The sequence below is a fragment of the Helianthus annuus genome, chromosome 2 (assembly GCF_002127325.2).
Source record: "Helianthus annuus cultivar XRQ/B chromosome 2, HanXRQr2.0-SUNRISE, whole genome shotgun sequence".
Classification (NCBI taxonomy): Eukaryota; Viridiplantae; Streptophyta; class Magnoliopsida; order Asterales; family Asteraceae; genus Helianthus; species Helianthus annuus.
Window position 1 is genome coordinate 7,855,783 of NC_035434.2, and position 107,699 is coordinate 7,963,481.

General features: G+C 36.9%; 7 protein-coding genes and 5 non-coding genes across 30 annotated transcripts; 7 read left to right on the plus strand and 5 right to left on the minus strand.

The window, feature by feature from the left end:
* The first annotated feature begins 21,078 nt into the window (after nt 1-21,078).
* Nucleotides 21,079-26,499, plus strand: LOC110909256 (cytochrome c oxidase assembly protein COX19). Its single transcript, XM_022154299.2, has 4 exons — nt 21,079-21,226; nt 24,619-24,707; nt 25,676-25,773; nt 26,128-26,499. The coding sequence occupies exons 1-4, from the start codon at nt 21,217-21,219 to the stop codon at nt 26,228-26,230; spliced, it is 300 nt and encodes a 99-aa protein (XP_022009991.1). The 5' UTR covers nt 21,079-21,216; the 3' UTR covers nt 26,231-26,499.
* Nucleotides 26,500-27,070: 571 nt separating this feature from the next.
* Nucleotides 27,071-27,144, plus strand: TRNAN-GUU. The gene has a single exon. It is a non-coding gene; the product is annotated as a tRNA-Asn (tRNA).
* Nucleotides 27,145-29,747: 2,603 nt separating this feature from the next.
* On the plus strand, nt 29,748-35,376 carry LOC110909242. 2 transcript variants are annotated; one of them, XM_022154282.2, is made up of 4 exons: nt 29,748-30,152; nt 32,280-32,724; nt 33,812-33,927; nt 34,792-35,376. In XM_022154282.2, exons 1-4 carry the CDS (start codon nt 29,831-29,833, stop codon nt 35,211-35,213), a joined length of 1,305 nt encoding a protein of 434 aa, XP_022009974.1. In that variant the 5' UTR covers nt 29,748-29,830; the 3' UTR covers nt 35,214-35,376. The 2 variants fall into 2 exon arrangements, with proteins under 2 accessions (XP_022009974.1, XP_022009979.1); XM_022154287.2 differs by lacking the exon at nt 29,748-30,152 and adding an exon at nt 31,725-31,867 and having other exon boundaries at nt 32,284-32,724.
* A 981-nt stretch (nt 35,377-36,357) lies between these two features.
* Nucleotides 36,358-36,439, plus strand: TRNAS-CGA. The gene has a single exon. It is a non-coding gene; the product is annotated as a tRNA-Ser (tRNA).
* Nucleotides 36,440-38,332: 1,893 nt separating this feature from the next.
* On the plus strand, nt 38,333-50,226 carry LOC110909229 (protein NRT1/ PTR FAMILY 1.2). Its single transcript, XM_022154269.2, has 4 exons — nt 38,333-38,563; nt 46,468-46,685; nt 47,076-47,626; nt 49,259-50,226. Exons 1-4 carry the CDS (start codon nt 38,470-38,472, stop codon nt 50,133-50,135), a joined length of 1,740 nt encoding a protein of 579 aa, XP_022009961.1. The 5' UTR covers nt 38,333-38,469; the 3' UTR covers nt 50,136-50,226.
* A 193-nt stretch (nt 50,227-50,419) lies between these two features.
* On the minus strand, nt 50,420-54,634 carry LOC110909235. The gene is made up of 3 exons (XM_022154274.2): nt 54,339-54,634; nt 53,316-53,456; nt 50,420-50,752 (listed from the first exon to the last, which is right to left on the minus strand). The coding sequence occupies exons 1-3, from the start codon at nt 54,489-54,491 to the stop codon at nt 50,588-50,590; spliced, it is 459 nt and encodes a 152-aa protein (XP_022009966.1). The 5' UTR covers nt 54,492-54,634; the 3' UTR covers nt 50,420-50,587.
* A 3,474-nt stretch (nt 54,635-58,108) lies between these two features.
* LOC110909181 (vicilin-like seed storage protein At2g18540) lies at nt 58,109-71,322 on the minus strand. 18 transcript variants are annotated; one of them, XM_022154228.2, is made up of 13 exons: nt 71,064-71,275; nt 69,692-69,938; nt 68,907-68,976; nt 67,805-67,956; nt 66,720-66,838; nt 65,838-65,900; nt 64,381-64,440; nt 61,955-62,017; nt 61,579-61,641; nt 61,183-61,245; nt 60,783-60,845; nt 59,374-59,430; nt 58,134-58,539 (listed from the first exon to the last, which is right to left on the minus strand). In XM_022154228.2, the coding sequence occupies exons 4-13, from the start codon at nt 67,900-67,902 to the stop codon at nt 58,271-58,273; spliced, it is 918 nt and encodes a 305-aa protein (XP_022009920.1). In that variant the 5' UTR covers nt 67,903-67,956; nt 68,907-68,976; nt 69,692-69,938; nt 71,064-71,275; the 3' UTR covers nt 58,134-58,270. The 18 variants fall into 18 exon arrangements, with proteins under 18 accessions (XP_035834818.1, XP_035834826.1, XP_035834820.1 ...); XM_035978934.1 differs by having other exon boundaries at nt 65,838-65,924; XM_035978947.1 differs by lacking the exon at nt 64,381-64,440.
* A 1,017-nt stretch (nt 71,323-72,339) lies between these two features.
* Nucleotides 72,340-74,575, minus strand: LOC110909171 (pentatricopeptide repeat-containing protein At4g21065). The gene has a single exon (XM_022154197.2). The coding sequence runs from the start codon at nt 74,529-74,531 to the stop codon at nt 72,645-72,647; it is 1,887 nt and encodes a 628-aa protein (XP_022009889.1). The 5' UTR covers nt 74,532-74,575; the 3' UTR covers nt 72,340-72,644.
* Nucleotides 74,576-77,353: 2,778 nt separating this feature from the next.
* On the plus strand, nt 77,354-77,426 carry TRNAA-UGC. Its single transcript has one exon. It is a non-coding gene; the product is annotated as a tRNA-Ala (tRNA).
* Nucleotides 77,427-79,443: 2,017 nt separating this feature from the next.
* Nucleotides 79,444-79,516, plus strand: TRNAA-UGC. Its single transcript has one exon. It is a non-coding gene; the product is annotated as a tRNA-Ala (tRNA).
* A 2,616-nt stretch (nt 79,517-82,132) lies between these two features.
* On the minus strand, nt 82,133-88,536 carry LOC110909164 (rop guanine nucleotide exchange factor 12). The gene is made up of 7 exons (XM_022154188.2): nt 88,301-88,536; nt 88,089-88,205; nt 86,575-86,726; nt 86,419-86,493; nt 85,194-85,463; nt 83,856-84,176; nt 82,133-82,729 (listed from the first exon to the last, which is right to left on the minus strand). Exons 1-7 carry the CDS (start codon nt 88,362-88,364, stop codon nt 82,331-82,333), a joined length of 1,398 nt encoding a protein of 465 aa, XP_022009880.1. The 5' UTR covers nt 88,365-88,536; the 3' UTR covers nt 82,133-82,330.
* A 3,102-nt stretch (nt 88,537-91,638) lies between these two features.
* TRNAS-CGA lies at nt 91,639-91,720 on the minus strand. Its single transcript has one exon. It is a non-coding gene; the product is annotated as a tRNA-Ser (tRNA).
* Between the last annotated feature and the right edge of the window lie 15,979 nt (nt 91,721-107,699).

Consider the following 107,699-nt stretch of genomic DNA (forward strand, 5'->3'; position numbering starts at 1 on the left):
CGCGAACCATGTCATCACGGTGCTAACCAATTACAGGATCGGCCCGATCCTATCCAAACCTGACATTTCTGGGAGATTAGCAAAATGGGCAATAGAGCTGGGCGCGCACACGCTGAACTACAAACCGCGCCCCGCGATAAAAGGCCAAATCTTAGCTGATTTCGCTGCCGAAGTACCGGTGAATCGCATCCAAGAATGCGAACAAGCACAAAACCCTGTACCAACGCCATCTTCCTCAGAAACTTGGGCACTATTTACCGACGGTGCCTCCAACGAGGAAGGTGCGGGCGCAGGTCTGCGACTCGTCAGCCCTGATGGCCAAGAACTTACATATGCCATCCGCCTCGATTTCAAAAGCACAAATAACGAGGCCGAATATGAAGCCCTACTGGCAGGACTACGTTTAGCTGTCAAATTCGGCGTGCAGCATCTGGAAGCACACGTCGACTCTTTGTTAGTTGCAGGACAGATACGCGGCGACTATGCCGCAAAGGGGGATATCATGATCCTCTACCTCGAGCAAGCCCTGCAACTAACATCCAAATTCGCTTCGTTCAATATCCGACATATTAACCGAAGTGAAAATAAGTCCGCGGATGCACTATCAAAACTCGCATCCACCAGCTTCCAGCACTTGGCAAAGGAGATACGCATCGAAATTCTGCAAAATCCTTCGGTACCCCTGCGCCAAGTCAACGTCATTCAATACGGTACAACATCATGGATGACACCTATTATCGCATATCTGCAATCAGGTGTGACTCCCGAAAGCAAATCAGAGGCACGCAAGTTACAACACAAAGCGTGCCACTATCAAATGGGAGACGGTATCTTATACCGAAAATCATACATAGAGCCACTCCTGCGATGTGTCACACCCCAACCGATGGCGGAAACATCGGGATGAGACGAAGTGTGTATAGATTGCTAGAGACGTCATAACACTATGTGACAATATTTAATTAAATTCAAATTTCATTGCAATACTAAATTGTCATACAAGATTCAAATAGAAATAACAACATAGTTTCAAATTGTAACATAACAACAAAAGATAGATTAATCTAGGTGTGTATCTAGTCCACCCTAAATCTTGTTTCGTCTTGAATATCATCTCAATAATTAACCTGCAACATGTATTAAAATAGAGTTCAATGCAAAAGCAAAGGCGAGTATACAAGTTTGGTTACATAGCATAATAGAATAAAAACTCATATCCAACATGTTACTAAGTGAATAAATTTACTAGCAATGCAATTTTTGGCGTACAATATGATCAAACCCATGAATACAACGCATAAAAATAGCCTAATCCCAATCGTTCAGCGGGGTGGTAATGTTTAACTTAACAATACCCAATTAGAATAGCGGGCAGGGCGTTAATCCTATAGCGCTATAATTGTTAAGGTGGGCTAGCAAAGTTAATGAGCATATAACGTTCCAAATCGTTCATAGAGCATACAAGCATAGCAAATATTCATAATAGTTTCATGTCACGTTCATAGATAGAGTATGTTTTGTTTAAGCATAAAAGTTGTTTTGAATAGGTATACATGTTGCATCCCAAAGTGTAAAGGGGAAAAAGGGATCGAGTATACTCACGGTTTACAAGTCTTGACTTGAAGTTCCGAGAGCAAAGTTGGTAGATGAATTAGTTTGGAGCACCTTGTCCTTCTACACGAGGAAAGCAAAGGTGTATGAGTTTGGGGAAATCGGAAGATTATAGATTTGGAGTTTAGAATGTATAGAAAATAACATAAGTGAAAGTAATCATCTTGTACACATAACTCTTGTTCTTGACACTATTAAAACTCAAAAGAGTTGGTATGATTTCATGGATTCAAAGGTCCATTAGAGTCGTAACAAGGGCATGGTCATAGATGATGTAACATATTCTTGACAAGTAACTATTAAGTTATCATCAAGTTTAGTTACTTAGGTATACATATGGAATAACTTAGATAATAAAAAGATTACAAAGTCTTATGGTTCAAGCATGAGGTAGGAGATTAGTGTCTCCATTTAGGCACCTCTTTGTGTCATAGAATTCATACATGAGGTAGGAAGAACAAGCTTCCATTTAGGTACCTCTATTGTTCACCACTACACTTGTTGTTATAAACAACAAGGAGGGTCATGAACTTACAAGTAATAATGTAATAACAACAACTAATCTACGGAAAAACATCAAGTAGTGAGTGGATTTCTATGAAGGATAGCCCAAGCTAGTCCAACTATCACACATTCATCAAGCTTCATGCTTGAACACTACTTGTGGGTAAAACCCTAACTAAAACAGAATATTTGTGAGGTTTTAACCTCTGATTTAAGTGTCTCAACCATGTTTTTAAGCTTAACCAACCATAAGAGAGGTTGTAAGCATTAGGACATTGGTATGAGATGTGTTAGACACAAGTTGGATGAAGTTTACATAAGTTTGTAACAAAACAGAAAGTTTTTGGTCAATTTCGGGGCAATTCCGGGTCTGATTTCTCCAAGGAGAAGTCAAGGAATCAAACCCCATGATTAACCAAGCAAGTAGGAAAAAGAATCAAGTGAAAAGGTTAAGAAATGAGTGAGTTATGCTCACTTTTGTGAAGATGCAACAATCTGCTCGAACTTGAGATTTGCAGCTGATTATGGGAGGATTTGAGAGTGTTTAGAGTGATTAGAAAAGTGTAAATGGCTTGGAAGAGGCTTGGTATTTATAGGGAGTGATTAGGTTAGTTTGTAGTTGAATAATAAATGTTAAAAATGAGTTTAAAACTCAAATAAACACAAAAATCCCGCTGAAACGCGCTGAAAAAGGGGTCTGGTCGCGGCTGCCAGGTTCAGTTTAAGGACTGTATAAATGAATTTAATGCTGGGTTAAGATAAATGTGTAGGTGCAGCTCAGTTGGTTAGTGTGCGGGTGTGGGAGAAGGGCGACCCGGGTTCGAGTCCCGTGGTCAGCGCCTTTTTTTTAGGTTTATTTTTCTTTGTTTTTTTTCTAGAAAACACCAAACTTTCATTAATTGCAAAAACAGTCCCTGGACTTTTAATTAACCAAGTTAAGTTGTTATTTAAAAAGGAAAATTAACTTTAAGTTTAAACTAACTAAGTTAGTTTATATTTACTAACTTAATATCTTTTTTTTACAAAAACTAACTTTAATATCTAACGAGACTAACTAGATGTTATAAAAATAAAAATAAAAAACTTTTAAATAACAAAATTAATTATTTTAATTAATTTCATTAGTTTAAACTTGAATAATGACCACATTTATAACGAATAAAAATCTTTAAACGTTTATTCGTTTCACAAAGCTTTCGAGTTTCACTATTTTACGAGTTTCAACTAGTTTAACGAGCACTGAGCGTAATAACGAATCGAGAGTCTATGATAATATATCGTTCAGACGTGAAATTTGAATACCAATAGCACATAAGTCTAATACAAACATGAATAAAATACCTTCGTTTTCATTATGATCAATAGTCTCGAATTACAAATGAAACGAAAGTAGATTACAAAGAGAGTACAAGTGTCTAAACATGGAAGGTACAACACGACTTGCTAAAATAAGAAAGGTTCGAAAATGCGGAGCGTTACAGTCTCCCCTCCTTTAGGGAATTTCGTCCCGAAATTTAGGAAGACGTAGGGAAAAGATGAGGGTACTTCTTCTTCATATCGCTCTTGAGTTCCCAAGTAAACTCAGCGCCACGTTTACCTTCCCATCGAACCTTGACGATAGGAATTTTACTGCGCCTCAATAACTTGACTTCTTGGTCCACGATTTCCATAGGTTTCTCCACAAAATGCAAAGTGTCGTTGATTTGAAGATCTTCGAGAGGAACTTGAAGTCCTTCATCAGCGAGACACTTCTTTAAGTTTGAAACATGAAACGTGGGATGAACATTGTTGAGCTCCTGAGGTAAATCGAGTCGATAAGCCACCTTGCCAATCCTTTCGAGTATCTTGAAAGGACCAACATAGCGAGGGGCAAGCTTTCCCTTCTTACCAAAACGAACCACTCCTTTCCAAGGAGATACCTTGAGTAGGACGAGATCTCCAACGTTGAACTCCATGGGTCTGCGTCCCTTGTTAGCATAGCTCTTTTGACGATTTCGAGCCTTGAGTAGATTATCACGGATTTGGTGAATCTTATCCGTTGCTTCTTGTATGAACTCAGGACCAGTAAAATGTTTATCGCCAATCTCGTGCCAACTTAAAGGAGATCGGCACTTGCGGCCATATAATGCCTCGAAAGGAGCCATTTGAATACTAGAGTGGTAGCTATTGTTGTACGAGAATTCGATCAAAGGTAAATGCACATCCCAACTACCACCAAAGTCGATGACACAAGAACGGAGCATGTCCTCTAGGGTTTGGATAGTACGTTCAGTTTGTCCATCCGTTTGAGGATGAAAGGCCGTACTGAGATTCAAATGAGTACCCATAGCGGACTGAAAAGTTTGCCAAAGACGCGAAGTAAATCGACCATCACGATCAGAAATGATGTCTAGGGGAACACCATGATAGCGTATGACTTCATCGGTATAGATGCGAGCAAGTCGTTCAACCTTGAAATCTTCACGAATAGGAATGAATTGAGCGGACTTGGTCAAACGATCGATGATCACCCAAATGCTGTCGTAACCAGAGGGTGTACGAGGAAGTTTAGTTATGAAGTCCATCGCAATGCTATCCCATTTCCAAACAGGGATTTCAGGTTGTTCGAGTAGACCAGAAGGTCGTTGATGCTCGGCTTTGACTTTCGAACAGGTAAGACATTTGGAAACGTACACAGCAATGTCTCTCTTCATACCAGGCCACCAATAGGATGTACGTAGATTATGGTACATCTTGTCGGCGCCAGGATGAATTGAGTACCTAGATTTGTGTGCTTCGCTCATGATAAGGTCACGAAGATTGTCGCGATCTGGAATCCAGACGCGATCACAACAATAGAGAAGACCATCAGGTTTCGAAACGAGTTGACTTTCAGAAGCTCCACGTATTTCTACAGCCATGAAACCTTCATTGATAGAGGAGTACTGCGCTTCACGAATGCGATTGTGAAGATCGCTCGAGATATGAAAACAACGAATGACATCTACATGAGCCTTACGACTAAGTGCATCGGCCACGACATTCGCCTTGCCAGGGTGGTAGCGAATCTCGCAGTCGTAGTCGCTGAGCAACTCCACCCAACGTCGCTGTCGCATATTGAGTTCTTTTTGGTCAAAGATGTGTTGTAGGCTCTTATGGTCAGTGAAAACCACACACTTAGTACCATATAGGTAGTGTCGCCAAATCTTTAACGCAAAAACAACTGCGCCAAGCTCGAGGTCATGGGTAGTATAATTTTTCTCATGTATTTTGAGTTGACGAGAGGCGTAAGCGATGACTTTGTCTCGTTGCATGAGCACACAACCAAGACCACGATTCGATGCATCACAATACACCACGAAATCATCATTCCCATCAGGGAGAGCGAGAATAGGAGCGTTGCAAAGCAAGTCCTTAAGAGTTTGAAAGGATTCCTCTTGCTCAGGACCCCAAGCAAAAGGTTTCTCTTTTTGAGTCAACGAAGTGAGAGGAACGGCGATTTTTGAAAAATTCGAGATGAATCGACGGTAATAACCCGCCAATCCTAAGAAAGAACGGATTTCAGAAGGAGATTTAGGCGCGGTCCAGTTCTTCACGGCTTCGATTTTTGAAGGGTCGACATGGATTCCTTTTTCACTAACAACATGCCCAAGGAATTGAACTTCTTTGATCCAAAACTCGCATTTAGAAAACTTAGCGTATAAACGTTCACTGCGCAAAAGTTCGAGTATAAGACGAAGATGACGCTCATGATCGGCTCGAGATTTAGAATAAATGAGGATATCGTCAATAAAGACGATCACGAAGCGATCCAAGTAAGGTTTACAAACGCGATTCATGAGGTCCATGAACACAGCGGGTGCGTTGGTTAAGCCAAAAGGCATAACCACGAACTCGTAATGTCCATAGCGAGTACGAAAAGCGGTTTTGGGAACGTCCTCTTCGAGGACTCGAAGTTGATGATAACCAGAACGAAGATCGATTTTGGAGAAACAGGTAGCGCCTTGGAGTTGATCAAAGAGGTCGTCGATACGCGGAAGGGGGTAACGATTCTTGACGGTGAGTTTGTTGAGCTCACGATAATCGATACACATGCGAAAGGAACCATCTTTCTTTTTAACGAAGAGTACGGGAGCACCCCAAGGAGAGGTACTTGGACGGATGAAACCCTTTTCGAGGAGTTCTTGAAGTTGCGAGGATAATTCTTGCATCTCAGAAGGTGCAAGACGATAAGGAGCCTTAGCAACAGGAGTTGCACCAGGTACGAGATCAATACGGAAATCAACAGATCGAGGTGGAGGAGGACCAGGCAAATCTTCAGGAAAGACGTCAGGGAAGTCGCACACCACTGGAACATCACTTATACATTTTCCCTTGCCCTTTTCTTCCACGACGTGGGCTAAAAAGGCAAAGTACTGTTTGCGTAAGTACTTGTTCGCTTGGGTGCAGGACATTAACTTCAGTCCCTTTGAAGGTCGGTCTCCGTAAACGTGTAAAACGTCACCAGAAGGAAGAGGTAAGCGAACGAACTTCTCGTGACAAGCGATTTCAGCATGGTTCTTTTGAAGCCAATCCATGCCTATGATAACGTCGAAACTGCCCAGTTGCATGGGTATGAGATCGATAGGGAAAACGTGCTCGTTAAGAGTGAGACGACAATCGAGGAGAATGGAATCGACTAAGATGGACTTGCCATTGGCGACTTCAACGGAAAACGACTTAGGTAGCTTAGAGCGTGTGCAGTTTAACAATGATTCGAATTCTAAAGACACAAAGCTTTTGTCCGCACCAGTATCAAATAGTATCGAAGCATAAAGATGGTTAACAAGAAACGTACCATTAACGACATCATTGTCGTTGCGTGCTTGATTCGCGTTCAGGTTGAAAGCGCGTCCACGAGGAGGTTGTTGTTGCTCTTGATTCCATAATGGGCATTGGGGGCGAATATGATTAACATCCCCACATTTGAAACAAGCCCTAGCGGGTCTTGCGTTTGGAGGGGCAGGTGGAGCTTGTTGCGCTTGTTGAGCTTGTGGCGCTTGCTGTTGTTGGTAGCGGCAAAAGGCGGTGTCATGTCCATAACGGTTACAATTGCCACAACGACGACATCTAGCAGTGGCGGGATGATGGTAGTTACAGGTGGCACACTTGGGGTGAATCCCAGTGTACGGCCTTTGGGCGTTATCAGGAACAACAGGGTTTGGGTTAACAGGCGGCACAATCGCGTTACAAACGGGGTTGGATGGCTTTCGCTTCCTTCCCCTATTGTTATTCGACTGTTGGGTAATCTGGTTGGCTGGCTTGGAAGAAATAGGTTTTGCGGCTTGCTTATCGCGAACACGGTTGTTGTTCAAGGACGCGGCCAAACGGTAAATGTCTTCGATGCTATCGAGTTTGGCTGCCTCGATTGTGTCACGCATACCAGGGGGTAAACCATTGATATACTTGCTTTTCTTGCGATCAGGGGTCGAAACAAGGTGAGGGACAATGAAACAGAGTTGTTTGAAACGGGTGGTGTAGGCTAGGTTGTCATCACCAATCTGTTTTAACACCCAAAATTCTTCCTCCAACTTTCGTTGCTCATGCGGAGGACAAAACTCATCCATCATTAGGGCCTTAGTCTCTTCCCATGTCAAAGCATATGCCAGCTCGTTCGAACGTATGTTTCTTTCATTCGTCCACCACTCGAGAGCTCGGGCTTGGAATACCCCAGTCGCGCTGCGCGTCTTGAGCTCATCAGGGCACTCGCTATTGATGAAGGTGACCTCTATGCTGTCAAACCACTCAAGCATGGCGGTCACCCCATCATTGCCAGTGAATGGCTTTGGATTGCACGATGAAAAGTGTTTGAAATTGAACGAGACGGGCTTGCGTGTTTCAACCTTAGAGTCGACAGAAGAGTGAGGAGTTTCAGAGGCTCGAATCTCGGAAATGACCTTTGGAACGACGCGAGCAAATTGATCGGCCATGAAAGCCATCATCTTCTTGGTGGAGCGAGACTTTGACTTCCTAGACGCGTTGGAGTGACGAGAAGACATCTAAGATTCAAAATAACGAAATGAGTGAGACTTGGTCATAATGCTTGTTTTAGAAAAAAGAAATTGATCACATAGCATAAAGGGTCACATAGCATAAAGTTTCAAGTTGATTAACATAGCATAAAAGTTTAAACGTCCCATATAGCATAATCATGAATTCCACATAGCATAACATGAATAAACGAAAGCATCGTAAATTTAGTTTGTTCACGAGGGATTATTATTGTTTGTGATTGCGATAACGTGCGGAATGTTTAAGACGACATTTTGTAATGAACGAACGTTCTAGTATAAAATCACATATAAATTGAGATACATAAAAGAGAGGCTCAATAAAATATTGGATTGTTTCGGGTAGAGAAACGTCGACTATTCCAAAGTGGGTCGAAAGTTCTTTCGATTTAGAGATATTGTGCTTTGGCCTATAAGTAAGATACTCTCGTCGAGAAGCGATTAACGGTATCTTACCCTTCCGGTTACTACACATCTCTAAATGATTGAAACATTCGGGACTTTGGCGAGAATAAAAATCGAGGAATGGGACTTAATCGACGAGATGCGGGTTTCACCCCTAACTTGACGATTTCGTACCCTAAATGTGGTTGGTACTCGTCGATCAAAATAAAATTTTGACACTTTGACGAGGGTCCACTAGAGTTGAAATGGAAATTACCATTAAGTTGTGGATGTCACTCCTAGCTTAATGGTGAAATTTCGTGCAAAATAGATTAAAGGTAGAATGAGAGTCGTTTACCAAATTGTGGGTTTCACGCCTATTTTGGTAAATTCTTCTCGTTGGTGTTACAAGAGTATAAAAATAGCATAAGTGTATTCGTGTTAGCCTTAGGAAAGGCACATAATTTTAATCAAAGTATAGCTAGGAAGCATGCATGGTAGAGTACAAAAGTCTTAAACAACAAATAAGAGGCAAAATTCCTAGAACTATAGATTAGGGCAAAAGCATGGCAATTTTCCTAATTCCCTATAGTTATGGCTCTGATACCAATCTGTCACACCCCAACCGATGGCGGAAACATCGGGATGAGACGAAGTGTGTATAGATTGCTAGAGACGTCATAACACTATGTGATAATATTTAATTAAATTCAAATTTCATTGCAATACTAAATTGTCATACAAGATTCAAATAGAAATAACAACATAGTTTCAAATTGTAACATAACAACAAAAGATAGATTAATCTAGGTGTGTATCTAGTCCACCCTAAATCTTGTTTCGTCTTGAATATCATCTCAATAATTAACCTGCAACATGTATTAAAATAGAGTTCAATGCAAAAGCAAAGGCGAGTATACAAGTTTGGTTACATAGCATAATAGAATAAAAACTCATATCCAACATGTTACTAAGTGAATAAATTTACTAGCAATGCAATTTTTGGCGTACAATATGATCAAACCCATGAATACAACGCATAAAAATAGCCTAATCCCAATCGTTCAGCGGGGTGGTAATGTTTAACTTAACAATACCCAATTAGAATAGCGGGCGGGGCGTTAATCCTATAGCGCTATAATTGTTAAGGTGGGCTAGCAAAGTTAATGAGCATATAACGTTCCAAATCGTTCATAGAGCATACAAGCATAGCAAATATTCATAATAGTTTCATGTCACGTTCATAGATAGAGTATGTTTTGTTTAAGCATAAAAGTTGTTTTGAATAGGTATACATGTTGCATCCCAAAGTGTAAAGGGGAAAAAGGGATCGAGTATACTCACGGTTTACAAGTCTTGACTTGAAGTTCCGAGAGCAAAGTTGGTAGATGAATTAGTTTGGAGCACCTTGTCCTTCTACACGAGGAAAGCAAAGGTGTATGAGTTTGGGGAAATCGGAAGATTATAGATTTGGAGTTTAGAATGTATAGAAAATAACATAAGTGAAAGTAATCATCTTGTACACATAACTCTTGTTCTTGACACTATTAAAACTCAAAAGAGTTGGTATGATTTCATGGATTCAAAGGTCCATTAGAGTCGTAACAAGGGCATGGTCATAGATGATGTAACATATTCTTGACAAGTAACTATTAAGTTATCATCAAGTTTAGTTACTTAGGTATACATATGGAATAACTTAGATAATAAAAAGATTACAAAGTCTTATGGTTCAAGCATGAGGTAGGAGATTAGTGTCTCCATTTAGGCACCTCTTTGTGTCATAGAATTCATACATGAGGTAGGAAGAACAAGCTTCCATTTAGGTACCTCTATTGTTCACCACTACACTTGTTGTTATAAACAACAAGGAGGGTCATGAACTTACAAGTAATAATGTAATAACAACAACTAATCTACGGAAAAACATCAAGTAGTGAGTGGATTTCTATGAAGGATAGCCCAAGCTAGTCCAACTATCACACATTCATCAAGCTTCATGCTTGAACACTACTTGTGGGTAAAACCCTAACTAAAACAGAATATTTGTGAGGTTTTAACCTCTGATTTAAGTGTCTCAACCATGTTTTTAAGCTTAACCAACCATAAGAGAGGTTGTAAGCATTAGGACATTGGTATGAGATGTGTTAGACACAAGTTGGATGAAGTTTACATAAGTTTGTAACAAAACAGAAAGTTTTTGGTCAATTTCGGGGCAATTCCGGGTCTGATTTCTCCAAGGAGAAGTCAAGGAATCAAACCCCATGATTAACCAAGCAAGTAGGAAAAAGAATCAAGTGAAAAGGTTAAGAAATGAGTGAGTTATGCTCACTTTTGTGAAGATGCAACAATCTGCTCGAACTTGAGATTTGCAGCTGATTATGGGAGGATTTGAGAGTGTTTAGAGTGATTAGAAAAGTGTAAATGGCTTGGAAGAGGCTTGGTATTTATAGGGAGTGATTAGGTTAGTTTGTAGTTGAATAATAAATGTTAAAAATGAGTTTAAAACTCAAATAAACACAAAAATCCCGCTGAAACGCGCTGAAAAAGGGGTCTGGTCGCGGCTGCCAGGTTCAGTTTAAGGACTGTATAAATGAATTTAATGCTGGGTTAAGATAAATGTGTAGGTGCAGCTCAGTTGGTTAGTGTGCGGGTGTGGGAGAAGGGCGACCCGGGTTCGAGTCCCGTGGTCAGCGCCTTTTTTTGAGGTTTATTTTTCTTTGTTTTTTTTTCTAGAAAACACCAAACTTTCAGTAATTGCAAAAACAGTCCCTGGACTTTTAATTAACCAAGTTAAGTTGTTATTTAAAAAGGAAAATTAACTTTAAGTTTAAACTAACTAAGTTAGTTTATATTTACTAACTTAATATCTTTTTTTTACAAAAACTAACTTTAATATCTAACGAGACTAACTAGATATTATAAAAATAAAAATAAAAAACTTTTAAATAACAAAATTAATTATTTTAATTAATTTCATTAGTTTAAACTTGAATAATGACCACATTTATAACGAATAAAAATCTTTAAACGTTTATTCGTTTCACAAAGCTTTCGAGTTTCACTATTTTACGAGTTTCAACTAGTTTAACGAGCACTGAGCGTAATAACGAATCGAGAGTCTATGATAATATATCGTTCAGACGTGAAATTTGAATACCAATAGCACATAAGTCTAATACAAACATGAATAAAATACCTTCGTTTTCATTATGATCAATAGTCTCGAATTACAAATGAAACGAAAGTAGATTACAAAGAGAGTACAAGTGTCTAAACATGGAAGGTACAACACGACTTGCTAAAATAAGAAAGGTTCGAAAATGCGGAGCGTTACACGATGTGTCAACCCGCAGGATGCCACATACCTCATCCAAGAGATACACGAGGGCATATGTGGCATACATGCCGGACCACGCATGGTAGTGGCCAAAATCATGAATGTCGGGTATTACTGGCCAGGCATGCACCTAGATGCCGTCAAAGAGTTGCGCAAATGCATCGACTGTCAACGTCATGCTCCAAAAACTTTGCGGCCAAAGAACAACTTAGTCCCCGTCACAACCGCATGGCCCTTTCAGAAATGGGCAATTGACGTTGTGGGACCTTTCCCTGACGCCCCGGGTGCGGTCAAATTTATCATAGTAGCGGTCGATTACTTCACAAAATGGGTAGAAGCAAAACCGCTCGCCTCAACCACTGCTATGATAACAAGAAAATTCATTTGGGAACACATCATCTGCCGTTTCGGTTTACCAATGTGCATTGTCACTGATAACGGCACCAACTTCGCTGCCGACGAATTCCAAAAATGGCTAGAAGAATTACATATTGAGCACATATTCTCATCAGTAGCACACCCGCAAGGGAATGGCCAAGTCGAGAGTATCAATAAAAGTCTAGTCGAAGGCATCAAGGCACGGTTGGGAACGGCCAGGCGTGGCTGGGTCGATGAACTCCCAAGTATCTTATGGGCTCACCGTACAAGCCCAAAAACAAGCAATGGGGAAACGCCCTTCAGCCTAGTCTACGGTTCAGAAGCGGTGATCCCCGCGGAAGTAGGTCTCTCCTCTCCTAGAATGTTGGCTATTGAAAAACTAGACAACATCACAGAACGCAGGATCGATTTGGACCTCTTGGAAGAAAGGCGCGAAAACGCTGCCATCAACGAGGCCAAATATAAATCCAAACTTGAAAAGTACTACAACACGCGCGTCCGCGTTTGTACTTTCAACCCATGAGACTACGTCCTACGCGACAATGAAGCATCTAATGCTGAGCGCCCAGGCAAACTTGCCCCCAAGTGGGAAGGACCCTACCTCATCAAAGAGGTATTAGGGAAAGGCGCATACAAATTACAAACGTTAGAAGGCGAACCTATCGCACGAACATGGAACGCAAAACAGCTTCGACGCTGTTATATGTACGCCATGTTCCTACATTTTCTATGTAACATACCGGGCCGCAGGCCATTGGCAAATAAATAAATAAGCAATTTTATACATTATTGTTTGTTACTACTATTACAAATGCGTGTTCCACTTTGCGGTATCCCAAAAACAGATTGGCAAAATCTTCATTCGCGATACCCATACAAAGTGGTAACCACACACAAATATTGTAATAGGCCAGCAAAAGGCAAAAAGACTTGCATATTTATCCGGCTGGATAAACAAGTTTTTGTTAACACTAACACAATTCCTGAGCCCAAAAAGGCAAACAATGGAATTGACGCGTACTCATACGACAAAGGTATGGAGTATACTTGACCCCATTCACAAATGGGTCGAGTTCCGGATATATAAGTTTTTACAAAGCTTACACAATTCTAAAACCCTAACGGGGTAAATAACAGAATTGACGCGTACTCATACGACAAAGGTATGGAATATACTTGACCCCATTCACAAATGGGTAAAGTTCCGCATACATACGTTCAAACATGCAAGAATTAAAAACACTTGTACAAATTGAACAATAAACTTTATATTCAAAAAATTCAAGCACCCACGCAATGCTTAAGGGATTTACATAAAGTTCCTATCATATACAAGAGGAAAGCAAAAAGGGGGCATACTAGCCAACCTAAACCCTATTTTGTACCGCTGGCTCCCGCACCATCTCCAGCACCACCAGCGTGATCTTCCTCTTCTGCATCGGCATAGAGCATCCGCAGCCGGTCAACGTAATCCGCAGCCTCTAAACAATCGTCCAACTTCTCCACACAAGAGAGGGACGTATCATAAAAGGAGGCTACGGCCGCGTTCAGGCGACCTTCGGTATCTACGCCACGAAAGCCGGATCGCTCTTCGATAACACCGCCTATAGCCATGACGTTCATATGGGAAATGCAGCGGTTGTAACCAGCTTTAAAACCGGCATCGCGGGCACGCTCCTTAACCAGGTCCAAACCAGCTGCGGTCTCAGGTGCATCCATGATAGCCTGAACAATCTGCAATAAAAGGATGATAAGACTCGGATACTAATCCAAGCAAACATAAAGGCAAGGGATACTTACACGCGCGATACCGTGACCCCGCATCCACTCATGGTCAGCCTCCAGTTGGTTAAACGAAGAGGTCAGAGCATCTCTGGCCTCAACGGCAACATTGGCCCGCTCTTCCGCTGCAGTCATGCGGGCTGTGAGGTCAGTGACCGCGACCTCCCGAGTCTGAACCTCAGCCTGTCAAAGAGCAGCAAACAGTTTACTCAGTAAACATTCTCAAAAAGCAGGGAAATATAAAACAAAGGTAACAAGTCATACCTGAAGGCTGGCAACAACTTTATCCAAACGAATGCGCTCAGCATTCGCCTCTTCAAGAGCCTTGGAAGAACGGCTCTCCCTCTCTTCGGCCTCCTCCAGGGCCTTCGCAGCACGCGCCCCGGCTTCCTTGGCCTCTTCAAACGCCTTTATGGCCCCGGCCTCCGCCTGCTGCGCTTTAACCGCAATCGCCTCAGCTGCGGCTTTCTCTTTGCCCAAGGCAACGTTCGCTGCCTTGGCGTTCGTCAACGGTATCGAATATCTGGGTCGCGACCTTCTCTGCGGTACCCTCCGTTTGCACGGTCGAATCAGGCACCACCTTGACAAAGGGTGCCGAAGGTTCCTCTGACGCACCCGCACCTGCACCCGTGGCATGCGGGGGTGACAACGGAGCATCAAAGATAGAAGAATCTTTATCTTGAAGCTCTGCGAAACAAAGCAAATAGCTATCAAAACACAAGTTGTACATAACACTTGAGACAAGCTATACAACACTTACCAACAGTACCCGCAGGTTTCTTTGGTGTCAGACCAGTCCTCTTAGACTGCAACCTCCGACGTTTCGGCCCACCGGCACCAGTGGCCGTCTCTTCTACTTGCCTCTTCCCAGCACCAGACTGCGAGCCCGCAGCTGTACCCAAACCCTCAAGGGTATCAGATACTATCACATAATCCAAGTATCTACGGAAAGAAGGGTGAGAGATACATGCCGCCTGCGGCACCAAATGAGGCACAACAGTGACCTCCGGTATTTTCTTCTGGCGAAAGCGTACACCTTTCACCGTTTGCCTCTTAGGTACACCCTTCGCGTCAGGGTCCCCTAAGGCCCCAAGATCACCTGCATGAAAACCATCCAAGAGGTGGGTCAGTGCAACCATTATTGTTATCACAAGAAAAAAGGATTCCTAAATATACCTTTGCCCCGCGGCAACTCAACTGCTAATGCGGCCTCAGTAGGCACCCGGAAGTTATCTCGAATGATAACATTAAACTCCTCCTCGCCATCCGCACAAACAACTGTTTCCACCTGACCCTGGAAATCTGGGGCAAACATCCTCCATAAGGGAGCATCCTCTGATAGCAAACGCACAAGTCAGTAACGCATACGGGGATAAGAAAGTTAAACAAATGAAAAGTACGTACCACCACTTTTCTCCCGCACCACGGGCTTTGACTTCTTGTTCCTCCTTGTCAGCATCATGCGCAACACCCACAACTGTGTGTTGCTCAGCTTCACCGACTCAATGGTCTGCAACTGTGGAAACCACTCCACCGACTTCATGCTAGGGACTGCAATGGTCTCTGATATGATTGTATCGGTCACATTCCGAAACGTCATATTTGCAACAATCGCAGCAGCCTTGATGTAAAAGAACTTCATTTTCCACTTCGTCATCCCCTTGGGATGAGTCATCAGTTTGGGACTACCCTCTCGTTGACGGAAAGAAAAGAACCCCAAGGACACCGTCATTTGATAAAACCGTCGGAAATCTCCAACGATAGGCTCTATGCCAAGAGCACGAAAGGTGAATTCAAAATTTCGAATCCGGATCATACCAAACGGACTCAGTTGAGAAATGTGGACCCTGTACCACTCCAAAACCTCAACAACAAAAACAGTCAAAGGTAACCGGAGATTACAGTCACCAAAAAAGTCTGCCCACATGGTCACATAACCGGCCGGAGCATCGGCACCGGTGTCACCCTCCGATGGGTAACAGGCCCCATATTCAGGGGGCATTTAGACATCAAGAATCAGACGATCAAAGGTCTTCTTGGTCCACTTTAACACCGGTAAACCACCACCGGCGGCTCCCCCCTCTTCTTCCTCCGCCACCACCGGCGATGAAGGCTCCGGGTTTTCACCCTCCACATTGTGTGGACTTGATGGTTCAGCCATCAGAAAAGTCGAAGAAACGAAAGAAAGTGAGTAGAAAAACTAAACTCAACCTCACCGGAAGTTCAACAAGTATCGTCGGAGAAGACAAAGAAATGTTCTCTCACCGGCAAATTTTTGAAATTTCGAACAAGTGAGGGGAAACCACGAACGGTTTCCCCTTATATACCCATCTTAATTAATGCAGAGGGAGAAAACGAATCATCACGTTCAAAAAGAACGAATTGCGCGACACCACGTGTCAAGCGCCGTTTTCGCTGACGGTTATCACGCGCGCGTGGCCGCCCACGCGCCTGACATAGGAGACGTTTACACTCTTTGCTACAGTGCATTTAATGCCTCGGGCAGTGCAAACGTCCTTTCATTTCAGCACATGCCAGAAAGATCTCACCAACTTCCACCAACTCACACGTGAGATCAGCCACGTATGCAACAAAAAGCGACTACCTTATCCAATTACAAGCGGCATGCGGTTTCTCTGGTATACCGCACCATAACCCATACCGCATGTCGTTTTTTTACATACCCCTAAAAATAGGCAAAAATATATATCTCCACACTATAAGGGGGTATAATACATGACCGCACTACCCATGAGCACACGTGGAATAGGCGGAAATGACACACACGAGCCCGTTCAGGTGTGTCAGATACTCAGAACCAGCGTTGTTCTTTGGACTGAACCGCATCTCAGAAACAGGTAAACTGCATTGCCTTCATTCTCTTCAAGCTTCAAATCCCTCCTGTCCGGTTCATAACCACAGAGGGTACATGAACACCTTCTTTAACGTGAAGAAGGAAGGGAATGTACGCGCGCGCACATCAGCAACCCTGACTCCTGAACCTTCAAGAGACACATCCGAGCAACACACCCGTTTCGAGCGAATATGGGAATGCAAAACCGCAGACACTCATGAGTCACTGCGGACATAACCATAGCTTCCGGAAATGGTTGCTACGGTAGAGCCACAACTAACTCCACATCGAGGAACGAAACTACTCCAAGGAAAACTCCTCGGTATCGGAACGGGAAGGAAGGTGCTTAAGGAAGAGATGCGGACGAGATCCCCAATGATCATACGAGCCCTTGTCGAACAACAAGCGATCGAACAAGCGGTAACAAGTCTGCTTATGACTTTGTTACCCTACTTGTACGTTGGATAGAATAAACAATGATAGGCATTACCATGCCTATGATCATGTTTATTTGACCGTTATCCAGAATCACTTTGTTCGACCAAACATGGCCAACAATGACGCAAGTGCCCAACGTTGTTCCCACAACCGTGGCCAAAAATGTCAAGCAACGAGGTAACCGCAAAGGACGTGCGGTTACTTGAAAGCTAATGGGAAGAACATGAACACCCCACGAAAGGAATCATCATTAGATATCCAATCATGGGAACAGCATGCTCTCTTCTTCATTCACCATTTCAAAGGTTGGTTCGAAGTTTGTGCACACCTTCAACCACCATCTCAAAGATTGGTTCGAAGTTTGTACACTTCCTCCAACTAATTCCTACAGTTGGTTCGGCACACCAACAAGTGGCAACCAGCCAAAGGCTGAGAATTTCGCATCAGACGAAACATTTTCACCGGTACGGAAGAGGCGTCAAATGACCCTTCCAGACCTCCAGCTTGATTTACAAACAGAAAAGACCATCCACATGGTCTAGGATCTTCTCCAGACTCCAAACTACCTTCTAAACACCACAGTCCAGTACTCCTCCCACATACAACTTGTATGCGGCAGCAACACTAGACTGGGGGGACTTGAAGGGGTATGGTCCCAGATCTCGCGTCAGCATCGACCGCGAGTGACCATTACCCTTATCAAAACCCCCACCAGTTAACAACCTACTTGTGCCCATGCGAGAACGCGTCGACACAAGGGTTGAATCCAATCTATCTAGTGATGAAGGAGGACTTACATGGAACATGAGAACGGTAGAGTGATGCGACATAGCATCACATCTGATGTATGAAAACAGAAGTATTCACAGCGATGCGGCCTCGCACCGCGTCCAGTGAACACTTCTATCAATACAAGGAAGCTGGATAACAGCAACAGTCACCACAGGCGACGATGCGGCCAGCACCGCATCTCGCGTATTTCTTGATCACAAGCAAGAGACGCGATAACATCAGATGTTACCGCAGGCAGCGATGCGGCTAGCACCGCATCCTATAAGCTCAACAAGTGGGACTGACACCACAGTGCAAGTGGAACCAATGGCAGTCACCTGTCAGGTCTACGTAAGCGACAGACTGACGTGGCGTCGTCTCCCCGGCCGACATGTCTGACACACCTGCAAAGGTGCAGCTTGCCGTCAGTCTATCCATCCACATCCTCCTTCACTCCTCGGCTATAAATACCAACCCCAAACCAGGTTTGAGGTATCTCTTCACAACTCTCTCACTACTACTACTATCTTACTTTGCTTCCCAAGCAAACTACTGATTCTCACGCCGGAGAGTGGTAACAATGAGCACCCCCCACCCCATCCTCCTTGTTACGAGTCACGGTTTGTTTCCTTGTGCAGGAGATCAACCCACCGGTGATCCAGCCAGCGATCCTCGAGAGGAAGGGATTAACCCTTCTTGACGAGATCAGTGAGTTAACCCTGCCCGGTTAACCATTGTTTCATCATTGCTATTAGGGGTGGACATATTAACCGCTATAAGCGATAACCAAACCATAACCGAGATAATTGAAATAATAGGATCTATATCTTTAATCAATAACCAACCGGTTATGGTTTAAGTTTTAAAGATTTGGTTATCGCGATTACAAAAAATAAATCGATTCTTTAGCTTTGTGTTTCATCTTCTTCATATATGCATACTTTCGATCATGATCTTCAACTACTTCATGAGATATATAAGGAATGCACAGTGGCGGATCTAGAAAATAATTATAGGGACAACGTTTTAAAAAAATCTATAGCGGTAGAAAAATCAAAAAAAACGTCAAATTTTATCTTTTCTACACTACCGCTGAAGCGTCAAGGGGTAACCAGGGGCGGACCTAAGCCCAGCCCAAGGTAGGCGGGCGCACCCCCGAGAAAAATAAATTTTAGTGCTAAGTTCTGTTGAAAATCCCGTCCGCACCCCTTGGAATTTTTCGTCCGCACCCCATGGAATTTTCCGTCTGCACCCTTTGGAATTCTTCGTCCGCACCCCTTAGGTAAAAAGTGTTATCAACTTATATTTTAAAAATATTCTTTAGTAAACTCTTATTTTATAAAAAAATACTACCTAAATTATATAACTTTTAATACCTAAATAACTAAACTCAAATACCCAATACATTTAACTAGCCCACTACTAAGTCTTAGCCCAATAAACAAACCCAACAAATCAACAATATTTCAAACTAAAATAAAATAAACAAGCCCAAAACCCTTAAATATTCTATACTGCTCTCTTTATTGTCCTTGAAGGCCAGGGATCAGAACATCAACAGCGACAACAGTGAACAGTCAGCAGCCACCATACCACCGCCGATCAAACATGGGTAAGTTTCTTTGTTATTTTTAGTTGATATTATCCACCCCCAGCAGCCTATTATAGCCGCATACTAACCATGGTAGACATGTGCTTCGTTTTGTTTTCATTATGTTATGGTGGGTTATATTTTATTAGTTATGGAGCCATAAACTTATAGATCAATTTGTTTTACATGACCCGACCCGAACCGATTTTTTATTTATATACCTTGGGGCCTAAAATTTTTAAAAATGTTCCACACCCCCATGAAAAAGTTCCTAAGTCCGCCACTGGGGGTAACGAGGCTATCCCTTGATATAAGGTAGCTCCGCCCCTGGGAGTGCATGAAAAGCACATGCATTCACAATTGGAACAACACCATAAACAACCGTAGAACTTGCACCATTGGACCATTAGCCGAACCATAACCAAGAACTAGTTTTGGTGGATCATATCCCATAATGGAGGCCGACGGTTTCAGTTTTAGTGGATTATAACCAAACCACATTCTGACTGTTATCGATCTTCAACCATATCATATTTCAAGTTCATTTTTCGTACAACATTTCTATATCCAACGTAGACCTAATGCATTTCAATAAAGTAACTTTGGTATTTAAAAAAAGTCACATTGACATAACAACACGAACCCTTACCCCTTGAACCCCACATGTATCTATTATATCTTAAAAGCAAAGGTCGACTAGAACACCCATACACTTTATAAATTGACACCTACACCCCTTATTCTTTAAGTAAGTTACACGTTCGTTTCCAACTTTTGGCGATTGACAACTTTGACCCTCCAAACTTTTCTACTTAATAACTTGACACTTCATTTTGTTTAAATTACTGTATCTTAAAATCAAAGGTCGACCAGAACACCCATACACTTTCGAAATTGACACCTACACCACTTATTCTTTAAGTAAGTTACGCGTTCACTTCCAACTTTTGGTGATTGACAACTTTGACCCTCCAAACTTTTCTACTTAATAACTTGACACTTCATTTTGTTTAAATTACTTTTACGACTTTACACCCAGGGGCGGACCAAGGTAAAGGGTTGGTAGGCGGGCGCACCCCTTGAAAGAAAAAAAATTAGTGTATTTTACATGGCAAAATCCCAATCGCACCCTTTGAAAATGTGGTTAAATCCCTCATTCGCGCCCTTAGAAAATAATTCTTGGGTCCGCTACTGTTTACACCGCAACATGCGGCCAATCTTATACTTATTTTAATCTATGCCTAACCACGTCAGTATCACAAACGTAACGTGTGTAACAAAATTAAAAAAAACATGTAATGTCATGTGCAGAAACCACAAGTTAGCCTCACGATCGTACACTGTAACCGCAAATACAAAACACGCGTTTTCATATGGTTAAAACGCACCACATAACGTGCCGCTAACACGCACCTATAACATAAGTATTAGTTCGGTTAGACCCTATTGAATTGTGCAGGTTTTCAGTTCATACTGAAATCCCCATTGTTGATCCACAAGAAGGTGCTGAAAATCTATATTGCAATTCACCGTAATGAGCGCAGGTGCGCACCCCTCTCTCTCTCTCTCTCTCTCTCTCTCTCTATATATATATATATATATATATATATATATATATATATATATATATATATATATACATACACATGTGCATGTTTATATGTATATACACCAGAGATTTAGGGTTTCCTTCAGTGAATTGCATTCAATTTTAGGTAATATTCGAGTTATTGTTATCACACAACCTACTTACAAATTAGGGTTTTGAAGAATTAGTGAAATGACAATCGGTGATTGTTGCAGAAGCTAGTTAAAGTTTATGCCTAACTCAGATCAAGTACGTTGAATGTGACTTAATGCTGTCATTAATGCCTCCATCAGTCATGTAATAATAATAATTAGGGCCCAGTTTATATTTCTGGCAATTTGTACCTACAGCTTTCCCTATTATTGACGTCTAGTTGATGTTTTTGTATTATAGTATTATTAGTAGTACGTAAAGGACTTCTGTCTGTCATAGCGGTATAGACGTGCGTAAAATTGTGTCTCATTCAAGTGGTCGAAGGGTTTTAATGTTAGGAATTGGCGCACAATCACAACCATAGTTGTCGATAGCGATGGCTATGCTCGCTATAGCGAATAGCGTAGCGTACAGGTCTAGCCTCGATATAGCCTCTGTAGCGATAGATAGCGATGGTAGCGACCTTTATTTTATTTTTTTGTTTTTTTAATGTAAATAGCAATTGAATATAGCTATAAGGCTAAAGGGTATGGGGGCCGGCTTAGGCCCGGCGCCGGTCCCCCACACCGCCCCCCTCAGGCACGGCTCGTCCCAACCGGCTCCCACACGACCCATACGACGGGCCTCTCTCCTCTCTCTTCACACACACACAGCTATACATACATATACATATATATATATATAAAGGGGTTCATCTCCCACCCCCTAGGTCCATCCCCTTCAAGCCCCGCTTACGTGGCGGTGACGTGGCGGCCCATCCCCTTGGGGATGAGGCTCTCCATACCCTCCAGTCTAAAATAGCTGGATTTTAGGTTTTTGTTAAATATACATGTAAAATAGCGTATATACCAGTGTTCTGATATAATATACAATTTTTTTCTAGTGTATCGCTATTTATTGCTATTCGCTATGTAGCATATAGCTACCCTATCGCTATTTGTCGCGACTAAAGAACACGGGGATTCAAGGTGGTTTAGTCTGAGCTGACCTACATCCACGAGCCGCAGCTAGGATATTCTTATTTCTTTTGGAGGTGATAAAAATTGCAATACACTAGACATCTATTTATGATGATAGAATTAGGGTTACAAACGCTCTAGACAAGAAAACGTAATTGAGGCAACGTGTCTAATTCTCTGTGAGGATGAAAACTAGGGCCGACTTCCTTGCACTAGGGCCGGATACCCTTTGCGAAGCCTCCACACCCAACATTTGAATCCTGAGGTGGACACTGGTGTAGATTTAGGAGTATATTAGATCGTTACTTTTTTATGATAGATAACGTAGTTGGATTATTAGCTGATGGTTGAAGTGATTAAGGATATGCGCGTCATGTGATAATCACCTACGTCACCTCTATGGTATAATCCGGTTATTATAGCGTTAGAGGGTGATAAAATGGACATGATCAAAGATAGTTTTGGATGACCTATGTTAGAACTATTTAAAAAGAGAGGTCTTAAAGTGAAGACTACAATGGTTTATACTTTAGAGTATAGCATGGACATCTATTGTTTATTTATTCTCAAATGTTAGTTTCTAGAGGCAGTTTGTTATCTCAACTTAATTATTTTTGTTTGAGTAAACTGCCATTTTGGTCCCTGAGGTTTGATTACTTTTGCCACTTTAGTCCAAAACTCAAACCTTTTGCATCTGGGTCCCTGTGGTTTCAGTTTTATTGCCATTTTGGTCCAAAAATGAAATCAGGTCATACTTGTCTTATAAAATCCTGCAATTTTGTCATTTTCCTCAGGGGCAAATCAGATCATATTTGTCTTATAAAATATGGTATTTATTTATAAAAAAGAAATGATCATTTTGCCCCTGCGGAAAATGACAAAATAACAGGATTTTATAAGACAAATATGACCTGATTTCATTTTTGGACCAAAATGGCAATAAAACTGAAACCACAGGGACCAGATGCAAAAAGTTTGAGTTTTGAACTAAAGTGGCAAAATTGACCGAACCACAGGGACCAAAATGGCAGTTTACTCTTTTTGTTTTAATGAAAATCATTGAGTTGCAGGTAAAATAAAAAAAAAAAAATTGGATTGATGGATGGGTGAGTTGCAGCTAAACTAAGAAAATAGAAAAAAAAAATATAGAAGGTTTAATGTAGCTGGTGATGGTTTGGAGAGAATTAAAATAATAAAATTTATTGGTTGTAGGTGGTTGTGTGTTACTGTGTTGCAATAGCTAAATTGTATCGAAAATAATTTTGTATTTTTTTTTCTTCTGATTTGTTTCTTTTAATATTATTTTTTTTGTTTCTCAGGCTTGTTTGGCTGTATATTGAATGAACACTATCAATGACAGAAAATTAACTTTTTAATCTTCTGTATGATTTAATGCTGTATGTCATATTGATTGTTTGATAATCGTTCTGAATTGACGCGATTCATAATCAAAAAAGAAACGTCAAATGAAACAGACAAGTAAATAATGTTATCGCAAAATCATTAACAACTTAAAATTCATAGCAATTTGATCGATATATAAATAGCGATTTGATCGATAATAGTAAGTAGTGTATCAAATATTGTTATATACATTTTATTATTTCAATAATAATCTTTTTTTTATTATACTGTTTTTGTAGTTTTTACTTTTACGCATTAAAATACACCTTTGACGACTTTCGACTGTTTGACCCGTATCCTTATTAGTTAGTTTTCTTATTTTACTCTTTTGAACTGTTAGGAGATAAAACATAACCTGGATTCACCCATTCATATAAACGGGTCAAATTGCTACATAAGTCGACCAGTCATTTGCCAGTTTGCTACATAACCTGGATTTACCCATTTTCCTCCCTGATCTTTCGAGTTTGTCGCCAGTTTGCTCCCTAATCTTTCGAGTTTGGCGCCAGTTTCCTCCCTGACGGAGTTAGAGGCTGGGAGGAAAATGAAGATAAGTTAGAAAAATCAGGGAGGAAAATGGCTATTTTAAACTATTGGAGCAAAACCGTTAAAATGACCAAATCACAGGGAGCAAAACGGAAGTTTACTCTATTTTTTTTAGCAATTTTATAATTTGTTTGTTTGGCCCGCTATGAACAAAATAAAACCTGAATCGACTCATTTCAATATATTTAATATTTTAATCTTGCCCTTTTCTCATAGCTTCAAAAACATGAGTTATTATTATAAAAAAAAATCTTTTGCCAAAGACATTATTAAATTTTTTTTTCAGGTGGAGCATTTGGAGGGAATAGAGGAGCACGGCCCGTACCACCAGAAAAAGGAGTGTTTCCGTTAGATCATTTGCACTTATGTGACCTGGTATCCTAATACTGATTTCTTTTCTTTTGGTGAATAGTGAATATCGGACGCTAGCGACTAGCTACCTATACATAGGGATTAATAACTGATCAAACATGTATGTAGGGATTAATAACTATCATATGAAAACTGATGTTTGTTCGATATACATATATGTAGGGATTAAAGGCATAGTTGTCAATAGTGAATAGCGGACGACAGCGACAAGCTACTATACGCTACGTAGCAATAGCAGTCAAATAGCGGGCGTTATTTCATGTTTAGCGATACACTAGAAGAAAATTTTAGAAAAATTTTGTATGTATATTTTACCAAAAAAAATATATAAAAAAGCTATAAATTTTACAAAAATCTCGCTATTTACCGCTATTTGTCGCTACCAGCTATATAGCGACACATGAGCGCTACGCTATTCGCTATAGCGGGCGCTATGCTCGCTATTAACAACTATGCTTAAAGGGGACGCGACATTTCGTTGAGCGGTTATACCGTATCAACACATCGTTTAGTTTTGCAGCCCTTTATCCGACCCATAAGTCATGGCCTTTGGCCCATACAATACATAAACCAACCAGGCTTATTCTAATTGTTCTTGCAGCCTATAATAAACACAACTACAAATAATAGTAGTACGAGAAGTTCGATAATAAAAGCCCAAAATGTGTTTTAACTTTTAGTAAGTTATATCAATTTTTTAACTAATTTTAACACTCAAAATTTTAAAAAAAAATTATAACATATTGGACAAAACGTGCTCTGGCTTAACCTAGCCTCACTCATTTCAACCTGTACAAAAGGTTGTGCGTTTCGACCCGAACTCTTCTTTATTTGTTACCCGTTACCCAACAAGAGTGACATGCCTGTTTTTGCCACCTCTAGAAGTTAGTATCCCACAAGTAGTTTATATGATCATTGATCAATCCTTCTAACTTTTGATTAACTCTTTTGTGTAAATTTGCTATGTATAGGAGAAGAAAGAATATATAGGCTGTCTGAAAACTTCAGGGCATAAATCCGAGATATGTAGAAGTTTTTCAAAGAAATACTTGGAATGTCGAATGGCAAAGTTAGTGTTCTGTTCCTACATTCCTGCAAAGCCTACATATCTAACACAAGTCACAAAATTTTCTATTAACAGGGGTATCTAGCGTCATCTGAAGTTTGACACCCAAATTGTGGCTAGTAAAACCGTTGACACGATTGTAAAAAAGGAAATTTCCATTATGATCCTCAGTTGAAAAGTTCTGGTTCCGTCATCGTATAATTGTATAACTGTTAGTTGGTTAAGTAGATAACCGAACGAAGAAACTGATTTTTTTTAGGTTCAAGAAAAAACCGATCGATCTATGTTTATGAAGTAGACGCCTGCAATTCTTATAAGTTGTTCAGAATCAAACTTATAAAATCTTTGTTTTTTTAGGAATTTGATGGCAAAACAAGATATGCAGGAGCTTGGATTTTGGAAAGAAGACAACTCGGAAGTCTCAAAAGAGGAAAATATGAACGGAAGGATAAAAGGATGAACTTTATAAACTAAGATTAGTCAACACTTTGCATTTTTGACTTACGATTTACGCGTTGTTTGTTTTAAGAGACGGGGGTTTGAGAAATGACTCGGGTTCAATCTCAAACTTGATTTATCTGAAAAAGTTGTCACACGTTGGTGATCGGTCTGTCGGACCCCATGCGGTGAGCTTGATTTACATCTCACGTAACGGATCTCAGAGAGTTTGGTGTGAGCCTGTTATGGTTTTCAAGACTCGACCTAATATCACAATTTTTTTCCATCTTTTACGCTTTTTCATAAAGTACGTTATAGTATTTAAGTTATTTTCTCGTTCCGTTTCAAGTCACATATTTCGCATGTTGCCCTTTCGTATGCGCCGGGTCATGCAATCCGGCACTGTGATTTGTGTTTCATACAAATTTCTAGCTTCAGACATCAGGTACACCATAAATGACACGAGCCGTATTACAAGGGGAATTTGAGCGATACAACCAGTATCACCTTTTTTGCCCAACAATATCGCATGTATCACCTTTTTTCCCCACCACTACGGCTCGTATCATCTTTTCTCGCCCGACAAAGAAAGAAGGAGAAAGAACTGATGTGACAGTGATATAACGAATACGACTTGTATCACCTTTTTTGGATCATCAATATGGCTTGTATCACTTGTGCTTGTGTAACTGTATAATGACCCTATTATACTTTTATATCTAAAATCAAATTTGAATGATTAAATCCGTTATAATTGAGGCTGGTTTTGGTAAAATAAATGAGACATATTATGCAAAAAAGTTGTAGATTACCTAATCTGGATGTTCGTTTTAAATAATTATTATACAATTTAAACCAAAAAGCTGGAATAGCTCAGTTGGTTAGAGCGTGTGGCTGTTAACCACAAGGTCGGAGGTTCAAGCCCTCCTTCTAGCGATTTTTTTTATTCTGATAAGAATCTAATAAGTCACTTTTTTAAACAGAAAAATTAACATGATTAATGAAACGTAATACAATTTTTTATACAATTTTTTATACAATTTTTTTAGGGTTGAATTAAAAACGCTAAAATGATTTTCGTTATCATATTTTAAACAAGTTAATTTTTTTTTTAAAGTTTTCTAGTGCTTGATACTGTGAAGTTGGTTAAGCTTCAAAGTTTTCGAGTACTTGCATTGCCATAAGTGTTTGAAGGATACATTGTTTGTCAAACAAAAGCGATTTGTAAAGCTGATTACACACATATTACCTAGTTTGTAAGGCAGCCCAGTATGAGCTTATGGAGGGATTGTTTATCAAATATAAGGTAGTGTTTGGTATACAGGAATGAGAACTGAAATAGAATGAATGATTACGGGGAATGAAGAAAAAGGTGTTTGGTTGGTCAATGGAATGGAATCACCCATTCCAAAAGGCATTTCATTCCCTCAAAATCATTCCTTCCACCCCCATGTTTTTTTTTTTCATTCCATCCCCTCTTGCACCATTCATCAACAACACCACAACTCACCACCTTCGCCACAACCCACCACCACCACCCACCACTGACGCCATCGCCGCCACCCGCCACCACCTCACCCCGACAGCCACCGCCGCCGCCGCCATCCACTCGCCACCGCTATCACCCACAGCTGCGACCAACCGCCAACGCCACTCGCCGTCGCCGCCCACCACCATCGTCGACGTCACCACCACCACCACCACCGCCGCCGCCACCAACCGCCACCTCTGCTGCCAGACACCACCAACGACCACCATGCCGCCACCACCACTCGTCGTCACCGCGCCGCCACTCGCCACCACCACCCATCGCCGCCGCCGACACCCACCACCGCCACCTATAATTACCCACAATCACTACCACCGGCCACCACCACCACTCACCGCTGATTTTATTACTCTGTTTTTCTTCCCCGCCAAACAATACACAATAATAATTCATTCCATTTACACATGGTAACCAAACAAGACATGGAATGGTAATGATTCATTGCATTACCTCGTCCATTCCATTCCTTCTCCCATTCCATTACCCCATACCAAACAGACCTAAATGATTTGTAAAGCATATTTCACACATGTTACCTAGTTTGTAAGACTGACTGGTATGGGCTCATGAAGGTGACACACGGGCAGTGGAAGACGGGTAACACTATGCCCCTACCCTATATAATAGTGGAAGCTACCACGTCCACCACGCGTTTCTCCTTCTCTTCTTTATCTCTCTATTTAATATTTAAAAAACGGGCAAGGAGAAACACCATGCCTTAGGATAGGTATAGAGGATGGGGATCCAAGGGGATGATGACGTGACGCTGATGTGAAGAATGGATGGGGATCGAAGGGGATGATGACATGACGCTGATATGGAGGATGAAGATGGAAAGAAGGTTACTAACCATAACACCCAACCTAAATTTAAGATCAATGACTCACCAATTTAACTTAATCCATGTGCGAAGAATTTGAGAGCTCGTTGAACTTGAAAGTAGGTCATTGATTTCAATATTTTGTGTACCACACAATTTCATATATCTTTTTTTTATTTAAGTTTTGTTATTTAGGTAAATTCAATTACAACTTTAGTCCAACCTAATCCAATACGTATATTTGGTCGAAAACCAAACCGAATTCGAATTAAGTTTTCGATTCAGTTTCAACACATATTATCGTGTTATGAATTTACATTGAGATAGATGGTAAACGGGCAACAAGCTGCACCACTACCCCTTTTTGAATAGCAAAACTAAGTACAAATATCATGTCCATAGATCTCGGGGTCATAACATTACTATGCATGTCCCTTTGAACTCGACTAAGTAGGTCCACAGTCTCTGGCGCCAGGAAACTGAAAGTATCAAAAGCAAATAGGATAAATACATGCTGGTTGTTAAGGCACGCTTTCTCATGTTTGGTCACTTTGCCTGAAGCAGCCTTTAAAGCAGCTTGACCCATCGTGAAAGCACTACCCCCTAAGCCCACAAGCAAGGAAACCCCTATTAGATCCACACATGCATGTTTTCTTCCTATCCATCCAAACACCAAATTGTTGGCTAGTCGAATGGTAGAAACAAAAAGCTAGCAAAACAAAAACAACACAAGCTTACAATAGAAAGTTACACAAATTTTGCCAAGACACAAGCTTAAACGGGGATGTATTTTTAATCAAAAGGTAACTTAGAGATTTGATTTCCTCAACCTTTTTAGTGAAATTAGTCGATCTGTAAGAAAACATCGATTCGTTCCCTGTCTTCCAGATCCACCAATAGGCACAAATCACGTATGGAGAATACGGAAATTACGTACATCAAACCCTAAAGCGATTCGACCTCTTTCGCGTATGCAGGAACTAAGCTAAGCTTCGGTTACACCTTTTATTTATCGTCATTTACCAATGTAAGGTTAGCTCACCTGATAAAGACGTTACCCGTTTAAACCAAGTAGAAAAAGAAAGTAATTTAATTTGGTTTAAAAAGATTTATTTTCTTTTCGTAAATGAAAAGATATAGATATATGATTATAAAAACGAATCACTGAAGCAGACACCAACCAGTCTTCAACACACTTCATCAAGCTCAGTGACTGTGTGTGTGTGTGTGTGAGAGAGAGAGAGAGAGCAACAATGTTAGCTCGAGTTCTCTCAATGCGCAGAGGAGCTCACACGGAGGAAGAAGACGAACTCGACGAACACTCACAAGACGATTCCAAAACTAGAAAACACCTCTCAATCGCCACACGAATCACCAACTACTTCACCCGAACAGGTTACCTCTGCCCTACTATCATCACCGCTATAATAATCCTCATAATCACCTCCTATTTCCTTCAATCTCGTGATCTCCTCTGCGTTTCCTCCATTTCTTCCTTCGATCGCCTCTCTCGCACTCGCTTCTTCGGTTTGGATGGCCTCGATTCCGATTTTGGTGCCCTAGGTGTCCCCTGGTGTAAGATCTCGTCACTTTTTCATGTTATTGATGTCATAGTTTGATTACTGTTTATGTTAGGGTTTGATTTTGTCAGATCTGTGCTGTTGTGTCTGTTTTTTTATGTTTATTGGTTGATATGCATGTTTGTTATGATTAGGATGTAATTAGAGTTGTTTTAGTGTAGTTTTTGGTTGATTTGTTGAGATTATTACATGATTGTATTGTTAGCATGTAATTAGGTGGATCTAGGGTTTATCTGTTTGTATTGTAGAATGTGGATGTAATGTGTGGTTGTGTTTGAACATGTATTTTGTCAATGCGTATGCCTGTTATGATTAGGATTTAGTTAGACTAGTTTTAGTGTAGTTGTTGGTTGATTTTTTGATATTATGAGATGATTGTATTGTTAGGAATGTGATTATGCATGTAATTAGGAGGATGTAGTATTTTTGTGCCTGTATTGTAGAATGTGGATGTAATTTGTGGTTGTGTTTAAACTGTGATTGATGTTTGATGTGAATATTACATTGTTTGAGAATAGATAGGTGTTTGATGATGAGGCTAACTTTTAGAATTGAGTGGAAAGTGTGTAGCAATGTGAATAGCAAATGAATTTTGATAGAAGCGTAGCATTTGTTTGAAATAAACTAATTGAAGTAGGTTGAAAATCCATAATGGTATGGAAGTTTTGGGCCTCGATTTCGATTTTGGTGCCCCAGGTGTCCCCTGGTGTAAGATCTCGTCACTCTTTGATGCTAGCATGGTTTTAAAAAACGGTTGAGGCGTGCGCCTCGAGGCGCACCTCAAGGCGAAACGGCCAAAAAATGATTCTGAGGCGCGCCTCAGGGGGTTTATACTGTATGTGCGCCACAGAGGAGCTGAGGCGCTAAAAAGGCTGCGTCTCAAGTGCGCCTCAGGGGTTTTTGATGTTTGTTTTTGTGTCAATTTCAAGCAATTTATGTCTTTTTTATGTGTGTTTTTGATTATTTTGATGAATGTGATGATGAATTTAGTTAGTATTACTATTTTTATAAGACATATAATATTTATATTTATTTTTTTAACTCCGCCTCGGGCTTACGCCTCGTGAGGCGAAGGGAAAACGCCTCGAAACTCGTTTCCGATTTTTTAAACCTTGGATGCTAGGGTTTGATGTTGATGTGATAGTTTGATTACTGTTGATGTTAGGGTTTGATTTTGTCAGATCTGTGTTGATGTGATAGCTTGGTTGCTGTTGTGTGTGATTTAACTGTAGTTGTTGTTTGATTTGTTGAGATTATGACGTGATTGTATCATTAGGAATGTGATTATGTATGTAATTAGAGGATCTAGCATTTTTGTGTTTGTGGTGTAGAATGTGAATGTTAGGTGTGGCTGTGTTTGAACTGTGATTGATGTGAACTTTACATTGTTGAAGAGAGATATATATATGAACTATACAATATAATTTCCTAATTAATGTATATCTAGAATAATCTATTATGGAGCCCTAATTTTAAGTTATGTTAGAAGTGTGAAGTTATTAGTTTGAATAGCAAAATGAGTTTTGATCGAAATGTTGCATTTGTCTGAAATGAAGTAGTTGAGCTAGGTTGGAAATTCATAATGGTGTGGAAGTTTAAGGCCTGTGTGGTGGTTGATTGGGTGAGCTATTTAGTAGCGTGGGAAATAAGGTTTAGGATTGAGTTTGGATGGCCTCGATTTGGATTTTGGTGCCCTAGGTGTCCCCTGGTGTAAGATCTCGTCACTCTTTGATGCTAGGGTTTGTTGGTGATGTGATAGTTTGATTACTGTCGATGTTAGGGTTTGATTTTGTCAGATCTGTGTTGATGTGATAGTTTGGTTGCTGTTGTGTGTTTTTTTGTTGATTGGTGGAAATGTTAGAATGTTAGGATTAACCCAACCCATGCGTAATTATGCAAATAACGTGTGTAATTTACCGCCGCATAATTACGCACGTCGTTGTTGTGGTCGCGTACCGTCGCACGTTAAGGGGCTATTGTACCCTTTCCCATATAGTTATACTTTAGCTAATTACGTTATTGTTTGAAGGCATCGTTTTTTAGACCAGATTTGACTGTAAACTGTAAAGTGACAAAGTTCTCATAATCTATTTGCTTTTAATTTTTACATCCTTTTTAAAAGGCAGATCGAAACACGGAAAAACCGTCGAATGGACAACTAAAGATCTACTCCAAGGTCTCGAAGAATTCGTACCGATCTACGAAACCCGACCCATTAAGAACAACATGTACGGGATGGGTTTCGATCACAGTTTCGGGCTCTGGTTTATCACACGATGGCTGAAACCCGACCTCATGATTGAAAGTGGGGCTTTCAAGGGGCATTCCACGTGGGTATTGAGACAAGCAATGCCAAACACCCGAATTATCTCGATTACGCCACGTCATCCTGAGAAATATCTTAAAAAAGGGGCAGCGTATGTTGATGGGAACTGCACGTATTTTGCTGGAAAAGATTTTGTTGATTTTGGGAGTATTGATTGGTCGACTGTGATGAAGAAACATGGTGTTAGTGATTTGAGTCGTGTTCTTATATTTTTTGATGATCATCAAAGCGAATTAAAAAGGTACCTATGACGTTATGAATTAGTTAACCTAGAGATCGTAATTTATTGTTTTACGGGTTGGATTGGGGTGGCCTGAAACTCTTTCTGTCCTAAGTTTTGAAACTTCTTTAGTTCTTGAGTGAAGTACACGGATGGTCCCTGTGGTTAACCAAAATTTTGGATTTAGTCCTCAGCTTTTTTAAAGTACACGGATGGTCCCTGTGGTTGCACTTTTTAACGCATTAAGACCCCAAATTTTGCCAAAAGTACATGGATGGTCCCTGTGGTATGCACTTTGTAATGCATTTAGTCACTAAACTTTGGGGACTAACTGCGTTACAAAGTACAAACCACAAGGACCATCCGTGTACTTTTGGCAAAAGTTGGGGACAAAATACGTTACAAAGTGCAAACCACAAGGACCATTCGTGTACTTTTAAAAAACTAGGGACCATCCATGTACTTTACTCTTAGTTCTTTCTAAGTAATTCGTGGGTCAAATAACAGAACAGGAATGCACATAAATTAGTTGTCATTTTTTGGTAATTCTACTCGATGATGTCCCCATTTGAAATGGGCTAATTCAATAATCTTGAAACGTCTTATTTTTTGTTTTTGTTCACATTCACATTAGATGTGGAAAATCTCGAACAGTGTACTTATGAATAAGTCAGTTTGGGTTGTGTTTTATCTTGAATGGACAAATGGGTCGAAAGTCGTCAAGAGTGTATTTTAAATGCACAACACCTTCTAAATTGTTTTGTTCAAAAGGTTATATTCATAGTTATTAAAGGCGCGAGGCACACTCAGGGTGATTTGTTGGGCCCGGGGCTTTATTTGCGCCTAGGCGCTCGCTTTAATAACTATGGCATGAACCATAGTTATTAATGGCGCGAGACGCTCTCAGAGCGATTTGTTGGGCCTGGGGCTTTATTTGCGCCTGGGCGCTCGCTTTAATAACTATGGTTATATTATTAATTTATTATCGAAATAATATAGTTTCATACATATATTATTGGACAAAGGGTCGTCCCAACTGGTTTCAATCCACCACCATACCAACCCATCAAGCCAACTCACGCGTTGATGCATGATGTTATTCTTACAGATTAAAGCAGGCATTGAAAGCTGGCTTTACAAATCTTGTTTTTGAGGACAACTATGATACAGGAACTGGAGATCACTATTCCTTACGACAAATATGTGATCAGTTTTACATACAAGGTTACTTCACTCTACTTTCTCAGTTTTACATTCCTGATTAAGTCGGTTAAAAGGGTATCTTTTGAAAATCCGTCAAGTTGGTTGTTTGATTAACGACTTACAAAACCTCCTACATCCTTTATTCTAGGGGTGCGAACGAGCTCGAGCTCGATTAACTTATGAGATCTTGAGCTCGAGCTCGGCTCGGCCTCTGCTTGTTTAATATCTAATAATTAATATACTAAATAAAAATAATATAAATAATAGACTCTTTTAGGCTTGTGAGCTCGATAAGTGAGGCTTGGGCTCATTTACTAAACAAGCTTATTTTTAGGTTTGGGCTTGGCTTATAAACAAGTTTAAATAAGCTCGGCTTGTTTACTAAACAACTTTCAATAAGGGGTAAATGTTATTAAATAATGAAAACTAATCTTAAACTAAGGCTCGACGAGCTTGACGAGCCTCACATGCCAGGCTTGAGCTCAGGCTTGATAAATAAACGAGCTTTATTTTAGGCTCAAGCTCGGCTCGGGCTCAATATGGCTCGGCTTGTTTCAAGCTTTATCGAGCCGATCTCGAGTAGCCTGCGAGCCGCTCTGCTCGTTTGCACCGTTACTTTATTCCAAAAAGGACAGGTTATTATATTATTAATAGTATAGTTTACAGTCAAATTTATTTCTTTTATTTTTTTTTAAATTCAAAGAAATAAGACGAGAAAAGTAAAGCATGTCGACCCGAGCCATCTGACCAGTTAGTTCTTGCACCTATTTTTTGTTCTATCCTATTTTCATAAATTGCTCTCTGGCGGCTGGCCTCTCCCCAAGCAAACCCGAAAGACTAACAAAATCCCGAAATTACCCCTACTAATATCATCTATTTTTCCAGGAGGTGGGCATAGCTGCTTTGAAGACAGCGATGAAGCAAGGGTGAGATCGGTAAGAAAAAAATTCTGGGAAAAAGCAGTAGACACGCAAGAACTCTGCGGGCCCGGTGAATCGTGGTGGGGAGTTCGAGGTTACATGCGCGATGATTTTAATCACACGAATAAACCAATATCATACTCGCAACATTTCCAAAACAGTCGGTATGTGGAATCAATACTTGATCTTTATTGGGAATTGCCACCTGTCGCTGGCCCGTCGCTTACTCATCAAACGAGATACGACCCGGCCCGTGCACCGAGCCCGATTGTTGAAGACGGAAGGTTTCGCTTGTTTCAAAGACTTGGTTTATCTAGACTTGAGCCTTCTGTGTTTAATGGGTATACTCAAATGGTATATGTTCAGATATCTGATAAAGAGTCATAGTTATGTGGATTTTTAAGTTGTTTTTTCGATACGTTTCTTAGGCCCGGCCCGTATCTTGACGGTATACTCGTGTCGTGTTGATATTATACACTTTTGTTCTACGGATTTTTTTTATTAGTTCTTTATATTATATTCTTAGGATGACTTTGAATCATTTTGGAGATCTTTCTTTGTAGCCAGTATGATTTATTGTTTTGAGTTGCAATACTAGACCCAACTATGTCTATACCTGATCAAGGCTGCGACTTTGCTTGCTAATTATCAACTAAATAGTTATTATTAGGGCCGCAAACGAACACGAACAAGACCTTGTTCATGTTCATTAGTTAAGAGATATACATGTTAACGAATTGTTCATGAACACTTACCGTGTTTGTTTTTTAAGGAAATGAACTTGTTCATGTTCGTTTGTGTTTGTTAATTTTAGGCTACGAATGAAAACGGACGTTGATGTTTCATGAACACAAATGGAAACAAACGAAACAAACAAGTGTTCATGAACAGAATATATGATACAATAACACTTATTAAGTATTTTTTATTGGTCGTAATTTTGAAGTACTCAAATAAAATTTAAAACTAAACACACTAATGAAATATCGAGCACAAACGATCATGTTACCGAACGTTCACGAACATAAATGAACGAACGCGACATTTGTTCATGTTCGTTCATTTAACTAAACGAACGAAATTTCTTGTTCGTGTTCATTTGTTTAATAAATGAACAAATACAAATGAACTTTCGCCGAACGGTTCACAAACTGTTCAACGAACGTTCAGTTCATTTGCAGCCCTAATTATTATTAGTTATTAACTAAATAAAGAGTTATAATAATAATAGTAATAAATAAATGTATAACTATATACACTATTTAGTTATATTTATTGTAAATTGTAATGATATATTAATTCATATAAATAAATACGTTATATTTATATAAATTATAAGCTCGTCTAGGTTTGAGAGTCTAGTAAAACAGCTCAGATATTTTTAAGCTTTTCTCTACAGCAAGAATGTCTTAAAGTGGTTCATAAGTGATTAACTTATTTACACTATAAATGAGTTGATAGTTTAATGCTGAGAAAAGGAAACGATTTGGTTTTATAATAATATCCCAGATTCAGCAAACAAAACGCAAATGTCGATATGTCCGAGTGGTTAAGGAGACAGACTCGAAATCTGTTGGGCTTTGCCTGCGCAGGTTCGAATCCTGCTGTCGACGTTTTTTTTGTATTTTTAAATTCAACCATGTTACTTTTCATTTTTCATTTTATTAACAAACCCTTTTCAAAGTTTTCATCTCGGCATTATATAAATATAGTAAGCGAGCCAAGTTTGAGCAGTGATCGAACATGAACAAATATTCACGAGCTGAGGTCACGCTTTATATATAGAACGAAACAGGAGCGGACCTACTTGATGTTGTGGGTGGGCGGGTGCACCCCTTGAAAAAAAAATAGTTTATTTTTTAGGCAGAAAACTCGACTACACCCTTTGAAAATATGGTTGAACCACTCATTCGCACCCCCAACAAATAATTAATGGGTCCGTCACTAAATAATTCATGGTTCCGCCAGTGGAACGAATACAAGTAGAGCACTAAGCACGAGCTCGAATTCGGCTAGCTTACACCTCTAGCGCTCTCAATGAGCTTTCAATTTTTAATTTGCAAAGGAATATCACTTGGCTGATAGCATTGAGCTTTTGGGTACTTGGACTTCAGAATAAAAGATTCTATAGGTGAGATTTTATACAGAAATTTATGTTTTGTTTTGTTTACTAACTTTTTCGTAACGATTGTTTGTTTATAGATGTTATGGTGGGACCGTTATTCTAATATGGTCTTTTAAATAGGGATAGACTATTTGCACACTTGGTGTGTAGATAGTCAGACCAAAAAGGGCTTTTTTTTGTCCTATATGCACACCCTGCAGTGTCGAGCTGTGGCCAAAGCGTGGCGTTTTGGTCCGGTCAACCAGACAAACACTGACGGGTCTGTTGACTGGACCAAATCGCCGAGCTTTGGCCGCGTTTTGGTCCTGTCAACCAGACACCCGGTCAGCCTTTTGTCTGGTTGACAGGACCAAAACGCGGCCAAAGCTCGGCGTTTTGATCCGGTCAACAGACCCGTCAGACACCCGTCAGTCTTTTGTATGGTTGACCGGACCAAAACGCCGCGTTTTGGCCACAGCTCGACACTGCAGGGTGTGCATATAGGACAAAAAAGCCCTTTTTGGTGTGCATATAGGCATTTGGGTGTGCCAATAGGTACACTCGTGCAAATGTTATGTGTTTTTTAATGGACTTAAACGACGGTGCAAATATTTTTATTCCGAGCTTTGGTTATTTTTCGACACTTTCAATTTGAATTCGGACCCTTGTGGATACTATCTAAATTCGGCCCCTGTGAATTTTCTGACAGACCCATTTGAAGGAGGTCCACTCTAGGTCTCTACGGCCGGCGGATGTTCTTGTTTTCGGTTGGACAGGAGGGAAACACGCTTGTGTCGACCTTACTGGAGTATCCCCCATTGTTGGGCTCAGGGGAAATCGTTTCATGGCTAGTCGGGCTGTGATGAAGGCATGATCAGGGAAAGTTGCCAAGCAGGAAAAACTTGCGTTTTTGCCTTTGATACCTTTGGTTCCCTTACTCCTGAAGCTGTTGGTTTTTTGGACAAAGTACAGAGAGTCGTGCATAACAATTTCTCAACACCAAGAAACCAAAGTTTTACCTGCCATTTTTAAGTAACTTTTCTGTTAATCAAAAAATTTAAGTAGTTAACAAGGTTATTCTAAAACCACTACCATGTGGTCAAATTGCATAAAAAATGCTACAAAAAAAAAATTTAAAATAGAAAAATACTGATTCCACTATTAGCAAATCTAAGCTAACACGAATGTTTTTTAACTTTTGTCACATTACAAAACATAATTTATACCGTTTGCCGTCCGTGTCAACTATGTATGACACGACGAAACACATCGTACGAAAGATGGAGTTTATGTTTCGTGCACAATTCAAATGAAAATGTAACATCACTAACAACTTTATCTATATTAACCATGCTATGCTATTGTCCATACGATTAATGAGCTACACGCGCGTTAAAGCGTCACTCATATAGCGAACATTCAACAATCAACAGTTTTGAAGCTTGATTGATGGTGCGGTTTTACATATGACCGACCGTTAAAGCGTTACTCGTATTGTGAATTTAGATACTTTCAAGTAGTTGGTTTTTGATACATGAAATGGAGGGTCATTTAACAGAAGAAGGTGAAATGCAGCAGGAAGAGTCTTCAAGAAGGCAAAAGGGTGGGATAATAACCATGCCATTCATCTTAGGTACATGCATATATATGGATTATACATTTGTTTTTTTTTTTTTTAAATTTTGTTACTTCTTAATCTATGTATATATTCATAACTTTTAGAACAGTCTGTGATCAAGTTCAATGGTCAATATAGAATCAATTTTAAATTGAATAAAATACTTTAAACCTGAATAAATATTTGTACATACATTTTGTTTAAGTGCCTCCCATGCTTGCAAAAGTCGTTAGGTGCTCCCTAGTCGGTCGACTAGGGAATTAAGAATACTCAGCCTAGGCAGAGAGTACTCTAACATGTTAAATTATAAAGAAATTAGTTTTGGGGAAATTAATTATATATATCAAATATCATAAGTTTATTAATCTGTTGGTTCAGTTCTGTTTATACATGAAGGAAAACATGAAAAACATACATTTGATTGCATCAGTACAGACCAGCAGAGAATCCAGATGTAGATGCAGCAATAGTGTTTGACATAGTTGTCAGTTTTGGTCTGGTTCCTCCTTAGGGTGCAATCTAATGATGGTGGCTAAGAAAACCGAAAAGGGTATCGGTTGTAGGAGAGGAGGTCGAGCATTATGATGTTATGGCTAATGGGATGTCTGATTGTGTAACTGTGTAACCCCTTAACCTCCACATAAGTCTCCTTATATAAGCACCCAGGAGGAAACCCTAATTAGTTAATAAGGGTAATATGGTCCATCAACAATTACCAACTAATTATTTAATAGGTTCTAATATATTTTGATCTCTATAATGTAAATGATTATGATGGCTATAGATTAAATACCAATACGTAATATATTTAATCTTACATTCTCCCACTTAGCCGAGTAATCATTTACTATGAGTGTTAGATAAGCCTGATCAGGAGTTAACACTCATTTTAGCTTTAAACAAGTACTATAGCAGAAAAATACAGCCGTTGAATCATTATGCGACTCAGGACCCCCATTAATCATACTATAGCCTTAATTTAAAACCTAATCATCATGATCAAAATACGCGTAAGCCCTTTGTTTGATTTGTAACTTTTATTTGTCTATATGCCATTATACCGGTTGAACATATTCTAACAGACATACAAAATCAAACTTGAGGAAAATTAACTAATACTTAGTCATTCATAGTACGATATGCAATTGCGCATGACTATTAATTAATACCCGTCTATGAGCTCTCTTAATAAGACTTATGGGTAATAGCCCTTCAGTTATAGGATCCTTAAGCATATCATGAATGTATTCGATACAAAACTTAGTTTCCTCAATTCGTTCATAAACGAATAATTAATTGCGTATCGAAACTTAATGCAGCACCTCTTGAACTGTTACTGTTCAAGGAGTTATGGTAGCTGACTTTATCACACTAATTCTTCAAAACATTATATGGAGTTAATAAACTTATGAGTCCACTGATTAAATTTCCAACAACATTTAGTGACCATGTTATGTCGTTATAACTTAGGTTGTTAATATCAGTGCATTATGACTCCTCCATGAAATAGGTTTTGTCTGCTGACATAAAGATATACCCGAAACTGCATTTTATAATCTTTGAATATCTCAAAGTTAGAGTAATAAACCGGTTTTAATTCTCACTTCTTCTTTAAATTGTAGTCTCTCGTTTCTTTTAAGGATATTGTAATACTCCATTAGATGCTACACATTAATCTAGACATATCTAGTGTGTTGCAATGTGAGTAATATCTAAACAAGTATAGACTTAAATTTACATAAGGCTTCCAATTAATGAAGCGTAAATAAATAATCTCATTTATCCTATTATCCTCTAAAGGAGAGCAGTATTTTGTTACATATGTAAGGACCCATTTAACGTTAAACTTATAGAACGAAACTATTGTCCCATTGGGTCTATCTCGGTACGTTATGATATCTATTACATAAGAGACATCTCTGAGATCTATTATATCAAAGTTTGTGTTAACAATGCTTTGACTTATGTAACATATACTTGTCAAAAGAATGTCATCTATATAGACAAGTTTATTTTAGTTGCTCCCACTTATTTTGAGGTAGGTACATTAATCCACTTGATTCTTGATGAAAATAATTACGTTAGCTTTTCATCACATTATGATGTTTGCATTAACCCATACATGGATTTTATTGGCTTACAAATAAAGTGTTCTTTAACCTTCAGTTTGAAACTTTAGGTTGTTATCTAATGAACATGTAAGTGTGTCAGCCATTTGTTAGGGAAAATCGTTTTAATGTTCATCTAATGTAGCTTAAAACTATTATAAGCTACTAGAACAATGATGATCCTCAAAGAAATCTTTTGTTAGATATGTAATAAAGATTCTTTAATAATTTATCTCTTCCTGAGTACAACCTTTGACAACCAATCATACCCCTTTGTGTCTTAACGCTTATATTAGGATTTGATTTAGTTATGAACACTCTTAGGTAATTCAATCAAATCCCAAACGTTATAAGAATACAAAAAATCAGTTTTACTAGAAAGCAGTTTTATTTCATTCAGAGGATTGATTGACACTAATGGCTTAATTTGAAGAGATAGGATCAGTAAACTTTTCCAAAATCCATTTCAACTTCAATTAGGGATGTTATGTAATCATCAAAGTTAGTAGGCTTTTAAACCTAGATGACCTCCTGAGTTGATTATTGGGTTTATTAGAAGTTTCAATTTTATGGATTAGCTCTTGGTTAGGTTGCTATCATTTTCATTCTAAGTTGTAAGGGTTGGTGCAGTATGGTATACAAGAGGTGTAATCGGAGTTAAATTCGGAGTGAAATTTAATGACACTCTCCCCCCCGCCTCTTGTATTCCTTGCAAGTCATGATAAGGACTTTGACTGCTCCTACTGACCTTAGAAATCTTTAGGAACTCAGCATGCGTAGAGTCAATATGTAACGACCAACAAATTCTAATAGAGAAACAAGTTAATGACGTTAGTTGTTGTAGTTTCTCTTGTTGAGGATTATGTTAGTTTAGGTAAGAAATCTAAGTGTGCCCACAATTAAGCAACAATGAAACTTTTGTAAGAGTAGCATTAGATTTAAGGAGATAAGGTTTGATAGAACAGTGTCGTGATGGAGCGATGTCTTGTACAAGAGGTGTAAATTTAAAATTTTCACTCCCCCACCTCTTGCAACTATTGCAGGTTATTATTAAGACACTTAATGCTCCCACTGATCTTTAATATCTCTAGAATGCTACAAGAGAAGTTTCAATGAGCTACGTGACGTGGGAACCTATCACATATACGTTAGACTTTATTTGATTTCTTTAACGTCCAGATGTCATAAGAAATTTAGGGACATATTTAATAGAAATCTTATAAAGTATATGTATGAATAAATTTCTTCTAAGACCGTGGGCCATATGTGACAAAATTTAGATACAAGTTGATAGTCTGTTAAATGATAAATGAATTATGTCTGAATATTCCATTTGGAATAAGTTCCACGAATGTCAATGAATGACTTATGATGGACCTATGCTTATTCCTCAAGCCAAGTCATATTTTAGGGCTTTAACGTCATGATTTAAAATCACTTAAAATGAGATTAGATGAATAATCATCCTCATTAACCATGCCATGATTTCTCATGAATTTTGGTTCTAATGGATGAAATTTGTAAGTCTCATTTTCCTTTTGTCAAATTCTCATTTGCATGATGACAAAAGTTGTGAAAAGGTAAGGTATCATCTAGTTTCATCTTAGTAATGTTTCTATCCAGATATTTAGAACAAATAAGAGGAGAGTTTAAGATAAGTGTGACTTTATGTTGACTATGCAAACCTCACAACCTTCATAACATTGCTTAATTATGATACTATATTCTGATTAATCTTCAGAATATATAAGGTATCGAAAAGCGTTGTTGGAAGACTGTTCATTATGGTTCTTATAGTCTTAACATTTTAATTTTGTCACTAACTCTCATGTTAGTTATTTGTCGAGTTCTGGTAAGGAAACGTATGGAACTAGAATCAACTAATCATGTGTTAATTGGAATATTAAAATTATCAGACTTAAATATCATTAGGAAGTTACTATCTAATTAATTTATCCAACTGTTCTTTAGAATAATGGATAGTCTCGTTGCTTATGCCTAGTCTAATGACATAATTATGCAATGAGATTTTCCCTTGAAGAACCTTAACGTTGGGATTAGCACTTGTAATTTGTCTATGGACCTTAGAACAATCCTCTCTTAAGGTTTTAGTGGTTGTAAGGTGAATAACATCTTATTTTCCAGTTTCAAACATTTATTTCTATGTACATATGTTGCTTATCAACACACTCGTTATACTTTGGTACTTTTGAGTGTTATAGCTGATTTATAATGCATCAAATTGTACAAATGAAAACTTAGTATGTAATGTACTGGAAAATGTACTTATTTCCATGCATAAGCCCTTAACTTTATGGGTCATGGTATTGTACATTATAATATATTCACATATACCACTTAACCTTATAATTTATAATTTTAAATGAAGACATGCACCTTAGGAGTTCTTGTGATTATTCCACAATTATAGATTAGTCTTAGGAAAAACTTAATCTGGAATAACTTTAGTGATAGCAATTATGTTAGAGAGTTCTTGATTATCATAAGAGACATCATGTTCGATTTATCCTAATCATCACGCTCTACTTTTCTTCTGTAGTGTCTTATCAGAAGAGAGCAATAGGGTTATCGTGTCTTAAGAGATAATCAAGTATTTAATTTAAGAGCTAATTCTTATAGAAACTTTAAATAAAGCAAACATTTTAGGTTTAGGAATTAGAGTGAATGAGATTTTTAGAAGAAAATTATAGTGAGTAAAATTATGGGTACTAAGAATAAGGCAGACAAAATGATCACAAAAAATTTATTGAGGATCATTAATATAAGGATCATTATGTGAAGAGATTGTGATACGTCTATTACTAACATCAAAATAATAGACTACTTAAAGTTCTACTTAAACGAAGACAAAACAGCTTTGGCCAGAAGTGTAATCATTTAAGCATGTGTGCAAAGTGGTTGTAACAAATCAGCTTTGGCCAGAAATTGAGACAATCACTTTAGTTATGCACTTGTTAAGTATGCCATCTATGAAGGAATTAAATCAGCTTTGGCCAGATATTAAAACATTCATGCTTATGATGCACACTTAACATAGCTTTCGTAATACTTGAACGATAAGTAGATGTATCAAGTCAGCTTTGGCCAGAAATGATATATCAAAAACTCATTCAAGTAAAGCCATTTTTTTTTTGGTTTTGTAAAACATTATTTGATCCTCATTAATTAACTAAATAATTACAAAAACCAATCATTTAAACAGCTTAAAATAATGAGATTTCGAGTCGCAACCACGATTTCGAGTAATGATGTTATGGTTGCGAGTCGCAACTACGGTCTCGACTAATGACGTTATGGTTGCGAGTCGCAACTACGGTCTCGACTAATGACGTTATGGTTGCGAGTCGCAACTACGGTCTCGACTAATGACGTTATGGTTGCGAGTCGCAACTACGGTCTCGACTAATGACGTTATGGTTGCGAGTAGCAACCTCATGGTCTCGAGTAGCAACCTCATGGTCTCGAGTAGCAACCTCATGGTTGCGAGTAGCAACCTCATGGTCTCGAGTAGCAACCTCATGGTTGCGAGTAGCAACCTCGTCAACAGCTGTTAATTGTGATATCATAACCGAAAATTCGAAATCTAAGGGATTTTATGATAGTGTTTCCTGTTTTAATAAAGATTTAATTTTATCAAATATTTCAAAATCATAATCTGTTTATCTAATAACAGTTTTTCGAAATCTTTAGAGGACAAAACAGATCAAAAACAGGAAAAACACTTAATAATCCGAATCATATTCCAAAACATAATAGAATTTTCGAATTTTCTAAGAACAAGTGATGAACCCTAAAAAAGTAAAACATAAAATTCTGGAACCCGAAACCTGAAAATTAATAATTTTCTAAACAGATTTCGGCTAAAACATAAACCAGTTAATTTCGAATAAACATACGATTAAGCTTTTATCCGAAAACAATGATCTCGAGTGGACAAGGCCGACTCGAAACCGGCTGTTATGATTCATAAGGTTTCAAAATTCCGTTTTCCAAGTTTCAATCCCAGAATTATGGATACGAAAACAGAACTGACTAATCAACATATGCTCTGATACCACATGTTGGTTCAGTTCTGTTTATACATGAAGGAAAACATGAAAAACATACCTTTGATTGCATCAGTACAGGCCAGCAGAGAATCCAGATGTAGATGCAGCAATAGTGTTTGACATAGTTGTCAGTTTTGGTCTGGTTCCTCCTTAGGGTGCAATCTAATGATGGTGGCTAAGAAAACCGAAAAGGGTATCGGTTGTAGGAGAGGAGGTCGAGCATTATGATGTTATGGCTAATGGGATGTCTGATTGTGTAACTGTGTAACCCCTTAACCTCCACATAAGTCTCCTTATATAAGCACCCAGGAGGAAACCCTAATTAGTTAATAAGGGTAATATGGTCCATCAACAATTACCAACTAATTATTTAATAGGTTCTAATATATTTTGATCTCTATAATGTAAATGATTATGATGGCTATAGATTAAATACCAATACGTAATATATTTAATCTTACATAATCTTTATAACAAAATACGTGAATATCAATATAAATAAAAAATACATGTTCAAATAGTAAAGTATTTCGAAACTTGAGGAATGGGATCAAATACAAACACTTAAGTTTGTAAGAACCATAAGAACCAATACATAATTGACAAGTGTCCATCAATAAAAAATTAGTTTAGGGGTAATTTAGACTTTTTGACCAATATTTATTTATAACTAATTAAAAATAATTACAAAAAATATAATCAGCACAACACTATATAATTAGCACAACATCATTAATCGTTCTTCATTATCAGCACATCGTCCTCGAATCGTTCTCCATTATCAACATAAACGACATTAGCACAACATCTTCAATTGTTCTCCATTATCAGCACACCAGATGTGCTGATTATATCTACTTTTGGTGTTTGTTTGTATTATTTTGTAATTAACACATAATCAGCACCTTATTAGCACAAATATAAAACACCTTTTGTTAACTTTTTTTAAAAAACACTTTTATAAATACAAAAAGGTAGAGCAATATGGTACTCATATTAAAGATAAAAAAATACTTGATTTTATGGTATATATTTTTAAAAAAAATAATGAAGTATATAAAAGTTATTTTAGTTTAAAAAACCTTGGTGGAATTTGTATTTAATAGAAAATGGTCAAATGACTAGCAATTTTACAAAATTACCCCTAATTTGTTAGTAGTAATTTTTAATTATAAGAGTTTTATTTATAATCAATATCAACCCTTGATTTAAATTAACAATGGTTTAGATCTGTTCTTACGGTTCTTATAATTAGCACTGTTTGTACAGGATCTCAACCCCGAAACTTGATATTCATTTCTTTAATATGATAGACACAAAAATTATGTTTTATTTTATCTTTGAAGTTAAACTTGGTCCAAGTTGACCTACTAGATCCGATTCTGACCAAGTTGACCGTATTCAATTGATTCCGAGTAGTATGGCGGAGTTGAAGAAAGTCGCATCAGCAGCCTACCTTATAGCGATTACTCGGAGAGTACTCGGCCTCCGAGACCTTGTTTTACAACATTGGTGCCTTCACTAAAAACTGTGTTTTGTGGGATTTATAGGGTATGGTTGTTTAAGTTTTGTACATTTTGTTTTAAGCGCGACGCGTAAGGCAATTGTATAACAGTTTATCTCACTATATTTCTTACTCCTAGGGTGTATATGTGAATTACCATGTAGAAGTGCTTTTTATGATTTATTTCTTTTCCTTTGCTTAATATTGATTATGTATTAAACGTGCTTATGTTTATAGCAAATGAATCATTTGAGAAAGTGGCAAGTTATGGAATACATCCAAACATGATCCGATACCTGATGGGTGATTACCACATGGGTTTCGTCGAGGGTACAAACGTCCTTTTACAATGGTCGGCGGTCACCAATTTCCTACCCGTCTTCGGTGCTTTTCTCTCAGATTCGCTTTTCGGCCGATTCCTTACCATTTTTATTGGTTCAATCTTTAGTCTCATGGTACCATTCTTTTTCTCCTTTTTTTATTAAAAAAAACAAACAAACCATTCTAAACAAGAAGAGCTCGAGTTCGACTTGTCTCATACTTTCACTGAGTCTTTATTAATCATATAATTATTTTTATGAATATGCATATATAATTATGTTAATAAATAGATAGTTATAATTAGAACTTTGCTCTTAAAATAAAATATATATTATTTGTTTATTTTTGTCATAAGTAAAAACAAGTATTTTAATTATGTGATATATAAATAAAAGTTATTAAATTTATATGTACACTTGACACCTTTAGACTCGTGAGTCTAGTCGAGCTCAGTATATGTGAAACTTGAGCTTGTTTATTTACTATTGGTCATGTTTGGATTCACGTCTTTAAAATGCATGTAGGGAATGATCCTTCTATGGTTAACAACGATGATCCGAAGTGCAAAACCTCCCCCGTGTGATGCACGGGTGCCTCATTCGTGTAAATCACCAACACCCATTCAATACACACTCCTTTTTTCGGCCTTCGCTTTGATATCCGTCGGAGGAGCTGGGGTCCACCCGTGTTCCTTAGCATTTGGGGCGGACCAAATAGACCGCAAGGAAAATCCAAAGAGAGAGAGGGCGTTGGGGAGCTTCTTTGGGAGGTATTACGCGACAGCTGTTATGGCGATCATGATTGCATTTACGGGCATTGTTTATATTCAAGATAATCACGGATGGAGAGTCGGGTTTGGGGTCCCCCTCGTTCTCATGTTCTTGGCTACAATATTTTTCGTGGCCGCTTATCCGCTTTATTACAAGATCAAGGTCAAAAAAAGTGTTTTTACTAGCTTTTGTCAAGTGATATTTGTGGCTTGGAAACATAGAAAGCTCACTTTACCGGATTCAAGTGGTGGCTTATGGTATAATGAAAATGATGCAAAGGTTACCACACCTTCAAAGACCTTGAGGTAGTGAAACACTTCTCTATGTTTAACTTTCGTTTCGACCCATTTACTTATGAGCGCTCAGCTAAAAAAAAAGATCTAGATTATCGTTGTAATAATTTCATTTTTTAAGAGTTAATTGCCCGAATGGTCCCTGTGGTTTCATGTTTTTTTCACTTTTAGTCCCCACTTTTTGGAAATTGCAGGTATGCTCCCTATGGTTTGTCATTTTGTTACTCAGATAGTCCCCTGAGTAAATATCAGGGGACTATCCGAGTAACAAAATGACAAACCATAGGGAGCAAACCTGCTATTTCCAAACTAACTGACATCTACTCAGGGACTATCCGAGTTAGGGGTGTTCAAGATCGGATTATACGGTTTTCGGATATCCGAAAACCGGATATCCGAAAATTTCGGATAGTGAATATTGATATCCGATCCGTATCCGAAATTTCGGATATCCGATTTTCGGATATCCGAAATTTCGGATACGGATTCGGATATCCAAACGGATATCCGAATTTATAAAAAAAAATCAAGAAATCCGTTTCGTGTATAGATTAAAACTAAACTTATATTCGATTTTATAAATTTCCAACATTTAAAACTAAAAACAATCATAAATTCACACGAATACAATTATTTACTACTTTTTTACTAACTTTTACAATACTTCAAACAAAATATAATGCTCATATACTATATATATTTATAAAAAAATAATTAGTTTTCGGATATCGGATAATCGGATTATCCGAAATTTCTGAAATTCGTATCCGAATCCGAAAATTCGGATTATCCGATTTTCGGATATCCGAATTTTCGAATATCCGAAATTTCGGATATTTCGGATACGGATTTTCGGATTTTTCGGATTCGGTTTCGGATCCGGATTTTTTTGAACACCCCTAATCCGAGTAACAAAATAACAAACCATAGGGAGCATACCTGCTATTTTCAGAAGGTGGGGACTAAATGTGAAAAAACATTTAACCACAGGGACCATCCGGACAATTAACTCTTTTTTTAACAAAAAAAATAGTTTGCTAGATAAGAAATGGGTCAAATGACATCCGGGTGAAGGCTCGGCTCGGGATTCAACTCGGGTTCGAGTCCAACAGGGGGTGAGGGTTTACCCATTCCACGGGGTTCCCGCGCATCAGGGGTGTGCTACGCTTTCTAGCGGTGGTCGAGTAGTCGGCCTTTGGACATAGCTCCGAAAGGGTGGGTTTACACGTGGAAAGCAGTTAGTCGTTCAAAAAAAAGGGTCAAATGAGTCAAAAGCTCTCCAAAGTGTTTTAATGCATAACACATTATTAATCATTTTATTAAAAAAATATATGGTTATTAAAATAATATATATTTTTTAAATTTTGTTTGAATCAACCCGACCCGAACAAAAGTACTCTTTTGACTCTCACTCGTCTTAAGATTATTCTTGAAATAATATATTTTTTAATCATATTTGACACACTAATTATCCTAAAAAGTGTATACTATCTGTACAACCAGAGGGTCGCGTCAACCCAACCTAATATAAACAAAACATGACAGTTTGACCCGTAACGTCTCAACCCACCAATTTTGCTACCTCTAACAACCTCTATATCAATCAGCAAGCTGCTGATTAACTACTTCTATGGAATCCTTCAGGTTTTTGAATAGAGCTTGCATCCCATCGCAACCCGAAGATACGACTGCTAAAGATCCATGGAGCATTTGCACGGTAGATCAAGTCGAAGAGCTCAAAATACTTATTAAAGTACTCCCATTATGGTCTTCTAGTATAATGTTCTCCGTGGCGATGAACCAAAGCACATTTCCCGTCCTACAAGCTCTAACGATGGACCGACACATCACAACAAAGTTTGAAATCCCCGCTGCCTCGTTTAGCTTTTTCCTAATTATAACGGTCATGGTTTGGGTTATACTATATGATCTCGTTATCCTCCCATTGTTATCGAAAATGAAAGGGAGATCCGTATACATAAGCGCAAAGTTAAGAATTGGGGCGGGCCTATGTTTTTCAATAGTCGCGTTGGTGATTTCAGGAGTCGTTGAACATGTAAGGAAAAATAAAGCGATTAGACAAGGTTTTTTGAACGATCCTCAAGCGGTTATAAAAATGTCGGCTATGTGGCTCATTCCACAAAATGTCATAAACGGGTTGGCGGATGGTTTGAACATAATTGGTCAAACCGAGTTTTATTATTCCGAGTTCCCTAAAAGTATGTCGAGTATTGCATCGGCTATTTACTTGCTCGGGTCGGCTATCGCGAGTTTGTTGGCGAGTGTTTTACTAAGCACTGTGGATGATTTAACAAAAGGGGAGGGGGGAGAGGGTTGGATTTCTACTAATATTAATAAGGGTCATTATGATAAGTATTATTGGCTTCTTGCTTTAATGAGTTTTATAAACTTCTTGTATCATGTTGTATGTAGTCGGGCTTACGGCCCGTGTGTAGATAAAGCGGTTTTAACGGGTGTGGACGTTAATAATTCGGGTGAAGATGAAGCCTCAAGAAGCTAGGATTCAAAATTTGAACATTTGTTTGTTGACAATTCTATGTTATTAAAGTTTATATTGCTACAAGGCTTTGATTGTCTACAAGTATGATTAAATTTTGGGTAAATCTGTAAATTCTTTGATGAGGTAAAGAAAACCGAACGGAATAAATCAAAATCGGGCTTTCAAATCGACCCCAAACCGAACTAAACCTTTCCTCTTCGAAACCAGTATTGACCAAAATTGACCCAAACTTGAATCGGTTTGGGCCCATAACCTGATTTGTGCACTTCTAGGCATGATGCGCAAAAACGCCTTAGCGAAAAGTCCTAAAGAATGCTCGCTTCGCGTATATTGTTATTTCATAACATTTTGTGTTAAGATTTGATTGTACATATAAAGGTGTAACATATCATACATACTTTTATTATGCAAACACAAATTTTTTAAACTTTTTTAACAAGAAAGTAATTAAGTTAGAGCTTGCTTTTCATAGAATGTGGCTTTTTAAGAGGAGTGACATGCATCCATTGTTTTCCAATAACAACCTTCTCTCCATTGCTTTTCTTTTGTATATTTATTTCCACTGATGCTAAATTACCCTTTTCTCCAACCACTTTTGCCTCTATCTCAACCTCCTCCTATTCATATTTTGAAAAAAAAAATTTGCCATTAGTAAGTGTGTAAAATAGCTTATGTAACATCCTAGTTGTATAGATGATATGGTCACCCATTCAGTGGCTGAACTTGACCAAAAGTTCGGAGGAGACGGAAAGTCATGGGACCCGATTTATATATTGTATAAATATTGGGTTAATGGATTTAAAAACCCCCAACTATGGCCATTTGGCCGATGACACTCTCACCTTTGACTTTGGCTCCCACCACTCCCAACTTAACACATTGTTTGTCATGGCACCCCGTCGTTAAATAAACACTAACTTGGTTAGTTTTGTTGTCCTACGTGGCTAATTTTAGATGATGTGACGTTTTTTTAACGAGGTGGCATGCTGATGAAAACTTATATATTATATATATAAAAATCAGTTTATATTCACCCCTCTCTCTCACACACTTAACACCACCACTTCTACCTAGGGTTTCCGCCACCTAATCGGAACCACCGCTGGCCGTTTTTCCGATCTCCGATGGACGCGGCCGCTAGTGTTGCTCCGATGTCGGTGCCGTCGTCTCAATCTCAGTCCTCTCGGAAAGAATGGCGTGTTGTTTCCGACCATCATGAGGTAATTTGTTTAGATTAACAGTTAAACACTCGCTGTTCACTATTCTAGAGCTATTTCAGGGGGGTGGTGTGATGTTGAGGATGGGAACAGTGGTGCCGTCGCCGGTGAAATCCGCCGTTTCACCTCCACTTGCAGTGTGAAATCGCTGTTGAAAGATGAAAATGAGAAGGCGATGATGATAATGATTTGTGTATGGATTCATATCTGAGCATTGTAATCAGTCATGGGGTCAACATCGACCCGTATCTTGGCGGGGCAACCCGGATGGTATGTGAGAGCTCCAACAAGGGCTTTTTATTTGCTCTTACGGTGCAACCGGTGTTGCAGCCATGGCGGTGATCGTCCCTCTTGTCTGATCTTCATGTTAGAGATCTGAGCCACTTTCTCTTTGCTTCATGTCACAGATCTTAATCAGGTTTACATTACACGTCATACATGCCACGTCAGATTAATATGACACGTAGGCTAATTTTCCTAACCCAGTTAGTTAGTGTTTATTTAACGACGGGGTGCCATGACAAACAATGTGTTAAGTTGGGAGTGGTGGGAGCCAAAGTCAAAGTTGAGAGTGCCATCGGCCAAATGGCCATAGTTGGGGGTGTTTAAATCCATTAACCCATAAATATTTAGGCAAAATAATTGGGGGGGGGGGGGGGGCGATCATATAGACACCCATTGTGTGACATAATAATATATACCGAAATTCAGGACTTTGGGTTTAGTATAAACAATTTCCGGTCAAATAGGTTTAGCTAGAAGGGTAGTGTTCTAACAGGTTCACGGTTGATACGTGTAAATCTAGTTGTTCTTCTAAAACTGTATTACGTCATAATCTAAACTTAAACTGATTGGGTATTTTAAATCAAAATTTAAAAGATTAAAAAAAATGACTTTCAAGTTTTTAGAGTTAAATGTTGTTTCAGTCCCTACGATTTGATCAATATAGTCATTTCAGTACAATTTCTTAAACCTTGTCATTTCGACATTATGCTTTCAACACTTGCCTAACACCATCCAATTTTTATCATGTAACAATTTGGATTGAAATGACAAAAATGATCAAAGCACATCGACGGAAAAGTAAGCCAACTTTGTGCAAGATCATCATCAAACTAGACTATATTTAAACAAATATTGAAGTTATCCGATTTGACATTTAAACAAAAATTGAAATTATCCGATTTGACCGGTCTAACCAGTTGACTAGAAAGGTTGTTGGTTCGATATTCGATCTGGTTATGATAACATTAATTTAAACCAACTGGATATTTGGGTATTGTTAAATACACCCAAAAAGTCAACTTTTTTTATTTTTCCATAACTTAGCTGCCCATCTATCTAAAAGGACAAAAAGATTTATAGCTCAAACTTAGTTAATGACAACATTTAAAATAATAATAAAAAAATGATTATCAAGTTTTATAGCTCAAACTTAGTTAATTTATATATATTTGTATTTTTAGTTGCAAATTTGCAATCTTAATCTTCTTAAGTTATTAATATACAAAAAAAAAAATGACAACATTTAAATAATAATAAAAAATGATTATCAAGTTTTATAGCTCAAACTTAGTTAATTTATATATATATTTGTATTTTTAGTTGCAAATTTGCAATCTTAATCTTCTTAAGTTATTAATATACAAAAAAAAAAAAATAAGGTTAAACGATCCAGTTCATTTCTTGTTGTTTTAGTCAATGCGTGTAATACAATTTTCGTAGTTTTTTATCGTTTTCCCTAACTTTACATTATTATCATATGACCTCACCTAAAATATGAACCACCAGCAAAGATAAGCAATGTTTTAAAAACCGGTTGAATTGTCCGGTTTTCTACTAGTTAAACCGTCTGGTACACTCGGTTGAATCGTCTGATACATCCGGTTGAACTGTTTCTAGCCAAATCCGGTACGGTATAAAAATCGGATTTTAAAAGGAGATAGAGAGAAGCGATATGTACCTTCACCTTAGCTGTTGAATAAAACGACATTGTATAATCAACGGTCGCCAAATTAGCTCCGGTCATCGAGAACACCGCACCCGCTGCCATACCGTCGATCAAAACCGCCATCGCTCCAACGTTCCAGTTCCCATCCCGATCCTAACCAGATCAAACAAGTTGTTTAATGATTGATAGGGAAGTTATCGAACTCCACCCGACCCAACCCGAAAATTTTGACTCCAAATTAGTATAAACCCGCGTACCAAAAAAAAAATAAAAATAAATAACACCACAGAAAAAAAATTCTGGCTTTGCCACTAACTTACCAATAGATGATCCGGAATTACAAAACCGGACCTCACCAAACCTACTTCGACATGATCAAATCATTGAACAACTCAGGAAAGTTATCGAACTCCACCTTACCTGACCCGACCCGAAAATTTTGACTTCGGATTAATATAAACCCATGTACCAAAAAAAAAAAAAAAAACAACACCACAGAAAAAATTTCTGGCTCTCCCACTAACTTACCAATAGATGATCCGGAATTACAAAACCGGATCTCCCAAACCTACTTCGACATGATCAAACACACATGATCAAATCATTGAACAACTAAGAGCATTCACATTCAATCCATCATATTTTCACCCTAAATTACACTAAAAAACACTACATTTTCTCTCTCCTTTTCAATTAAATAATAATTTTTATACCTTTATCATTATCTTTTATCTCTCCTCCACTCACAATCACTTTCAAAATATATTAAAAAATTATAGGGGGTGAACAGTGTCCCCCCAAATATACAGATGAACAGTAACATTTTCTCTCTCCTCCACTCACAACCACTTTTTATACTATTTATATTTTAAAAACACCTCACACATATTTAGATTCCTTGGATGTGAATGCTCTAAGGAAAGTTATTGAACTCCACCTTACCCGGCCCGACCCGAAAATTTTGACTTAGAGGTATTGGAAATAACAATAATATAGAAAAAAAATTCTGGGTCTGCCACCGCCTGACTGACTTACCAATAGATGATCGGGAATAACGAAAGCGGCTCTGACCAGACCGACTTCAAAATGAATGATTTTTAATCCTTGTAGCGCTAGCCCGTCAAGTTCAAAGTTGGAACTGTGTTGGAACCATTTTTTTGTTAGTTTTGTGTAATCGCCTTTCATCATATCGGTTTCGCTACTGAGTTTAAGCTCAGCTGTGTTGTATAGAGACTAGTTTTGAGTTGTGTATGGAATGGATTGTTTGATTGATCCGTGTTTAATGGCTGTGGAGTCATGAGTCTTGTTGTTGTGTTGCTGGAAGTTGCGTACGTAGGGAGGATCATAAAGACTTCACAAGCATCATGATCAATTGACCATAAATATAAAGACTTAAAAAAGTCATTAATTGACCATAAATAAAGACTTAAAAAGTCATTAATTTCATGATTTTTTTTCGTGTCATTAGCATAACCACCCGATCATATTCATCCCACTAGGCATAATGTCATGGCATTATAGTCTAGTGGCATCTTAGGGGTGGGATAAAGCTTAGGGACCACAAGGGAGGTTTTTCCCGGATTTATTGGGTTACCTCCTGAATTGGTGTATAGGCATTATTGCCTAGTGGAGATGGATATGATCGGGTGGTTACGCAAATGGCACGATGATACTCCAGCGGTCTGTCAGTGATCCGAATTTTCCGTTCGAAAAAAAATTAATTTCATGATATTTCTAAGAAATTGTGGAAATGGACAGAATGGTAGCTTTAGTCCTTTCGGTTTATAGTTTGGTTCATAATTGTCTTGAAAGTAAACGAAACTATTTTTTGGTCCCTTGACAATACTTGTACAAAACGCTAATTGAATTATTAAATGTTTATTTGTAGGCAAATGTTTGTGTAGATAGGTTTGGAAAGTTTATTGGGTTGGGTTCGGTTGGGTTCAATGTTTTAAAAACCGGTTTTTAAATCAAACCGGATTAGGTTAAAAAATGGCTCAACCCCCAGTGGTTTAATCGGGTTGACTATCTAACTCTATAATTTCATAAATTACAACATTAACTTAAAAGTTAATCTAAAAATGCATGATTACATATTAAAAAATGATCCAAAAATAAATCCATAATAAAAAAAATTATCCAAAAGATAATCGAAAATCATTCAATTTTCCAACAGACTCTTTTAAATGAAAGTGTACGATATGTTTAAGCCATTTGAGTGTTGAATACATCAAGTTCACGATCGCATAAAAGATAAAATTCACTATTATCGCCATCCTCATCAACTAGAGGATAACTATTTTCGTTTCATACAAAATTAAATAAGAACTTTTAGTTACGAATAATCATAATATATAAAAATTACGTAACATAAGTAACATATAATAAAAATAAGTAACAACCCAAACTAAAATAACCCTGGGCCGGTACCGGTATTACGTTTCAAACCGGTATACCGGATTTTACCGCCGGTACAAACCTTATGCTGTTTCACTTATTTACCGGGGTGTTTTGTACCGGATTTACATCTGGAAAGGTTAATCCGGTATAACCAGTCGGTATTTACCAGGTTTTTAAAACATTGGTTGGGTTGTTATAACCAGGGGCAGATCTTGTCCGAAACACCCCTCAACTTTCTTGACGAAGTACAAAATACCCCCACTTGTATAAAAAAGGATCAAGTTGAGTTGCATGTTAATTGTAACTAGTCTTAAGCAACCCGTGTTGTGGTGTGGGGTGTAAATCGTGCTGCCAGCGTTGCGGGGCGGGACGTAAAACCATGCTAAGTAACAACCGAACGACGACCAAAACTGAGAAAAAATGTAAAATAAAACACGAATTTCTAACTTCAAGTGACGTAAAACGTAGATGAAGTCGAATTTACGTGTTAGAAAGTCGAGGGAGTAAAAAAAAAAGTTGAGGGGCCATTTGGCCACCAAACGACAATAAAGTTCGGGAAAAGCGTAAAACAAAAACTAAAAAAAAAAAAACTTAACTCATTGAAACCCCTAAAATTTTGTTAAAAAAAATTGAAAACCATAAAGTTTAATACAAAAAAAAAAGAAAAAGAAAAAAACCAACAAAAAAAAAAAAAAAAAACACTATTATGACATTCCAGACAAAAAAATTAGCTACCAATGAAGTAAGTTAACTGTCATTTTCGTCCCTGTGGTTTGTTCAATTATGACATTCCAGACCAAATTTCAAATTTGTACCATTGTTGTCCCTGGCATTCTTGAAACATGCCAATTCCGTCAAAAAAAACCTAAGGTTGAATCGAATAATTGGACAAACCACAGGGACGAAAATGGAAGTTAATTCATGTTTTTTTGACGGGACTGACATGTTTCAAGAATAGACGAAAACAATACAAATTTGAAATCTAGTCTGAGCTGGCATAATTGGACTAACTACATGGACAAACATGACAGTTAACTAACTTTTATCCCGCACGTAGAGGGCGGTGGTTGTTACCAATTTCTTTCATCTTTTGGGGATTGCATTTCACATTTTGGTCTAAACTGTGAACCGGGCAACGAATGTTGAACCAGCTGTTGGTCGTCCCGCAGCCCGTGTCGCCATCCTCGACGTTGCCGCTGCTGCTCAATCTGCTGGCCAACACTGGATGGTTGATGAAGATAGTTACATTGTTTTTTACACTAAAATAATACAATTCAATCCTGATCGACTCATTGGACAAACAAACGGTGTCTAAAAAAGAAAACTGCATTTTTGACCCGTTAACCAACCCGTCCAAACCCACACCCATATTAAGAGGGGACGGGGCGGTCCCGTGATGGGCTTGAGCACGCGTGATGGGTCGAAAAGCACACCGCCGCCGCTGACTTCAAAACGCGTTATCTTTCTAACGCGTTAACCACACAACGCGTTGAAGTTTGAGGTTTGATAGGGTATGACTTGTACATTGTGCATTAATACTTGTATATTGAAATCCCCATCACTAGTGATACCACTCCCACTACATTTCTATCACTATCACTAGAATATTGGGTGCTGACATGGCATGATTTGATTGGGTGCTCCCATCACTAGAACCCATCACTAGTGAACCACCCCGGGTCCCCTAAGAAAATAACATGTTTGACCCGTTATCCAACCCACCAATTTTGCAACCACTAATAATCAGGGTCTAAATAACATAGTGGACTCCACATGACTAGCTAATGTGTTGAATATGATGATGTGGCAGTCACTTTTTATGGTATGTGGCAATTAGGGGTGCGAAAGAGCCGAGCCGAGCCCGAGCTCGACCAGGCTCGAGCTCAAGCTCGTTTAACATATGAAAGCTCGAGCTCGAGCTCGGCTCAATTCGAGCTTTATTTCTGAAGCTCGAGCTCGGCTTGAAGGTAATTTTTCAAGCTCGAGCTCGGCTCGGGCTCGACTCGTTTAGTATTTTTTAATTAATTTATATTAATTATAATTATTATTATACATATAATTTAGTTATTTTTTATATTTATATAAATGGTAATTATTATTATATAAATATATGTTTAATATATTAATAAAAATATATATATAAATAGGAAGCTCGATTAAGCTCGCGAGCCAGCTCGATAAGCAAAGCTCGGGCTCGGGCTCGTTTACTAAACGAGCTTGTTTTTAGGCTCGGGCTCGAGCTCGTTTAAGCTCGGCTCGTTCAAGCTTTTTTTTCGAGCCGAGCTCGAGTAGCTCGCGGGTAGCTCGGCTCGTTTGCACCCCTAGTGGCAATGAAAAAAAGTGAAACGATAACACATAGCTGCAGGCTTCATCAACCGTCGGTTTCTACCAAAAAAACGAAAAAAAACAAGGCGAAACAACAGCATACCATTCGCAGGAAAAGCAACCATGTTATAATTCAAACATACTTCAATGTATTTCAAACCACAAGATCAAAGCATAATCCAAACCACAATACCATAGTTAAAACCGTTAAAAACTACTACGAAATTCAAGTCTCAAACTCTTCATGGTACGATCACTTCCCTATCCGTAAGCTTTCTCAGATACTTCCTCATCTTTTCTATGGGAAAGTCAGCAGGGTCCTCATAGAAATAACACGGTGTGGTCCGCGGGTCCCACTTCTCGTCGTCTGTCATCTCGGGCTCACGTGGTTCTTCAGCTTCCGATGCCGTTTGTTTCTTCTTCTTCTTGAGAGCTCTTTGTTTGCTCATAAACTCTCCAAGGGTCATGTTATCGGAGTCCTCTTCAACGTCAATAACGTTATTGGTATTCCCTGCACCGAAAGATTGAATGTTAGGGGCTGCAAACGGGTCAACTTCGGGTTGTATTTTGTTGGTAACGGGTCAAAATAGGTAAAATATGAAAAATTAGCTAAATTAATGAGACGGGTCAAATGGGTCAAACACGTCATATGCCACCTATGCAGTTAATATCGGTGATATCTCACCGATATATCGGCTATTGGTCCCCATGTAAAATATCGGTGTCAAATATTCGGTACCGATATTATCAGCAATATTCACCGATATCTGATGATATTTTCCCGATATCGGTACTTTTCTTCCTAGTTCTACCCAAGGCCGGCCCTGAAGGTGGGCGGGGAGGACCACCGGCCAGAGCCCGATATTTCAAAGGGCCCGTTATTTTTAAAAAAAATCCTATATTTATATGTAAAAAAATAAATTAATAGGATATACCCATATAAACACCGATATAGGCCCACTTACAAAACTATTTGTATGGTTTATATTAGTTATTAGCCCATTGTCATTAGGTTTAGACCGCCTAATACCCAATTTCTTTAAGGCCTAAGGGCATTTTTTTCGAGTTCGAACAAGGTACACGAATTCTCGGGGTCGGCCCTGGTTCTACCATTCTTCTTTCTTCTTATTGCTGCTACTAGTGTTTTAAGTCTTAATTATTAATTGTTATATTTGATACGTTAGCTACATGGTGTATTAAAAGAAATGAACTAAAACGTGTTGAAATCGGTTCAACCCGACCTGTTTTGACTGCAAGTACAAAAATACATGTTTTGAGTTTTGACCCGTTATTCAACCGTTCGTTTTCCCATATTAGACTCTATATCCAAAATCTATTCATATACCTGCCGGATTTTCCGATTCAGCCTCCTTTCCCTTTCGCTTTCTTTCTATTTTTGATGCTGTCAAAAAACCAGACGGACAAACCGAAAAATCAGTGTCGAGAAACATAAAAAATATATAAAGGGTGAGGATCATTACACCACTAAATTAATGCGAGAACAAATCTACATAGTTTAATATTTTATCAATGGTTCATATTTTTTTTCTTATATAAAAAAAAATGGTTTATTATTCAGGTTTTATTTAGTTGGTAAAGGATTAAAAATAGGTAAAATACAAAAAAAAAAAAAAAAAAAAAAAAACTAGCTAACAGTGAAACCGGTCAAATGGGGCAAACACGTAAAATGCCACCTAGTGTATTCTAGTGCTTACAATGTCCCAAATTGTTTTTAGAGTTAACTGCCATTTTCGTCCCTGTGGTTTGTTTAATTATGCTAGTCCAGGTCAAATTTCAAATTTGTACCATTACCGTCCCTGACATTCTTGAAACATGCTAACTCCGTCCAAAAAACTAAGGTTGAATCGAATAATTGGACAAACCACAGGGACGAAAATGGCAATTAACTCATGTTTTTTTGGACGGAACTGGCATGTTTCAAGAATATCAGGGACAAAAATGATACAAATTTGAAATTTGGTCTGAAATGGCATAATTTGACAAACTACAGGGACGAAAATGATAGTTAACTCTTGTTTTTATTAAAAAGATTCATATCATTACTTTCGCAATTTCGGTTATATTTTGTTGGTAACATGATACACAAGGTAAAATACGAAAATAATATTAAGAGTAAATTACACGGATAGTCCCTGTGATTCACCAAAATTTTGGAATTGGTCCCTAGCTTTCCAAAAGTACACGGATGGTCCCGGTGGTCTGCACTTTGTAATGCATTTAGTCCCCGACTTTTGCCAAAAGTACATGGATGGTCCCTGTGGTTAGCACTTTGTAACGCATTTAGTCCCTAACTTGGACCTGCTGAAACCTTTAGATTTGTTAGGTGGGGACTAAATGTGTTACAAAGTGCAAACCACAGGGGCCATTCGTGTACATTTGAAAAGCTAGGGACCAAATCCAAAATATTAGTTAACCACAGGGACCATCCGGGTACTAACTCTAATATTAGCTAAAAGTGAAATATATCAAATGGGTCAAACAGGTTTATTTTAGAAATATGGCATTCATAATTATAATGGATACATTAACTACCTACAATATTAATAGAAATGAAAACAAAACGTGTTGGGAGACTAAAGTTGGTTCAGCTCAACCCGTTTTGACTGCAAATACACATGTTTTGACCCGTTATTTATTCACATGTTTTGACCCATTATATATTCATGGCATTCACAGTTATTGAACCCTCCATTTTTTCCATATTAGACTCTATATCTAAATTTATTCATATACCTGCCGGATTTTTAGATCCACCCTCTTTAAGCTTTTGGTTTTTCTTTCTTTCTACCTTTGATGCTTTCAAAAAAAAAAAAAAAAAAACAGACAGGAAAACTGAAAATCAGCATCAAGAAACAAACAATATGTGTGTATATATGTGATTATGAGTGTGTGCGCGCATGTGTGTGTGTCAAATAGGTCAAAAGCCCCCTTAAGTTCATTCCAACGTTCTAAATCGTATAAATTATTATAAGAAATGAACAAAAAAGTGTTGGAGGGTCGGTCCAACCCGGCCCATTTTGACTTTCACTTAAAAGACGTGCTTTGACCTGCACTTAAAAAATACGTGTTTTGACCTGACCCATCATTCCCGTTTTTCCAAATTAGACTCCGTATACTAAATCTATTCATATACCTGCACGATTTTTAGATTCAACCTCCTTTTGTTTTTTCTTTCCCATGCTTTCTACCTTTGATGCTGTCAAAAATTAAAAAAAAAAGACAGGAAAACTGAAAATCAGCATCAAGAAACAAACAATATGTGTGTATATATGTGATTATGAGTGTGTGCGCGCATGTGTGTGTGTCAAATAGGTCAAAAGCCCCCTTAAGTTCATTCCAACGTTCTAAATCGTATAAATTATTATAAGAAATGAACAAAAAAGTGTTGGAGGGTCGGTCCAACCCGGCCCATTTTGACTTTCACTTAAAAGACGTGCTTTGACCTGCACTTAAAAAATACGTGTTTTGACCTGACCCATCATTCCCGTTTTTCCAAATTAGACTCCGTATACTAAATCTATTCATATACCTGCACGATTTTTAGATTCAACCTCCTTTTGTTTTTTCTTTCCCATGCTTTCTACCTTTGATGCTGTCAAAAATTAAAAAAAAAAGACAGGAAAACTGAAAATCAGCATCAAGAAACAAACAATATGTGTGTATATATGTGATTATGAGTGTGCGCGTGCGTGTGTGTGTCAAACAGGTCAAAAGCCCCCTTAAGTCTATTCCAACGTTCAAAATCATATAAATTATTATAAGAAATGAACAAAAAAGTGTTGAGGGTCGGTCCAACCCGACCCGTTTTGACCTGCACTTAAAAAATACGTGTTTTGACCTGACCCATCATTCAACTGTCCCATTTTTCCAAATTTAGACTCCATATACTAAATCTATTGATATACCTGCAGGACTTTTAGATTTCACCTCCTTTTGTTTTTGCTTTCCCATGCTTTCTACCTTTGATGCTGTCAAAAAACCAGACAGAGAAACTGAAAAATCAGTATCATGAAACAAAAAAAATAAAATCTTCGTTTTAATAAGCGAGGCGCACAAAAGTGATGAGGTCTAAAATGAGGCGCAAAGCGCAAAAGCGGTGGGCTTTTCGTACCCGAGGCTCAAGGAGATTATATAAATTTACTTATATATATCCCATAGGTTTTTACTTTTTAGCATCTCTTATCCAAAATTTAGCTCTAAATAAGCCAAAATACCTATTATATAACACTTTGATGCATAAAAACAACCAAAGTACTCAAGGTGCGCGCCTCAGACCCCGAAAAAATGTGTTTTTTCTTGCGATTTGTGGAAAAAGCGCCGAACCAACCCAGTTCATTTTGCAACTCAGGTTGTATATAGCTTGGTAAGGGGTCAAAAAGGGTAAAATACCAAAAAGAAACTAGCTAACAATGGGTCAAGCACATCAAATGCCACCTGAAACCCCGCTCCGCCCCAGCCGTTTTGAAAATTGCTTTTAAAACTGACTTGCTTTTAATTTGACTTGTTGATTGGAATGACAAAAAAACAAAATTATTTAAAAAAAAAAAAAAAAAAACTGAAAGTGACAATTGCTTTTAGTTCTTGTTCTGCTTTGAAAATATTGGCTATGGTGACAAATGTAATCAGATATAAAATCAAAATCCCTAAAGCAATTTTAAACAATTTCAAGATAACAAATCAAACAAAACAAAACAAGTGAAGTTCATGGTAATTTTTACATCAAAAGTCAACCCGAAATCGGCTCTCCACCGCAACAAAATCACATATAATCTAGGTTTCATTTTACAACTTTCTCATTCATACAAAATCACAAACCATTTTATTCAGCAGCAATTATAAACAATTTCAAGATACCAAATTAAACAAACAACCATCACCTGCAACAAACCCCTCAAACCCTAGTTGACGTCCAAATTAGGGTTTCTGACTAGAGAGAAATAGGGAGTGAAAATGAAAGAGGAAAGGGAAATGGAAATGGAAAGAATGAAAAAAAGTAAGAGATGAAGTGGGCTTTTTTAAATTAGGTTTTAATTTTTTCTTTACTTAAGTTGGTAAAATGACTAAACTAACCTTGACTGAACCAGGTTAGGGCCAAGGGACGTAGGGTGTAATGGGTTTTACAAATAAAAGATTGTGACTGTAATTATTGAAGTTAAAGGACATCTATTGCAATCCGATACAAACATAAAGGACGAAAAAATGTAATTTACCCAAAATAATCTTATCTAAAAGTAAAACATATCAAATGGGTCAAATAGGGCAAAAGCCGCCTAAAGTGTATTCCGATACTTACAATGTCCTAAATCTATAGTTATCAAATGCGCTAGGCGCAAGGCGCAAAAAAAAGCGAGGGCCTAAGAAAAAAAAGCGCACTTCAAAGAAAGAAATTTAAAATATATTACGTAATGAAAAATAGTATTTTCTTCAAATAAATTAAGCAAAACTTGAATGTAACTCCAAAAAACGGAATATAAAATAAAATAACAATAAAAAAAAATTTGCCTATTAGAAGAATTTACTTTGAACATTATGTGCGTCTCCTGGAGATCAAGTAATTGAACACTAAATGCTTATAAAGAAATTCACATTCAATAAAAAAATTGGATTAATTAATGTTGCATATGAAGAATTACTTTAAACAAAAATGTAGATTGTTCAAAAAAAACAATAATGTGGTTTACCTGAAAAGCAAGTAATAAATTGAACATTAATTGCCTATGAAGAGTTTAGCATTTAATTAAAAAGAAAACCGGGTTAATTAATATTAATTGAGTCACGCCTTAAATGCCTAGGAACTAAAGGCGCATTAAATGTGCGTCGCTTGGAAATCGCGCCTAGGCGCACAAAGCGCTCGCCTTTAATAACTATGCCTAAATCGTTTTATTTTAGTGATATTGCTAGGGTATCGGATCAGAGTAGGCTCAAGCGGAAGCTGAACAAACACACTAGCTGAAAATAAAGAACACGAGAATTTACGTGGTTCGGTCAAGGTGACCTACGTCCATGGGTTGCAACTAGGGTTTCACTTTTATTAGATGCTCACAACTGTTCACAGAATGACACAGACTACAATTATATCATTGGTAGTTATAGAACAAGATTAGGGTTTCCTATTTAGTCAACAGGTTAACTAAGTGGGCCTAACAACTAGGGCCGGCTACCCTAAAGCCTATGAACCCAACGGATATGGCATTCACAATTATAATAGATACATTAGCTTCTTGCAGTATTAAAAGGAATGAACGAAATGTGTCGAGGAGGAACATTTCAACCGACCCGTTTTGACTTGAACATATAAAAATAATTGCCCATTATTTAATAATCCGTATACCTGCAGGATTTGTAGGTTCGACCTCTTCTCCCTTCTTCCTCTTTTTTTCTACTTTTGATGCTGTCAAAAAACAAGACGGGGAAATTGAAGATTAGCATCAAGAAACATAAACAACACACACACGGGTGCGTGTATAATGGGTCAAACAGGCAAAAGCCGCCTTAAGTGCATTCCAATGGGTCAACGTCCTAAATCATATACATTTAAAGTAGCAAGAGAAATGAGGGTCGGCCAAACCCGACCACTTTTGACCGCCACATACAAATACACGTTTTGGTCGATTTTTCAACCGTCCTATTTTTTCAAATGCCTGCAGGATTTTTAAATATAATCTCTTCTCTTTCTCCATTCATTTCTACTCTAGATGCTATCAAAACATAAACAATACACACACACACACACATATATATCTATATCATACATACATAGGGTGAGGTTTATTATATAACAATCTGCGAAAACAAACCTAAACTGGGTTTTAAAAAGCGCGCCTGAGGGGCGCCTAGGCGCGAGGCGCACTAAGGCGCAGGTCTCAGCGCCTCAGGGGACCTGAGGCGCACTTTTTCCACAAAGTGCAAGAAAAGCGCATTTTTTTGGGTTTTTTGAGGTCTGAGGCACGCCCCTTATGTATTTTGGGTGTTTTTATGTTGTTTTTATGCATGAAAATGTTGAGACAATAGGTTTTTTGGCTTGTACATGTAGGTAAAATCATATATAAACCTTAGTTATAACTATATTTTGGATAATGGATGCTAAAAACCTATGCGATATATATAAAACTTTATATAATCTTCTTGCGCCTCGGGTACGAAAAGCCCACCGCTTTTGCGCTTTGCGCTTCATTTTTAGACCTCGTCGTTTTTGCGCGCCTCTCACTTTTTAAAACCAAGAACCTAAATCGTTTAATTATTAATCACTGGTTCATATTTTTTAAATGTTGTACTTCTTACATATAATTGCGTATGTTTATGTACATAAAATACCATCAAACTAATTTTTCCATATTGTTTTAAATCTTTTATAGCTTACCGACCAACACACGTGTAGCTTATGTATAGGGCTGTAGGCAATAACCTACACATGAGTAAAAACTGTGTAAAACATAAACATACACGAAGTTTGTTCAATTTTTTTTTTCTTTCAAAAGAGACGAATAAATATTGTGTTTCAATCATTTTATTTTTATTAAAATATTTCTAAGACTGAAAAATAAATATTCTGCAATATATAGTGTTCTGCGTAGATCCATCCCCCCATATATGTAATGCTAACAATGTCCTAAATCGTATAAGTTAGCTACTTAAGATATTGAAAAAATGAACAAAAAGTGTCGGAGGGTCGGGTCGGTCCGACCCGACCTGTTTTGACCCGCACATAAAAATTACAAGTTTTGACCCATTATTCAACTGTCACGTTTTTCCTAAATTAGACTCCATATCCAAAATCTATTCACGTACCTGCAGGATCTTTAGATTCTCCAGCCACTTTTCGCTTACTCCTTTTTCTTTTGACTTTCCATGCTATCAAAAAACCACACAGTGAAACTTTCACTGAAAATAAGCATAAAACACACACACACACACACACACACATATATAGGGAAAGGGTAAAATGAGAACCACCTTGAGTTGAGAGAACCGTGAGAAATAGGCCAAGAAAAAGGTTTTTTCAAAATTTAAAAAAAAAAAAAAAAAAAAAAAATCTACTGTTTCAAGGAAAAAAAAAAGAGTTAATTACTGTTTTCGTCCCTGTGGTTTGTCAAAAATCACTATTTCAGTCCATTAGTTTAAAAATTGCGATTTCAGTCCCTGTGGTTTCACTTTCGTAACCATTTCAGTCCACCTCGTAAGCATTTCAGTCCCTGCACTAACAGAATAAATGGATTGAAATGGTTACGAAAGTGAAATCACAGGGACCGAAACGGTTACGAAAGTGAAACCACAGGGACTAAAATCGCAATTTTTAAACTAATGGACTGAAATAGTGATTTTTGACAAACCACAGGGACGAAAACAGTAATTAACTCGAAAAAAAAAGTCGGGTGCGAAAATTTACACCAGCATAAAAAAATTTACCGGTGACATCATCTGTTTTGTAAAACAAATTTACATCAGTGTAAGACAAACTTACATGTCGAATCAATGCCGGCTTGACAATTTTTTTTTTCGCTGATGGTTCGTAAGTTCATCTACGTTTGTGCAAAATTTGGTTGAAAAACTTGCATGGGAAGTAGGTTTTCCACCGATGGTTCGTAAGTTCTCACAACTCAGGGTGGTTCTCGGGTGAAATGAATCCTATATATATATAATAGTTACCGTAAAATTCACTTTTTCACTCACCAGTACCGACTCGTAGACCAGTACCGTCTCGTAGGCGCCTGTATTCGTCATAGTCAATTAATGACTGAAAGTACCAACATTTCTTCGGATCTTTCCTGCCCTCGCTAGCAACATAATCACTGTGTTTTCAATTAAAAATGAGAATCTTTATATATACAAATACTTGTAATTTAGGTTTTCCTTGGATCATAAAAAGAACTGCAATTTGTTCATACGCTTTCTTGTATTTGAAGTTAAGGCCAGCCATGCCCTTTCCTTCATTTTCTATGTGTTTTGTAAATAATTATTGCATCAAATATTATTACAAAAACTATATTTCTAAAATAACAGTACATATTCTATTTAAATAGAATTATTTATGACATAGTAACCATTTGGGCATATTAATTTTGACCTTTTTAACCCGCCCGACCCGTTTTGGTTTTGGCCAATAATAACAACCTAGGGGTGTAAACAAGCCCAGAGGCTCGAGATCTACTCAAGATCGGCTCAGTTAAAAGCTCGAACGAGCTGAGCCTTAACGAGCTCGAGCCTGAAATACAAAGCTCGTTTAGGCTTGCGACCAAACAAAAGTTTAGCTTTTTTATATATATTATAATGATAATGATGATTATAACCCAATCCTAAAAAGCCCAAGTCGGTTTCAACTTACGCCCATATGATTTAAACTTGGTGAGCCAAGCTTTGGGATATCCAAGCGAGCCCGGGCCGAGATTTTAGCTTGTTTGAGATTGTTCTCAAAATAGCTCGAGACAAGCTCGAGCTTTGGATTTTACTTGCGAGCCGAGCTCGAGCTTCATAAAAACATGTCGAGCCGAGCTCGAGCCTAGTCAGGCTCGGCCCGGCTCGTTTACATCCCTATAACAACCTGAGTTGACCCATATCCATACAACATCTAGGGTTTCAAGGGATACCAGTAAGACCCTACCTTAGCTTTGCTATTGGTGGGATTTACTGAGTATGATGATGATCTAGGGTTTATAGGGATACCAAAAACTGTGCAATTAGTACCAAATCTTCAAGTTTAGACATAAACAAATAATAATTAAAGCATGCTTAAAATGCTAATTTAAATCCACACATACCGAATCTTAAAGTTGCTAAGCTTAGCCCTTTCAAATTCGCGTTCAAGCATTGCATCGGTAGGCATATCAACGCGTCTAAGCAAATTAAGACCATCCATTTGATGCAAGAAAATCGACAAAGATGTGCCTCAACGATCGGCAACTTGAAAACACTAGAGCGTGATCGGTAAAAAGAAGATAAATATTAGATATCGACAAAATCAAATGCATTTGGGTGATTGATGAAACATCACTAAACCAAACGATCGCATAAACTTATGTATCGAAACCATTGTATCCAACAACACAACTAAAAAAAGTAATTTATATTTACAAAATTAATTAAAAAAGGGAAATTGGCGTGTAATAATCCCACCTAGACCTTATTGGCCATTAATAATGCCACCTCAGAATATTCCCCCCACCAGTCCCACCTTTCACCTATTTTTCCTACAATGGTCCCCCGTTAAAGAAACCTTAACGGAGTTAAGCTTTTTTCCAAATTACAAACACATTTTTTAGGGCTTTTGATTAGAATGACGATACGGGTCCATTGATGTAAAACTTGCCTCGAAACGGTGCTCCAAACGATGAAAACGGCGCTTCAATTCGGGTGTTTAAATTTCCAATCAACCAAAATCAAGTCACTTGGAGCACCATTTCGAAGTAAGTTTTACATCAATGGACTCGTATCATCGTTCTGATTAAAAGCCCTAAAAAATATGTTTGTAATTTGGAAAAAAGGTTAACTCCGTTAAGTTTTTTTAATGGGGACCATTGTAGGAAAAATAGGTGAAAGGTGGGACTGGTAGGGGGAATATTCTGAGGTGGGATTATTAATGGCCAATAAGGTCTAGGTGGGATTATTACAGGCCAATTCCCCTTAAAAAAAGCAATTGATCAACCTTCCATTCTTGATCAACTTAATCATTTTATACAAGGAACATCAATGATCAACCTTCCATTCTTGATCAACTTAATCGATTAATTAATGATATTGTGCAAAGATCAAGTATAGTTACAAAATTAAAGAAATGAACACATACACACATTGCAACCTTTGGTACCTTAATTAGACCGAAGATCACTAGACAAAGAACAGATCGGACAGATCGGAATTTACCTTTTCACACAAGAGGATATTTGAAGATTTCGATATCGCCGATGTGAACGGCGGAAGCTTAAGAGATAAGCTACAAAAGAGTGCACGCATATTATTAGGTTTTATACAAAAAAAGCTCTTGTCATGCGTGTCTTAGGGGGTGGAGGAGGGGGTAGGGTTTCATGTTTGCACTATGCAGTTAATGCGGAAAAATATATGATATCTATCAATGACCGATATTTGAGATATAGGTTATCGCAGTGGGATATAGGTAATTCTAATATCATGTAGAATTTGTGTGTGTATATATATATATAGCAATTTAACACTAACAATTCAGTATACTCTCCTACCATTAACAAATTAACGTTTTTGCAACTTGCAAAACACTAACAATTGTAGCAAGTAGGAACTGAAAACTGATTAAGACTTAAAACACTAATAGCGGCAATAAAAAGAAAGACAAATGGTAGAACTAAGAAGAAAGGTACTAATATCGGGAAAATCGGTGATATATCGATACCGATATTCTGACTGATATTTGACACCGAAATTTTACATGGGGACGATAACCGATGTATCCGTATAACGGTGATATATCATCCATTTAACTGTATAGCTCACTGTTAAGCACTTTTGAGTTTTAAAAGAACAAAAACGCTTATGCATATCTACTTCTTATACTTAGAGTGAAATAGGTTGTTCTCAAAGATTGCTTGTTTCAAACTTTATTATTTTTAGTGGACTCAAAATTACAAGTTTAGGCATATGATGAAGTAAGTTGTTTCGAGTAAGATGTATCTTACAAGCATAATGTCACAGACTCGTCTTGCGAGCGTCATGCAGCGTCCTCGAATCCCGAGGACCAACCATTCCGCCCTGCTTATGATCGTGGATCACTGGTTCGGTACTTCTATCGACTTATCAACGAGTGACCCACCACATTTACTTATATGGCCCTAACTCTTAACAGTGAGGTAACAAGAGATTCAAGCACTTCCGACACACACATTTCCTTCAATAATTCACCAAAGAGTGACCCGAACTCACGACCTGTGAGGTACAAAGAAGTTCAAGCACCACTTACAACACACGCATATATTTGACCACGAACCCGCACGTTTACACATTTCCTAGTGGACTCGATCGTCAAACACTTAGCCCGTTTGTTTAAATTAGCAACCCTTTAACATTTACCAAAACTAAAGAAACATTGCACAAATCCATGAGATTCATTCTTCACAAAACACATGATCATGTGTGTTTTAGTGCTCTAAATCTATACTACATTAAAATACAACTCTTCGGGATTAAAAAAAAAAAAGGTAATTTCCACTCGATATTCCATTCAATGTAGTTGTTGTTTAACCTCCTAATAACTAACTCCTTCATCTTTTTTTTTCTTTTTTTAACCTTATTTAATAGGGGAATTGGCTTGTAATAATCCCACCTAGACCTTATTGGCCATTAATAATCCCACCTCAGAATATTCCCCCCACTAGTCCCACCTTTCACCTATTTTTCCTACAATGGTCCCCCGTTAAAAAAACTTAACGGAGTTAGGCTTTTTTCCAAATTGCAAACAAATTTTTTAGGGCTTTTAATCAGAACAATGATACGAGTCCATTGATATAAAACTTACTTCGAAATGGTGATCCAAGTGACTTGATTTTGGTTAATTGGAAATTTAAACACCCGAATTGAAGCGCCGTTTTCATCGTTTGGAACACCGTTTCGAGGAAAGTTTTACATCAATAGACTCGTATCGTCGTTCTAATCAAAAGCCCTAAAAATCTGTTTGTAATTTGGAAAAAAGCTTAACTCCGTTAAGTTTTTTTAACGTGGGACCATTGTAGGAAAAATAGGTGAAACGTGAGATTGGTGGGGGGAATATTCTGAGGTGGGATTATTAATGGTCAATAAAGTCTAGGTGGGATTATTACATGCCAATTTCCCTATTTAATATTTATTCACATAGAAAAACTAATTCATCATCATCAAATCTATACAATAATACAGAATATAGGCTTCAACTCATCATAGTAATATGCACATAGAAAAAAAAAAAAAAAAAAAAAAAAAACTAATTCATCATCAAATCTGTACAATAATACAGAATATATGCTTCAATTCATCATGGTAATATGAAATAAAACGAGATTAAAAGGGAAAACTCACCCCATATGTAGGATTTCTGGTTGAAGTGATTGATGGGTATCCAAAAGCAACACAAGATCCTTAAAGATTTGGATAAAGATTCAAACTTTTGGTCAGATTTTTGAAGTTTATTGGCCATATTCGAAGATGGGTCAAAGGAAATTGTGTCATTCGTTATGAGAGAAACCTCCAATTTGTGTTGTTGATAGGAGTGGAATTTGGTGTGCCCAAAACCCTGCTTTGGAAGGGATGCTCCCACTTTATTTTTCCACAAATTAAAGGAAACTGTTAAACCGAATAAAAAGTATATGTAAAAATATTGAAATATGCACGTGTGTTGTGGCGTGTTGATTTGAGAAAATTAGACAGAGACGTAAAATATGGGAAAAGAATAATTATCTATTAGGAATAGTCTAATGGTGTTGGTGAGTTAGATAAGGTGTAGGATAGTCATGGGTTCAATCTCGATGGTGTGTAAGTTTAGTAATTAAAAAAAAGGAATAACTAAGTCGACTTAGGATTCCTGCATTGTGACGGGGTTGTTAAAGTGCGGGAAAAAAAAAGAACACCGAAAAATATTGAACCACACACGCTCGTTGCATCATGTTAATTTGCAAAATTCAGACCGAAATGTAAAACATTATAGTAAAAAAGAATAATAAAGTTGAAACGGAAAACACATGTAAAAAAATAAAAAAAAATAACTAAAATAACAATAATACTTAAATAAACTTATAAAGTATATGGTATACTAAAATTTAAACTAAACCGTAAAGGTTATATTGTATTTTAACCCGTAAATCAAAAGTAATACTTAGTGAAACTTGCCTTCCAAAAAAAAATAAAACTTAGTGAAACCCTAAAAAATCTATACAAATTAGTCTAGAAATCTAAGTCGGACCCAACGTTTTTTCAATGGCACACTTCATTTGTGTGTATATAAGTGTTTACTAGGATGTAAATTGCACTTGGTGATTAAACATAAGGGTTTGAACGAGTCAACCTGATCCCCTCTAAGCTAGAGCAAGACGCCTAAACCCATTTCATTTACAGGAGTTTGTGTCCAAACTTGTTTAACTTCAAGCACGGCCCGTTAATAGATTTTCAAACTCGAGCTCTGCTCGTTCATCCCTTTTAAGTTTACTTTTATATTTTTTATCGTGATCGTTAAGTCTCATCTTACACTAAGATTAATGTAAGATGAGCCTATTTTAATAGAAAAAAAAGTCTTAGATGATTCCATTGACTTTCTCATAAAATGTTCTTGCATTTATCTTTGTAGAAAGCCACCAACAAACAATCAAACATCTTCAATTAAATTACATGCTAATCAAACGTTACATTCCCCTTACAAAAATGATCTAACAATTATAAAACAAGTACTTAGCACTTGGTTTCAAACATGGTTGCAAAAGTCGCTAGGCGCCCACTAGTCGGATTTGAGAGTACTCGGGAAGTACTCGGCCTAGTCGAAGATTACTCAATGAGTAATTGGCCTAGGTGAACAATACTCGGGCTTTGGCAGCCTACCTTGTAGCGAGTACTCGGGAAGTACTCGGAGCCTCGGCGGGGCTTTTACAACCATGGTTTCAAATGAATAAGTTACCAATAATCCCCACAAGAACACACACCATCTTTAAAATGATGGTACCGATTAACATCTCGAAACACAATCTCCCTCTCGGTAATCTTCGATATAAACTTAATCGCAACATGACAATCCTCACAAACCCGAAGATTCTTCGTTATCAAAAGCTTACTCTTCGGGGGCGTACTAATAATCCCAAACGCGATCGCCAATCTTTCACTATGCCTACACACCATCTTCATCTTTTCATCATCATCAACATCATGAAACACTGGCGCAATATTCGGCACATATCCCGCTTCAACCATCAACTTTTCAATCCGTTTTAACTCGTCGTCTATCGCATCGCACATCGGATGAGACGTATCACCCGAAAGAAACGCGTGCACTTTGTTATTCACCTCTATCCAACTACACGCAACCTCTTTTTTTAGTTTTTTATTCGTCATTAACTCCCGAATCTTTGTGACCCCCTCCCATTTCCCGGCTTGCGCGTAAATATTCGACATAATCACGTAATTTCCCGCTTCATCGGGTTCGAGTTCTATTAGTTTCTCTAACGCAAGTTCCCCTAACTCGACGTTTCCATGTATTTTACATGAGTTTAGCAATGCACCCCATATGCCAGAATCGGGTCGAATCGTCATATTCTTTATCATATCATAAGCTTCTTCTAAACGACCGTAATGACCGATTAGATCAACCATAGACGAATAGTGTTGAACCGTAGGCGTTATCTTGTATTCGCGTATCATTAAGTCAAACAACTCCTTACCTTTGTTAAGTAAACCTCCATGATTACAAGCCGAGAGAACGCCCACGAACGTTATATGATCCGGCTGCGTTTCGCAAGTCATTTTGTTGAATAACGCGAGTGCCTCCATAGCATACCCGTGCATCGCGTAACCAGTGATCATAGCGTTCCAAGAAACGACACGTTTCTCCATCAACATGTTGAAAAGATTTCTCGCTACTTTAACCGAACCACTTTTCGCATACATATCAACTAACGCGGTTTTCACTTTATCTTGAACTTCAAACCCTTGTCTCCAGCTATACGCGTGAAGCTCTCGCCCTTGCGGAAGCGCCGCCATGTCAGCAGCCGACGAGATAGCAGTCACCAGAGTCGCAACAGTCGGTCTCATTTTGCATAACGCCATGTCACCGCACAAAACCAAACACTCATCCGCACGCCCGTTTTGCGCATAAGCAGCAAGCATCGAGTTCCACATAACAACATCTCTCTCAACTATTTTATCAAACACCTGGCGTGCGCTACCAACATCACCACATTTCGCGTACATATCGATCAACGCAGCGCCCACGAAAACATCCGTCTCCCACCCGGTCCTCGCCACATGTTCATGAACATCCCGGCCCACATCAATCGCGCTAAGATTCGAGCACGCTTTGAGCACAAACGGGAAAGTAAAATTATCAGGCACAACCCCATGATCAATCATGTTATAATACAGCGAAACCGCATTATTATACGGCCCGTTCCACGCATACCCACGAATTAAAACGTTCCAAAGGAACACATTTCGTTTAGGAATTTTATCAAACAGTTGGTGTGCATTGGACAAATGGTTACAAGAACAGTATAAATCAACGAGCTTTGTGCCTAAAATGGTGTCGTAACCGAACCCTTTTACGCAAAGGTGTGCGTGAAGCTGTCTACCGGGTTGAATTGCCCTTCGGGCTATGAAGGTTTTGAGGATTGATTGATACTCTAATGGTGAGCGATTCGTGAGGTTTGAAGGGTGATGGGGATTGTGGGTTGTTTGTGGTGAGTGTTTGTGATGTAAAAATCGCCATTGGTGATGAGAATTTGGTGAATGATTGGAGTGAATGATGGTGGATGTGAGTGTTCTTGCTGTTGCATGAACTCGAATCAGCATTTGAGTACCGAGTGGAACTAAAGTGTTGGTGTAGAAGTGGTCCAAGTGGATTTATAATTTTATACTTGTAAATTCGGTTCGTGTCGGTTCGGTTTGTTACGGTATCAAAAATGGATATAGCAACTAAACTAAAAGAGAAAAACCTTGAAATTAAAGTTGTGATATACTCAAAATGATATCGACAGGTATTTTACATCGATCGAAAGCCCATAAAATAAATATTGGTTTTGATAAAACTGATACCGATGTGGTTCAGTCAAAACCGGTTCGGTACGTTATAGTACAGGTATGGTATAACACCCGTATACCTTACGATACCCAAATAATACTTTAATATGGATACAACTCTAATTTTAACAAAAGTTATATTATGTATTCAGTTTTTTTTTCTTTTTAAAGTTAACGAGCACAAATTATTAGAAAAAAGTAACTAAATATATGTACTTTAAAAGGAATTATATTAATTTAAAATAAAATCAATATATATATATATATATATATATATATATATAATTTAAAAATTATTTACAATATTATATTTATTTTAGTATATAAATAAATGAATATATAAAAATTAATACTAATAATAATAATTGTATAAAAATAGTATTTTGAGTGTTAAATATTGTAATAACCATCTTAGTTGTGTAATAAATAATAACATAATTAGGAGAATGATCTAAGCCAGTTTGATGATGCTCCAAATCTGGTATTAAACCAAAAATATTAACAAAAAGAAACGAGTACTGGTTTTTGAAACACCCTAAACCGGAAACCATAACGAGAACAAAGGTGAATATAACTTGTTTGATGTTGTTTCAAATCCGATAATAAACCAAAAATAATAACTAGAAGAAATGAGGACTGAATTTTCGAAACACCCTAAACCATAAACCATTACGAGAACAAAAGTGAACATAACTTGTTTGATGTTGTTCCAAATCCGGTATTAAACCAAAAATAATAGCCAGAAGAAACGATTGATTTTCGAAAACATCAACCATAATGAGAATCTAGTTTCTTGGTTTTGTTGATTTGGACTAGGGCATAAGCGAGTCGAGCCCGAGCTAATTCATGAGTTATTTTTATAAGTTTAGGAGATCAACTCATTTATTATTTAATCATATATTTCTACAGTTATGTATAACATAGTATTTATTATTAAGTTTTCATCATGAGTTTGTGTAAGGAATTATATTTATATAAATAATGGAACCGATTTTACCCCTATTTCTAACTAATTTTGATACATCTTTAAATGATGAAGCAAAACACTTATAATGCTAACATGAACTGTCACCCTTGTAAAATAAGTAAAAAAAAAAAACCCTTCATTTATTCACATTGATCACAAAAACAGTCGTCGTCGTTACAAAACCGAACATAACCTATAGTTTAACTTGTTACAAAACATTCGCCGTCGTTAGGCCATCCGTAGTCATAAAGTCCCTTTGTGGGCGTTATGCGACACGTGTCGTGCCACGTCACACAGGGGCTTTATGGGGCGTTATGTCACTTAAGGCCGTAGTCATAAAGCCCCTACTCATCATTACCTAATTATTAATTTTCATTTTTTTAATTAATTATAAAAACCCTTAACCCTATCTGATTGGTCAAAGTTTGAAAACCAAACACATCGCTATATGCATGGCGCCACCCACCAAAAAATCCCCCATAACGCCGCCCGTCGTGGTGTTCGGGGCGTTATGGGGAAAAAAATCAAATATCACGCCCCACTACAAGGGGTCTTACAAAAACAGATCACAAAACTGTTGTCGTTATAAAATAAACAAATCCACAACATAATCCGAAACAAACCATGGTACAAAACTTACATAATTTGTTATATCAACTCATCGTGTGCCACAAATTATTGGCCGATAATATCAGATAACGCCTTGTTGATGATCTGAACTAGCTCTTTCCAGTAAACATCAACATATAAGGTCAAGTCAAATATAGTTCTTGACGGCCACATGCGCAATCATTAGCTTTGTTTGAGTCAAATATGAATACAAAAATTGTTATATTTCAATAACAATCTAAGTATCTAACTCTTTGAAATACACTTTGTGATACTTTTGACCCGTTTTATTTTTAGTTAATTTTTTTATTTTACCCAAGCTATAAATGGGTCGAAATCGTGGTTCTCATGGAATCCGATGCATTTTTTGTGCTAGTATGATCGGGTGTCTCAAATATGCTAACGCTCGCTTTTTTATATTTCGAAAACAGATGAAAAAAAAGTAAATATTTGACGGTCTTGGAGAAAAGGAATTCACATAACCAACTGAAGCTTTAATGTTTCACCTGTCGGGTTTGAATAAGAGATAGCGATATACGAACCACTGAAATTTATGAATAACAAAATACTTACCGTCGAGAACAAAATGCCAATGAGTTCAAACACACCCGGGACAACAGGAAGTTTGTCTATAGCCTACTCACAACAGATACAAAAAGTCAGAATGTGTATCTGTATATAAAGTTGTGGGGGTGTTTGGCATTGTGTTTTGAAATAGATTACAGATACTCAGTTGTAACCAAACAGGTTGCAGGTAAGGCTGCAAATGAACCAAACGTTCGGTGAACAGTTCGTGACCCGTTCGGCGGGAAGTTCGTCTGTGTTCGTTTCGTTTATTAAACAAACGAACATGAACAAGAAATTTCGTACGTTTATAAAAAGACCAACTAACCTGTGCTAATTTCGAAAATGAAAAATGTTGTATTTGAACTGTAAAGTCAAAAGTTGACTATTTTTTGCACAACAGTTCCAGTTCTTTTTAAGTTATATATATATATAATGTTCGAACTAGCAAATTGGGGATGTAGCTCAAATGGTAGAGCGCTCGCTTTGCATGCGAGAGGCACGGGGTTCGATCCCCCGCATCTCCATAATAAGTTTTGAATTTTTTTGTTTTAATTTTTTCTTTTTAAAAAACATATATATTATTTTCTAATCAACTATAAATAATATTTTGTTCATAAAATGGAGAAAAGTAACTATTTTAACATAACGGGGTGGGAGTTAAATCTCCATGATGTGATAAATTGTCATCGGTGAAAGGTGAAAGCGCCATGTCTAGTTACAAGTCTTTGGCCGGAGTCATAGTCGATTATGGCATTGTTCCATCAATTAGAGGTAGCGTAGGAGTCCCTCGGTCCTCTAGCTTTACAAAGGCCGCTAAGAACATAATATGGTTTTTTTTTTTACAAAATAGTGTTGTAATCAATAATTCATTACGAGTTCCATACTTCTTTTCCTTTAAATTCCAAAAGTGTTAATTAAGTGTTGACATGTTATGTTCAATAAATTAGTATGTCCTCTGGTATTAGAGCCTCAGCCTATCAATGTTTCTGACCCATTTGGCTTCCTTGTGCATCATCCTTTTTCCCACCATTTGCTGAATCAAATCCTTTGTTACTACCAATTTTTCACATGCTAACTAGAATACTACATGAAAATCAGTCAAAATTTGTGGAAACTTGTCGATATTTGTCAGTCGAGGTTTTTCTTTTATACGAGTTAAATTTGTGAACCTTGGAGACGTTGATTTAACAACCGATCCAATTTATCCGGAGGTAGCAAAAATGTTTCACACTTGGCGTTGTTGCGTGCTTATATATCTCGATGCTCCCAAATCCAAATTTTCGATGTTTTTGCTACAATTTGCTTTTGTTCAGTTATGGTCACTCATCTTGGTGTACATCAATTTTGTGTTAGGTATGTTTCACATCAAGAAATAATCCCTAATCTAAACCATCAAAAGATTATTTCTCCATGGTAAAACTTAAATGAACATGTTGAATAACAAGTCAATAAGTAATATCTAAGACGAATCAAACCAAACGAGCATGCTTCATTTTGCAACATGCTTGACTTCGCGGTCAGGGGCGTAGCTTAGTGTGAAGTGGGGGGTGCACCCCCTCCCCCTCCAATGTTTCGGTTAGAAATGTAAAATTTCATATTTTTCGTCCGAAAATTTTAAAATTGTATAGGATTGTCATCCCAATTATTTTGCCGAAATATTTATACAATATATAAATTGGATCCCATGAATTTCCACCCCTCGGAACTTTTGGTCAAGCTCCGCCACTGTTCGCGGTGAGGCATATTAAACGTAGATTAACAACACTTGATGTTAATTTCGTTCAAGATGTCTAGTCTAGTAAAGTAGAGTATAAAACATCATTTAGTGGTGAAGCTTGGGTATTTTTCGATAGAGACTCAAGTCAAATTCAAATCACACACGTTAAAACTTGGGGTTAGACCCTACGCGTGTAGTTTAGTTGGTTTCAATTGAGCGAACACTCTCTTAGCCAGCTCCTAACTCTCTCTGAAGCGTAAGCTCAACAAGCAAGGTTTGTGCATCGGTGACCAAAGTACTAAACCATATATTAAGAGCAATACCAAAATACTACAAATTGATGTAGAATTCTATAAAAAAATATTCTATAATTTTTACGGGTCTTTTACTAGTAAGTTATTCGGTTTATAAGGTTCTCGTGAAGGTGGTGACATCGTTACTTTGTCACACTCAAACTAAGTTAGATCATTTGCAAGTCCATCAGATATAGTGGTATTTTTACCGACAAATCAAGGTTCATGAACTCCACTTCAAGGATACATGCCATGATAACACCTATCGTAATAAGAAGTTGATCCCACACTGAAATTAAATAATTCGAATTTTACACGATAATTTGAACATAAACCAAAACCTTCAAACCGTAACTGACCCAAATCAGATCCGGAAATTGATTTAGACATATGATTCACATGGAAACATAATCTTTTGTATAGCTCCAGGGAGATCAAAGATAAAAAAAATAAAAATAAAAAAAAAAGCCATGTATAACATATTACAGTTTGTATATATATATTTTACCTATATAGGAGGTTTAACAAAATGGGGATGTAGCTCAAATGGTAGAGCGCTCGCTTTGCATGCGAGAGGCACGGGGTTCGATCCCCCGCATCTCCATATGAGTTTTAAAATTTTGTGTTTTATAAAGGTACATTATATTTAGAGTAAACTTCCGTTTTGCTCCCTGTGGTTTGGTCACTTTAACGGTTTTGCCTCAAACCTTTAAAAATAGCCATTTTACTCCCTGATGTTTTGGTTTTATTGCCAGTTAGCTCCCCGCGGGGAGCAAAATGGAAAAACAAACAATTTGGATGGAGTTAGAGGCAGGGAGCAAACTGGCAAAAAAACTGAAAAATCAGGGAGTAAAATGGCTATTTTTAAAGGTTTGGAGCAAAACCATTAAAGTGACCAAACCATAGGGAGCAAAACGGAAGTTTACTCTTATATTTAAGCACTATTAAGTGATTTTATTTTACAATGGTACCTTATATTTTAGCCCGAAGTATAAGTCTAAGTCCACCGGGCCCGGTTATTCCTTGACCACATTACTTGTCTCACCGCTTACATTTGGTATTTATCTATCATTCATACGGTCTGTTTAAGCGAGTTAGCCGTTTAATGTTTAAGTTGACAATTTAGAACTTGAAAGTTGAAACCGGTTCATATAGAGAAAGAGAGAATAGAGAATATAAGACTTCATTTTTAATTGAGAATTAAATTGTCATATACAAAAGATAATATTCAGTGTTGTAGTAATCGCTAGTCGGGGCGGCGGGGCAGGGGCGGACTTACCCCTAGCCCAAGGTGGGCGGGCGCACCCCCGGGAAAAAAAAATTTTAATGCTATTTTCCGTTGAAAATCCCGTCCGCACCCCTTGGATTTTTTCGTCCGCACCCCTTGGATTTTTTCATCCGCACCCCTTGGATTTTTTCATCCGCACCCCTTAGGTAAAAAATGTTATCGATTTATATTTTAATTTTTTTTAGTAAACTCTAATTAAAAAAAAAAACTACCTAAATTATATAAACTTATACTACCCAACTTAACCCAAATACCCAATACCTTAACCCACTATTTCATTAAATATAATTAGCCCACTAATTTCTAGCCCATTAACCAAACTCAACTTAAGACTGTGGGGTATGGGGCGGGGGTTGGGGCGTGGGTTGGCTGAAAACGCCCAAGCCACCACCCCGGGTGGGCTTGGGTTTGGGCGTGGCCCAAGGGGCGGGAGTTTAAGACCGGGCGTGGGGCGGGTCTATCATTATGACATGGTGGGCTCTCAATGGCCAAACCAACTAGCCGTTGGCCAACGGCTATGTGTAAAAAAAAAAAAAGAAGCTAGGGATGCCCTGAAACAAAGACAAGATGTTATGAAATTTCTATCCCAGCCCATCGATCATCTATCAGGTGAAGAGTTGGAACTAATATTGGAGACGAGAGAAGAGATAAAGAAATATAAGCATTAGGAATTTGTTTATGTAATCTTCTTTATTTAAAAAACTTAAAAAAATTTAAATTTTTTGTTTAAAAAAATATAAAATAGCCGTTTGGGCTGGCCACGCCCCAAACCCCCGCCCAACCATACCGTCTTCAATGTGGGTCAGCCCAGCGAAGCCCCCCCAAGCAATTTCTTTTGTTTTACATGACTCGACCCGAACCGACCCGATACGAACCGATTTTTTTACTTATATACCTAGGGGCCTAAAATTTTTAAAAATGTTCCGCACCCCCATGGAAAAATTCCTGGGTCCGCCACTGCGGCGGGGTGGGGACTAGCGATTAAATGGGGATTAATCTGATTAATCGGCGACTAATCGAGGATTAATCGGCACCTAGTCGGGATTTTTACAACCATGACAATATTTATAGAGCTATCACATTTATAGAAAGTAACAAACATAATGGTGAGACATTCGCTTCGGCTTTTACCAAGAGAGGATTGTTACTCAAATTCTTGATACTCAGAAGTGGTTCACCGGTTTGACTCTTGCTTACTTCAGCTCCACCGCCACGAGGGATGTCCTATCGATCGTTAAGGGCCCACAACAAAAACCGGACCTGTTGTGTAGGCGGTTCAAAAGTATTCAAACGGGTTCATAAGTACTCAACCATACCGCTTATGTAGATAAGACGGTTCCTTGTTTAATCATCCTATGTAGGGCTGTAAACGAACCTTGTTCGTGTTCGTTTGTTAAGAAATATATATGTTCGCGAACCGTTCATGAACACTTATCGAACGAGATTATGTTCGTGTTCGTTTGTTAAGGAAATGAACTTGTTCGTGTTCGTTTGTGTTTGTTTGTTAATTTTAGGCAACGAACGTTGACGACCACAAATGAACCCAAACTAATGTTCATGAACACAAATGGAAACAAACGAACACAAACAATCGTTCATGAACAGAATATATAATACACCGACACTTATTAGATATTCAATTTGTCGGAATTTGAAGTATTTAAATAAATATAAAAACTAAAATCATTAATGAACTATCAAACACAAACGAACATGTTACCGAACGTTCACGAACATAAACGAACGAACACGTCCTATGTTCATGTTTGTTAATTTAACTAAACGAACGAAATTTCTTGTTCGTGTTCGTTTGTTTAATAAACGAACGAACAGAAACGAACTTCCCGCCGAACGGTTCACGAACTGTTTGCCAAACGTTTGGTTCGTTTACAGCCCTAATCCTATGCAGGGTTATGAAAGCATTGGTGAAAGTTATTTGAAATAACCATATATTTTTACTAAGGTGAAAGTTAACATATTATGTTGTACAAGATTAGCACTATTTAAAAGTGCTTTTGTACTTTCTATATTTACACATGACAAACTTACAGACTCTATGTAGTAAGTCTGAATATTTACACATGAAACTTCATTTCTATAACTTCACTTACTAGCATAAATAAATCTCGGTTACTGGCGGGTCGACGGACTTCTTCCCCCTAAATTCTCCATCTTCTCTAAATACGAAAGTTTCTTACTGTTTGTAGCCGATGTTTGTTTTGCTAACGTTCCGTTTGATACTTCTTCTTTCGGTTCTTTTTCTTGTTCCGTTGTCCAAGCTATGAACTCGGATAATGTCATTGACGTTGGGGCATTCGCGTAGTTAAGTTTTTCTAGTTCTTCCTTTGCGTCGGGGAATTTTCCTGACGCTCTTGATGCTGAATCTTTTAGAGAGTTTCGTTTTAGACTAGCCGAAGGGTTTCTTGCAAGACTATCTGCGTGCATCACGTCTTCGATTCGTGACATTACTTTGTGTGCTAAGCTTTCTAGTATTCTTGAATAGCTCTCAAGAATCGCGTGCCCAACGTCCTGTAGATTCAACAACGCGTAAAATTGTATGGTTTGTTGTAGACGTTGCAAAATGGAAAAGAATGGCGGTGAAACATGTTGAGTAACGGGTCAAAATATGTAACTTTTAAACACGACAAAGTGGGTTAGGTCGCGTTGACCCTCAAAATGTTTTTCTTGACACTTTTGCGGTGTATTTGTTTTTTTTAAGTATTTTAAATCTGGAGAAATTCAAAGTATTTTCATTTGTTAAACCGTGTGTAAACGCGTGCTCTGGTGATTATATAAACTATAAATAATACTTTCAAGAATTTTGATATAACCCCTTAAACTTTCCAAAATTTAATTTAGAATTAAATGCCATTTTAGTCCCTAAGGTTTGGGCCATTTTGCCAGTTTAGTCCAAAGGTTTGAAACGGTGCCATTTTAGTCCAAGTAGTTTCAAACGTTGCTATTTTAGTCCACTGGGTTAACTTCATCCCTTTATTATGTTAACTAGAAGGGCATTTCGGTCATTTTATATGTAATTCTGTTAACTAGAAGGGTAATTCGACCATATACATATAAAATGATCGAATTACCCTTCTAGCTAACAGAAAAAATGGACGGAGTTAACCCAGTGGACTAAAATGACAACGCTTGAAACTATTTGGACTAAAATGGCAACGTTTCAAACCTTTAGACTAAACTGACAAAATGACCCAAACCACAGAGACCAAAATGACATTTAAACCCTCAAAACTTCATAAAAAATGTAGAGGGGTTTAGGTTACCCCTTTGAAGATATAGGATAACCTAAATCGACCCATTTATAGCTCAGTTTTTTATATTTAACTGTTTTCCGCTCTGAAGATGGAGGATAACCCAACTTGACCCATTTTAAATAACAACAACAACAACCATACCCAGTAAATCCCACAAATAGCAAAGCTACTTATAGGGTCTGGGGAGGGTGGGATGTAGACAGACCTTGCCTCTATCCATAGGGATAGAGAGGCTGCTTCCAGAGAGACCCTCTGCTCGAAAACGAACAACAAACCAACACACCCATTTTAAATAAACGAGTTGAAATTGTCACCTATAGTCCTTTCATTAAAAACAAAAAGCACGTAGTGTCTATGCAAGCAAGGATATGGAATTTTCTTACTCGATTATGTTCGATTTTGCTGACATCTAATGCGGATTGAGAAATACCAGGGTAACGATGTTTTAATATAAGTAATATTGTTTCCGCTCTATCTTCAAATTGCTCCCTTTTCTCAATACTCACACCCGAACCCCAACCGGATTTTCCATCTTTGTTTGTCATTTTTCTTCTCCATATCACGACAGACGCCTCCATTCGGTTCTTTAGATCAAGAATTTTATGCTCGGAAGATAAGTCCATAGCTGCAAGGAAACTGTCTGGATCAAAGTGATCAACCGTAATATTTTTATAAACCGCATCGCCTAAGCTTGCACGCCCATTCTGCCATAAAACACATCAGTGATGATTGATGATCAACTCATTCAGCTGAATTATATAGGCAAATGTCACTGTATAGTAAAACAAATGAAGTTTTAATAAATGTGTTAACGGGTCGGGTTCAGGTGGATCCACTTAATAAGTTGGTTATATTAGCCAACCCATAGGGTTGTGAATTTCTCACACGAAACGAACCTAACACGAAATTTGTGGGTTTGGGTTTAGTCTAAACGGGTTCGGGTCAGTTTCAGGTTAAACCCGCGAACCCGTTTAGCTAAACGGGTCAGGTTCGGGTCAACCCAGACCCGTTTAACCCATTTATACTATATTATTATATTGTATTACAATATGTTTTATGTCATAACTTAGACCGAGTGTGTATTATATGCCATATTTATAACTTAAAAAGAGAAATCAACACAAGATTTTATAATTTAAATGTAATTGTATCATATACCTTTATGTTTTTTTAATAAAATTTTAAATATATTAATTTGCGGGAAAAAAAATAAAAAATAAAAAAAATTCGCGTTGAACGGGTCGTGTTCGAGTCAACCCGTGAATATTCAGGCCGTGTTCGGGTTCATATGTATGACACGATTTTCGAGTTCGGGTCCATCTAAAATTTTCGGGTTCAGGTCAGGTTGAACCGCCAACCCACGAACACGACCCGTTTAGCATCCCTACCAACCCGAAACCTGATTATTTTCGGCGCATGCAAGAAATTGTTGCCCCTATGTCTTCTACTAAATTCCAACTCTAGATTCATTCGTTTAGAATGACAGTCACATACACGTATTCATACTGACTCAATCTAGCCTATTCGTACAGTAACAGACCCATAAATATGCATTAGCACACCAACCAAGTTTCATGACTTAAAAATTCATAAAAGTAGTTTTTTAACTACTCAAAGTTTTTTTTTTCTTTTTTTCTTTTTTTTTTTTACAAAGCAATGGCAGGTAGTCGGGCAACAAGTTGCGCCGCCAAAGTTTATATTTCACAATTTTGTAATTTTACCTTGGGGAGGCCATCAATGTAATTTTCAGGGATTTCCATCTCTGTAAGAATGTGAGCATTCATAGCCATAGCTGCTTTGAGTACTTGGTTCACTGAGTCTTGCTGAAACTGTAACCATTTTCTTGTAAGATCAGGTAAACCGCTCGGGGGAACCTTTGGCGTCGGTAACCACCATTTATCGTCTTCCCTTTTCCTATTTGATTTTGATCCGGCGTCGCTTTTGGACACATAGGTGAACTCGGTTTGATCCCGAAAATTATCTAAACATTCCTGTGTTCACATAAAGAATCATAGATTAGATTTCTTGATGTTCTATGTTCATCATTATTTATTTTTTTGTAAATAACCAATATAAGATTTTTTCGCACATAGTGTTATATTTACCGAAAATTTACGAAAAAATGTTTTTTCTTAGTGTAAAATGTTGGATTTTTAAGAGTTAGGCACCCGCCGATTTGGATTTTTAGAGTCCAGCGCCCACTGAGTTTCCGTTCATTCGTTCAAGCTCCACCACTGCAAGTGATCATACGTAGGGTTGCAAACGAACTAAACGTTCAGCGAACAGATCGTGAACTGTTCAGCGGGAAGTTCATATGTGTTCGTTCGTTTAATTAATGGATGAACACGAAGAAGAAGTTTTGTTTGTTTAGTTAAATGAACGAATATGAACAGAGTTTGTGTTCGTTCATTTATGTTCGTAAACGTTCGGTAACATGTTTGTTTATGTTTGATAGCTCATTAGTGTTCTCAATATTTATATTTTATTAGAATACTTCAAAATTCCAACAAACAAAATATTTAATAAGTATCGGTGTATTATATATTCAGTTCATGAACGCTTGTTTGTTTTCATTGTGTTCATGAACATTAGTTTGTGTTCAGGGGCGGACCTAGAGTGATAGAAGAGGTAACCTCCGTTGCCCCTTGATGCTCCGGTGACGCTCCGACTGTAGTGTAAATTTTGAAAAAATTTGACGTTTTTTCGATTTCATGACCCCCTTTTATTGAAACGTTACCCCTATGCGGGTTTTCTAGATCCGCCACTGTTTGTGTTCGTTTCTGTTCAAGAACGTTCGTTACCAAAATTAAACACAAACGAACACGAACATGTTTATTTCCTTAACGAACAACCACGAACATAAAATCTCATTCTGTAAGTGTTCATGAACACATATATTTCTATAACAAACGAACACGAACAAGACTAAAATAGCGAGTTTCTTACCATAAGCATCCCATCAAGCTTCTTAAGGGCAGGTATGTTAACATTCACATCGCTTCGTTGCCTTGTAATCATAATCTACGAAAATTATACGGTTTAATTTGTAGCTTCAAATTTAAAACTATGAAATATAACACACGAAAAGATCGCAATTGGTACCTCCATTGTGACGCCGTTAGTATTTTGCTTCGAAGCCACAAATTCAACAATGTGATCGGTCACAGATAACAACCAATCGATTTCTTTTTGCCACCTTGCTTTACTCTCCGGTGCCATTGGTTCTAAGCGCGAGATTTCTCCGAATACAGAAGCTATTGATCAAATGACATAACCGAACCGAACCAAATCAGAAACCGATGATTTTGGTTATAGGTTTTCTTACAAATAAGCTTTCTTAGCTTGACCCGAATGACGGGGGGTCGAAAACGTATATACCAAAAAATTTCTATAGAACCGGGGGGTCAAAAACATATATACCCAAAAAATTCTATACGAAAGCTACATATATAACACTACTGAGCGAAAAGTTCGGGGGGTCGGGCGCCAATTCCCGCCCCTTCTATCCTTCGCCACTGGTGATGGACTTATGGTTGCATGTGTGTGTATCATTTGCATGTCTGTTAATCAAATTAACTGGACCGTTTGTAACCAAAACGGTTGGTTTTTAAAAATCTAAATTTTGATTATATGTTTGAATGTTTAAATACAGCCCGTATTCAAACTGAACTGGCCATATTCAAAACTATAAGTGTGTACATAATTAAAAAAAGAGTTAATTACTGTTTTCGTCCCTGTGGTTTGTCAAAAATCAATATTTCAGTCTATTAGTTTAACAATTGCGATTTTAGTCCCTGTGGTTTCACTTTGGTAACCATTTCAGTCCATATACTAATAGAATAAATGGATTGAAATGGTTACGAAAGTGAAACCACATGGACTGAAATGGTTATGAAAGTGAAACCACAGGGACTGAAATCGTAATTTTTAAACTAATGGACTGAAATAATAATTCTTAACAAACAACATGGACGGAAATAGTAATTAACTATTAAAAAAATTAAATGGAGATGGTTCATATAGACTTAACCAAACCGATTGTACAACCGTTTAGGTTGGCTGGTATGGAATGGAGCCCCTAGGGGCTTCATTACACCATATCAACGACACGTAAGCCACATCAGTTCCACGTAAGCAATGGCGCCCACCCTTTAACAACCAAGAAATGAGATAAAGCCCCCCCCCCCCCCCAATGGTCAGTGGCGTCCCCCATTATTAATTTTATCTTGATCTAGCCCCACAAAACATTCGTTAGCCTTCGTTATTGCCCTGGCGAGAAGGCAATGGCACCCCCCAATTGGAGGGGGCGCTATTGGGTGTTACTATGTTGAGGTGGACGGGGCGCTATAAGTCCATCCTGATAATAGTGGTTAAAACCTTCTAAAAAGCCCGAAATAACCATACTCAACTGAGATACAAAAATTCAAAAACCGAACCATAACCAAAAAAACCTGACCGAAATATTTTAGTCATCCAACTTGTTACACAAACAATAAAAACCTAAAAGGCTCTCATTTCTAACATGTTATGTATGCATCTAAATATCATCAACAACAAAAGTTACAAAACCATGAAAAACATAATCAAGTAATCAAAAACAAAACAAACCCGCTTACCCGCAAGATTCGTGATGGCATTCGACAATGCCAAAGCCGACGAAACACCTTTTCCTCCACCCGACATGTCCTCGCCTAATAACAACTTTGCAAATCTCTCCTTCATCAATTCCATATCTACAAAAGTTTAACAAACAAACAAAATGCATTATGCATAATTAATACGTCGAATCCAAAAACGAGCTCAAAAACATTGCAAATGGGCAATTCACCTGCATATATAGACTCCAATTCAGGGTCTAATTCTGAATTTGCATCAGCATTATCCTCCTCCATTGTTGTTTTTAATTGCTCGAACTGTTACGGAATTCGAGAAGAAAAGGTTGACAGAATCAAAGATGAATCTCACGAAAATGAAAAGAAAAAAAATAAGAAAATGGTGAAACAGAAATGGGATTTGATGATGTTTGGTTTGTGTTTTTGGAAATGTGTAAAATGGTTGTTAGAAGAGGGATGGAGGGAACGTGGGGTGCATGTTAGAAAGAGAATTGGAAGATGATATAAATATTATTTTGTATTTTACTAATGTTATATATTTTTTTTTATAAAGAGTGGTAATTAGTAAATTATTGTATTTTTATTAGTTAGAACAAATTTAAATCAGTATCTTTCTTTAACCATGACATTTAAAAGGTTGCTATTTTATTTTATAACCAGTTAAATTATAATAATGATGATGATAATAACGCTAAAATCTGATTACAATAAAAATAAAAATAAATAAATAAATAAATGCTTGGGGGCGAGCATTCACAATAGCTCATATTTAGAGGTTGTTTTTTATCATTTTTTTCACTTCATCCATTCTTTTCTATTGTAAGCATCATTTTTTCTATGTGTATTTGGGATACATATTTGTTGAAGAATGAATAAAAACGAGTATATTGTCAGGTGGTGGGGCCAAAGGATGGGGTTGGGTTGGGTGATAAATTAAATGTAAAAGGTGGTGATGATCTGGCAATGTTTTTAAATTTTAAGTGTTTTTGTGTTTTCTTATTGGGTGGGTTTTTAATGTTTTTGAAGAGTGAGTATTTTTCTGATGTGGCAGCTGACTGGACATGTTTTTAGGTGTTTTTAATGGTTCTTATTGTGGATGCTCTAAGTCTTATTTAAAACAAATATATAGAGTTTAAGACAAAAGTATGGACCTACGTCTAGGGTGTGAACGAGCTCGGCTCGGTTCGAGCCTACTTATATCAATATGAGCTCGAGCCCGGCTCGGGCAATTTTGAAAACAACCTCAAATGACAAGCTAAAAGATCGGCTCGAGCTTGCTTCAATATCGCATAAACGAGCCAAAGCTCGGCTCACAAATGTTATCATTATTATTACCATATATAATTAAGCAACATTTTGTTGCTTTTGTTGTTGTACCATATGCATAGGGTGTGTTTCAAAAAAAAATTTGATTTTTTATTTTCAATTCAAAGGTTTTTTTCTTTTTATTTTAATCCTTTTAGGTTTTTAACTTTTAACTCAAAGTTTTCCATTATTTTCAATTTAATCACAACACTTTTTTATTTTTTTACTTTCATCCCCTATACTTTTCATCTTTTGTAAGTTTTTCGTTTTACATTTCGTTTAAAATTCCGCGAGTCAACACGCCGCAACTGTGTGTCTCTGTGGTTCAACGTTTTTTGTCTGTTTTTCTCGTTTGACAGTCCCGTCGCAACACGTCTATTATTCTACGTTCGAAAAGTTCATTCCAATGCGCGGGACCTTAAATCAACTTAGCTTTTTCTTTCTACGTTTTACGTCTCGGTCTAATTTCTCCCCATTAACACACCGCAACGGGTGTGCGTGATTCAACGATTTTACGTATGTTTTTCTTTCATTGTTATTTTTTCTTTTATTTATTTATTTATTTTATTTTACGAGCTCTTCTGTTGGTTGTGTGGCATTGGGGATACTTGGCACGATTTTACAAACGTATTTAACCTATTGTTTTTTTACTAAAAATAATTAGTTTCGAGTTCACCCCTATACCTCATTTACTTAAAAAAAAAAACCTATTTTTACGTGCATATTTTATGTACGTGTTGGTATGAATTTGATTTGCTCTACGTTTTAACGTACACTTTTTTCTGGAAACGAGTCAGATCAAATATAATACTTTTTGTTTAAAAAAACATCTTTTATGTGCATATTTTATGTACATTTTGGTATAAATTCGAGTTGGTGTATGTTTCAACGTAAACTTTTTTGGAAAATGAGTGAGGTCAAGTATAATTTGTTTCAGTGCTTATTTTATGAATGTTTCGTCAATTTTGTTTCGAACCGAGTGGAGTCAAATTGTGGTTTCTTTTTTTCAAAAGTTCTAATTAATCTCTTTTGATTATACGTGTCAGCTTTTCCGTTATACCCGTTACGTTTTCTATGTATAAGTCGAATCCTATATAATACGTTATGACTGTACGGTATAAATTTGATTTACTTTATGTTTTGATCTAATCGCAAAGCTTATATAGGTTACATTGAGTTCGATCAGATATGTCGAAATGCACGTTTTCATATGGTTAACGCATCACATAACGTTTAGACTAATCCATTCGACGTTTGCAATGTACCCGCGCCGCAACGCGCGCGAGTGTTATTCCTAGTTATTATTATATTATATATATAAAAAAGCTAAAACTTTGTTTGGGCTTGTTTAGACGTGCGAGTCTAAGCGAGCTTTGTATATCAGGCTCGATAACCAAACCAGCTCTAATTCAGGGTTGAGCTCGTTAAGGCTTGGCTCGTTGAATCTTTTAACTGAGCCGATCATTAGTAGCTCTTGAGCCTCTTGACTTGTTTACGCCCCTACTTACGTCTATTAGAAAACTATCTATCTCAACTATCAAGTAAGATTGTAACACTCAACTACGATGTTTATTTTCTATATATTTTGTTTTAAAATATATGATTATGTATACGTATATGTATTATATTAGTAAATAGTCTTTGTCATTTAAACAAATTTAATACAAACTAATTTTTTTTATATTTATAAACCTTTTAAAACAGAGACGATTACAGACTAATGACATGTAGACGGACAACAAGTTGCGCCGCTACCCTCTTCAGAATAGCAAACTCTACTCTACTAAACACAAAATTTGGCCCCTTCTGAATAGCAAACCCTAAAAGTAAATTAAAAAAATGTTTCAAAAGGTTAAACCGTAAAATCAAAACCAGTTTGGTTCGTCCGACCGACCTAACCAGTCCAATCGCTTTAGTTTATCGGTTTCCAATACGGTACTCGATGATTCGGTCCATAACTTTTAAAAGACCAGCCAAAATTGAACCAACCCCCTAACTCAAAATTTTGGTCCATAATTACTTTTACACTAACGTTCAATATTTTGGATGTCATAAAATATTATAACAAAATGTGTTTTAAAAATAGCAATTTAGTAGCATGGATGTCTCTAAAGTCAAGTTTGTTGGTAGATTAAGTAAAATGACTAAAATCTGAGATTTATGTGACACAATTAATTTTTTTTTAAATATGAGATTATCATTAATTCATTATCCTACGATTTTAAATACCCCCAAACAAAAAAAAAATCGTCGACAGCAGGATTCGAACCTGCGCAGGCAAAGCCCAACAGATTTCGAGTCTGTCTCCTTAACCACTCGGACATATCGACACTTTTGTGTGGTTTCTTCTATCTAGTTTATAATTATACTACCATAGACTATCCATTTTTGTGGTAAGATTAATACGTAATCCAAATAAAAAAGATCATTAAGATTTCTATCACCCGTAAGTGCTGTAGAGACAGGCAAGTAAATCATAGTTCGCTTTTCGTTAGCTCGTTAAAAACCTGATTAAGTTTAGATCGAACTGATTTGTATAAATTTCTAAATTTCGGATCTGTTTGTTACGAATATGGTTCGTTTTCCGTTTATTTTTTTTTTCCGATTTTTGTTATTTTTTTTTCACATCCCTACAACCAACCAGCTAATTTGATATTTTTTCCGTTTTATTATTTTTTCCGCTTCTTTAACCATTTTTTAAAATTCCGTTCTTCTATTATTTAACTAGTTCTTGAAATGTTAAATAAAATAAATTTAAGTTTATGTTTATTTTTTTATGTTGTTTTATTATAGCTAAAATCTTTGTACTATTTAGCTAAATAATTTTTAGAATGATAAATTTAATATTTTAGTTAGTTATTTACTAAATTTAATATTTTAATTTACACAACGTTTTACCCGGTTTTAGCTTTTGTAATGCTCGTTTTTACAATGGCATGTCTTATTCAATATTCAAAATTATGTATTTAACCACGTCAATGTCAGCGAATGCTAATGTACAATTCATCGAAATCGAATCTTACAAATTTTAAGGTCCCCGCATCAATGCACGAGTTTCACACATGAGTTACGTTAAAATTTCATTCCATAAAAACATTTTCATTTTCACTTTAAGAGTAAATTACAAGTTGTCTTTTATTTATATATCAAGTTGCAAGTGATGTCCTTTGTCTTTAAAATTGATAGGTTTTGTACTTTATGTTTCAAAATCTTGCATGTTATGTCATTTGACCCTAACCTAGTTAATTTTTTTTGTTAAATCAAATAACATAAGGGTATTTTAGTCTTTTTAATCATTTATTTAAAAACTTTTTTATTAAATAAAACAAAAAACCTAATCATCTTCACCACCATTTCTACACCGTCACAAATAATCATTCATTTTCACAAAATCTAATCATCTTTCTCAGTTAAGCTTCCGTTCAAAATTCATCAACTTTAACTTCAAATTACATAATCTAATCATATCACCACCACTTTCACTTACTTAAATCAATGTATATGTCAACAAAGGGCTTGCGGATCGAAGATTTTCATCAAATGTTTTACAAAGGTATGGCTATTGTAACGGCACAACACTTATTCGTATAGATTGAACATTGGCTGAATTGGGTTGGTTACATTTTTTTTAACGACCAACAGAATCAATTTTGAGCACTCTCGGGGCATCCACTAGACAAACGGAGTACTCCGAGAGTAACCCGAGTCCACCACCAATTCCGGGGAAAACTCGGTAACCCACCCGTTTGTAGGCACGACGGTGAAATTACCGGTAAAATCTGTTTGGCTCAAGAATTCAACCCATGTTTCCCTGGGTCTCCTATCATTGCCCACCAGTGCCTCATTCTGCACCAAATGAGAGTTGAACATGCATCTCTCAATAAAAATGCAAGTATTCGACCATTTGATATAGAAATCATTGGAAATTGGGTTGGTTACATGTGTTGCAAATTTGCAATGGTGTAAATTGCCACATGTTATAGAAACATCAATCATGGAGATCATTAATTTTCCCTCAGACTATGGGTATGGAGCGGGGGTTGGGGCATGGGTTGGAGAGAAACGCCTAAGTCACCACCCCGGGTGGTCTTGGGTTTGGGCGTGGCCCCATTGGCGTGGGATTCAGCCCGGGCGTTGAGCGGGACTACCCACATGACATGGTGAAACCTCATTGGCCAAGAGCACTAGCCACGCCACCCCAGCCACGCCCCACCATACCCCTTTGAAATTGGTTTTTGGTCTTAGGTGCCCCATACACGTGTCGCACCATGCCCCCAACCCACGCCCCACCATACCCCACGTGTAACGCCCTGCGTTTTCAAACTTCCTACATTTAGAAACCTTACGTGAAATTCTAACTTTGGAAATCTTGTGTTCTTATAACCATTCTTTCATTGTAATCGTTGTAAAATACGGAACTTGCTACGTAAATAAAACTTGTACATTACACTTTTTACCTAGTTAAATCATGTTTTATTTCATATTTCACCTTGTTACAAGTTAGGGGAAGCATTGTTGCACATTATTACACAACTTAATTAACAAAATTACTCATTATAATGTTTTAAAAAAATAAAAAAAAAATAAAGAAATATGGCAGCCCAATTCAGCAAAATTCAGCCCCATATAGTTGGGTTTTGTGGGCTAGTTTCAAGGTGTAACCCCTTCTAAACACTTCCAAAGCCCAACCCATTGAAACCCTAATCCTTCCCCCTATAAATACCACTTATAACCAGCCTCCCTACCACTTTTGCAACCCTAAAAACTCACAAAACATCCACCAAACCGTAGTTGAAAGCAAGGGTTCGAGTAGATTGACACCCCTTCACGAAAATGAGCATAACTCACTCAATTCTTATCCGATTCACTCGATTCTTTTTCCTACTTGCTTGTATACTCATGGGGTTAGATTCCTAGACTTCTCCTTGGAGAAATCAGACCTGGAAATGCCCCGAAATAGTCCATAAACTTTCTGTTTGTTTTTGTGTTCATCAAAAACTTGTTTAAACCTATGCAACTTGTGTCTAACACATCTCATACCTATGTCCTAATGCTTACAACTTATCCCATGGTTGGTTAAGCTTAAAAACAAGGTTGAGACATTTAAAATCAGAGGATTAAACCTCATAAACTTGGTGTTTTGTGTAGGGTTTTTAACCCACAAGTCATGTCAAACTTTGTCTTTGATACATGAGTGATTATGGAACAACTTGGGTTGTCCAAACATACAATCCTCACATGATTTGATGATTTCTCTTAGTTAGTGTGTATATTTCTTATTCTTTATTGTATGTTCATGACCCTCCTTGGTTGTTTTTTTACATCAAGTGTAGTGGTGAACACATAGAGGTGCCTAAATGGAAGACTTGATCTTCCTACCTCCTACATGACTTCTATGACATTTAGAGGTACCAAAATGAAGATTTTAATCTTCTACCTCATGCTTGAACTATTGGACATATATTATATAACCTAAATATATTATTCGAATAATCGAATCTTTGATGATGAACTAGTGTTCATATGTCGGGGTACTAGATTACATCATCATAGACTATGATAACTTGTCACGATTCTAATGGAACCTTGTTCCATGAAAACATCTAAACTCCTTCGAGTTTCCTAGTGTCAAGAACAAGCATCATATGTACTAAATGATTATTTTCCATGTTATTCTCATATCTTATTTTTATGTTGTTTTAAACACCGAATCTCGACTCTAAACATACTTGAACCTTAACCCTTATACATTCGGACACTAAATCTCTACTCGTCAACAATTGGATAATCAGAAAACATATGCAAACTTTGTGAGTATACTCGTACTTTTCCCCTTTTTACTTTTACTACTTTTGGGGTGTAACATGTTTACCTATTGAAACTTACACATGAATTTTTGTCTAAATACATGAACATTCCTATAACATGCTTGTATATGTGATGACTTGATACTTTAAATTTGGGTGATTCTTATGTGTTGAACTTATCATTAACTTCGTACGAGCCAAACCTTGACATATGTAGCGCTATAGGATTAACGACCCGCCTCTACTGAAACTTTGGTTATGTCATGAGCAAGTTGCGTTTTCTTGGTTTGATATGTTAGACACATGCCATGTTTAAATGTTTATCTTGAATCACATGCTTGCTATGAGGAATTGTTCAAACTTATCTTTTGCTATGTACGTATCAAACTTGTATACTCGCCTTTGCTTTTGCATTGAACTTTATTTTAAACATGTTACAGGTTGATGAGGACGATGCTAAGAAAAGAAGTAGCGTTGATGCCTAGATACACATATAGACGTTAGGGTTTAATATGTTGTATCAAATTTTGTTATGTTATCATGTTGTTATGTTAAACTTGTTGTATTTGAATTTCTTGTAATGTTGACTATTTGAAGTTATGAAATGAAATGAAATTTGGAATTTCTAAATATTGTCACAAATAGCGTTATGATGTCTCTAGCAATCTTCACACTTCGTCTCATCCCGATGTTTCCGCCATTGGTTGGGGTGTGACAGATTGGTATCAGAGCCATAACTATAGGGAATTAGGAAAAGTAGGAATGCTTTAGCCTAGTCTATAGTTTTAGAACCTTATTCGTATGCTTTGCTTGGACTACTACATGATACTTTATTTGTTACTTATTTATGCTCTTTTAAACATGTATGTTACTCATGTGTAATATTCGACATGTTATTCTTACGCATTAATGCTTGTTTTATTATGTGTTAACACTTGTTTCGTTGTTCGATTCTTTATGTGTTATTCTTGACATATTTCTCTATGTGTTAATACTTGTTTTATTTCATTATTTAAGTATCATCCTTGATATGCTTTCTTATGTGTTTATACTTGTTTGTGTATCTCCTTCGACATACACTTCCCTCATGCATTTTACTCGATTATTCTAAATCCGACAACACTCATATTGTACAAATGAGACGAATTCACCAAAATAGGTGTGAAACCCACAATTTGGTGAACGACTCTCAATCTACCTATTCTTTTTTTTACACGAGATATCGCGATTAAGCTAGGAGTGAAATCCACATCTTAATGGTAAATCTCAAATTTCAAGTTCTAGTGGACCCTTGTCAACACGTCGAAATTAAATTTTGACCCGACGAGTACCAACCACACTTAGGATACGAAATCGTCAAGTTAGGGGTGAAACCCGCACCTTGTCGACTAGTTCCACTCCTTGGCATTTTTTTCATAAATCCCGCCAAGTCTCGAAATTTCGATTGATTTGGGACATGTAGTAACCGGAAGGGTAAATACCGTTAACCGACTTGTCGGCGAGAGTATTTTACCTATTAGGCCAAAACATGCTCCTCAAATTCAAAAGACTTTTCGACCACTTTGGTTAGTCAAAGTTCCGTTTTGGAACACTCCAAACTTTGGTCAAACATGTGTTTCTATTGTTCATTTTATACGATGCAATCTTTCAACCTCGAGTTTACCTTTGATTTCTCTTTTCACACGCACAACATATCGAACCTTTTCGATACATTTATATATGCATGATTTTCATATAATTTAAATTCATATTCCTTGTAACAACTAGTGGAGAGGTATCATCGAGATTGGAGTGACTTCCTTAGCTTGACGATTGACTCCACCCCTCTTCCCTTAAAACGACCTCACCAACGAGTTAGGGGTGATTCCCTTACTTAGGTGACCGTTACCCAAAACTTCTCTTTCAAAATATTTTATTATGCAAACCCGATCATGTTTTATACCTAAATCATTTATCATTATTCAAAATACCTACTTATACCGATTTCAAAATACATTGTTTATCAAACGTACTTCTTATTCTACCATCCATTTTCACTCAAATCATATACACAAGATTCTTAATCATGTCTTTACCGTTTTACTACATGAATTTCCAAACCTTACGAAATGCTACCTATCAATTTAATCGGTCTAATGAATCTCTTGCCCATGAACTTCACATCTGATTTATTAACTGAAACACGTTCACGTTATATCATCATACTAGAGACTTCCACTCTTAATCGAAATCAAACTAACCTTTCTCAATTACTTATAAGACCTCATAGATGTTATATGACCGTTTACCAAATACTCTTTCCAACATCAATAAATCCTTTGTTAAAATTATTTTTAAACAATCACTAAGTTCTTTTACTAAATTTCTTTTCTTTTCTAAGGGTCGACGTTTTCACAAGAACTTTCAAAGTCCAAAATTTTCATGTTTTGATGCAAATGAAACAAACCCGTTATTTAAAAAAAAAAAAAAAAAAAACCTTCTCTACAACGCTTAACTCGTCATCCAAATTTCAAAACACGTGGGCTAGAAGACTTCATGGGGACCGACAATTTTCAACATACGTGAACTCCTTTTTTTTAAACAAAAGTAGCATTTCAATCATTACAAAATACGTTAAGCATGACCAATGAGTACTTTATGTTCCTTTGCATATACAAACTATATTCTACCTTTCAAACCAAGCTCAATCTAATTTTGATTCGACAAACTCAACGTTTTGTTTAAACAACTATACATGCACATCATCATACACATTTTAGTCGATATCTCGCGATAACATCATTTATATCGTTCGTATCTACATATTTAACCTTTTTTTTTTCTACAATGTCTCAACGTACACCATATACACAATATTTATTTTTCATACCTACACCTATGTTCATACGTTTTATGCTTGTACTCATACACATACTACTTATACGTTTTATGCTTCTGCTTATACACATACTACTTACATGTTTTATGTTTATGCTCATACATACATGCGTATTCATACTTAAACTTATGCTCATACTTTCATCCTTACTCATGATTCGTACATTCGTACCTATACGCGAGCGTAATCCGAGGGATTCGCTTACGTGGGTCCCATACATGCTTAAACATAAACATGCTTACATACGACATTCTTCTACGTACACATTCTTATTTTCAAATTCATGTATACCTTGATTCATACATAACTAGTACAAGCTATGTGGATCATGCGACAATCAGTATAATCGCGGGTGCACACGGGATTATAGTGATAGGCGTATGAGAACCATAGAGTGTACTACTGTGTATGGTAAGACACGGAACGTAACATGACCCCAAGTAACGAAACGGACGTAATGTGGTTAAAACATGGTGGATACGCCGCTGGTACTTCCTATATATAAGTATTTTCACCATGTTACCAAACTTTCGTAAAACGTGCCATGAGAAATTCAGTGTGTTGCAGACCTTTTGGACCTAATACAACTTCACGCAACTCACAAACGCATTATATCCGATTATTCATGACGAGACTTCATCCTTAACACACTACGTTCATCTATCCAACACTTATGCTATTCACATACTTGTACTCTTTAAGAGTCATTCGTTCATTCTATACTCGTATTATTTTATACAAAACTCGTTCGCAATCCAGCTTGTTTAAACATTTGAGTCCTAACTTACCTCGTTACCTATAAAATAGCCTCCCTATTCTTGATTCTTTTGAAACTATACTTAGTATACCTCTATTGCTTTATTTAAAGTAACAAACCTTTTCGTTCCTCTCAATAAACAGGTTTTACGAAAGTATGATTTTTTTATACTATCCTTAAGAACTTCCCCTTGCAAATCTACCTTGACGTTCTCCAAAATTTGGTACTTTTCAAAACTTTCAAACTTCCCAAGTTTTAATTCTTAATGATCACCTTTATGCCAAAAACTCTTTCAAGCCTTCCTCTTGAATAAATTTCGGGACGAAATTTCCTAAAGGAGGGGAGACTGTAACGCCCTGCGTTTTCAAACTTCCTACATTTAGAAACCTTACGTGAAATTCTAACTTTGGAAATCTTGTGTTCTTATAACCATTCTTTCATTGTAATCGTTGTAAAATACGGAACTTGCTACGTAAATAAAACTTGTACATTACACTTTTTACCTAGTTAAATCATGTTTTATTTCATATTTCACCTTGTTACAAGTTAGGGGAAGCATTGTTGCACATTATTACACAACTTAATTAACAAAATTACTCATTATAATGTTTTAAAAAAATAAAAAAAAAATAAAGAAATATGGCAGCCCAATTCAGCAAAATTCAGCCCCATATAATTGGGTTTTGTGGGCTAGTTTCAAGGTGTAACCCCTTCTAAACACTTCCAAAGCCCAACCCATTGAAACCCTAATCCTTCCCCCTATAAATACCACTTATAACCAGCCTCCCTACCACTTTTGCAACCCTAAAAACTCACAAAACATCCACCAAACCGTAGTTGAAAGCAAGGGTTCGAGTAGATTGACACCCCTTCACGAAAATGAGCATAACTCACTCAATTCTTATCCGATTCACTCGATTCTTTTTCCTACTTGCTTGTATACTCATGGGGTTAGATTCCTAGACTTCTCCTTGGAGAAATCAGACCTGGAAATGCCCCGAAATAGTCCATAAACTTTCTGTTTGTTTTTGTGTTCATCAAAAACTTGTTTAAACCTATGCAACTTGTGTCTAACACATCTCATACCTATGTCCTAATGCTTACAACTTATCCCATGGTTGGTTAAGCTTAAAAACAAGGTTGAGACATTTAAAATCAGAGGATTAAACCTCATAAACTTGGTGTTTTGTGTAGGGTTTTTAACCCACAAGTCATGTCAAACTTTGTCTTTGATACATGAGTGATTATGGAACAACTTGGGTTGTCCAAACATACAATCCTCACATGATTTGATGATTTCTCTTAGTTAGTGTGTATATTTCTTATTCTTTATTGTATGTTCATGACCCTCCTTGGTTGTTTTTTTACATCAAGTGTAGTGGTGAACACATAGAGGTGCCTAAATGGAAGACTTGATCTTCCTACCTCCTACATGACTTCTATGACATTTAGAGGTACCAAAATGAAGATTTTAATCTTCTACCTCATGCTTGAACTATTGGACATATATTATATAACCTAAATATATTATTCGAATAATCGAATCTTTGATGATGAACTAGTGTTCATATGTCGGGGTACTAGATTACATCATCATAGACTATGATAACTTGTCACGATTCTAATGGAACCTTGTTCCATGAAAACATCTAAACTCCTTCGAGTTTCCTAGTGTCAAGAACAAGCATCATATGTACTAAATGATTATTTTCCATGTTATTCTCATATCTTATTTTTATGTTGTTTTAAACACCGAATCTCGACTCTAAACATACTTGAACCTTAACCCTTATACATTCGGACACTAAATCTCTACTCGTCAACAATTGGATAATCAGAAAACATATGCAAACTTTGTGAGTATACTCGTACTTTTCCCCTTTTTACTTTTACTACTTTTGGGGTGTAACATGTTTACCTATTGAAACTTACACATGAATTTTTGTCTAAATACATGAACATTCCTATAACATGCTTGTATATGTGATGACTTGATACTTTAAATTTGGGTGATTCTTATGTGTTGAACTTATCATTAACTTCGTACGAGCCAAACCTTGACATATGTAGCGCTATAGGATTAACGACCCGCCTCTACTGAAACTTTGGTTATGTCATGAGCAAGTTGCGTTTTCTTGGTTTGATATGTTAGACACATGCCATGTTTAAATGTTTATCTTGAATCACATGCTTGCTATGAGGAATTGTTCAAACTTATCTTTTGCTATGTACGTATCAAACTTGTATACTCGCCTTTGCTTTTGCATTGAACTTTATTTTAAACATGTTACAGGTTGATGAGGACGATGCTAAGAAAAGAAGTAGCGTTGATGCCTAGATACACATATAGACGTTAGGGTTTAATATGTTGTATCAAATTTTGTTATGTTATCATGTTGTTATGTTAAACTTGTTGTATTTGAATTTCTTGTAATGTTGACTATTTGAAGTTATGAAATGAAATGAAATTTGGAATTTCTAAATATTGTCACAAATAGCGTTATGATGTCTCTAGCAATCTTCACACTTCGTCTCATCCCGATGTTTCCGCCATTGGTTGGGGTGTGACACCACGGTCTCAAGAGGTGTCAATAGTAACACCCATAAAAAGACTATATATCTTATTTTCATCACAACTATGTTGCGTATATCAGTGTTTTAAAAACCAGTTTTTAATTGTACCGGGTTGGGTTTAGAAACAGTATAATCGGCTGTTGCGGGTTGTACCGGATGGTTCAACCAGGTGGACTAGTTGACCTATAATTCCATAAAAATACAAATTCAACTAAAAAAATAATCCAAAACTACATGATCCCATAAAACAAAAATCGATTTTTTCAACAAAGTTTTATTAAATAAAGAGTAAACTGCTATTTTCATCCATGTGGTTTGGACACTTTTGTCATTCTAGTCCAAATCTCAAACTTTTTAAATCTAGGTTCATGTAGTTTCACTTTTGTTACCATTTTAGTCCAAAATTCAAAAACCACCTTTTTTACTGTTGCAACCTGCCTATTTTGTCTTTTTGTTCAGAGGCATTTTTGGCAGCGGTGGTGGAGAAGTAGGAGATCCGTTTGGGGAGGATGAGTTAGTCGGAGATCCGTTTGGAGAAGCAATTGGTGTCACCATAAATTGACCGGATAAGAAGATGGAAGAGTGGTCGGCTGATACTTTCTTGGTGGGTAGGAGGATGTTGGTATTTGATTATTTTAGAGTTCCTTTGGAGACAGGAATTGAAGAACCATGTGATCATTTACCATTGTCTCCATCAACAACTTCATTTTTCATCAGAGATTACCCAACCGAATCGACAACGGGGGAAGATGAAGTTATGGGGAAGATAATCTGATGACCAATTTATTAGAGAATTAAATATAATTAATTTAATTATTAATATGTTATAATAAATTGAGAAGGACAAAAATGCCTCTGAACAAAAAGACAAAATAGGCAGGTTGCAACAGTCAAAAAATTGGGTTTTTGAATTTTGGACTAAAATGGCAACAAAAGTAAAACCACAGTGATCCAGATTTAAAAAATTGAGATTTGGACTAAAATGCCAAAAATGCCCAAACCACAAGGACCAAAATGGCAGTTTACTCTTAAATAAAAGACTACAATAGATTTATAAGTTTAAGGCATTGGAGTGTTGAATGTATCATGTATCATGTTCAGGATCGCTAAAAAGATGAAATTCACTATCATCGCTAATTTAAACTCAAAATTTTTACATGGGATTAAATTGGTAGGGCAGTATGAACCGGTATTACCGCATATTCCGCCGGTTCGAAAACGACACCGAAACCCTATTTATACCAGGCTCAACCGTACAGGACTATAAACGATAGCATGTTCAATCGATATAACCGGCCGGTTCCAATCAATATTATATTATATTATATTATATTATATTATATTATATTATATTATATTATACTATACTATACTATACTATACTATACTATACTATACTATACTATACTATACTATACTATACTATACTATACTATACTATACTATACTATACTATACTATACTATACTATACTATACTATACTATACTATACTATACTATACTATACTATACTATACTATACTATACTATACTATACTATACTATACTATACTATACTATACTATACTATACTATACTATACTATACTATACTATACTATACTATACTATACTATACTATACTATACTATACTATACTATACTATACTATACTATACTATACTATACTATACTATACTATACTATACTATACTATACTATACTATACTATACTATACTATAGGGTAGGAGTTGGCTACAAAGCATACTTTTCCTACAAAGTGTAGGAAGCAATCTCCCTATGACATGTGGCATCTAGTGTTAGTTTACTAAAGAGCATTAAGGTAATTGAATAATTACAACTATTTATGGAAGATTTTATGTCATAACAATAAAAGGCTCATTTTATGGAAAGTTATGTCTATTAACTATACAAAATTGGCAGTTACATCATTCGTATCCACAATTAATTTATCCGAAGTTCGAAACATAAAACAAATTCATCATTTCTTAACATTGTGTTTTATCAGTTTACGGTTTCTTCACACCGTGTTATATCAATTTCACAATTAAACACACTCCTCATATATATCGAAACATAAAACACATTCATTATTTCTTGACGTTGTGTTTGATCAACTGATTTCTTTATATAGTTTATACCAGTTTTCACAACTAAACACACTCCTCACTTATAAGACATAATAGTGTCTAAAGTACAAAATATAAAACATACGAGTGAAATACACAATATAAAACACGCAGACACTATATAAAACACAATAGTGTTTGAATTACTTGAATCTTAATTTTTTAGATATGTAGCAATATGGTACTCATATTAAAGATAAAAAAACGTTCATTATTATGGTATAATTTTTTTAAAAAACAAATTATGTATAAAAAAGTTATTGACTTTTTAAAAAGATGGGGGAAGTTACATGTGAGTTGCATGTGATTCCTAAATTTAAAGCATACGAAATTTACTTTTACACCCTTAATTTAATAAATTAAGCAATTTAATTAAAATAAATTTTACCATTTTGTCATTCGTTTAATCTTATCCATCAATTACCTAATCTAATGGCCATAATCACTTCTTACACTTTTTAGACAAAATACACTTTGTAGAGGAACCTCCCCCTTATATTATATTATATTATATTATATTATATTATAGTGGAGGGTTCAAATGAGAAGAAATTCTTTGTAAGAAGAAAAAAGAAGAAATTTCAACCAATAGAAATGCTTCATTAGACTTCATTTAATATTTGTACTTAATGTAACTATAAGGGTATATTAGTAAACTTACATACATCATTAATTGGTAGTTTCAACTTTAATAACTAACTATATTAAATTTGTAACTTATTTTTAAAATATATATTTTTCACAAAAAAAAAAATAAAAATTCATTTATAGTGTAGGATAAATACGAGGCGTGTAGGATAAATTACGAGTTGTGTAGGATAAATTTCAATATGTGTAGGATAAATTTCGAAATGTGTAAGATAACTTTTGATGTGTGTAGGCAAAAATATTTAGTGTGGAGGATTATAGTCTTAATGACTAATTAATTAGTCAAACATAATAATAAATGAGATGAGAAAAAAACTATTTAATGTTTTATAATTATACTCTTTTATTATTTTTCTTCTCAAATGAACATTCCCCTTATATTATATATAGTTATATCCTACGATTCAAAATGACGTCTACAATGCTAAATCACTATTGGGTGGCTTGCCATGTGTAGATTACTGATTGGGCCAACAATTTTTTTTGTTTTTTTCCTTCTTCTAGTTTTGTGAAAGTATTAAACAGAATAAACAGGATCAGGACGCTGCTTTCTGGTTAGTCGCGCAATCTCTCCTTCTATTCTACCCTGATTCAATCCCTCACCAACCCCTTATTTTAGTTTTCATTACTTTCTTTTATTTCTAAGGGGAGGAGGGGTGGTTCATAGTGATAGTTTCTATCACTCCCACTATCCAATCAAATCATGCCATGTCAGCACCCAATATTCTATCATTAGTGATAGAAATGTAGGGGGGTGGTATCACTAGTGATGGTATCACAACCTTTTTATTTATTCAATCAGTGTACAACTCCTCAGCACTAGAGTACAACCCACCATACACAAAGTTCCAAACTTTCAACGCGTGACCACCACAACGCGTTAACTCTTCCACGCGTGGTGGATGTGAGTGGCGGCGGTGTGTGGTATTGTTCCACGCGTGATACTTTGGTATCACGTACCCACCCCGGGTCCTCTAATAACTTAAAAAATCAGTTAACAAACTGTGTACACAACAAGTACAAAGGGTTCCATAGTTTATTGTCATTAACACCCCTTTCAACAAGCGGCTTTACTAAAACATTTAAACATTAGTTTTTTGGTTTTACGCTGTAATGTGCGGTTACTGTTGTCCAATGGCGAAGCTTGACCATGAAAACGGGAGGGGTCGAAAACGTATATACCCAAAAATTTCTATAGAACCGGGTGTCGAAAACGTATATACCCAAAAATTTCTATACGAAAACTACATATATTACACTACTGAGCGAAAAGTTCGGGGGGTCGGGCGCCCCTCCCGGCCCCTCTTAAGCTACGCCCAGTCAACGCCTTTCGACATAATGCTTCGCTTAAACATTTCAACATTGGTTTTACCCACCGTCGTAACGCACAGTATTTTATATATATTGTTTATGACGGATGATGAGTAGTAACTTCAATTTTAAAATAATATATAGCTTTTTATTATTTTTTTAATATATTTTAATAGTTCATTATTTTATTTACTTCTTATAACATATTTACCATATATATCCTTTACCTTTTTTAATTTTTTTAGAACATATATTACTTTTTATATATTTTTTACGAAGGATAATAAATAGTAACTTTATTTTTAAAATAAAATATAGCTTTTTATTATTTTTTATTTAATATATTATAATAATTTATTATTATATATACTTTTAATAACATATTTAATTTTTTTTCTTATTTTAAAACTATATATATATCCTTTACCATTTTTTAATAATTCTTTTTTATTTTGATACTTCTTTAATAATTTATGTTTATAACTTTTTTCTAAAAACTTAAGTACGTAGTTGTGCTTGAGTTTTTCTTTGATATTCCGTCATAAGTTTTGTTAAAAACGAAGTTGTACTCAAAATAAAGTATTTATTTGGTATCATAAAACGTTACAGTGATAAACTAAACCGCTCTAATGGTTGCCTTTCTAGACAACATGTTTTATTTTCAAATTACGTTTGTTTCACATTATTATTTGCTTAGTTTCGCTGCAACGCACGACGTCAAAAAACTAGTTATACATATTAAATCTAAGTCTTGATGAATAGTAAAAATATATTTAAATATTATTATTACATTATAACATTTTTTAATATTTTATTACTATAATGCCAATAGGGATGGCAAAAAAGCCCAAGCCCGACGGGTATACCCGAAACCCGAAACATACGGGCCGGGTATACCCGAAGCCCAATGGGTATGGGTCGGGTACGGGCTTAAAAATAGAAAAAAATCGGGTATGGGTACGGGTATGGGATTTAGTGATACCCGCCCAATACCCGGCCCATTTACCCGAATAATACCCGAAAGTATCATATTATAGATTTCCATATATATAAACTTAGTACATGTACTTACTACCTTCTCTACAGTCATATGTGGGTATATGTTTGGCAAGTGTTTAGTGAACAAATAACTTATTTTTGAGCATGTGTATTGGATATGGAAGCTATCACCTTTTATTATGTGGATGTTTTATGCAATTAGGTAGTCCTGATACAATTACTTAATTAAGTAATCGTTTTAATTTAGTTTAGTGTTTGTGGTCTGAATATGATATGTAAGTTATTAATCATATTTTCATTTGTTATAGTCATTAAGATAGTAAGTTGTATAAACATCAAAGTAAAAATTGCACATTTGTCTCAACGGGTATTTTTAAGAAATTAACGGGTATACTCGATACCCGCGGGCCCGATACCCAACGGGTAATTACCCGAAAAATACCCGACGGGTAACGGACCGGGTATGAGACAAAGAATTACAACCGAGTACGTGCCTGGGATTACCAATACCCGGCCCAAGGCCGACCCATTGCCATTCCTAAATGCCATATTATATATAAGCACTTATTATTATATTATATATATTAACACAAAGTCTTCATGAATAGTGATTTTGATTTTTTAACTTATTCTTTCAATTTTTTAGTAATATTTTATTTGTTATATATTTTATTTATTTTTTCAAATAACCTGCATTCTATGTTTATATTTTCAACATTACGATGTTAATTTATTGGAAATGGATACTGTGCTGCTAACGTGCTAAACTTAACCAAAACCGATTGCTTTTTTTTCAAACATTACAATATAAACTTTATTGAAAACGCATATTGTACTGCAATCATACCAAAAAGAGAACCAAAACCGACCTGATATTATATGTATCGATACCAGTATTTATTTATAGTTTTTTTTCTTTCGATAAACCAATATTTATTGATATTGTTTTTGCTTTCGATAAACTGATATCGTATCGCTACTATACCGTGCTGAACAACATCGATACTGTACTTGTACTCATTTGTATGGTTTATGTTTGGAAATGAATTTTGTGTCGTAACTGTCACACCCCAACCGATGGCGGAAACATCGGGATGAGACGAACTGTGTAAAGATTGCTAGAGACGTCATAACACTATGTGACAATATTTAATTAAATTCAAATTTCATTTCAAAACTAAATGTTATACAATATTCAAAAGGAA

Bases quoted from the DNA above. Each gene is read 5' to 3' on its own strand.
- LOC110909256 (XM_022154299.2), top strand. The intron at 24,708-25,675 runs GTATCCTAATAC...TGCTATGTATAG, and splicing joins ATTTGCACTTATGTGACCTG to GAGAAGAAAGAATATATAGG. The intron at 25,774-26,127 runs GTTAGTGTTCTG...TTGTTTTTTTAG, and splicing joins TTGGAATGTCGAATGGCAAA to GAATTTGATGGCAAAACAAG.
- LOC110909242 (XM_022154282.2), top strand. From the start codon at position 29,831: ATGTTAGCTCGAGTTCTCTCAATGCGCAGAGGAGCTCACACGGAGGAA. The intron at 30,153-32,279 runs GTAAGATCTCGT...CCTTTTTAAAAG, and splicing joins TGCCCTAGGTGTCCCCTGGT to GCAGATCGAAACACGGAAAA. The intron at 32,725-33,811 runs GTACCTATGACG...TTATTCTTACAG, and splicing joins CATCAAAGCGAATTAAAAAG to ATTAAAGCAGGCATTGAAAG.
- LOC110909229 (XM_022154269.2), top strand. From the start codon at position 38,470: ATGGAGGGTCATTTAACAGAAGAAGGTGAAATGCAGCAGGAAGAGTCT. The intron at 38,564-46,467 runs GTACATGCATAT...TTATGTTTATAG, and splicing joins AACCATGCCATTCATCTTAG to CAAATGAATCATTTGAGAAA. The intron at 46,686-47,075 runs GTACCATTCTTT...AAATGCATGTAG, and splicing joins GTTCAATCTTTAGTCTCATG to GGAATGATCCTTCTATGGTT.
- LOC110909235 (XM_022154274.2), bottom strand. From the start codon at position 54,491: ATGATGAAAGGCGATTACACAAAACTAACAAAAAAATGGTTCCAACAC. The intron at 53,457-54,338 runs GTAAGTCAGTCA...TGATCTGGTTAG, and splicing joins TTATTCCCGATCATCTATTG to GATCGGGATGGGAACTGGAA. The intron at 50,753-53,315 runs GTACATATCGCT...AAATATGAATAG, and splicing joins ATTCAACAGCTAAGGTGAAG to GAGGAGGTTGAGATAGAGGC.
- LOC110909181 (XM_035978925.1), bottom strand. From the start codon at position 71,181: ATGGCCAATAAACTTCAAAAATCTGACCAAAAGTTTGAATCTTTATCC. The intron at 65,925-66,719 runs GTGAGTGAAAAA...TTTCAGTGAAAG, and splicing joins TGGTCTACGAGTCGGTACTG to TTTCACTGTGTGGTTTTTTG. The intron at 62,018-64,380 runs GTATACGGATTA...GTTTTTTGACAG, and splicing joins CGAACCTACAAATCCTGCAG to CATCAAAGGTAGAAAGCATG.
- LOC110909171 (XM_022154197.2), bottom strand. From the start codon at position 74,531: ATGCTGATTCGAGTTCATGCAACAGCAAGAACACTCACATCCACCATC.
- LOC110909164 (XM_022154188.2), bottom strand. From the start codon at position 88,364: ATGGAGGAGGATAATGCTGATGCAAATTCAGAATTAGACCCTGAATTG. The intron at 86,727-88,088 runs GTAAGCGGGTTT...TTTGATCAATAG, and splicing joins TGCCATCACGAATCTTGCGG to CTTCTGTATTCGGAGAAATC. The intron at 84,177-85,193 runs GTAAAATTACAA...GTTTTATGGCAG, and splicing joins ACATTGATGGCCTCCCCAAG to AATGGGCGTGCAAGCTTAGG.